This window comes from Pelodiscus sinensis, chromosome 8 (assembly GCF_049634645.1).
Source record: "Pelodiscus sinensis isolate JC-2024 chromosome 8, ASM4963464v1, whole genome shotgun sequence".
NCBI lineage: Eukaryota > Metazoa > Chordata > Testudines > Trionychidae > Pelodiscus > Pelodiscus sinensis.
Genome location: NC_134718.1, coordinates 60,054,889 through 60,199,067, shown reverse-complemented (window position 1 = coordinate 60,199,067; position 144,179 = coordinate 60,054,889). Strand labels below are relative to the sequence as shown.

At 40.0% G+C, this 144,179-nt stretch overlaps 1 protein-coding gene across 1 annotated transcript; it reads right to left on the bottom strand.

Annotated features, from left to right (window-relative positions):
- Positions 1–31,609: 31,609 nt before the first annotated feature.
- Positions 31,610–82,078, bottom strand: RAB11FIP2 (RAB11 family interacting protein 2). Its single transcript, XM_006111382.2, has 5 exons — positions 80,213–82,078; positions 64,001–64,443; positions 62,784–63,252; positions 41,132–41,177; positions 31,610–36,612 (listed from the first exon to the last, which is right to left on the bottom strand). Exons 1-5 carry the CDS (start codon positions 80,563–80,565, stop codon positions 36,385–36,387), a joined length of 1,539 nt encoding a protein of 512 aa, XP_006111444.1. The 5' UTR covers positions 80,566–82,078; the 3' UTR covers positions 31,610–36,384.
- Between the last annotated feature and the right edge of the window lie 62,101 nt (positions 82,079–144,179).

Below are 144,179 nucleotides of genomic sequence, written 5' to 3'. Positions count from 1 at the left end.
GATTAAAATATCACCAACTAGATAACATCACAATCGGCAAGCTCTTATCAGGAATACTGCTTACATTTCTGGTCTCCAATCTTTAAGAAAGATTAATTCAAATTTGAACAGATGAAGAGAAAGGCTACTAGGATGATCTGAGGAATGGAAAACCTACCTTGTGAGAGGAGACTCGAACAGCTTGGCTCATTTAGCCAAATCAAAATAAGGCTGAGGGGAGATATGATTGTTCTCTATAAATACACCAGAGTGATAAATACCAAGGAAAGAAAGCAATTATTAAAATGAAATGCCAATGTGGGCACAACAACACATGGATATAAACTGGCCATTTTGAGTTTAAGATCAAACTTAGGTGAAGGTTTCCAACCAATAGCTTTTGAAGGGGAGCAGTGGGGCAAAAAACCTAACTGGCTTTAAGACTGAGCTTAATAAATGTATGGAAGCGATGGTACAATGGGACTGCCTATGATGGCATGTGGCCTATAGTGACTGCCAGTAGCAAAAATCCCCAAATGCTGGAGATGGGACACTAGATAGGGAGTGCTCTGAGTTACTACAGAAAATTAATTTCCATATACTTGCCTGGTAGTCCTGGCCCATGTGCCCAGGGTCTAACTGATCACCACATTTGGTTTCAGGAAGGAATTCTCTCCCCCCCCCCCCCCCCCCCCCCCCCCCCCCCCGATCTGATTGACGGGGACAGCAGAGGTTTTTCCACCTTCCTCTGCAGCATGGGACACAAGTCACTTACAGGTTTAAACTACAGGTTGAACCTTTCTAGTTTGACACCCTGGGGACATGACCGGTGCCGAACCAGAGAATTTGCCAGACTATGGGAGTCCAATATTGTTTATCAGCATTATCAACACTTCCCTGCTTACTGGGCTCTTAGAAGACATTTGGGGGTAAAGTAGAGTTAAATAACCCAGAGCCAGGACTGATAGCTGTAAACAAACCTTATAGGACCTCGGGAAACTTGGCCACACTCATGGAAAGTGGACCTCTGGCTAACTAAAATCATACCAGACCATGGGTGTTGAGACAAGAGAGTGTCAGACTACAGAAGTTCAATCTGTAGTATAAATAGTGATTTCTCTGTCACTTGAAGTTTTTAAACTATAATTTTTAGGACATCAATAACTCGGTCAAAGGTTAACAGTCTATTACAGAAGAGGGAAGGGAGGAGGCTTTGTGGCCTGTAATGTGTATGAGGTCAGACTAGATGATCACAATGGTTCCTTCTGATCTCAAAGTCTATATTTTTAACACACAAGTGAGTCAGACCAGTTTCTAGCTATGCATCTGTTACTGTCCAGTGAGGCTGAGGGATCTTGGCATATGCTGACTCCTGGCCTTCCAGAGTCATAGTTGGGAAGTATTATTTATAGAAGGAAAACTGAGGCAGTAAGTGACTGCCAAAAGTCACAAAGCCAGCCTAGCAAGCAAGCCACAGGAACATCCTTCTCCTTTCACTGTTTTATTCCTAATGCCAGGTTAACATTTGGTTCCTATTTACTGTCAGATTTAAAAAAACAAAACAAAACAAAACAAAAACAAAACACAGAACAAAAAAATTTACCTTTGGATAAAGAACTGGATGCAGACCCAGTCAGACTGCTCTGATGAATTTCTGTGCAGTAATTTGTGAGGTTCTTTGGGGTCTGAGTCACTATTCAAAATATATACAGTATTGTTATTTAAACCTTTACAAAATTCCTAACATATTAGTCATTGGGGTTTAAGTTTAAGGGGAAAAGGAGACATTGTCTAAGACTATTCAAAAAGTAAGACAGTATTGAAGGTTCACATTTTGAAACATTAAATATACACAAGATTTGCAATTATTTTATCCCAATGAACAAGCCAGGGTATTCTTGATAAGTTTAACAGGTTTTTGTTTATTTATTGTTTTAAATGTGATGCGCCCTTAATAAGAATCCACGTATTTAACTATCCATACTGATCTCATCATATCAAAATATCAGTTTTGCTGCACAGAATTTAAGCTAATTATTTTAACTAGGGTAATAATGACATTCCCTCTGTCCATTGCCCTTCATTTCAAACCTCCAGAGAGTACAGAATTAGCTAATAGTGCCAAATGCTAAACACTCCATTTTATCCTTTTGAATTAGAGAACAAATACTGCAGAGGAGTGTGTACTTAATTATTCACATTGTATTCTATTCATGCTGTAAAGAGGTACCCAAGAACAAACTAATGGGGGAGTTGGGGCAAGAGAATAAATAAATTAAAAAATCATGGTGCAGTTGCAAGTTCTCCATGATAGTTTTGTTTAGACCTGCAATACAACTCTAAAGAACCTATATCTTCAGTCATTTTCTCAAAAGCATTACTTGAGTTTTTAACACCTCCTTCATCAGCGAGGCACTACTTATTCCTTTACAGAAAAATAGGAATTTCTTTCAATAATGATTTAACTTACTATTAGAAAAAGTCCTAATTATGAATTCAAAATGACAGATTTTCAGAGTCAGTTTTCAAGGATGATGTCATTTGTGGGGAATTGGTGGGAAGCCATGCACCCTCTTCAGAAACCAGCAATTACTTCTCTGCATAAAGACATCAATGTCAAGTTTCAAAAAATAATGGCTAATTATATGACTACCAAATAGAACTAGCGTTATTAATTACCTCACTGTGAAAACACAGTTTATTGACAGCTTTGAAGGCCATTCATCCAATTAAGTATAATAACTAAAGCTTCACTTAGCCCATCTGTATAACTTTATAGGCCAAGAAGACAGAGAGCATCATTCTCATCTCATTTACAACCTGAGTTAATTGAGAGCAAATTCAATGACATTGGTGGAGTTACCCAAGATTTACATCAGTGGAACTAAGATCAGAATCTGACAGGTAACCATGATATGGAAAACACTGTAAATTGACACCTGCAATTCCCTGAAGTCATTTTTGTTATGTAATAATACAATCTGTCATCTCTTGTGATTGTTATAAAGCATTTTGCTTCCATTTTTAGAAATGTTTGTTGCCATTCTATTATCCATGCCTGCATAAATTTCAGTGGTCAAAGATTTAGTTGTAGACTCCTCTCTATTTTGTTACATTGCATTCTTAGTTAAAAATGCAATTTTTTTGTCCAGAGTCAACATCAGTTTTAAAAGTCATCTGCTTTTATTGAACCTCATCTCAATTTCAGGAGTCTGATTCCAGTCTCATACCAATGAAAATATTGAGTAACTGAATTGAAGCTGGTGGAATCATTCCAGATTTTCATCCATGTAAATGAGATGAGAACCCAGCTCCAAATCTTATTCTATGCATCTGTTGAGGAATGTATGCTGTGTTCATAAGCATGCTATTTTGCTGATCAATTATATTATCCGATAGCAGGAAAATCTTATAGAGCAGTATATAACTAAGCTAACATGTCTCCAAGATAAACTTTGTAATTGTTTACAGTATGGCCATTGATTCTATTGTCATAAGTTATTGCTTGAGCAACAACAGATCACTGTCAATTGTGCCTATAGTTTTCAAGTTTCAGAATATCAAAAACTACATTGATGGAACAAGATTACAAAATTTGTAAGTATTCAGTTTAACACCATAGATTTCACTAAAAATATTGTGCATGTCAGCCACTACAGCAGCAATCTTTTTATCTCTACCTATAACTCGAGTCTCACTCGGAAATCCAATATTGAGACACGAAATCTAGAAACACCTGTCTGTTACATGGAAAATGATATTCTGGCCAAACAAAAAGTGACCAAGTGCTTTGTTTCAATCCAGTACTGAATAAGACACTCACAACCTTGTAACATCTGTCTTTGAAGAATCACAGCAGTCAATAAGTCTCTAGAGAGGTTAATCAATTTTGTTATATGTAAATTAATGAAGTGTTTTCAAGAATAGGTCTCCATATTGGTTTCAAAGACACTATTTATCAAAGATGTTCACAATGTATAGAAGTCAGTTTACCTCTTGATGCAGAGCCATTGTGTCTATAAAGTAATGGATTTAAGTATGGACAATAAATACAGATCTGCATTTCAGTTACATGGCTCAGCTAATCAACACACAGCACCAACCCTCCTCCCCCTTTTCTGACAGAAAACTTATTTCTAGAATCCATCCCTTACGTAAGAGAGGCTCTGAATAGGCGGAGCAAATTAACAATCGTTTTAAGCCAGGTTCTAATAATTCCTAACAGCATGGGTCAGCAGAAGTTCCCCACTATCTTTTATAGGCATCCCACATCATCATTAACTGATTGAGCTTATTTAACATTAACTTTAAGAGCCTGCAGTATCTGGTATTATGGTAGACACTGTTTCCAATATGACCAGTATGAATAGACATCCCAAAAGATCTGTAATTTTGCTTGTCCCAAGCATCTTACTGAGGGACAGTCAACATTTACACTTTCCAAAGGTAGACAAGTATTTGGCTTTCTGGAAAGTGATGTTTAAGCATAGTCCAAGGGAAAAGTTCACATATGTTGAGCATGTAGCCCCCAAAAGAGAAAGAGTCAGTTAATTCTTCTTTGCCCTGAGCCATCTGTCACACTTATGCACACAGGATTCAGAGCTATTCAGTACCAGGGTGTACTTTGAAAAAAGGCATTTATTTGAGTTACAACATTTTGATCGAGATTCAGACTGAAACTACTCTAAACTTCTGTGGTGCTGGGACATGGGTTTTTGGGTTGGGCCCATCTGCAGAATTTAGTGAAACAGAAATGGATACATCCCTTGACATATTCTCAGACTTCTTCTGAGTCTGATTAAGAAGCAGGATTGTCAGGTGGCATCACTTTCATTGTGTCACATGCTGTGCTGCTAATGAAATGATGATGATTGTGGAATTTTAATCATAGCTGTATCCTGTCACCTTGCATGGGGCTATGTAATGGATCTTTTGCACAGAGCCCAGACAGGGCAAGCAGGAAACAGTATTGTAGTTTCTTGAAATCAAAAGCTGCAAAACTGGGTTAATAAGTAGAAATAACAAACTGCAGCAATGAAATACACCTGAAAAGGACAATATGTGCTATAAGAGAAAATAACAGATTTTTTACTTAGGTCTATATCATGCTCAAACACTCTTCAATTCCAAATCATTATATGCTATTTCCAGTTTAAACGATGTTAAATGATCGCATATTGAAAGAAACAAACTTCTATGCTTTCCAGTACACGATCAAAGACAAGAATGTCACAGTGTCTTGGTGCAGGTAAGAGAAACTACATAACTTTTTGATCTTGAAGTTGTTGCAAAGCAGTTAACTCTCCTAATGAGGCAAACACTCAAAAACATTACTAAGCCATCAAAGATGTTACTGTTTCAAGCTACGTGACATTTATGTTAATTTCTAAAAAGAATCAAACATTTTTCCATTTGAATTTTGCATGAGTTCTTCTCAAATACTCTAATAGAGAAACCCTTTTCTTAAGTTTTCCAGAGAAATCATTTATTTTGCACATCATGATTGGTATGATGAAATTACCCATGAAAATAAATCAACTAATTATGAAACAAATTCTGTAATTAACCATATAATCTTCACATTCGGGCCCAGCTCAGCAAACATCGAAGTCAATGGAAATACTCACATGTGTAAAGGTATTGCCCAGGTACATCTATTTGCCAGATTAGGGCCTAAGGCCTCATTTTTAAGTATAATCTCTTTATCCTATTACTTTCTAAATAAGACCGTGGCTTTTTATGTGCTCCTCATCTCACTGTTCTTTCCCTTGCTTTGCCCCTTCACTCTCCCAACCCCACTGCTCCTCCATATCTGCCCCACTAGGGTGTCTCTCTCCCAGCACTATGCAGAGATCCAGGCCCTGGTTAGAGTGCTCAGCTTGCCAACAGGTTCCTTCCTTCTCCTACTGCCTCTGGTTGGGCTGGCACCCCGGGAAGGCTCAAATTCTCCAGCCTCAGCTACTTGACAGAAGGAACCAAGCTCTGAATGAATCAAAATCCTGCACAGCACTGGCATAGGTAAACTTCTCTCTGCCTATCAGCCAAGCTCTGAAGTAATGGGAGGAAGGAGGCAGGGGAAGTAATTTCCAGCCTGTTCATGCCCCAAACCTGCAGGCACCACAGTAGGCCCCAGGGGAGAAGCTTAGCATCCTCTTCATCTGAGCTTTCCTCTCCAGATCCTGTCCCCAGAAAGTGTAAGGCTGCTCTATTTCCTAGGCACCCCCTTCTGCTGAGCTACCCCTCTGTCTGGGTTTGCTGAAGCTCCTGCAATCAGGTTCCCTGGACTTAAGTGTACAATGCATCCTTATGGCTCAACCTCTTCCAGCCTGTACTGTAGCTGGAAGGACAGGAGGTGCCTGGGGTTACGTTGATGGCCAGTAGCAGCCTGGTGCTGCTAGTTGCCTTTGGACACTGTGTGGGCAGAAAGGGATAAGCTGCTTTCAATCACACAGAGATGGGGAGGAGCAGGAAGGTGGGAAAGTGAAGATCTCTGTGAAGACACAGGCCAGGAATCTGGGGAATATGCGTAAGTGACACTGCATGCCCCCAATACATGTTGCCTCAAAGATGTGGTGCCAGGTACCAGAAAAGGAGAGTCCTTCTTGAGGGCTCAGCCAATCATGTACAGCAAAGAGTGCCATACAGGGAGGAGAGGGTCTGTCAGTCACCTCCTCCTGTGTGATAGGCATTTGTGTGTACATGACTTCTCCCTATATGCGTGGGAAGGGTTTTGTCAACCTTCCCCATGTAAGCCCTAAAGCCTTAAAGATAAGAAGGTAAATGGAAAGAATCCAACTACACAGTATTTCTTTTTAACAGGTGCCCAGGAAAATTGATGTTAATTTGAATGTTTGTATGATTGATTGTCATTGAACTCATTTGAAAATAGGTAATTTTACTAGGAGTCCCATATTCAGTACAGGGAAATATGGTCACCCTATGTGTTAAACCACACAAGAAATAAGGCTCTTGAGGTGGGAAAAGCATTTTCACATACATTTGTACTACACATTACACAAAGAGTCCCAGATCACAACTGGAGCCCCTGGGCAGTAGTACAATACACATTTCACTGCCACAGAAGTATAGAGAAACCTGTTTTACATTGGAATGTCTTTCTTTCTGACTGATTAATGGTGCCAATGGTCTGTTAGTCCTGCATAACTTGTGATTTTGGCACTATTGCAGATTAACAGAGGATCTACAGCTGCTACTTGAAGATTTGATTTTCCGTTGCTGTTTATATGGGTAGTCGTTATACCTCAGTTACACTCATTGGTCAAATGTCCCTGAAATAATGCTGCAAATATCATTCTAGGAAAACAATATGGCTACAGAATCAATGAAAAAAGTACAAACAAAACAGTGAAAGCTACTAATTTTGTATTTATCCCATGAGTAGGAAAAGACTCTTAATCCTCCTGCAACCTAGCCCTCCTCCAATTTAGTCCCTTGGGCCTGATAAACCCTTTCACTAAAGTTAATGAGAGATTTTGTTGGGCAGAGACTACCGAGCTGGGTCCTAATACATTCAAAGATAAATCATATAAAACTGATGCAAGTCAGAGAAAAATTGCTAAGGGAAACATTTATCTTTTCCAAATCTTTCTTGAGGGCAGAGTTTAAAAAGGTCAGTTGGATTGAAGCACGGTGTTATTACTTGCCAGGAGGAATACAGAGTGTTAAAGTGGCTGTTTAACCTGCCTTCACAGTGTAAACATGTTGGTCCTAAATTTATATCATATTAACTTTTTATCTTTCGAAGTTGAAAAGTACAGTTAAAGTTAGAGATGGACCCCAATATCCACATTCTAATCCAGTGTTTCTCAACCAGTGGTATGAGAACTTTTAAGGCTACTCGGGAGAAGTCTGGGGGGTACATCAACACAACTGAAATTTGGAGAAAACTGAATTTTTGTTTTAAGTTTTACAGCACTTTATTATTTTTGTACTTTTTACACCCCAAAATTTCATCGCTTGCCTGGCTATAATTAAGTTGTTTAAACAATTGTGTTGCAATGGTAGAAAAAATTGTGTGTGTCTGAAAACTGTAGGTACTGGGGGTACTTATAATTTATTTTATTTTAGTTTTTATTTTTATTTTTTTGAAAAAGGGATACTTTATAAAAAAAGAAAAAGTTGAGAAACACTGTTCTAATCCATCCAGAGCCAGTTGGGAAGGGTTAGCTCCAGCCATTTATAGCTACACCCCATGTCTAGTTTGAATGAGTTAGTCATAATTTGCCCTTCATTACACCAGGGAACATTCAGAATAAAACCATTAGAACAGAATTTGGGCTGATACACTTATTCCCATATGCATTTATAAATGCTATAAAATAAACTTCTGCTTAACAACATCTAATTATTTCCTATGGATGCTTCGTATGCAGGCTCTTCACTGTCTTCCACAGTTTAGCAACTGTATCACTTTGCTCTGATTGACACAATACAATTATTTCACCTTTCGTTGTCAAGAGCTGCTATTTTTGGCACTGGCTGCTCTCCTAGAATGCTGCAGAACATGAAAAGATCATGTGCCTAATACTCATATATGGAAAATGACTCCTAGGGGTGATATGTTGAAGTCTCAAAAGACCATGCTTCAGTAGAAAGGTGCATAAGGAAGGGAGTCAAAGAATCTGACAGAATGCACTCTGCCAGAAGGCCTTGAAGGCAAATATACCTCATGCCAGTTCATGTCTACCAAAACTGTCGGAACAGGCCTTTCTAGATTATATATCATGAGATTTTCAACATGTTGCCAAGCAGAAATGTTGATACCTTGATGTGCATTTGAGTACAGATGGACATCATCATTACTCCTAAATGACTCATAGACTCATAGACTTTAAGGTCAGAAGGGACCATTATGATCATCTAGTCTGACCCCCTGCACAGTGCAGGCCACAGAATCTCGCCCACCCCTCTTAGAATAATCCTCTCACCTATGTCTCAGATATTGAAGCCTTCAAATACTTTGAAGGCCCCAACATGCAGAGAGTCCTTCAGCTGTAATCTGTGCCCAATGCTACAGAGGAAGGCGAAAAACCTCCAGGGCCTCTGCCAATCTACCCTGGAGGAAAATTCCTTCCTGACCCCAAATATGGCAATCAGCTAAACCCTGAGCATGTGGGCAAGACTCACCAGCCAGACACCCAGAAAGTTCCCTATTTCCAACTGGTAATGAATGGTCAATTAGTTACTAAGATCATGTTATTTCATCCAACCATCCCCTTATCATAGAATCAGAACTGGAAGAGACCTCAGAAGGTCGTCAAGTCCAGCCCTCCGCTCTAGGCAGGACCAATCCCATCTAAATCAACCCGGCCAGGGCTTTGTCAAGCCGAGACTTAAACACCTCTAGGGATGGAGACTCTTCTTCATTTCTATCAGTTGGGCTTGTCTACGTGAGAAGCAGCTTGCAATAACCGACTCTGCTCCAGCGATGTGCATTCACCGGTTAACTGATAAGCTGATGCTTACCAGTTAATGTTATCTGGTCATTTCTGCCCCGCTCCGGGAAGGTGGCTTCGCTGCTGGCTCTGCAACCCATGGCGTGTCACCACTAAGATTTTTTAGCAGTTCTACGGTTACCTTGTCAAACGGCTCCCAGCATCCCTACTCTGTACTCACTCAGGATTAGCTATGGCACATTGAAGTGACACTCAACCCAACTCCAGCACAGCCGCCTGCCCGCAGGCGAGCCCGTTGGGCCTAGACTAGGCAGATTCACCCCAACCCCCAAAGCCCAGGCTAGCTTTAGGAGACATCTCCATTGCTGCGGGGAGTAACTGGGCACAGGAGTATTTCTTCTGGCCCCCGTTAAACCCCGCCCCGGTCCTTGGGTCGGGAGCAGGGTGAAGAGCGGGGCCCCTCTGTCGCAGGCACCTCTAGTGCGTTCAGCCCGGACTCCGCCTGCCCCAGGGCAGCCCCCCCGCCAAGGGGAGGGAGCCCGCTGGCTGCCCGCGCCCTGCCCAAGAGCTGCAGCTGGACCCGGCCCGCCCGGCAACCGGCCTACCCCGCAGCCCCCACCCGCCGGACCCGGAGCTCGGCGGGGGGGGCAGCGGCCAGGCCGGGGGCAGGTCGGACACGGGGCGGTGGGGAATGAGGGGGAGGGGCAGGGGCCTGGCCCAGCTGAGGGGGGCGCGGGTCCGGCCAGTGGGGGGGCGAGCAGGCCTGGCCGGGGGGGGGGGGGTTGCCAGGGGCGGGGCGGGGCCGGGGGGGGTTGCCAGGGGCGGGGCCCGGGGGGGTTGCCAGGGGCGGGGCGGGGCCCGGGGGGGGGTTGGGCGGGGTTTAAATGACGCAGGCATTTACTCTTGAATGACTCAGACAACCATGCTCTGGCTAATCAGAAAGGGTAACAAAGATGACTCGTGTTTAGCATTTTGCCTAATGTTATTTTCCTGGCTCTTCTGTAAAGCCTCACAAATGTGGGCAAGTTATAAGCCTTTGGAAAAAATTGTAGTTTGCACATGCTCAGTAGAGACTTGTTAGAGCTTCACAGCTAAATTCCCTCAAGACTCCATCTGCATTCATTTTGCTGAGCAAGACTTTCCCTGCAAGTGCATCTCTGGGGGGTTATGAGTGGGATTGGGCACAAAACTGAGGAGGGAGACTGTCCCTGGTGTTCTTTACTAAACACTTGAGAAAACTGTGATTTTTTAAAGGCTTGTAACTTGACCAAATTTGGGTCGATTTTCCCAGAAGGCACAAAAGGCACAACCTTTACACAGACGCAACCACCTGCAGATTTTCAAATTTCTGCTCAAAGCATGGATGCACTAATGCTTCTTAAAGAACAGGTTGCTGGAATGTTTTAACATGAGCAAAACAATATACTTTCCTTCAGCTTCATTTTAAACCTTTGCCACCAGTGATGTCATTAAACAGCAAACCTTTTTATACTCACAAACTGCCTGGACTACAGCAACTATAACAACTTTGGAAGCAACATAATATGCTACACCTGTATTCTAATATGAGATTACAAAAGAAAATTTCATTGCCATAACCACAATGGGACATTAAATCCATCTCTTATTTTTCAATAGAGTAATCTCTAAGGGCCAACTTCTACTTCCAGTAACACCTGTGTAAGTCTGGAGTCATTTCATTTGAATCAGATCTTTGTGTTTTAAGTGGAGTAATGGCATGGAAAACTAACATAACTATCTCTTTGTACTATCCCAAAGGAAAATTCACAACTCTGCTAGTCTGAGACCTCATTTTTCTGCTTCTGGAGGGTTGGCTTGCCCTGCAAAAATGATGGAGGAAGGCGGTTTCATGGTAATGGTAGTGCTGCAAGAGCAGATGGAGAAGCAGCATGATTTGTAACAGTGGTAGGAAAAAATAAAGAATTCTGTTCTGTGGGAAAAAATTAGGCGTTAGTATTTATTTCTGCTCTGACGTACAGTAAAACCAAGATTTTCCAAAATTTATGTTGAATAAACAAAAGACACCTGTCTAAAAGCATCCAAAAGCACAGGACTTGGTGGTGATGGGAGATCAGACACTCGGACATCTATTGAGAAAACAACAGAGCAGGGCACTGTTTATACAACAAGTTCTTGGAATATATTGGAGACCATTGTTTATTTCAGAAGGTGGGAAAAGCTACTACAGGGGAAGCTGTTCTACGTTTGATTTTAACAAATAGGGAGGAACTGATTGAGAATTTCAAAGTGGAAGGCAGCTTGGGGGAAAGTGATCATGAAACAATAGAATTTATGACTCTACAACTCACCTCCATTTGTTCAATTTGTGCACTATGGGTATGTCCACACGGTAACTAACCTGTGGCTGGCTTGGGCTTGCAGAACTCAGGCTCCAGGGTTGTTATTTGGGCTCAGCTGGATTCTAGAATCTAGGACCCAGCACTGGGAGAGTCCAAGAGCTAGGATGTAGCCCGAGCCTGAACATCTAATTTGAAATTGACTATCGTTGATTCATAGAGCAGCTGTGGATGATGGAGCACTAATTCTGGGCCTGAGAAATGAGCACTAGCTGGTAGGAGTGCATCGTTATGTAGGATTGGGAGAATTAGCAGTGACTGCAAAACTGTTGAATGCAAAAGGACGCATTCCTAGATCTCTAAGCCATTCTCACATTAGCTCCCAAGCACAGAAATACCAGAATGAGAACTGCTTTGACACTTGAGAAATGAGTGGTGATCACACTATGCAAGCTTGCAATATTGTGTTGTTTCTGGGTAGTGGCAAATCATCCTGGAAAATCCACAGTGGGGACCCTTGCCATGAAAGCAGGTAGGGTCATTAATCATATGAATAAAACTATGAAAACTAGATACCTGTGTCTTGCTAATTTTGTGTTGGGCTGGGCACCATCTTTATACTTACACATTTTAAAGGAAAATGCACTTAAGTTTCTTTCTTCTGGATTGGACTCATTTGTGCTTGGCTGGTGGGACTGGCTAAAAAGTAGCAGAGTCTTAAAGAGATCCTAGCTTTAGTTGGTCATATAATCAATTTTCCTTATCTCCTATTTCTTCCAACAACTCTGAAAATCCTGAAGTGTCAAGTAGTTTCAGAATTTGCTGTGTCCTGGATATGCAGTGCTGGGTTGCCTCTCCCGTTTTACCAAATTACAATTTGATCTCAACAGATCACACAAGTTAATGAAGGTAGACCTTGGCATTAGTTGGTAGGAGGCTTCCAGAGAAAATGCAATTACAATATAATTTAGTTATGGTGCCTAAGTGTACCAGATGTGATTCCATCTTTTGTCGAGAATACGTAAGAGGTTCTAATCTCATGTGATCATTAAAATCCCATTGCACTTTTCAGAGCAGGCTTTGATCTGAGGTCTGGGATTTCTGGAACATTCCTCAGAGCCTCTCCTACTCTGTCAATGGCTATGCAGGTGGGCATGGTCAGTGGATGATAAACATTCTCCTTTGCATTCTCTGCCAGCCAACTGGGCAACCTCCTGCTCTGAGCTCTCCCACTCTTCCAAAGAGGTGGAAGAACACAGTGTAAGGACACTGAGCAGCTGGTGGGAGAGGCTGCCATTGACCTAGTAGCCAGGACTCTGTCTTTATGTGAGGTAGCATTGGATCATGAAAGTGTGAGGTGCAATATACTGGGAGGGGTTGAGAAGTCTATGCTGCAGAGAAGACAGAAGTGGTGAGGAAAGAGAATTAGTTGAATGAAAAGAAAGCTACAAAGCTAATGCAACTATGGAGGGAAGGGGAGAAAGCGACAGGGAAAGGGGAGACAAGATGAATCGTGAAGGGGAAGACAGATGTACTCATTGGTGAAAAGGATGGTGTAGATGGTTTTGTGTAGTTGGGTTCCAATGTGGGACTTCATGTACATTTCATGCAATTTTCCCCCTCAGGCAGTCACCATATAGGCAGATCTTCCCATTCCTGAACCCTTACTCCTTCTGACAATCCCTTTTCTCTAAGAAACTGGCCCAGTCAACACTCCCTGACCCCCTCCCAACATGCCCACCCCATCTCCCACTTACCATATTAGAACCCATTGAACGCAATCTCCACCTGTGTGCGCAGGCTCAGAATCACTCCCCCATCAGGCCCCTTTACCTGTTTTAACAAGCCTGGAGAAACGTATAAAGCAGGTAGGAACTTCTGAGAGCTGAATCCCTCCTGACTAGGTTCTGGGCAGCAGGCACTTGGTGAGTCCATACAGGGTATCAAGAATTAGCTGATGTGGGTAATGACCTGGTGATGACAGTAACTGGAGTGCAGGTGTCCAGGGAATAGATCTGACTGGATACTCCCAGGTCAACTGGACTTGACCTTATCCCCAGCTCCAAGTGGAGACATACCCTTAGTTCCTGATGTGGTGGGGGATAATGGTGCAAGAACAGGACTTCAGTTCAAGATGTTCAGAAGTGACTTATGATTCTCTTTATTCAACTTGAGATACCTTAAAAGGGGCTTGTTTTCAGGAAGGCTCACCATTTTCTCAAAGTAGGCCTTTTCAAGGTCTCTCTCATGGGGGCACCCAAATGTAGAATTACCCCAAATCACTGTCCACTTTTGAAAATCTTGGCTTTATGCTAGACATTGTACCATCTCCGTCTGCTAGCTGGAGCATCGCTCTACAAGTCCTACTTCTGGTGTCCAATTTAAACAGTTTGGACATTAAAAAAACTGTTTAACCCTCTCACAAATAACCAACAGACCAACATATTATAATACATTTTGTAAATATGTTGAATAATTAATACACTTAAAAATCATAATCTCTTCACAGACAATTAAACAGAAAAAAAGAGACAAGTTTTGTCAGGTGAATTGTTTGTTACAAATTATTTGCCCAGCTCTGCCTGGAGATGAGAAGCTTAAATCCACATCATTGCACCCAATGAAAGTGTCAAATTAGTTGTGCAATTATTAAAAAGTGAGGTAATTAAGTATTTCCTCAAATAGTTTATAGCAAAACTAGCAATTTTATTCCACTGACTTACATTAAACTGCATGTTCAATTCCCTATCCAGCTTTTCTTTAAACAGCTGTATTGATTCAATTGCATAAGATAAATTCTGCACAAAAGAATGCATGTGAAAGATCAAATGGGAATTCCCAGCCAGTTCAATTACCTTGAAAGCTACAATAGAGTCTGTGGGTAGAACTCAAAGTGAACATTTAAGGCATAGCGTCAGCTGCTTGTAACTTTGTTTTTGATTATCTGGCAGATCAAATTTGGTTGTCAGTTGCCAAAAATTCAGCAACATATTATTTTGATATAAGCCCACAATGATCCTGATACCCTTCTACAAATATTCCTACAAAAATATCATATTTTCAGTTTCATATTTCGCCCAGAGAAAGGATTGATTTGAAAGTTCAGAGATTGGGTTGCTTAACTTATGGTATTGCATCCAGATTTCTACTGAATTGTAGAATGGGAATCAAATTATTTTCTGGCGCCACCAAATCATAACCTGTTCTTTACTATTTCCTAGCTCTCCCAGAATAATCAAGCCAAAGATACAAATTTGTTATTTATAAGTTGGACAAATGAACCTACTCATTTGCTAATTATTAAATTCAAAGTAATCCCAGCTTTTCTCAGCATCTTGCACATTTTTTTTTTTTTTGGCAATGATGCATTGAAAATACCAACTTTATATTTCAGTGTTGTTGTTCTCATATTGGTCCCAGCACATATGAGAGACAAGGTGAGGTAATATATTTTATTGGACCAACTTAGGTGCAAGATAAAATATTTTAAGCTTGTTTCCCAGTCTAGGAAAAGCAATCAGAGTATCATCAATGTGCCTCTTTAGTAAATCAAATTTGATTTTCTGTTCCAAAAAAATTCAGTTCTATATATCTTGTCTCTTTCCCAGGAGAACTTGCTGCCATACATGTTTATTTTATGAGGCTTTTAATACCATGCAGACAGATCTGTGGCATTCTGGATTTTGTCGTTGTTGTTGTTGTTTTTAAAATCTTATAAGTTTTGTAATGGAAATTTATTGAAGATGCAAGTCAGATGCAATTGGCTTAGTCGGACTATTCTCCCACATTCATACCCGTACTTAATTCCAATTTGTTATTGAGATACATCAGATACCAAGTAAAGATTTGTTATCCTTCACATTATCAAACAGATTTTCATTAGGCAATATGCTTAGATATAGCTTATCCTTTTCATAACCCATTTGAGTGGGCAATTGGCTAACATGATCCTAGAGTAAATTCATATAATAGTAAAAACTTACATTTATAACTAGGACCTCCATAAAAAATGTTAGTTAAAAATTCTATAAATGTTATCAACATAAGAACACTTTATACAATATATAATTTACTGGTTTTGTTTATAACACCCCAAATATAAAATTTCCCTCTGAGTTCTAGACAGTAAGTAATTCTAGTGCCAGTATGGTGATATCTTCACCCAGTGCATCTCTCATATGTTTACAGATATTGATCTAAACTGAGTTAAGGCTATTTTTAATTGAGAAAGCTTTGCTGGCTATACCATAGATCCAATCCTATATTCTTGATTTACAACTACAGTCCTGTTAAAGTAAATGGCACTTCATATAAGACCCTGTATTTTCTCTTTCAACTTAAAGAGATATCCTAAATTTAACATTTTAATACTTTCCTTGCATTTATAGACTTGGAAATTTGGGCTTGGATTATTCATATTAAAAAACTATTATGCTATAAAAAAATTGTGGAAATGTGACAGGTACACTGAAAGGAACTGCCTCATACCAATGAATCATGATAGTCTTTGGGCATGTCTTCACTTGCCATGCCAGATATCTACATTCTGGTGGTTGATTTAGCAGGTCTAGTAAAAACCCTTAAATCAAACGCTGAGGGCAGCTCCGGCTGGCATCTGTACTCCTTGCAGTCACAAAGAGAAAGAGAAGCTAACAGGAGCGTTTGCTCGTGTTGGTCTCCCGCATTGGGGATGATACTAAGCTCAGCTTAAGGTAAGCCAATTTCAGCTATGTAGTCTATAGTAGCTAGAGTTCTGTACCTTAAGCTGATCTTTCAAGTTCAGAAGATTTAGGGAGTAGCTGGGTTAGTCTGTACAGGATAAACTTAAAAAACAACAAATGGTCTGGTAGCACTTTATAGACTAACGAAACATGTAGATGGTATCATGTGCTTTCGTGGGCATGGCCCACTTCTTCAGATGACTGGAGTTTTGAGTTTAGGATGTACAGACCCAAAATAAATAGGGGAGAAGGGGAAAAAAGGAAAGGGGGTGGGAAACAAGGAGGAGAGGGCAAGAAAATATCAAAGGGAAGAACAAGTAGGCAGAACTGGTAACCTATAAGCACCTAAAGACTGGATAGTTAAAAGAAGCAAATGAGGAACATAGGATAGCAATTAGATAGGAAGGGTACTAACGCAAGAATCTACACAGACAAAGAGCTGTTGGCACCTTGATTGAATGTTAGGTTGATAATGTCCCAGCCATCCATTATCTCAATTGAAGAGGTTATCAGTGTGAGAATTGAATTTGTGGACGAACTGTAATTCTAACACCTCTCTGTGTATTTGGCTTGTAGAATTGCCTTCAATGTAGAACAGGTGTATTTGGTGATCAGCAGTATCATATGCCAACAGTATGCCAAAGGACTGTTTAGTCAGGTTGAGGACTGGTTCAAGAGCTGGAAAATACTGGCTCAGAATTTGAACAGCAACATTTACAAACATACTTTAATGTACAACTTGAAGATTAACATAGCCTACTTGCCTTGACAAAAGCAACTTTTAAAAATATTCCAGTGGAACGATCTTCAATTCATTTATTTGATTTATTACAGATCCTGCTGTCTTACTGTTCATGTAAGTTACTTTCTTATTTATTATAGATGTCATAGCAAATCCCCAAATGCACAGCTGCTTATAAAAATGGGTGGAACAAGACTCCTATATCAGCTGCCTGAATAGAGTCCAGTATATTGTCATTTTAAAAACATCCCAAATAATTATTATGGATCAGTGAACCTGTCAGTTTTGAAACTTAAACCATTTCTAGTCTAAAAATGGGAGTTGCTTGAGGGAAAAAATGCGTATGAAACCAAGCTACTTTGTCCCTCCCCCCTACCCCGAAGTTATAAGAATTTGTGTACAGTAACTTAATAGTCACTAAAATGGTGAAAATCTCCTTTAATTGAATAAATTTGTTGAAAAGCTTCATAGATGTAATGGTATTATGAGTCATTTAGTGGAAAAGATCGAGCTCTTTAAGAGGATCCAGCTGTAACTTGCCCTAAGCATTTTATGAATTCTTCAGCTGAGCTGATGACTTATTTTTGTATGTGTGGTTGAAAGTGATACCCAGTAGTTTTTTGTTTATCAGCGGGCGAACTTGTATAAACACATTCAGGATTTTGATGCTCTTTTTTTATTGAATCTAATCCATGTGTTTCCCTTACACAATTTCACAAATTTGACTGTATTTGTCTTGAAGTATTCTGTGTATGTAAGATTCATATTTAAATTAAGATATAACTACAGGCAGTCCCTGACTTACGCGGATCCGACTTAAGTCGGATCCGCACTTACGAACGGGGCTTTTCTCGCCCTGGAGCTCCCGGTCTCCCTGGTCTGCTGGGGGAGTCCAGCAAAGTCGCTGGACCCCCCCCCCAGTAGACCAGGGACACCCGAGCAAAGCCGCCGCTTGGGCGGCTTTGCTCATTTGCCCGGGAGCAAAGCCGCCCAGGCAGTGGGACCCCCGCCGCCTGGGCAGCTTTGCTCCTGTCCCCCTGGTCTGCTGGGGGGGTCCAGCGGCTTTGCTACTGTCCCCCTGGTCTGCTGGGGGGGGTCCAGTGGCTTTGCTGGACCCCCCCAGCAGACCAGGGAGACAGGAGCAAAGCCGCCCAGGCGGTGGCTTTGCTCTGGTGTCCCTGGTCTGCTGGGGGGGTCCAGCGGCTTTTCTGGACCCCCCCAGCAGACCAGGGGGACAGGAGCAAAGCCGCCCAGGAGGCAGGGGTCCTGCTGCCTGGGCGGCTTTGCTCCTGGGCAAACGAGCAAAGCCGCCCAGGCGGCGGCTTTGCTCGGGTGTCCCTGGTCTTCTGGGGGGGGTCCAGAGGCTTTTCTGGAACCCCCAGCAGACCAGGGAGACAGGAGCAAAGCCACACGGGCGGCGGGGTCCCTCTGGTAAGTGGAGAGGTGGCCTGAGTCTCTCTTTCTCTGACTGATTATTTTTAGATCTAGAGTTCTTGCCTTTAGGTTTTATCCAGCTAAAGGAACAAAACAATATATGGGAGTAAAATGCTGCAAAAGCCACATACTAAGTCAATTAACATCAGTGAAATTATACATTTACCATATTGCTTCTTGCACAACAGCATTTTCTATTTGACTGGATGGGTATAAAACTGGTATGTGTGTCAGAATTATTTGACTGAAGAATTGTTCTGGTCTGAAGAAGCTATTAAATCAGATTGTTCTGTCATTATTCAACCCCCCAAAAGCTAAGAAAGCTTTGGTCCTCTATCTAGGTTTCACAAGAAGTTTGATCAACCTTGAACTGCTATAACTGGATGATGCTAACTGTGGATTCTGATGTAGTTTTGTTTTTGAAAAGCTACTGTGTTGAGCCCTCTCTACCAGTTTTTCCATCCGTGAGCGGAGTGAGTTTTGGCTTGAGCACCAATATTGAGGTCACGTAAGACTGTGTGTGCCACTGTGGCACTCACCAGTGACACTGATCCACAAGAGACGATGCAGAGACCCCAGCCCCCTTTGCTGGGACCCTGAGCCCTGCTCCCAGGCAACGCCCCCCGCACCTCATGGGGAGAAGGGGAAAATGAAGGGAGGGCTTAAGGGAGCAGAGAGCTCTGAGAGCCAGAGCACAGTGAGGGGGAAAGAGGTAGAATAGGGAGGCAGGGCCAAGAGGAATCACACTACATCCCTGCTCTAGCCCCAGCAGAAGCCCACCACATGGCTTGCCCTGGGAGCAGCCGGGCAGCCACCATGCGGCCCCCAGCTCCGGCAGCCACCATATAGCCCTGGCCCCAGCTGCTTGCAGGACAGGGCCACATGGCTGGTAGTTGCCCTGTGTGCCGGGGCTGGAGTCGGGGACATGGTACTAAAAATAGCTCCGCAGCCCTGGCTACAGGAGCATCTGCACCGCGAACCTGGCTCCCACTTAGGCACACGAGGCAGCTGCCCCCCACATGACCCTACTCCAGGAGAGGCTGGGCAGCCGCCACACAGCATTGGCCCCAACTCCAGCCTTTCCCTGGGGTTGGAGCCATGGCCAGGGCCACATGGTAACTGCATGGCCATTCCCGGGGCAGGCTGGTGCTGAAAGTTGAGCCAGGGCTACGGTGCAGCTGCTCCTCACTCACCCCTTCCACCGAGACTCTGCACCCCCAGCCTGCTCCTACCCCCAGAGAGAGTGGGGTTGGTGAGCATAGCTAGCTGGGGGAGCAGCCCACTAGTAAAGATTTAAGACAAAAAATGAGGTTTGATAACTGGAATTGTGGAAACTGAGGTTGGGAAAGTCAATGAATTAACGGTATCACCTTTCAGCTGGGAACCTGGCAGTTATTTTGAAATAATGTCGAAATACTGTCAAGGACTTCTTACTCCAACTTCTGTAACCCTTAGGCTATGTCTACACTGGTGGGTTCTTATGCAAGAACGGCAGTTTTTCCACAGAGCGCCCACACTGCCCGCCATTTCTTGCACAAGAAAATTTACAGTACGGTGTGGGAAGAGAGGGCTTCTTGCACAAGAGCTATGCTGTTTTCTAAAAGTGTAAGCCCTCTTGTGCAAGAGCTCTTGCGCAAGACAGCAGTGTGGATGCGCGGCAGGGGTTTCTTGCACAAGAGAGCGTCCACACTGTCATAGATGTTCTTGCGCAAAAGCACGTGGCAGCGTGGACATGTTCTTTCATAAGAGTTCTTGCACAAGAACCCGCCAGTGTAGGCATGGCCTTACTGTATGAGGAGTAGGGGAAGTTGGAGGAAGAGTGCTCTATTTCAATATAAATGCCGTGTAGACACTCCCAATTTTGAAATAAGCTATTTCAAAATAAGCATACAATTGGCTGAATTTCATGTTAAGCCCTGCTATGTAGATGCACCCTAAGAGAATTGTTGTGGTCACAAGAGCATCATTTTGTGGAACAATTTCCAGCATAGAAAGGGATCTGCCATTTTAATCTCACCAAAAGAACAGAATCAATCCTGATGTGCATTGTGTTTTCTTAACTAAATATTAGGTACCAGTATTTGTCAGATTAAATCTCACAATTTTTTTTGGTCCAGAATGAAGGAGGTTATCAACTAACTATGGGTATGTCTACACTACCCTCCTAGTTCGAACTAGGAGGGTAATGTATGCATACCGCACTTGCTAATGAAGCCCGGGATTTGAATTTCCCGGGCTTCATTAGCATAAGCGGGGAGCCGCCATTTTTAAATCCCCGCTGCTTCGAACCCCGTGTAGCGCGGCTACACGGGGCTCGAACTAGGTAGTTCGGACTAGGGTCCTATTCCGAACTACCGTTACTCCTCGTGAAGTAACGAGGAGTAACGAGGAGTACCGGTAGTTCGGAATAGGCACCCTAGTCCGAACTACCTAGTTCGAGCCCCATGTAGCCGCGCTACACGGGGTTCGAAGCAGCGGGGATTTAAAAATGGCGGCTCCCCGCTTATGCTAATGAAGCCCGGGAAATTCAAATCCCGGGCTTCATTAGCAAGTGCGGTATGCATACATTACCCCGCTAGTTCGAACTAGCGGGGTAGTGTAGACATACCCTATCATAGGTGTCTTAATGTAGCGTATGAGGGTACATACATGCAATTTGTTCCCTGAAGTATCTCAGGGGCAAGCAATTCATTCTTTAATCCAAGTCTGTCGGTCATAAGGTTCTGGACCTGCGCCTGCTTTGTCTCCTGGCAACCTAATGAACACAACTGGGCTTCATCGTATAACCTATCTGAAAGAAAGCTTCTGCATCCAATCAGGCAAAGCAACAGGCTTGCTCTTAAATTCAACAACGACAGCAGCAATTCTCTGGCTGCTCAAAGTGTTCATCCTGGTTGCAATAGCTCCTGTACCTGTTTGTTCCCAGACTTGCCCCAGTCTGCCTGCCCTGTTCCAACTCATCTCTGTCTTGCGGCATAAGGTAGCCCAATTTTGATGCTCAGCTCCTGTACATAACTTGTTTTTGTCTGGTCTGTGACTCCAGCTCTGACCCTCAGCTTTGATCCCTGGCTGCCAATGTCTTCTCGAAACTGTATGCATGATTGTCCATTTACTGGCCTCTCACAAAGAAGTTGTTTTTTAAAAGTTCTAATGAATACTAATTCTTTTTAGGCTCCACAGAAATTACAAAGCTGGAGCAATTACAGATAGCAATTACAGATCTCAATACCTTGCATACTCTCCAAGTGGGAAACATTCTGTAGCAAGTCAGAGTTATTATTTTAGGGCTTGTCTACTCTACAGAGATTGACGCAGCTGCAGTCCATATACTGGGGGTTCCAATTAGCGGGTCTAGTGAAGTCCCGCTAATTCGAACTGAGAGGGTGCTCCCATCGGCACTGGTAGTCTTGCTCCTCATGCAAAGTAAGGGAAGTCGAGCGTGTACTCCCATCGACCTCCTGCTGTGTGGTTGGCGCCAAAATGCAATTTAAGATACTTCAACTCCAGCTATGTAATTAATGTAGATGGAGTTGTGTATCTTAGGTCGACTTTAGTGTAGACCAGGTCTCAGTACTTGTATGTGTTTTCTACAAATGTAGCTGTTCCATACTCCATCTTTGGAAGCATCTAATTCACGTTATTGGGAAATTCAACAAGCCACTTTTCCTCCTGTCCCTTTCTATATGAAAAATTTTGGCAGAACTAATTTTTTACATGGTCTAATAGCACCCGATCAAATTTCTTTTGTGAAGTGACTATCCAAAAAGTGTCCCTTCCCTTCCCTTCCAAATTTTAAATTTCTTTCTCATTCCTGAACCCCCAACTTCCTTCATCATCAAATGCCTGATTTAAATGGTGATGATAAGGAAGTACACCATTGTGAGGGGAGCTGTGGTGGGATGTTGGGGACATTTCTATAGGAATGGTCTCATTGGGTAGATTCCTGAGTTGATTTCAGCTAAGCCATATGCATCTCTTTTTCATCTCCATACAACACTTATACAGATCTACAGCAGAATGCAGCACGTTTACCTGTCCACAACAGTTACCTTTGCTTGACTAAACTGTAGTACAATTATAAATATTTACAAGTATAACAATGAGGTAACAAATAATTTAATACCAAGCAGTTCACATGGATCACCACTTTTCCAAATAAATAAGGTGAAATTACTTAATTTAAACCAGATCCTGCCTTAACTTAAAGATGAATGAAAAAAAGAGACTGTATTTGACAAAGTCTCATTCAAAGTTAGTTAGATAATTTTTTCAGAAACATTCATCAGACATTTCATCTTATGGGAACATGCGATAGTTTGATTTTAAATGCCATTTAGCTAACTAATGGTCAATTAGTCAAATGTGGCAAGTACACCAATATCTTGTTAAGCTTCAAGAAAAAGGAGAGCAAGGTTGTGCTGAACAATCTGCACTCAGCAATTCACTTGTTTGCTCACTTCCTTTTCCCTAAAATGTATGCTGGAGTATTATTTTAAACTTTCACTACTCAACAACTCAGCTTTTAGATGAACTATGTTCTCATTACTTCTGCTGATGCAGCTTCATTTGAGTTGCCCTCTCAAATCTCACCTTCTCTATTGAGACTTTCAAGAAATTGCCTTGTTCCAATTCCAGTTTTACCTGTCAGTGCTGTCACTTTGAGTTCACACTTTAACTGTTACAGCAAATTTAGGCCCTCCCTCCCCCACACTCCAAAAGAGGGCAGGAATCAAGAAAAGAATAGCCTTTAAAAATGGCTTCTACATAGGTTTGGCCCACTAGTATGCAGGGGAATGATGTGTGGTAGAATGAGTTTTTAAACACTGTTCAAAACTACCACTGAGACAGGCACTACAGAGTAACTTAAAACACAGTAAACACAATTCTAACATGGCTCAACCCCATTAACAAAGTGCGACTTAACACTCTTTGAAATCAATTAAACCGAAACAATGGCTAAATACAACAACTTGATTTGAAGTCCATTTTCTACAGGGCGCAACGAATCTTGCACCTAAGGTATTTATGGCTCTGTGTTTCTCTACTAAAATGATTATTCTTTAAGTTTAAAATAAAAGTACCAGAGAAAATACTCAGAGGTGTTTACCAACCTAATTTCCGTTCAGAATAACTAATTTTTATCAGGACTTATTTCACTTCTTCCTTGCTCATGTTGCTGGTTTCCTTCCTTTGGCCTCTCCATTTAAAGTCCATATTACTTCAGTGGATTTTATGTTGGGTTATGATAAGGTCAGGCCCCTCGATGGAAGAGGGAGGGGCAAGAGGGCCAATTGCACCAGGCCTGGTGTTTCAAAGGGGCCTGGAATACCTGGATGTTGCTGCTGCTACTGCAGCAGTGGCAGGGGACACAATCCTTTTGAATTAGCGCCATAGCGCCGCACTGGATGGGGGGCCCAGTGCTGCATTCCAGGAAGCACTGAGGGCCGGCTGGCTCATCCCTTCCACGGACACAGAGCTAGACCCCGCTGTGCTCGCGATGGCTGTTGGTCCTGCTGGATAAGGGACCCTCTTGTAAAGGAATCCTAAACTGCAATTGCCATGTAAATGGTTTAGCCAATCCCTTCTTTCAAAAATGTGTTTTAAAGGGCTTGTATAAGTCTAACAGAAGACAGGCAGCAGTTCTACAACTAATTGTAAATGCACAATCCTGGAACCATCTTATCCCATCTGATTCAGACTTGGTACATCCTGAAGAGAAATAGACCACGTCTCATAAAATAGGTCACCCACCTTTTCTCTTGATTCTTTAAAAACCCACATTTAGCACCTGTTGCAGTCAGATTCTCTGTATTTGTTTGTATTAATAATAGGGCAATGAATTTGATGCAAGTCTATTTGATAAACTAGTCTTTGAGACTCTACACAGAAATTTAGCTATATGAGCTTAACACAAAGATTAATAGAATCACATAGGAATGCATTTTTAAAAAATAAATACATTTAATTTATACATGTGTGACCACTACCAGGTGGATTTGAAGCTGGGCACTCTGGAGCTTAGTATAGAAGCCTCTACTCTTTCAGTTAAAAACCAGCTGGCTCTCAGCCCATGCTGTAGAGCCGTGGTCACCAACCCATTGATGGCAATCGACTGGTCGATCCTGGAGGCTTGACCAGTCGATCACAAGGCTTTGGGCCCCCCCCTCACTGATTTCCACCACCAAAATGAATGCTGCATTGATCCTTCCTCTAGGGACAATGGAGGTAGCGCAGGCTTCGTGCGGGTTGGGGGAAGTTCTGCAGCTGTGCACCAGGTCCTGGAAGTGCACAGGCTGCTCTTCCCCCCGCCCCTCCAACAGCCCGCATGATACCTAAAACATCGGTCTGTCATGCGCTGGGGACTTTGTTCCCCTATTGCCTTCCTGCGTGCAGGGGAGAGGGTGGGGGTCTGGGACTGTGCTGGCTCCGACTGCTCACGCTGCCATGGGGCGCAGAGGAGCAAGGTGCACACTACACCAGCAGTTGGGGCTGGCGAGGTCCAGGACTCTCCCTCTCCCGTCCCCCCATGCAGGAAAGCAGTGGGGGAATAAAGTCCCCAGCAGACAGCTCCAGCTGCTCGGGCGGTGAGCGCTGCCATGGGGAGCAGAGAAGCAAGGCACGTACTGCCCCACTGGTTGGGGCTGGTGCAGTCCGGTACTTCCCCTCCTCCCATGCAGGAATGCATCAGGCGGGCAACGGACCAGCCTTTCAGGTACCGCGCTGCTGTTTGGGGGAGGAGGGAACAGCCCGCACACTTCCTGGGCCTTGGCATGCAGCTGCAGGAGCCCCAGGCACCAGTCCCTGTCCCCTCCCCTCACAAGTACCCTGCCCCAGCACCCATTGGCACCCTGCCCCCACCAGCACAGTTGGGGCCACATTAGTGAGATTTGAGGGGTTTTGGTTTTGTATCTCACTTGGCCCCGACTGACTTTTCTGTGGGTCAGTGGCCCTGACTCAAAACAGATTTCCCGCCCCCTCACAAATAAAGACAATTCTGAAATGTTTTGTGTTTGACATAATATTTTATTTAAAAATGAAGCCTGGCCAACAAACCCCCAATTGGGGCCAAGCCCTCATCTAGCCAAAGCATCATAACACTCCTGGACCCCACATCGCAACCCCAAATCTGAGCCTATCATACACTGGAACCCCCTCTCCTGAGCCTCTCATCCCCAAACTCCTGCACCCCCACATCCTCAGTCTTCTGCCACAACACTCCTGCACCATCCACACACTGTAAATCTGTGTCCTGAGAGCATCATACTCCCAGCCTCCCTGCCCTGAGCCCCTCATGTACCCCAGCCCGAACTCCTGCACCCTCACAGCCACAAGCCTGCGGCTTGCTCAGCACCCCTTCTCCACATCCTCCTGCATCCAAATTCCCTCCCAGAACTTGCACCTCTCACCCTTTCCCACACCTAAATCCCTTGTTCGCACCCTAGAGCCTGCACCTCCTGTCTCAACCCACTGAGGGTAGGGCTAGACTGCAGGAGTTTTTCTGGCCAACACGCTCTTTTGGCAGCCCCTGTATTGGGGGCTTCTAAAAAGTGGGTTTTCCGACATTTGGCCCAGTCTATATGAGCCAAATATTGGAAAAATTTCTTCAAACAGAAGGATCGAAAAAAGCGGCAGTATAGCCGTACCCTGAGATGTATAAGGGCCGGGGATAGCAAGTGATGGAGAGAAGGCGAACCAAGGGGGGGGAGGAAGTTCAAGGAAGGGATGGGGTCTTGGGGAAGCGATGGGGTAGATCTTGGCTTGTCCTGACATTTAAAAAGTGATCTTGGGTATAAAAAGGGTGGAGACCACTGCTGTAGAGGTCTCTTGTTCTCATCTGTTGCTGTGGTCTAGGTGCCACTGCATGGGACAGTGAACTACACTAGGTGTGTGGGTTACATATGCAAATTTGCTCCAACTCCAATTTATTCCTTCCAGTGTTGTTCTTTCTACAGGTAAATCATATGTATATTACTGCAAACAGTAATTAGAAACAAAATAATTCTACAACGTTGCCCAACACTACAGTAATTATTAAAGTATTATAAGTTGGGGAGTTTTTGACCATTACTACAGAATACTAGAGCATATTTTTATAAATGAATGGCAAGCGATTAAAAAAGTCTAAGTGAAATTTCTGAATCTAAAAGAGAATCTTGTATAAAACAATTTCAGAATTTATTTGGATTACTCATAGCCCATACAAGCGGAGTCATCATGCCCAAGTAAATAAAACATACCTACAGTTCAGGTTCATGATCATTTCAATATTCATTAACATATTAAATAAACTGTTATTATAAAAATATCAGTATATTTAAGCCATATCATTGTGTTCACTATTTGCAAATTAACTAAATGTACAATCTTAATGGAAAAAGCCTTTATAAATAAAGGGACAATAGAAAATACTGATAACTGATGAGTCGAGAGATATTAAATTAGGTTTTTTATAATGCGGTGTCTGACTATATTCTGAAATCAGTATAGTGACATAACGGGTCCAATAATAAGCCATCTTCCTGATGACATAGTAAGTGTCTTTTACAAATGGCGCGATATTCATTAAATTTAACACTAGACACTTTGATGTAGCCTCTAAAGGTGTCCTGGGGAGTCAATTTTCAAGGAATTCTTAATGTAAGCAGCAGCTATCTGAGAAGGAAGCCCTCATCATCTAAGCAGGCCTTGCATGAATCATTTACAGAATGAGGTGACATGACACATTTCCGCATTTTCCTTGTTAGAGAGTCATTGACACCTTGTGACAGACACCTATAGGAGGCAACAATAGAGGCAATCTGGTCTGCTATAGCCAACACCAGATTTTCTGAGGCACTTTCTAACTTCCCAGTGAAACTGGTTAGTTTAATCCCTAAAGATTATCAAACAGCGTCCGAGGGACCTGGAAAATGGAGGTGACAGCTGGTTGAAACTCTTCACTTCTGCCTGACATCTGTCTGATAGGTAACACCCTAGTAACTAATCCATCTGCTAAACTTCCCAGTGTTAACTGTGCCTGCTGCATTATATTGTTTCTCCTGTTTTCAGTGTGATACTGATCCTGCTTAGGATATTTGCATCAGATTCCCTGATGTGTAGCCTATACATTATTCTCCTCTCATCAGTTTGCTTCATTATATTCAATACCTGATTAGCCCACACATAAAATGCATGGTGGAAAGAGAATACAATCACAGACAATAGCTCTCTTTCCCTTAACTGGTTCCATTTTTAAATGTTTGGGATAGAAGCATGAGCAGTATCAATACCTTTTTAAAATGTTTATTTTTAAACTAAAAGCACATCAAAACCTAGCCAGATTGTACTTCTGAGTATAATCCAATCCTTTTATAAAATATAGAGTGCATCTAAAGGCTGTACCAAAAAAACCTGTATTAATATTGCAAATCCCAGACCATGTTGATATGAAATCTTTTTATAGCTATTGCAGACCCAATGTCCTGAAGCATCACACTTTTCAAGTTGCATCACATTTTCTATGGTAACACCTTAACACCTGCCTTGGAGCAACAGAACCATTTAAAACTGACATTACTACATGGGTACCAGGATTAGACTGATTTCCTTAACATTATTCTTATACCCCTTATAGAATAATTCCAACATATAATACATTAGTGCAGAACTAATGATAGGCTTTGTTTTTGGTCATTGTTATGGTTTTGCTGAAGTACCCAAGGTTACAGAAAAGAGCAACATGTTCCCAATAAGGTACAGACCAAGCTAGCAACCATCCCTAAATAAAAATATGATACTGTTTGGTTTGTTATTAAAATACAGAAATGAGATCTTGAGCTTTGTTCTGATGAGCCCCACAACCAACCAGTTTTGGTTTATACAGTTGGAGAGGTATTTCTCCCTTCCTGTCTCTTGGCGAACACAGCTGTTAGTAGCCCTCTCAATTGATGTATTTAAAAAAAAAAATCAATAATTCCACTTTCATCGAAAACATTGGGCAAAATGCAATACAAACATTACAGCCAAATCTACTATGGAGAATCTCAAAGCTATCGGATTTATCCAGCTATCTAAAAATGTATATTGCCCCTAAAAATCACAGTTTTTGAGCTGTTAATAAACACTGTTTTTATCTTTATAACAGTCCTGAAACATGGGAAAGTATGATCTTCATTCACAGGTTTAGAGAGATTATGGTCTAGAACAGTGATGGGCAACCTAAAGTAGTGAGTAGGCTGCATAAGTGACCATCCTTCATCAAGCTGCAAGATTGTCATAACCAAGAGAGTCTTCAGGGATAGGGTAGTTTTTCTAACTGTGATTATGTATCTAGAATTCGTGGTGTGTGACGATTGAACCACAGCAGGGCTTTGAGTGGCTGCAAAGGGACCGATGGCCCTCACAGTCAGTTGTATGCAGTCAGCATGCAGCTCACTTTATGTGAGTGTCATTTTAGTAATACAAGTTAGAAAACCACGGCAGATGGAAACGAGTGGAATCTGATAATCCTGTATGGGCAACAGTAATTTCTCTGGGCCAAACATAGAACCCCAATGAGCCGAATGAGGCCTGTAGGCTGCCTGCCGCTGGTCTGGAACATCTATGGCACAGCTAGGGACTGAACCCATAGCTGCAATGCAGTGCTTTCAACCACAATTTTTTTTCCCTCTAGCTGAAAGGACAGGCCTTTTAGCCCCCTATGCAGAGAGGAGAGTTGCAAAGCTCATGAGGAAGGGAAGTTGCGAGGGCCAAAGGAACGTTGCAGAAAAGGATGAAAACTACAGAAAATTGACTACCATTTTTCATTACCAACCCCTGGCACTGATGCCTCAAAAGCCACTACAGCATTGGTAAACCACATTCTTAAGGTCATATTGAGAACTTAATATAAGCAGCTTTCTGGTTGCATAAGCTCTAGAAGGCAACATGTATGGATTGACCCATTCAAGGGACAAAGCAAAATCCAAACAGCTGTATGTGCACAGGATGAATTCTTCTCATGAAGAGTGTTCTTCTCCACTCCTCCCCCACATCAGCAGAAATTACTATTGTCCTCGATTAGATTTCACCTCCCTTTCCCAGTTGCCTCAAAGAAGAGGGCCCGAAGAGCAATAAGACTGGAGTGGCTTTAGTGCAGATTCATGGATTCAATTGCATCCCCAGAAATCCAGAAGCCCAGGACTTGTCATGATGTCTCTGCTCCCACCCACATCACTGTGTGATGTCATCAGTCATACGCTGTTATGGATACTAGAAGAGTAAAATCTGTCAAAGGGAATGTGGAAAGTAGGGGTCAAGAGATGCCCCCATATGTCCCAGTGTCCAGGCAGCAGCTATATGGGGACAGAACGCTAGGATCAGGGGTAGGGCGTTTGCTCACTCTAAACAGCTGGATCTGGGTTCTGAGCAAAGCTGCCTACCTGGGTGGGTAGAGCGCTGTGTGAATACAAAATTGGTATCTGCAGCCGCAAAAATAATCCGCAAATGCGGATACCTGTAGATATAAAGCAGATAGCTGCAATTTTGCAGGGTTCTAGAAACAAAATTTGTATCCGTAGCTGCAAAAAATGAGCAGCAGATATCCACATTTGAAAACACGGATACCTGCAGCTCTATAGCTGGTTTCTGTGAATTTGAAGGGCTCTACAGATAGGGTTCCTCTCACCACCTTCTGTAATTGGGACTAGCCCCAGGGTGGCAGCGCAGAGTAAAGCAGGGGTTCCACTGAATCCTGGCATTCCCATCAAATCAAAAGGCTGCAGCTGCCACTGAATGAGATATTTTATGTTGCTAAAAACAAAGACTTTATCCTTATTGATGGAAGAGTAGAAAAATATGACTTCTTTGGAGGGTCCTCACTGTAATTTCCCTCTGAATGGATTCTATTTTGGAGGCGTCAGCCAGGAAAAAATAATGTAGATTGTGTATCTCCTACCATAATCTTCCATGGATGACTGTCAACATGCTAGGGGCTACCCCAGAAACTAGAACCAAAGACCTCATTATTATATGTGATTTTTTTCTGGGTGAAGTCAGAAAAAGGGGATGGGGTTTGGTGACTGTTGCCTCTCTAAAGGACACACACACGTTTAGCACAATGGAGCAGGGCAGGTCTCTTGCAATAATTATGTTCTCAAACAGCTAAGAGGAAGCAGATAGAAAATACATTCACATTAGGATTGCCAGCTCTCCTGGTTGCACCAGGAGTATCCCAAAATCAGGGCGTATCTTCCAGAAGCTACCAAAGCCAAACCGGGAGATTCGGGTGCTGAAAGTTCATCTGGGTTAAAGCAGGCTCCTGGTATGCCTTGACTCCATGCTTCTGTTTAACACTGGCAGCAATTCCCAGTCAATGGGAGTAGCAGAGTTGGCACTGGGAGATGGGGCAGCATGTGGAGCCCCCTCCTAAACTCAGGAGCCACAGAGGTGTGGGATGTGGGGTCAGTGTCTTAGCCCTGCTGCAGTGCTGATCGGGAGCCATCCAAAGTAAGTGCCACCCAACTGAGCCTACACTTTGACCCAGCTTGGAGCCCCCTTCTGCACCCAAGCTCCCTGCCAGAGTCCACACCCCTCACATCCTTCAGCCCTCCCCAGGCTTAAACCCCCTCCAACATCCCAACTCTCTCCTAGAGCTTGCACAATACACCCCTTTGGCACCCCAACTTCCTGCTCGAGGCTCAGCCTGGAGCTCCCTCCAATACCCCCACCCCAGAGCCCACAACCCCATTGAGATCCCAACCTCCAGCTCCAGCCAACTGAAAATGAGTGAGGGTGGGGGGAGTGAACAAAGGAGGGAGGGGGGATGGAATGAGTAGGCAGAGCCTCAGACAAGGGGCAGGGCAGAGGGCCAGGTAAGAACGTTTGGGTTTGTGTGTTTAGATGGCTGGCAACCCTATTCACATGAGTTCTTGAGAAAATAAAGTCCTTGTAATTCTCAAAAGCACAGCCATTATGTCCTGAAACTACATGGAAATCTTGCCTGTTTTGCACACATATTAAGACATATTAAACTGCAAGGCATTTGAAGTAGTGCAATGTGTTTTATTAGTGTTACACATGCAGTAGTTAATGAAAAGAAATTCAAATATTAAGATTACATATTTTAATCAATTAAAAAGAGTTCAACACCTATTGCATATAACAAAAATGTTTCATGCAATATCGTAAGTCTACAGTTGTCACAGCTGCCTGTAGTTGTGAACCTGTAACTTTAAAAATGTATACAAACTAGCATTCACTGCACATCAACCCTTTAGTTTCAAGTTATGCTCTCGTCTTTTACAGGCCTTCTATATAACTTGGAGCTTCAGCATTTTATTGTACCTAATGTAATACAAGCCACCTGGAAGCTTCTAAGAAGAGTGAATGTATCATTGGAAACACTTAACAGCAAATATAGCAGATTTTTAAACTAAGAAATAATGAAAGAGAAAATAAATGGCACCTCTGCCTATCTCCAAAACCTTCATAAACAGATTAAAGTGCCACTAATTGCATATTAAAAACTCCCAGTGACAGTGTCTAAATTTAGAAGTTATAAATCTCTGAAAACAGGTGTTTAAAATGGAAATGCTGACAAACCTTTAAATCTAGTATCAACCACACAATAATGGTATAGCCCTTCACCATTTACCTCAAAAGAGAGCAAGTGAATTAACAGGCTTTAACTTTAACCATTTTAAAACACAGAACTGACACCTCCATCATAACCAGCATAGTTATGGATACACAAACATCAACAAAGTAGGAGTTTAGTTTAAAAACCTGGTGTAGGATAACTATAAGTATTAATAACACTCAAGTACAGCAGTAAAAATATGAAGACAGCAGTTCTGTTTCTTGTAAGATGGATCTACTTAAAGAAAAGGCATCCTTACAGGGAAAAAAAGCAAGCTGCTCACCAATAATCGGAGTTCAGTTTGGGTCTAAGGATATTAAATTGAGTTTAATCAGTTAATTGAGTAGTCGATGGAATTTCCATTAACTACTTGATTTGTAGGCCCTGGGAGCTAACCTCACTGTGGCTCTGCCTTTTAAATGTAGCTAAGAGCAGCCCAGCTCTTACTACATTTAGAAGGCACAGCTGCAGTGGGGGACCAGGCACCAGCCGGGACAGATGAGTCTCAGTGGAGATGGTGGTGGAGGGAACAGGCTTTGAAGCCAGCTTCCCCCGAGCACCGGCTCCTGCTAACCCCTTTGCTGCCTCTATCAGGGGTGGATGGGAAGCGACTAGTCAAGTAGTGACTTGACTACCTGAGAAGCCTACACTATAACCCTATTTGGGTCCACATTTGTAGATCCCATTTAAATACATGGCATCATTTTCACAGTTGGAAAATTACAACTAGTTTTAAGACAACAACAACAACAGAAGGAGATATATACATATATAATCTATGGATAGTGCTACACTCACTAGTAGGTGGCAAAACCAAGCTCTACATAAAATACAGCAGCAAAAAGTAATTATTAATCAATCTTATTGAATGACCAGAAGTTCATTGGTTACTTACAGCTCAAAAATATGGCCTTGGTATTCATTCAATAAAGTAGTTAAATACATTGTAGTACCAGAACTGTTTCAAAGGAATATTTCAAAGTAAATATACTGATGAAGCTTCATGTTAATTTTTTAGAGAAGAGATCGATAAAAATATGTGGGTTGCCAGTATTTTCATCTTTACATTTTATAGCACTGAAAGAAGTATTGTGTGTGGTCAGGTATTACAGATTCAGAAACTATGAGAAGATTCTTTTATAGTGTTATACTTAAGAGTAAAATAAACACAAACTTCCTTGTGCCTTACACATGTATGGGATATTCTGTATGAAGTATTTTGATTTGAAAAATTTACATTGTCCATAAAATACTTTTACGGTGAGGATGTCCTTGAAAAGTAACCTGTAAAAATCTCCAAATTGTGAATCATGTTTAAAAATCTACTTAAACAGAAAAGCATGTGCATTTAATACCTTTCCAGAATTTAACCAAAAATAACTTGTACATTAAATTAAAAACACTATATAAATATTTTATAGTTGTACGTTTCATTCTGTATATTTTAGTAACTGTACCTTTTTCTACATTACATTTGTATTTTTCTCATTTTGTGACAAAAATATGATAAACAAAAGGTGCTTTTATTCACTTACAGATCAGATAAAGAACTAGATTGGACATTAAAAACTTCATTCAACTTCTTCACTAATGCACTAAAATTGATCTTTTTGCTACCTTTAATCTGCTTATCATTTCTGCTATGCAAATATGTCAAATGATCTACTTTTAGTCAATTATGCATTTTGATATTCCACATTAACATTCTAATAGAAGTAATTTCAGAGGTTCTAAATATAGTAATATTTCATTTTAATAACCATAGATAGGCTTGCATAAGTGAAAACTCACTGGGGAATATTTTACTACTAGTTTGTTTGTGAAACTCTTAAAGATACATATAAAACAGTGATGACAGAAGAAATCTAACGATCGAAGGATCACATAGTGCCAGTGATTTTTTAAATTAATGTGGAGTTCAGCTTAAAATTCAATGACATATTTCTCCAGTATATATAAAAGTCATTCACTTTAGCTAAAGTAGTCTCAAGTGTTTGAAAATCTTTGTGGGAATACTGAATAATTGGCATACAAACATATAATTTATACATTAAAATCTCTTTCAACTTCAAAACCTAACAATAAATGAACTGTAACTTAATATTCGATCTTTGGCACATTGAATATATTACAATAAACTTAGTCATTTAGACATAAGTAGACAAAAGAACATTCACATTGGTTCATGAGGTACAATACCTGATGAATCTGTTGGGTGGTCTTTGTAGCAACTACTCAGTAGACCAGACCTTAATCCTGAAACATGATCTGCTCACACAGAAAACTCCAGGAGGAGCCCCAGTGTGGTCATGGTGGCTCCACCCAAGCATAATGGTTTATGTGAACACATCCCAATGCAGGGTCAAGACTTACATGCTTAACACTTTTTATAAACTTGGAAGAATCAATCAATCAATCAATCTCTTTTTCCTATCCCAGGTATTACCCCATGTCATTTTGAAGACTGAAAAGTAAAACAAGAAACCAAGTTATTTAAAATTTACAAACAATTTTCTTTTAGGTATAAAGCAATGTTGTTCTAATATCATTACACTGTCAATAACTCTCTGATACCAATGATTTATCTCACAGTCCAGAATCAGAACAAATCAAGATGGTTTTATTTATTTTTGAAATCTTAAAAATGAAAAAAGTCATTTTTATAACAAAAACAAATATCAGAAGTTAATTTTAGGCTTTTCTCCCTCTCAGAAAAGGTTGCCTTATGCTAGAGTAAGAAAAATAAGCACTTTACAAAAACAAATGGAGAAAGAAAAATCCTGCTAATAATTTTCCTTCAAAACCAAGAATTTTAACTTATTAATAATAATCCAATATATAAAAAGATAACAATCCAATATTATTATATTCTCTAGCATAGGTTCTGATACACCTCAGAATTTCACAGCAACAGTGTTTTTTACGCCTTACAAGACTTCTAAAATAAAATAATTTAGTGGATATTAGAACAGTAAAGATTTTTTTCTTATACCATTGTTTCCCATTAGAAATTGATTACTATGTTTGGCTGATGTGTAAAACAGGACACACTTTTGTACTCAATAGTATATGCAAATATAAATAATTAGATGCATACTAATTCATATATCTCTTCCATCAGCCTTAGTAAAAACAGACTTTCAAAATGACTGAAAAGAAATGCAGACTTCCCCCTTTTAGTTTCAAGTCTTTTTGAGAAACACCACAGGTGTGCTTAAACAACATACCCTTTTGCTAGTAACCTTGGAATTCAAAGGAAAGATGCACCACATGAAAAACCCCACTTGCGACAGAGACATTATTCTGAAGAATTAAAGTGACTATGTCGGTCTTCTTATTTCTCCTTCTAAATGTTTTTACTGCTGTACAATTTGAGTGAAAAGAAGTATTAACCTCTTTATCAGACATTTTCTTCGGTCCTACTTCTGACTCTATTAGCGTTTTGTTTACACTACTTTAATATATAAAAAGGCATGCAATAACTACACCAAAAACTCATACTCTAATTAGCTTATAACTTTCTGATTTAAAAGTTCAATGCTCATTGTATGCAAAATCCAGAATTTAAGTTTGAAAATAACTGATTGAAATATATGCCATTGTTGAGCTGACATGACATTTTTAACATTCTTAAAGTATATTTGTCTCCACTGTTTGTCTCTAAAAAATGCTGATAACAAACTATACTGAAATTTCACATTGCAACAATCCATATTCACATCTGGCAAAACGTACCATACCGACTTTAGCATGATCCCCGTGATGGCAGTCTATAATACCAAAAAGAGTGACTTTGCATAATAGTGTATCAACAAGTAGACATATAGTATCACAGGTAAAACCGCAACAGGGCTAACTAGCATAGCCGTAAGCTATCATGTAAAACAACTGAATGGACTTTTTCAAGTTGTATTATTTACAGTACTGCAAGTAATTATACCTAAATAATTTCCAGGAATGACACACATTTATCTACTAAATCTCCTACTTGTTTTTATACAGTTCTTTAATAAACATAGCAGAATACTAGTTTACCCTGCTAATATTTAGAGAACAAAACCCTGAACCGCTCAGAAACGGGAAGGAGTGGAAAATAGAACATTAAGAAATCAAAATGTGTAGTGCAACGTACTTGCACTACCACATTCAATAAAAAGAACCATCAAGTGTTTTTGCCTTAGTTTTTGGAAAATTTGCCAGCTCTTCGAGAAGGTTCATATGGCACTCTGAGAATACTAGGCGTTTCCTCCATTACTCGTACAAGAAGATTATCAATGTAGTCCTCAAGTTCACGTATATGGGTGTCTTTCTTCTTAAGTTGTTCTTTATGTTTCACCAGTTCCTGCAAGACTTCTTCATATGTTAGATTACGGTACCCTGCAGTGGCATCAAAAGGATTTCCATCCTACAAATAAAAAACCATCACAACATTTTAGTAGACCTATGGGAGACAATCTAATATTGTGAATTAGTTGAGAGGTCATGAAACCGAAAGTCACTAGTGATAGGCTGTGTCTAGACTGCATCCCTTTTCCGTAAAAGGGATGCAAATTAGACACATCGCAATTGCAAATGAAGCGGGGAGTTAAATCCCCCCGCTTCATTTGCATAAACATGGCTGCCGCTTTTTCCGGCTCGGAGTTTTGCCGGAAAAAAGCGCCAGTCTAGACGCGGATCTTTCAGAAAATAAAGCCTTTTCCAAAAGATCCCTTATTCCTCTTAAAATAAGGAATAAGGGATCTTTTGGAAAAGGCTTTATTTTCCGAAAGATCCCCGTCTAGACTGGCGCTTTTTTCCGGCAAAGCTCCGAGCCGGAAAAAAGCGGCAGCCATGTTTATGCAAATGAAGCGGGGGGATTTAAATCCCCGCTTCATTTGCAATTGCGATGTGTCTAATTTGCATCCCTTTTACGGAAAAGGGATGCAGTCTAGACACAGTCATACTGTTCTCCAGCAGCGTACACCTCACATTCAGAAATAATCTTCTTTCTGTAGTAATATAACGCCCCTGAAGCAGTTGACTTATCAAGGAGGGAAAGAAGCAAGACAGACCCCGACTACTCAAACCTTGCCACTACTCTCTGCTTTATTATACATCTTTTGAGATGACCACAACAAAGAATTTATCTAGCTTTTTAATGAAATCGGGATTCACCGTCTCTGATTTTCCATCCTTGGGCCTTCAGTGGCTCTCCAAGTTCTAGCCTCAATATCTGCTTATTGTATTTTAGAACTTGTTATTTCATATTTTGGATCAAGTTAAAAAACGGCACAAGAGGTTGTCATAATTACACGGGTGCACTTATCTAGAATGGAGAACAACCAGAAGTTGAAAAAAGCATGTGCTGCCTGCACAGAATTCTAAATTAAGTAGCAAGAGAAAAAGCAACATTTTCAGCAATGCTTTCTGATGACTCACTATGTGTAGAGGTATTAACAGAGATGGTATGTTTAATTCCAGTTATAAAAGCAATGTGTGATCTAGGAAACTATAACCTAAATGCCTTATTTTCTACTGGGGAGAAATAACATATAATTAAGAAAAAGATAATTAGCAAGAGTGAGTTTATGAAAATAATAGCACCATTAGAGATATATAATAATTAGTTTTATCTAGTTCAGAGACTGGGAAATTTAAAAGATATAAAATATTTGACTAAATAAAATCATCTAACCTTTCAAATCCTGAACTTTTGACTTGAGTATAAGGTGAGGTAATTCATACTTAGGAGATAGTTTTTGTTTACATTTAAATCTTCTCATTAAAAATGATAAATCAGGCACAATCAAGAAGCACACTGCATGGTAGAGCTTGCTTCACTTCATTTCAACACATCTCAATATTTACACTTTGGCATCCATATCATCATTAAAATATGCAGGTGGCCAACATTTTCAAGTAGGGCTAATTAAAAATGATGGTGTATGGCAAATCAGTTGGAATGCTACAACTTAACCAACCTCTCTCCATCTAGTGTTTTCTATTAGTAACTTGTGCACTATTAAACATTCTAGGATTTCTGACTGATTCTGTGAGGTTACATTTCGGCTAAACATCAGTCTTTAGTTACTATTACTTACTTTGCTATTGACTTTTAGTGTTGTAAATTGACATTTATCGTAGCAAACATCATCCACTTCATAAAAATACCTAAGGGTGGTGAAACTTGCAAATCATTTAGTCTGCATTTCCAGTGATATGCATAGAACAGAAAGTGTTTCCAATTCTTGGCCATTCATGTATTTTGCACATATTCTTCCACTCCTGAGGAAGGAAATGTTTCTGTTGACAGTACAAATGTTTTCTCTGATATGTATAAAGTATTACTAAAGCATCCATGTGTAATAATAAAGAGCTTGTTCAATTTTCTAATATATAGAAGATCTAAATCCCTTATGCAATGTTGTTTTTAACGGTTCAATTTCTTTTCCAGAATGTTCTGTGTAATATGTATGTTTTAAAGGTATTTCCTTACACCCCTTTAAAAAAGAACATTAAGCAGATATACAAGAACATTCCAGTTAAAGAAAAATAAAGATTAAACTATCTACCAGCATGTGTTTAACACTTAAGGAAAGGAAAATGCCAAAAGTATGGGGGAAACTAACATTTTTGTTTTAATTTTCCATTTGATCATTTAGACAACACAGCATGTTAATGGACGAAAGAATAATCTAATTTTTACTTAAAAAAATTTGCTACTCAAGTTTTATTATGAAATATTTATCTTATAAAATGTAAATTGTAGCAAAAGATTTTAAATAGTAAAATATTTAAAGGAGGATTGTCCTGGTAACCAAAAAATATTGGGGTACTAACTGACATCTACACCAAGTGAAGGAGAGCTACAAGATAAGATAAAGGCTTGGCATTCTCTAATCATCTCCCTATTGTTCTAATGAGAAATTTTGCTCTGGGAATATAATCTCAGCAGTTTTCACATCTTTTGTCCTACATGTTTCATCTCTCTTTCAGTTCTTAATTAGGCCTTAAAGAGCTCACAGTGCCCTTTCAACTGGCTACTGCTCCTGTTTAAACACTGCTTTCAGAGACAGGTGTTGGCACCAGAGAAGACATACAAACTTAATTGCTAAACACTGCATCCACGGCAAGAAAAAACATAACTTGGTAGAGGGCTGTTATTACAGAATCCAATATAAATTTCTGCAAGTATCTAAAGAAATAATCATGAACATTACAATTGTTCAAATTGTTTCATGGAAAAACTAAGGGTTAGATAGATAGATAGATAGATAGATAGATAGATAGATAGATAGATAGATAGATAGATAGATAGATAGATAGATAGATAGATAGATAGATAGATAGATAGATAGATAGATAGATAGATAGATAGATAGATAGATAGAGTCTTATAGTTTGCATTAATTGAACACTACTTCAGAATCCTGCAAAGGACATTTAGGATAGCTAGTATTCCAAAGACACATCACAACATCAAGGATTTCTTTTATCACCTTTAAATCCTTTAACTAAAATAATTCACATCTTATTTCTTAAAAGAATTCTAACCATGGTTTTACTAGCAATAAATTACATGATTTGGGGTAGTACATTTACAAGCGCATAGAAACTGTAATTAAGGTTACTTTACAGACAATAGTTGTTAAGTTAATTTTTTTTTTGATGTTGCTTTTTGCCAGAGATTAAGTAACTGCCTGGTAGAATTCAGTTTACTATCTGATCAAAGGCAGCCTTCATACATTCTGACATCTCCCACCAGTTTCTTACATTATGAAAACTTGGGCATTTATTATGGAACATCAAAAGTTATTGCAAGTCATTTACATAACATAGTAAAACACAAACAGGATAAAGTCCTATCTATTTGCAACTTATTGTTAAGAAAAAAAAATCCACTTTGAAAGATCTGATCTGCTCATAAAACAAATTCTAACAAGATTACATTTTCTTTTATACAAATAAATTCCATGATAAATGTGTGGAAATTTTTATTTTTTATTTCTTAGTACCTACTATAGTCTTGCTATTTCTAATGCCAAACAACTATTCTAAAGAATAACTTCAAGTCTCTTTATTACAAGGCCTTATTGCTGTTCATTAGATTGTTCATTTGCTATCATATTAATTCATTTTCCTAAACCAGTGGATGACTTGCATTTTGATTAGCCTACTAACATCCATCCCCCACAAAGAATCATAGGGTACGTCTAGACTACAAGCCTCTTTCGAAAGAGAGCGTCTAGACTACAAGCAGATTTTTCTAAAAAGTGAGCCGCTTTTTTGAGAGAGAGTCTAGATGCTCTCTTTCGAAAAAGCACAGTTTCATTCAATAGCACCTTTTTTCGAAAGACTACTTTCAAAAAAAGGTGTTATCCCTTGTAAAATGAGGCTTACCATAATCAAAAAAACAGCTGCGCTCTTTCGATTTACTTCTGAAAGAACGCAGCTGCAGTCTAGACGCAGGTGAAGTTTTTTCAAAAAAAGGCTACTTTAAAAAAAAAAAAAAACCCCTGTAGTCTAGACACATCCATAGAGTTTACAGAGGGGAAAGACCAGTTAGATCATCCAATCCATCCTCTGCCAATGCAGGATTGTTTGCTAGGCAACACATTCTAGTTCTTTGTTCAAGTTTAATTTAAAATATCTGAAGCAAAAGATGTCTCACTATCTCCTTTGGGAAGATCTATTCTACACTATAACTTCAATAGTTTTTCCAAATTCTCTGCAAATTGGATCTTTAAGTTACTTTTCAGTTCCTTTGAACTAACCCAGTCTCTGACCACGAAACAGACTTTCATTAAGAATTACTGGATAAAACAAGCAGGAAAGTTTTTAAATTTTGCTTATTAGAAGTTAATAAAAACACCTTTGGTTATTTATTCTGTTTCAGGCACCATGTTGGGGGACAACTGATTGACAGTGTAATGGAGAACACTCACCCTTGTTTTCCTGTGGTCTTCAATGGTTGCAGATTTCATATTAAAACTAAGGGAATAATGAAAAACAAACTATCACAGGTATGTACTCATCAACCAAAACACCATTTTAAAGATAATTTTGTACTTAACATCAACAGTACCAAAATATTTTATATGAAATGTAGAAACACTACATAATTTCTTGATTTCAAAAGCACACAAAATAAAGATAATTATCATGAAACAAGATGTAAGCAACATTTCTAAAACCTGTAAATTATGCAAAATGTGTTTTTGGAACTTTTATAACTTTGGATTAAATTAAAACATCTGCATTTTTTTGAAATGATGTTTTCTACTCTAAACATACAAGGAATTACTATCACTTTTCATTGAAAAACAGACGTAAGATTTTCGTTTTATTTTATATTTTGGTAGCCCTACAGATTCAGGTTTTCAAATGAATGGAGACCAGGTACATTACAGATAGTGGAAGTCACAGTTTGCATATATTACACTGTAATTATGCCTCAACTCTGACCTGAGAAAAATCATCTCTTGGGGTGAGATGTGAATACAGTTTCAGTGTCCACTTGGTCATACATCTCTAGACTGAAATTGTCAACAGAAGTACCAATTAGTGCCAGTTTTCCTGGTGTCTTTTTATTGGAGACATGCTTTTCAGAAACTCAATGGAAATCACTAGCTCGTTTCGTAGGTCAAAAAGCACTCTCATATTAACAATGCTTACCAGATCTAACATTTTTTTTATCCTTTCAGTTCTCTACTACTTGTCCTGGTTTTCTTCCTCTCTCTATGCTAATGCTGCTAGTTTTATTGTGAACCTATTCTTTTCTCACCCTTCTTGCTCAATTTTCAAAATCCCCATTAGATAAACTTCCCACAGAACTTCTTGCAGCAACTGCTTTTACCACAGACCCTGAACTTCCCCTGCTCCCCACAGCAGCCCCAGACAGGTAATTTGGTGATACAACAGTTTGCACACCTTTAGAATGTTTTGGTTACAACATAACTAAGTACAGGTTGAATCTCCCTTGTCTGGCACCCTCAGGATCTGACCCATCCCGAAGGATGGAATTTGCTGGATATAGGGAGGTCCCTTGCCACTAGCCTCCCAGGACGCTCCCCATTTCCTGCAGTTGGCTCCACTCTGGCCCCACTGCCACTCAGCTCCAGACTACAGAGCTTGGACTTGGGCTGAGTCCTGCTGGGGATCCCCAGGACTGAGCTCCCCAGTCTCTGTGGTCCTGCTTCTCCCCTGCCTGACCAGGGATCCTTGGGGACAGGGCTTGCCAGCTGCCCAGCTTTTGCTGCTCACTGTTCCCACTGCTGCTCTGCCCAGACAAAGCTCCCCAGGAATGAAGCTCCTCGGCCTCCACAGCCCTGCCTCTCTCCTGCCTGATCAGTGATGGGACTCGCAGGTCTCGCTGCTGCCCCACCCAGCTGGGGCTCTCTGGGGACAGGGCTCCCGTCGTGCAACTCTGCTTCTTCCTTGCCCGACCTGGGCTCCCCAGGGACAAGGTTCGCACTCCTTGGTGCTGGGGCTTTCAGATCCAGGAACATCCATGGTCCTGCCAGATCACAGATGTTGCTAATCAGAGAATCCTGGATTTTGGAGGTTCAGTTATTAAATTATTCATATCCCAAACAAAGCTATTTTAAAATCCTCCCAACTAATAGATTGCTGATATGGATAATATTAAAGTTGTCATTGTCAAAGTGGTGGCACGAATGCACAGTTATAATTTTCTGAATATATTTTCATTTTCAAAAACAATGCTTCTGTGTCCTTTTATACTTGTTACAGATGGTCACTGAAATATCATTTTGCTCTCTGGAAAATGGGTACAGATTCTGGATTATAATAAGTTATATTTATTTGACACAATTTTATTATACAATACAGGGACTAAAACTAACTATTTGGTATGACTGGAAGGGTTATTCGTAGTCCAGGTGCACACATGTACACCAATGTGCTGAGGCTGACACTTCCTGGATGAATTTTTACAAAAGGGCCCTCTCATGGCTTGTCTGCATGTAACATGCATCAAACCATTCTGATCAATCCAAAACCTTCTTGACTCACGAGTAGCGAATTCACCTTTAAGTGTTAAAAGGAATACGAAAAAAATCTCAGTAGGCTAGTACTCATGAATATATTAAACAAGCTGGTGCATGAAGGAGGAAAATTAAATTTGGTAATGAAACATTTCAATTTCAGGCTACTGAAAGGTGATTACAAGCATATGAAAGAAAATTTTAAAATTATGAACACACTGCACATCATTTTAGGTTTTAATATAAAAATTAGCCTAAAATAAGTAATGGCTATTTTGTTGTTGTCTATTCCTTCCTTTGCTAAACCTATAAACCTTTGATAATATATATTGTTGATGTGGAAGAGTGAAATGGAACATGTTTTGGAAGGATTAGATTGTTATCAGTAAAAGTTGGTAAACATCAATTTCTCTATATGCACATAGCGGAAGAAGTATTTCCATCTATTTAACAACAGAAATTTACAGATGGGCAAAGAAAGAAAAAAATGTTTGTTGAAAACTCAGACTTGGATTTAAGATTTATTTAATATATTTTCACATTGGATGTTGAAAAACTTGTGTTTTAATGGTTATAAAGCTTTAAGTTTTTGAATCTCAACAGTACTGCTGTTAAATGATTATGGTCTAATTTCTCTCCCACCATAATTTCCTGCTATAGTGAAAATCTGAATTTATAAAAAATGAAAAAAAAATGTTTAAACCTAAATGATACAGTGTATCCAAATTATATACAAATTAAATTCACCTCAATCTACTTAAAGCAAGTTATTTGACCAAATGAGCTCTAGGAAACTTTGTTTTTGGTTTATACTGAACTAACTGCAGTGAACTAACTGCAAAAATGAGAATATCACATGAAGACTGGATTACACAAACAGTTACAATTGTGAGGGAAAAGGTGTCCGAGGAATTGAGTTCTGGTTAATTTCTATTATACCTGTTTGTAACAGTGATCTGAAGCTTTCTGCCCTGTTCACTAAAGAACAGTTTTGAGTGAGGGGCCTCTTTCATCGGGTATTGTCTACAAATCTAAAGGCAGGAACCCTCCCACGTGGTCTGCCTTTTAGTCTCACACTGATGTGTTAAACACATTATGAACTTACTCATTCATGGCTGCCTTTTGTGATCTGTTCTGAGGACAAAAAAAAATGAGTTAATTGAACTGGATCGAATTAGCTTTGCAAAACCAAGAATGTCTTTATGTAATGAAGTGTGGCATTAATTTGGGATACCTTTCTTTTTGGGGCTGTTTCCTCGTGTCAGACAAGATACAGAATAATACAGTGACTGCTCAACTGAGTTTCTGAAAGATTAAGGAATTGAGATCTTTTATAGCACTAATGGTTCCTATGAAGTGAGTTCTGAGATACCTATTATGGAAGTGTACATATTCACTGTACATGAAAGCTATATTTTGAAAGTACAAATGTCCACCATTAGGAGTGTTGACTTTTTTAAAACTAAAAAACTTACTGTGACACTGCAGGCATCTTTAACTGCATCAACAAAATTAGCAAGTGTTTGGTATGTAGGTAGCTGCAATTTTACACATGAAACATACACTATTCATGTTTTAAGATATAAGTGAGAAAAAATCTTCTCCTCAATGAAGCAGGAAGAAGCAGGTGTTCTGAAATCTTGTAATTTGTTTCAGTAAATGAAGAGGTCTAACTAACTTGGGAGCTTCATGGTCTCGTTGAGCCTTGCATGGTTTCCTGCCAGCTCTTCCAACCTGAGGTGAGCCTGAGCATTTCCAGACTCTCAGCTGTACTCATAATTCACTGAGAACTCTGTAATAGCTTTAAAGAATAAAACTGAATACACAGATTTTCTGCATGTGCTCTGTATTTGAACTTATTGGGTTCTTTCTGTTTCTTAAATACCACACTCTTAATTGTAGTCAAATAAAATAATAAAGTTATGTAAAAGCGAATGACATACTGCTTTAGACTTTAATAAATTCTGTATTGAGCATAAGCCTTTCCATCTCTCCAGCAACAATTTTCTAAAACAAGGACATTCTGATTTTGAACTGCAGTCACTGTAAGCAATGAAAAGTGCTACATTGTCCTGCATTTTGTAAGCAATGCAATGTATTACTATATAACATGTCTATCTGAATAATTAAAGAATAAATCAGTTTTGCTATTCTTTTAATGGGAACAGTAAACAATGTAGCTAAAATAGTTAATGTCCTATCCTTATTTTTTCCCAGGGTTTAATAAATAGGGAATGAAGCTTTTCTGTGGAAACATGACAATACTATGTTCAGCTTGGGAGCATATTTTCTGTTGCAGCTGATGAAGTGGGTCTTTGCCCATGAAAGCTTATGCTCCAATACATCTGTTAGTCTGAATCTGAATAAACAACGAGAAATCCTATGGCACCTTATAGACTAACATGGCTACTCTGATATTTATTTTCTGTTTGTTTATAAAGTGTGGTTCCACTGCAACAGTGAATAAAAGTTAGCATTAAGGTATTTGAGAAACCGATATAGAATACAGGCAGTCCCCGGGTTACACGGATCCAACTTACACCCTACTTACAAACGGGGTGAGGCAACCCCGCACTAGCTGCTTCCCCCCAGCAGACCAGGGAGACGCGAAGTAACGCCCCCCCCCCCCCCCCCCCAGCAGACCAGGGAGACGCGGAGCGGCTTTTCTCAGCAGACACCTCAGCTTGAGAATAAAGGACTGAGGGAAGTGAGGTGTGGGAGAATAAAACTGAGCTATGGAGAAATGTTTGGCTAGAGTTTCCCCTACAATATATACCAGTTCCGACTTACATACAAATTCAACTTAAGAACAAACCTACAGTCCCTATCTTATATGTAACCCGGGGACTGCCTGTACTACAAAACTAAATTTGCTTCTTTTACAAGTAAAAGGAGGTGTCTTTTCTAATTAAAGAATTCTGCCAACTCATCCTGGGAACCAAAAATCAAATGTTACTTTCTGGCTCACACATCACCATCAAAATTGTGTTGTGGGTATGCATGGTTACTATTTCAGAGAATGCATTTTGTATGTACTGGCTATTAGAAAGCTATTCTCATGCTCACATGCAAAGTAAATACAGATTTGAATAGGATTTTGCAGCTCCAAAAACAAACATTCCAGAGGCAGGGTGCCATTGCTCAGTTACTGCATGCATGGCCCTAACATAAGTTATTCTATTAAGTTTAGTAGGAATAGTATATAAGTGTTCTTTAAAGCTGCCATTATAAGCCAAAATGACTAAGTAAGGTATTAAAGTAAGAATTATTAAGACATTGGACTCAAAGATTCCTAATAAATAGAAAGAAATAACTGGTAGGTCAGCTGACAACTTCAGCTACTAAACACAGCATATTTATTCCTTCTACTTTTTAGCACCCTGATCTATGTAGCTTTTTGAATTCCCATCATGTGCGATAAAATAACCTCCATCATCTTCTTTCAAATCCATCCTGTGTAATACACCGCTCTATAAAGTGTTTTCAATGATAATCTGGAACAAACATTTTATCTCCAAACTAAAACTTGGTCTACATTTAACAAATTTGTCGGGCATAACTACGTTAGTAAGGGATGAAGCTTTTTTAAACTAGTTTAGTTTAGGGATGTTAAATATCGATTAATTAAGTAATCAAATAGTCGTTTGGATTTCCACCAATTAGTTCATAAGAACTTCTGCATTCCGCCTTTGAAATGTATAAGAGCCCCAGTGGAGGCACTTGTGCATTTCAAAGTGGAAGTGCCTCATGGAGCTTGAGGTCAGCGGGGGACTCCAGGCTCCATGCAGTGATCCAACTTTGAATGCACAGGAGTCCCCAGAGAGGGCTCTTGTACATTTCAAAATTGGCCGCCACTGCACCCCTGCTTCCTCCCACAGAGCTGGAGCTGGGGGGGAACCTTCTTTATGATAGAGGCAGCAAGGAAGGAGAAGCAATCATTCGACTAGTGTGTAGACTAGTGTGTAGACTATCCGATAAGCGAAAGCTTATCGGATAGTCGATTAGTTGCTTACATCCCTAGTTTAGTTATGCCAGTAAAAAATTCTAGTGTAGAAACAGTTATACTAGAATAAGGTGCTTTATACCCATCCCCGGCCAATCGAGACCTGGGAATGGGGGAAGCGCGCGCGAAGTCCCCTCCACTGCCAGAGGTGCATGGCATCAAAGGGACCACAAGCGTTTTAAAACAGCCAGCGGTTCTCTCTAGCTGCCACGCGCCCGTAGCGGGGGGGAGGGGGGGGAACAGGGTGAGGGATTTTGTGTGCCCATCCACCCCCAGGCCATAATTGGCCTGGGGGCAGGAGGAACGCGCAAAGTCTCCCTCTAGGCACTGCAGTGAGAGGTATCACCAATGATTTTAAAACAGCTGGCAATTCTCTCTAGGTGCCCAGGGACAAAGACTTCATGCGCTCCCCCACTCCTAGGACAATCAGAGTCTGTGGGTGGAGGAGCATGAGAAGTCTCCTGGCCCCGCCTCTTCCACCTGAGGCCTCACCCCTTCCAGGGCAGCCCGGGGCCACTTCAGACATTTATGAAGTGGCTCCTTTTAAAAATTATTTGCCCACCACTAGCATATAGAATGTTGTCTTTCCAATTTTCCAGGAATAGCTGTATCTTCAGACTGTACATCCAGGTCCCACTCTGGCTTCCATGAACATTCCATGCCTGGTCTCTCAATGCAAATGCCCCTTTATGGGTTCCTTTCTCCAGAAGAGGGCACGTGATTTAGAACAAGCAAAGTAAATCATGTCAGCAGGACATGCCTTTGAGGAGAATACAGACGCAAAATCAGAGAATTGGTATAGGAAGAGATATATTCCAATCAATAGAGCTGTCCAACATCCAACTGCCAGAAATCCAAACTCACTCGTGACACAGAAAATTCTACCTAACATAGTCATTAACCAATTCCCCCATGTCACTCACCTGTGAATCAACTAGCTTCCTAAGCATTATTTTATTTATATCTGTTATTTCTATCCAGTTAAATCACTCTCCTTATTTTATTGCAACTATTTTTTAGAGTCTATATTTTATTAAATAGTAAAACCTATTTGAATTTCCTGGCTTTTATTACTTATGACTTCAAATAAGTTAAAGTTGAAGTCCAAGCTGAAATGCTCCTTAACTCCTGTCACAGTGAAAAAAGTGACTTAAAATGATATAAGCTAGGACAGACTGTCTTGCCATTGCTATGATTTCATGAGTTGTCTTGGTTTGCATCACAACCATAAAAAATATTATTTTCTACTTAATTTATCATGTGTGCATGATTTTTCCACCAGTTCAATTCATTTATAATTACAGTGATATAAAATACCTAATTTTCATTCCAGTAGAGCCACCTGGAAAGAATTAGGTACTTTTGTTGATTGTATATTACTTGAATAATTCTTTTTAAATTGCTTTGATCAATTCTGTGATTGAGACTTATGTTCTTAAAGATTTATGATGGTAAACAAATAAAATATTATACTTATTGGCTATTTAAATACTTGGTTTCTAAATATCTAGCGATTAAAGCAATGTTTTTAGAAAACTGATGTACAATGAATTTTAAAATATTGCCGTCTGTGCTGTCTACTTTGACATTAACTGCAATATAGTTGAGAGTTGTGTATCTGTCTTTCCGTCTGTTTGGTCAAAAATTACTCCTAAGTGGTAAGCACTAGGACCACCAGCTTCAGTATACAGCTTCCACTTATCATAACTTAAAGGAAATAGTAAGGGTTTGGTTGTACCAGGAAAATGGGACGTGCTTGGAATAGGATTACTTTTCATGAAACCACATAGAAAAGAAACAGAACGACCAGGCAGTTAAAAAGAGGCTGGCTGGGGGTTCTTCCTCTGCCCTCAGTTAAGGGCTGTACCAGCCCCGAGGCTCTCACTCCCCAAGCACCCTTTAAGGAAGGTGGTGGAGGCTGAAGCTGCCTGTACCCCTTTGTAAGGGAGCCAGGGGAAAGTGCACAGTTTGCTGCATTATTCACCCTAGCTGGGGAGCACAGGGGACAGACAAATCTGGACCTGCCCCAACCAGGGGACATATACCCTCTACCCCAACTGTGCCCACTGCAGCTGCCATGGAAAGAAGCTTCTCACCTGGTCCCAAGCTGCTGTGATAAGAGAGTGCTGGGGTAGTCCTCTCTTCCTGGGGCAACCCTCATACTGAACCCCTCATCCCCAGCCCGCTCCACAAAATGTTTCAAATGAAGTATGCACCATTTTATTTTCCAAAAAACAAAAAATGAGTTAAAGACCCAAGCAGTGCTGGATAAATCTTCTAGTAATGAAGATGTGCTAAACATTGTTAACATATTATATGTAAATAATATTTTACTTAAGAAGAGCTTTTTAGATACTTAATTTTCACTATTCAGATTAGTTACACAATCACTATAGTGTCTAATTTCAGTATAAAGTGTGTATTTACATTAGTTTTAGTATTCAAAGTCTTTCTTCTTGGTTAATGTGATACCAACTGAGGTAAGTGAGTGTTAGACCATATCCATTTTACAGGTAATTCGTAAGTTACATCAGTTCATTCTTCTACTTTACTTAATATGGGTATTTTTAGTTTGAAGCAGAAATCACTCCTATTCAAAATTTGTGGACTATGGAATGTTTCTTTGCTTAGAAGTAATGCACTTTCGGTTTTTGTTTTTTAAGAAAAGTTTGTGAACTTGAAATTAATTGAAAGGTTTATTTTCATAAAAAGATACATGAATATAATCCTACTGATAACATGCTCTAAGAAAAAAAATGGATAAATGCAGATGATATAGTTAATGAAATTCAGACACTAACTTTCCTTCAAATATTATCAGCCACAGCAGTCTGGTAATGCGGACAGCTAAGGAAGGATAGACTGGGCATATAGAATCATAGAGCTGGAAGAGACCTCAGGAGGTCATCGAGTCCAGCCCCCCGCCCAAAGCAGGACCAATGCCAGGACCCAGCCAGGGCTTTATCAAGCTGAGACTTAAAAACCTCTAGCCATGGAGATTCCACCACCTCCCTGGGTAACCCATTCCAGTACTTCACTACCCTCTTAGGGTGTGTCTAGACTACATGCCTCCTTCGACGGAGGCATGTAGATTAGCCAGATCGGAAGAGGGAAATGAAGCCGCGATTAAAATAATCGCGGCTTCATTTAAATTTAAATGGCTGCCCCGATCTGCCGATCAGCTGTTTGTCGGCAGATCGGGGCAGTCTGGACGCGATGCGCCGACAAAGAAGCCTTTCTTCATCGGCACAGGTAAACCTGGTTTCATGAGGCTTACCTGTGCCGATGAAGAAAGGCTTCTTTGTCGGCGCATCGCGTCCAGACTGCCCCGATCTGCCGACAAACAGCTGATCGGCAGATCGGGGCAGCCATTTAAATTTAAATGAAGCCGCGATTATTTTAATCGCGGCTTCATTTCCCTCTTCCGATGTGGCTAATCTACATGCCTCCGTCGAAGGAGGCATGTAGTCTAGACACACCCTTAGTGAAATAGTTTTTCCTAATATCCAATATAGACCTCCCCCACTGTAACTTGAGCCCATTGCTCCTTGTTCTGCCATCCGTCACTACTAAGAACAGCCTTTCTCCATCCTCTTTGGAATCTCCGTTCAGGAAGTTGAAGGCTGCTATCAAATCCCCCCTCACTCTTTTCTTCCGCGGACTAAACAAACCCATATTATTGTCATCTATTTCCCAATGAGATTCTGGTGAACAATGTTTTGAGATTCACTACTATATAAAATATGCCACAAAGCAACCATACAAGGATTTCAGGAGTTTAAGTAACCTAAAAAGCTGCAAAAATAATGCCAGGAATATTTGTGGTTGCCATCATTCTATTTTGTTAACTAAGGTGTTAAGAAAATTGGTTGCATCTTACTCTCCACCTACATGTTGTTTATGCAGACCCTGACTGTAACAATTGATGCACAAGTAGATTCCAATGGAACTCCATTAAAATTAGTGTGAGGTTTCCTGTGGATGCAAGCAGCCTTGCACATAGAGCTCATTGAAAAACTAGGGCCTTAAATTGTAAACACGTCAAGGCAACCCCTTTCCTCCTATTTGAAGAGCACTTAATATAACTGAGATAGTGCTATAGCAGTAATGTTAATAATGAAACTTTGTTTACATAGAAATGTTCATGCATAGAACGCAAAGAACTCTGCAAACCTTAGATCACACATTACCCTCTCAAGAAGGGGTTAGACTAATTGTAAAGATTGGTGAACTGTGGAAAAGTAGTTTTGACTTGTCCTAAGTCATATAATAAATATTTCTCCACAGATCGGATAACAGAACCTAGACCCTTTTGTGCTCTAACCCAGTGTTTCTCAACTAGTGGAACGAGCATCCTTAGGGGTACTTGAGAGAAGTCTGGGGGGATACGTCAACACAACTGAAATTTGGAGAAAACAATTTTTGTTTTAAGTTTTACAGCACTTTATTATTTTTGTATTTTTTTTTTTGCATACAAAAATTTCATCACCTGCCTGGCTACGATTAAGTTGTTTAAACAAAGGTGTTGCAAATGGTAGAAAAAAATTCTGTGTCTGAAAACTTTAGGTACTGGGGGTACTTATAATTATATATATATATATATATATATATAAAAAAAGAGGGTACTTAAAAAATTTTTTTTTTTTAAAAAGGGTACTTTAGAAAAAACGGTTGAGAAACACTGCGCTAACCAATACACCACAATTGTTCTCAGATATTTGCCTTAATCTGATCTACTGTATTAAGAAAATGCCAGCTGTAAAACTGAGTGTCTATCACAGCTAACAGCTTGGTTATTCATGTACAAAAGGAAAGAGTGAATGTTAAATAGAAGCAGAGAAAAACAGACTGAGATGGAAATGGAATATAGGTAAAAAACTTTTCTTAGTAATTTAGAAAACTCCAACCAAATAATCCTTTGGCTCTTCTGCCACTGGGCTCCTGCAGGACCATGTATGTTGCTGGACCAGAGTCCTGGTATTAGAAGGTCCAACCTGTATATGAAAGGGTATTAACCAGGAGAAGGGAGATTTTTTTTTCTCCTTGACCTCTTATGATAGGACAAGAATCAATGGGATTAAATTGCAGCAGGGGAGATTAGGTTGGACATTAGGAAAAAATTCCTGTGAGGGTGGTTAAACACTACAATAAATTGCCTAGGGATGTTGTGGGATCTCTAACATTAGAGATATTTAAGAGAAGGTTGGACAGAAATCTATCAGGGATGATCTAGATGGTGCTTGGTTCTGCCGTGAGGGCAGGGGACTAGATTTGATGACCTCTTAAGGTCCTTTCCATTTCTAGTATTCTATTCTAAGTGTGGAAGGCTATGCCCAGGGGCCTTGCTGGGATGATGGCTTAAAGTCTCATACTCTACATTAAAAAGTTAGATCAAGTCAGGTATGCACACCCCGGAATGATGTAGAGCCAACCTAGCCTTTGAGGAAGACAATGGGAGATCACCTCCCACACTGGCATGAGTAGCATCTATACTAGTGATGATAAACTGAGGCTAATGAATGGGCCATAAGAATAGCCCACCATCTCATATGGTCACAAAATTGTTGTAATCAAGACAGTCTCCCATGATAGGATAGTCTTTCTAACTGTACTTCCGTATCTAGCATTGGTGGGGTGTGCTGATTGAACCACAGCAACACTTTGATTGGATGCCGAGGGAGTGCATGGCTCACACAGCATTTACCTCACTTCATCTGCCCTTGATTTTCATATGTTTGATTTCAATAAAACCAGTAGAGGAAAAAAAAGTGGACAAAAACCAGCAGAATCCAACAATCCTGTGCTTGGGCAACAGTAAACAAAATGTCTTAGGATATGTCTACACTAACCCGCTAGTTCGAACTAGCGGGGTAATGTAGGCATACCGCACTTGCAAATGAAGCCCGGGATTTGAATTTCCCAGGCTTCATTTGCATAAACTGGGCGCCGCCATTTTTAAATCCCTGCTTGTTCGAACCGAACCCCATGCCGCGCGGCTACACGTGGCACGAACTAGGTAGTTTGGACCAGGCTTTCTAGGTAGTCCGAACTACTTAGTTCGTGCCGCGTGGCTACACGCGGCACGGGGTTCGAACGAGCAGGGATTTAAAAATGGCGGCACCCAGTTTATGCAAATGAAGCCCGGGATTTGAATTTCCCAGGCTTCATTTGCAAGTGCGGTATGCCTACATTACCCCGCTAGTTCAAACTAGCGGGGTAGTGTAGACATACCCCCATAGGCCACACACACAACACCTGACAGACCACAGGTTGCCCACCACTCATCTATAATGAAGCACTACAGTGGTGCAGCTGTGTTACTCTAGTGTTTCAAGGGTGGCAAGCCCTTAGAGACAGTTTCAAAGATAAATACCTTAAAATAAGTGAACCTGCACTTGGAATACAACCACTAGATACAAGCACTACCTATCTCCAAATCATTATTAATCATGCAAGTGCCATAATTTGAAAAACTGCCCAGGGATTAAAAGACTATTTGAAATTCAAATATGAAACTGCAGTGATTCTGTATGATACGCCAGACTGAATTTTATTACAGTCTATAGGCAATATTGGCTCATGACAATAACCTTAAATAAAAAAGGAATATTGCTAAGCATTTAAAGATTTTTCTTTTTATTAAGCATTTTTATACTAAGCTAAAGAATCAAGTATTGAACAGATGGTGTGCAAACTAAATGATTAATGATGTTCCATCCTCAACAGATATACTATAGACCATTCAGGTCACTCCAGTTTAGGTTGTGTAAGCACTTGAACTAGAAAGTGCAAATTCAGGGATCTATAACTCAGCTGGAAACAATTCACTTCAGACTGAAATTAGGTTTTTAAAAGTCTGAGGTTCAATAACTATTACTTAATAACTACCTTTTTTTAAAAAAAAGGGAGAGTTACCAGTTTTAGATTCTTTGTGCATTGATTTAAATTTTTTTTTTTTAAAAACAGGTCACTTGAATTCATAAAAATTTAGAAATAATCTAAAGCAATTATAATGTTTGAAGTCTTTTAAAGACAATCCATTCTGTTTTTTGAATATAGTCTACTACATATGTACAGGTACTTAATTTCAAAGGATTTCATATGCCTTAATATGCATTTGCAAGACAGTAACAGTTTGTAAAAATCTTGTAATTATTTAGTAACATGAACTTTAAGCACCATTAGTATTTATAAAATACGTACTCCAATCAGAGATATCTTATTCGTTTACTCAGTCAAGACCAATTCAAATTGCTAATAGAATATCTGACAGGAAGGAGTCATTCATTGTTCCAATCCAGTGGAAGTAGTGACTCAGTCACTGAAGAGCTGTTTTGTCGTGGCCTGAGAGTTGGTGGTGTCAGCCCTGTTCCGATTTACTTCATGTACAGATCACAAAACCACAATCACAGCTGGCAAGTTTAGCTTAAATATCAAGACAGGATGTGTTTAGACTACAGAGTTTTGTCGACAAAAGTTGGCTTCAAAGTATTTGAACCTGTGAGCATTGTACTTGTTCTGTGCTTGGGAAGAAAGGTCAGACTGGTGTCTTCCATACTGAATTGACAATATAATACACTGAGTCATTCTTATCATTTTCTTAATATTCTCAGTAGGTTAGAAGATCAAACAGATAATCTCATTTAACTAGACATGTAGAAATTGAGCTATAATCTCATGAATACCAGCAGAGGAAAGTGAAGAAAAATAAAAATGCCATCCAAGTTAAAGTTAACACGATAACAAGGCTTACAGCTGCTAACAGAGAAGAAATTTAAAAAATGCAGGAAAAAGAAATAAAAATTCAAAACAGTGTAGCCCTACATAGCAATACTTTGTGAATGACTGACAAAGAAATACATTATGAGAGACTTCATTACTGCGGTAGGCACAATAATGGGTTTTCTGGCAGCAGGATCGCCTAACAAAGTGTAAGAAGAAAAGCAACTAGGAAGCAAGATGCACTGTAACCTTTAAAAGGAATAAATAATACTGTACTCCTTTTCACTGATCCTACAATGAGCTCTGACAAGAGCAGGGTCCACTCGCATGAAGCTTATTGCAAAACAGAGCCTTAGTGTAGGATGCTTAAGGGTGAAATTGAGAAATAACAGTGACACACTAAATTTTGAAATGTTAAAGCCTGAAAATATACTATGTGTTGCTCGCTGTCTTCAGTTAGTATTTGTTAGCCACACTGATACACTCAACAAATTCCGGAAATTTTTGTGCCATCTGACTCTCAAATGTTAGGTTCTATGAACATTTTTTTTTTTAAATGAAGAGATGGCAAGAGCTCTGTGGTGAGAATAGTGTCAAGAGCCCAGGAAGACAGGAGTAATAAAAACAAAATCAGTGCTATTTCAGACTTTCGTAATTAATGCAAGTATTTGTAAAGAGGAAGTTGTCATCATTAGTAAAAGCACACACCCAGCAACTGTCAGGGCCAATTGTTAACTATGATGAAAATGCAGAGCCACTAATACTCACAGAAAATGCAAACACTGTCAAATTCAGGAACTGTTCTCAAAACAAGATAAATAAAACAGATGGAGATTATTAAATGAAAACCTTTTTTGACCTGCAATTTGTAGGTGTGTTTGAAGTAGTAAAAGAATATTTAAAGAAACAATCTGTCACCATAGTTCCCACGAAGGTGTGTGGCTGTGCAGCCACACACAACATTCCCCCCCCCCCCCCATCCCCTCTGAAGTGCTGTGCAGCAGGCGGCTGCTCCAGTGGGAAAGGCTGGCTGAGCCGGCATGGTGAGGGAGCCACTGGGGAGGGAGGAGGCCTGCTCCAGCAGCTGAGGCTGCCACATGGTGGGGGGGAAAGGCGGGGCCTGTTCTGGCAGCTGGGGCTGGGAACGGAACCTGCTGCATGGCGGGGAGAGGGGCTGTGTCTGCTCTGGCAGCCAGGAACGTGTGTGCATTAATAAACTGGGTACCATGGTGGCACACATCCAAACCAGCACACATGACCTCAATATGGATGCACAAGCCAAAACTCACTCTACACATGGTTGGAAAAATCTTAGAGGGAACACTGTCACTAAGGATTACAGTATAGAAGGAACATATGTTTTATTCGTATTATGTTATTTGTTTCAATTTCTATAAGAATTAAGTACATATTTCTTTGACTGCAATTATTGCAAAGATGTTAATATTACAGTATCAATGTAATACACAGAAGAGGTAACAAAGTTAGCATAGGAATAACTGCTATATTTTAAACAATACTGGTTGGACCTCCCTGGTCCGGCACTCTTGGGACCGGACCCGTTCCAAATGAGGGAATTTGCCAGATTAGGGGAGGTTCCCTGCCATCAGCCTTCCAGGACACTGCCCCTCCCTCCGGCTGGCTCCATGCCAGTCCTACTGCTTCAGGGCTTGGGCTTGGATCTGGCCCACTTCTGCTGGCTGGCTGAGGCTCTCCGGAACCCAGCTCCCCAGACTCTGCTGCCCTGTTTCTGTCAGTGATGGGGCTCTGTAGCTGCCAGGGTTTCCCATAGATGGGGTTTTGCAGCTGCCCCGCTTCTGCAGCTCCAGGTCGGGGCTTCGCGGCTGTCCCACTGCTGCCGCTCTGGGTCAAGGCTCTGCGGCTACCCCACTGTGCCGTACCCAGCTGGGGCTCCCTGCCTCTGGTCTCCCAACCGGCTCACACTCCTGGGTGCCAGGGTTCTCTGGTCCTGCAACATCCATGATCCTGCTTGACCATGGATGTTGTTCGACCAGGGAGTCCCAAATTTAGGAGGTTCAACCTAGGTATGTAAAAGAGTAGTTGCAAAGTCGGCTACTGAATAAGCCAAAGCTAATCGGGTAGTTGAGCCAACTACTCACATTCCCCCTCCTTCAGCCCCGCTGCCTTTATATTAAAAGCTGGTCCCCCAGCACCCTGTCTCTGCGGTGAGAGGGAAAGGGGAGGCACAGGCGTAGCAGCGCTGCAGCTCTGCCTTTTAAATGTAGTAAGAGCCACTTGGCTCTTACTACATTTGAAAAACAGAGGCACAGCGGGGGATCCTGCATGAGCCGGGACTGTGGAATCAACACAAATAGCAGATAAATTTCCAACTGCCATACACAACTGTAACCTTTTCACATCAACAATCTTTCATCACATTGACAGTATTTTTCTTCTAAAACAGCATAGATGGCCATCAGTTTGGTATATTCTAAACACATATACAATGACTCCTATAGAGATCTAAATACTATTCCCTCACCATTTCTATATTCCCCTTTCTCTTTTCTTAAAATAAACAATATACAGAAGTATTTTTATAAGAAACCAGAAATAAAAAAAAAGTAACCAAATTCTCTTATTTTTTTCTAAGAAGTTTGATCAGAAGTCAGGTTCTGTGAGGAAAGAAAGCTTTTTATTTACTCTACATGCATTTAATGCAATTTAAGTCTGCTCAGCTTCTGGAACATTTAGTTCACAGGTTTGTTCAGTTGTTCAACTGACTTTTTTTTTTCTAAAATAAGCAATGATTATAGATACATGGCACTTAGTAATAAATTTTCTCATGATTCTTTAGTATGTTATTTTTCTTTTAGGGTTCTATACCCAATTTATACTCCCTGATGAAATTTCAAATTCATCTAACTCTTAAACTGTTTAAGTGTTGAATTACCATTATAATGACTACTCTGTCATGGAAATATAATCTAAAGAGTTATTTTGAAACGCTTCTTAGAAAGCTCACAGATATCTATCAATTCGCTTTTCTGAATTCACCATTTGATAATACTAGCAACAACCTGTCAACTTTAACTATTGGACTATTTGTTGCCCTGTGTCCATTGCCTGGAAGCTCATTAATTACCTAAATTCTCTTTCTTTAGGTCTTGTTAATTACCCATCTCCTGTCTCTGAGGACCTTGTTAATAACTTGTACAATCTCTCTAAAGAGGTCCTAATAACACATTAGAATTAAAGATGCTTTTCTTTTAGCACCTGTCAAGTGGTGTAAATTGAGAAATTTTCACATCAGTTATTAGCTGACTGTAGTATATTTTCTAAACAAACAATTTTAGAAAAATATGCACAAAGGCTTGGCCATTTTATAACATTTTTATTTTGGAAGACAAACATCTATTTGTTTAGGTGGGTTCAGTATAAAGGCAATATATCTGGTGTCTGCAGATTAACCTCCTGAGAGCTCTATTAATTAATGGGAGCAATTAAAATAATGAATATAATATATAGGGCAAAAGTTTCAAAGCAGTGGATTAAGGAGTTATAAATACAAATCCCATTATTGTTAAAGGATAGCTGAAAATACCAGCATATATTTCATTAGCTGCATGGTGTAAATGCCTTGGAACGACTGAATTTACAAACATCTACAAAAAGCGTATTTTCTTTTACTGTAAGGCCGTAACATATTTCAAATGTTAAGAAGTTAGCATAGAGGTCTCTAATATACCTGACAATAAAAGAGGAAGAAAATAATCCTTACCATTTATATAATATTGTACATCTTCAAAGACCTTAATCTACTCTAATACAATCCTCACAAAATTCTGGAGAGGTAAGAATCAATCCCATTTTACAAATAAGTGAATAACTGAAGATTTTCGTATCTCCATATTTCCATCATTTTTTACACTTTGTGATTTTATTGTAATTATCTAAAATACCGTTAATCCTTATTTTAAGTCTGGATCAAGTGAACAAGAACAATGAAAATGAAATTTACTTTCCCATAGGGTACTGCATCTGTCTAACTGCTTGGGAACAAAGAGATACTGTGCTGTAAGCAAACTACTTGCTTTTCTCTCCGCTTTTGAAATAGAAAGCAATTTTTTTTATTTTCTGTAATATACTGGTTTTAGGTTTAACCTCTCTAGTCCGGCACTCTTTGATCTGGCAATATCCATAGTTCAGCATGATTTTAGTTAGCCATATGTCCACTTATCACAGGGATGGCCAACTTTCCTGTGGTCCCATAAAGTTTGTTTACAGCCACCAGTCCGGGCTCTAAGTGTTTTATGCTGTTATTTAGCTCCAGTTTGTCCCTAAATATCTTCTAAGAGCCTAGTAAGCAGTGGAAGTGTTGGTAATGCTACTAGACAATACTGACCTCCCATAGTTCTTCAAATTCTCCAGTCTGGCACTGGTCAGACTCCGAGGGTGCCAAATTACATGGTTCAACCTGCAGCAAGGATGACCAATAAGTATTGACCAAATGATGGACAAAAGCCTCCTTTCCGGAACTTATCTAACCAACCATTAATTATACTACCAGGAAATGCTATTCCTCAAATTATTATTGTTTAACCAAAAATGCCAAACTAAATTGCTTAGGATGAACATAGGGTCTGGTCCACGGCTCACTGAAGTCAATATAAAGACTCCCACTACATTTCAAGAAACTTCACAATGAAGCCTCTAGGGGTTCATGCTAGTCCCAAGCCTGGATAAAGAAGGAGGGTTGGTCAGATGAGTGTCGATGCGCTGACCGTAAAACAACAATAGGAATGAAATCTGATGCAAGTACGATTAACTGATAAAAGATACTGGCACAGACATCGCCCGGATAAACAAGGTCCGCGATACCAATCGAGCGATCGGGGTAATGTAGCATGGAAAGAAGGGAAGGCACCTAAGGAACGGACAAGATCTGTGCTAGTGACAATATACAAGAAAGGAAGCGTGTTGGAGTGCAAGAACTACAGAAGGATTGCCGTAACCATCTAGACAAGGTGCGGATGATGTTACTGATGGAAAGATTGAGATCACTGATAGAAGAACATCTAGCGGATGAGCAAGTGGGATTCAGGAAAGATAGAAGTACCATACAGCAGATATTGGCACTAAGATTGATAGCGGAGAAAGCTTGTTGAAAGAACAAGAACATCTACTACTGCTTCGTTGATTTTCAGAAGGCATTTGATAGTATAGATGAGAAAGTGACTTGGGCGGTGTTGGAGTCATACAAAGTGGATAGCAGACTTATACTATTGTTTAAGGATATCAACGATAATGCAGAAGCAGTGGTGAGAACATGCAGAAAGTGGGTTTAGAATGAGTAGAAGTACGAGACAAGGAGATTCGATATCAGTGAGTATCTTTATCACACATCTAGAGAGTGTGATGGACAAGTTCAAGGAAGAGGTAGAAGGGATATTGGTGCACGGGATGAGAATTAACAACTTGAGGTTCGTGGATGATATAGTTATCATTGAGGAAGATGAAAAGAGGTTAGTGAGAATGGTGCAGGTGCTGAATGAGGAAGGGAAGCAGTATGGACTGATTATGAATATCAATAAAACAAAGACAATGGTATTTGGCGATAAGGAAATAGGAAGGAAGATCAGTGCAGATGAGATCGAACTAGAGAAAGTAGAGAAGTTCACATATTTGGGGAGCAACATGACGTATGATCTAGCCTGTAAGGAAGAAATAGCGGCTAGAATAGTGAAAGCAAGAGCAAGTTTGAAGGCGATGAATAATATCTGGAAAAGTAAAGCAATTAGCTTAGGAATGAAGCCGAGCATCTTGAAAACATGTGTATTTAGCAGCATGTTTTATGGATGTGAGACATGGGTGATAATGAAAGATTCAAAGAGAAGGATATTGGCATTCGAGAGGAGTTATTATAGAAAAATTCTGAGAATAGGATGGATGCAGAAGGTTACCAATGAGGAATTACATAGGAAGATACAGCCGAAAGAGAACCTACTACAGAAGGTTATAAAATGGAAGTTACAGCTATTCGGGCATATCTGCAGAATGAACGACAAGCAAAAAGTTAAGACCTTGGTATTCGGCATAATGGATGGTCCGAATAGGAGCAGACTCCACAGAGAATTGGTAGATGATATAGTAGGATTGGTGTGGAGCTAGTCTACAGAAACTAAGCCACTCCACACTGGACAAGGAAAGATGGAAGGAAATTGTGAGGGAGGCATCGGACACAAACTGGAGCTGAGCCCATGGTTGATGATGATGATGATGATGAAGAATTTCAAGAGGCACCGCAGGCCCACATAAAGTTCACTTATTTGTGTGTGGAAGTTAGGCACCTAATTACATTTGAGTATGTGTGTTCCAAGTATCTTAGATAATAAGTCAAACATTTTTTTAAATCCACTTGATTCAGAGACAGATTCACTTGATTCAGACATAAAATTTGCACCATCCCAGTCTGCATGGATCTATGGTCAATACTGAAACCAGAGCCACCACCTCAAATCTAAGATCACAGATTCAAAAAGGCAACATATTTCCTTCAACATTAAAAGTTAATGGACAGCTATCCTTATGCCTGAAAAACAGACCCTGTCCTACCAACCTATATTCACAAAAATGTTATGTTCTTCATAAGGTCTCTATTTAAGCTCTGTAAAATGGCAACGAATTTACATTTCAGCCTGGAGGTTCTATCAGATAACCTTCAGATATACGTGTCCTCATGCAGCATGCATGGTTTCTTTGTAATTTAAAGACAGTGACGTGCATTTGTCTATCATTTACATTCTTATCTTTTAAACTTCTAGATGTCAAATTTACCCAAAGATTTCTGAGTGCATTAAGATGGGGAGGACTAGAGGAACACTTCAGACTATAAGCTGTTATTATATAATATGATAAAATAGGTACTTTTCTGAGGAGTAAGGAATCAATGTCTCAGATAGAAAAAAAAAGGTTAAAATACGGAGAATGAGGAAAACAAAAATTAAGCAAAACACAGCTCAAAATCTAAATTCTCAGTTTACACATTTTACCCTAATATTTAACATGCAAAGCTGACTTTTTCAGCATAACTTATGCTGTGTCCATACATTTATGCATTTAGCCATTTCCTGCCACATCACTAACTCCACTATATACATTCTATTTTACTTACCTTTCACAGTTAAAATTAGTAAAAGTAAAGTTAAATTGTGAAGTTATCACATAACTCCAATATTTAAAAGAAGCAGAATGAGTGGCCAAGAATCGTTACTGAATGGGTACTATAATATTCAATGTGATCATAAAATAGGGGAAAATAGGGGTTTCTCTAGATCCAGGTAGCAATTATCATTACGAGATTAAATATATGGTCCTGCCATGAGTGCAGGAGACTGGACTAGATGACCTCTTGAGGTCCTGTCCAGACCTATGAAACATCGACTCCTTATACTCTGTATCTGAAATACTGTAATATTGACACTTAGCTAAAGAAATAACTGCCTTATCTTAGATAAGGAAGTCTAATAATTAATGACTTCTTATAAGTGATCACTATTTAGATTCAATAGTAAATAAGCCTCCATCTAAAACCAAGTCATGAAAAGACAAATCCATGCTGAAACATGTTGGAATGTCTTCAGAAATTCAAAACCAAAGAACACTCATAGATCATATTAATATAATACAATGTAATATCAAAAATATCCTTAGAAGTATAGCAATGGAAAGATGAACAAACTATACAAGGAATTCATCCTTTTTTGCTTATAAATGGATGAACAGTGGAATATATATATATATATATATATATATAAAAAGCACAAATATTATATACTTGACCACTACACATTTTCATTTATATAACATGCACAAACTATCAGGTCCAAATAAAATAAAACCTACCTAGATGTTGGCAACATGTTTGTGGCCTTGAAGTTCACTGTAAATGGATTACGTGAGTCATAATCAAAATTGTCCTTATGACTTTCACCAAATGCACTAGGTGATCTCAAATCAGTGGAACTGTCTGATCCCCCATTGCTAAGTTTATCCAACTTCTTGATATCTTTTTTTCCAGTCACTCGTTCAAAAAGGCTAACTTTTTCCTTTTTCTCTTTTTTTATTTCTTTTTTTATTTCAACAGGCTTGGAAAATAGACTTATGTTTTGGTCCCATGATGCAGGGCTTTCTTCAAATGGATTTTTCTGTCTTGGCAGCGTAGCAAACTTTTGGGGCAATGAAGCACTCACATTTGTAAATGGGTCATTTTGTGCTTGAGATGCTGATTCACTTTTATCAGCTGTATTGTCAATCTGGTTCATTTTAGAAGTATCAGCACTTGATGTCCTTCTATGTGGAGATTTTAGATTTCCTGCAAACAATTTTGGAGTTAGTATATAAGCAGTGAAACATTACATCACACTTTATAACAGGTGGAGACCTCATATTATTAAATTCAGGTTTTGACATTTTGCAATTGGTTCAAATTTCAAAAGATATTGTAGAATAATTTTTACAGTTCCTTAAAAAAACAAAAGCAGTTGTGGTTTCCAGTATGTAGTTAAGGAATTTAAGGAATCCATATGCTCTGAAATAAGCACTCGTTTTCTTTATTAAAATTAGGTTGTACACAAAAGGTGTCTGACCAGTTTGACATTTCAGAAAATTACACAAACATAGTTCTGTACCCGAAATATTGCATAACTGACAGCATTTTCAACTCTGGTGACAGTTTCTGGACTTTCTAAAACAATGAAATCAGAAATGTTCAAGAAAAAAATAAATCTGAGCAGTTAAACTATTTGTATATTGAACTGCTAGATAAAATGTAATGTTATTACTGTATACTTTAAACTTAGGAAAAATGGGCAATGAAACAGTCACAAAAGCTGGTTATTCTGTTTTTGGCATCAACATTTAACTGGAAATAGACATACTGACTGATTTAATCAAAAAGGCAAAGACTTCTATGAATTAACCTACCATACAGAGAACTAATTCCTAACTCTTTGTCTGCAAGTGCATGCACTAAACTTCACAGATTCGTAAATGTTTTCACACTGATAGCAACTAGATTACAATCATAGTGGCTAAGATTAAGAACAACATGTATTACTTACCACTTTCATCAACAGAACTAAAAGGTTCTAACTGACGTCTGAAAAGGTGTGAATGGCCAATTGTGCTGGATTTCATTTTTTCAGAAGACACATGTGATCCAGTTAAATCAGACATTGAATGAGCTGAAGATAATCGTTGAGGTCCCAAAAGAAAAGGTTTTTTTGGTTTTGATTTCATGTGCATTTCATTACTGGACATTTCAATGTTCGCATCAGGTATGTGAGAACTCAGAATGATAGCAGAGGATGTATCCGAAAGTGTCCCATCATTCTTTCGACCTTTCATTTTGTCTTTCAGTTTAGCAAAAGGTGATTTTGTTTTGTCCTTCATTGACAGATCAAACATGCTTGCTGTCATATTATTCCTCATAAATTGAATATTAACCTTTATTTCTCCTCTGTCTTTAGTTCTTTTTCCTTGTTTTGACTCTAGGCTAAACCACCTTGAAAGGAGGGAGGGGAAGAGAGAGAGCACAAGTTGTCATATGTTTCATTATGAAGAAAGATCATAAATCTGCATGCTATTTTCAAGTTAAATTAATCTTGATATTGTAAACCGAACACCAAAAACCATGCAAAACCCCCCTGCTCGCTATGCTCGCCAACTCCTCTCTCTCTCTGGTCACGAAAGCCTGATGACATCATTCTGTTGCGCGACAGGAGAAAAAATTTATGTACAGAAAGAGACTTTTCACAAATCTCAGTCCAACTGAGAAAGTCAGACTTGGTGCAAGGGTTCTAAACCCCACTGAGGTCAGTAAAATTGTGTCTGATTATGTAACCACCACCAACGTGGATTTGAACCTGGGACCTGACAAGAGGAGCCTCTACCCTCTGAGCTAAAAGCCAGCTGGCTCCCAGCCCATGCTGTAGAGGTCTCTTGATCTTAACTGTTGTAGTGGTCTAGGTCCGCAACGCCGTTACACCTATTACTTTTCAGGAAGAACGGCATTGTGCAAGAGGGTTTTTCTTGCACAAGAAGGGGCACTGTAGACGCTCCTTCTTGGGCAAGAGCCTCTTCTGAAAAAAATGGTGGATCATTAAGTATGCAAATGAGGCTCAGCGATATTCCACACTTAGCCTCATTTGCATATTACTTGCGCAAGAAGCCGCGAGTGTAGACATAGCCTAGATGCGTGGGTTACACTTACAAGACTGAATTTGGCATCTAGAATTAGAGAGCCAAATAATTTTTCCGTAACAGGTATGGCCAACTTTTCAAAAATAGCCTTTATTTGTAAATAATGTACTGGTACATAAATGTATATTGTATGACAAGTGTTTCATCTAAAACTCATATTTGTTTTGCTTTCTGCTTAAGCTTATATGATAGTAAATATTTTGTATTGTTTTTCTCCCTGATGAGGTTTACATGGGTGGCACTAGCAGAATAGTGCTCACAAACAGCCTTTGGGACCTTTGGTGATTCAGGGCCAAACATCCTATCAGTTATGCAAGTTCATCTCCAACTGCCTTTAACGGTGGTTTCACAAATAGCAAAGTAAGCACGCCTCACTGAGGTATGCCCCCGTAACGAAGGGCTTGCTTCTCACGGATAGTCACTAGTAGCACTAACATCAGCATACTCTACCCCTTTTTTTCCTGTCTTTGGAATCATAGCAAATCCCCACCAACTCCTTCATGGAGGAGACAGGTCCCCATCATTTCCCCTTTCCCTTAAAACCAGCTTAGTGAGGCTCCTTGGTCAAGAGGTGTAAGGGCCCATCTGACCCCAAGCATGCTCTACTCCTGCTCTGTTTTTCTCTCTAGTTTCACAGAGGCATCTATGAGGTGAAGACACCCTCTACTTTCTATATCTACTCCCCCTCTACAGAAGATCAGTGAAGGTCATTATCTCCTCCCAAGTTTCCACACAACTACTTCCCATGTTCTGAGCAGTATTGTGGGAGTCTCCAAGATACACACTGAGAACCTAATCCTGAAAAGGGGAGGAACAGACACAGGCTAAAAGCATTCTAAACATCTGCTTCCATTTCTCCTTGCCCTAAGAGGCTCTGAGATTTCCTTTAGCTCCCACTGCTCTTGCAGCCATGTGAAAAGTATCAAAGGAATGTGGGAAAATCTTCTCTCTCTGGCACCAGAGAAAAGAGTGAGGATTGAAAGAGGGAAAGAATGCCTCCATGACTCACTGAAAGGATCCAAGTAAGAGCACACCCACCCACCCCCCCACCCTCCCATTTATAGATTTACTTGGCTCTGGCAGGTGTCCACGAAGCAATGTTATACCTTGATTCCTGAGAGATTAATACAATTTCCCTTAGAAAGTGCATATTAAATGAAGTGTATATATCTAAAATGAGTTAGTCAGCAGCAACGTCCAACTGTGAAATATCAGCAACTCCACAGCTCATACACTGTCAGGAAAAAAACACATGCATATGTATTCCCACAACAGTAGATTACCATGATGAAACTAAGTTAGAGCAGGAGAGTTGGAAGTGAAACTATCAACACAGATAAGAAACCTATTATGCACATAATACTATCAAATACTCAAAGCAAATAGACTGAAAAAGAAGAGAAAAATAGTCCAATACCCTTCTAGGATTTTTGTTTGTTTTCTTTAAACAAGTTATAGCTTAAGTAAATAAAAAGGTTTCAGATCCAGAAATACCTTTTGAAGGACATTCTCAACTCAAAAATCATAACCTACCAAGGAAAAACTAAAAGGGAGAATAAGGAACATTGTCTTTTTCTTTTTTTTCTTATTTATAGTATATAAAGAAGATCCAAAAGACTGTATACTTTACCAGTATCAAGTCTTGTCTTCCTTTTTTTTTTTTTTTTTTTAAACTAACAATGTGCATTTGAAGGCCCAAAATACAAAGATTGAATTTTTTTCCATCCCTTAACTGAAGGAGTTGGGGAATTCCATCTGTAACAAGGATACTCTTCCTTATAATTGTTAGGCATTTAACTTCCATAAACATTAAAAAAACAAAAAACAACAACAAAAAAGGAGAGTTAAAAGTGAAGAAAAATATTTCTCTTTTCAGTTAACCTGACTTCACCTGCTTTGACATCAGCAATGCCATAAACCTAACTAGTTCACCCAAAAACTCTAAGGGAAGAACAGCCTAGACAAAACCTAAAGTTATAATGTAAACAACAGTAAATACACATATATCATATACACCTGTCCTTTGCACACCATAAAGCAGCAAAAGAAATGAAAAACAACTTTCCCATACCTTTGAAAGGTCACCTTTTAAAGAAAGCTCACTCACACTCATATTCTACTGGCTATATTTAAAGAAAAACACAAAGAAAAACAATCTACACACATAACAGTTGTGTATGTTCTCTCAATGGACTTAAATTGTATATTATTAATGAAAACAGATCCAGCTTCTCAGACAAGTAAAAGCTGAAGCAGTGAAAGTTCCGCCTTCTACATTGCTTGCTGGAAATCCCAAAACTTCATGTGGGATTGTGGGTTTGTTTGTTGCTAAAGCACTCTATAAAAGTAAATTCTGGCAATACAGACAACAAAACAAAAAAATTATACAAACTTCAAGTCAGTTTTTTCCAAATTTAAACAGTTCAACCTCAGTTGTTATTAAGCAACCTTACTCCGCTTCCCCAAATAAAATCTCAAATAGGAATATTGTATCTTTAACAATATTCTTGCAATGATATTCCTGAATTTGTATATATTTTCATTTTGGGGTCAGAAGAACATTACTGTAAGTTTAAACTGACATCTGATGTTTATTAACTTGTTTTGTAACAATGTCAAAACTTATATTTAAGGTTTAAAAGCAGAAATGTTAGCATACCTGTGTATATAATCTTTTACTGCTTAAGGTAACCCAGCTACTGAAATCATTATCATGAGTTAACTAACGTGTCACTATCCGTATCTCCTTTTATTGGCACATATACAGCAAACTATTTTGACATCCATAAAACCTGAAGGAGAATTTCATTATAGAATGCACACAACTTGCCTTTTGTTCTTAAGAGTATACACTCATTGCATTCAAAGACTTATATGAACTTTTCACACTCCCCCCCCCCCAAGAAAAACACCCTATTTCAGTGGCAAAAATGATTAAAAACACAAAAAACTTCCCTGGAAAATAAAAGCACACGTGGCACTCACTGAAGTCAACAGCAAAATTCCCACTGATCCACTGGAGAAGGGCTATACCATGGGAACCTAATTCTGAACTATTTAATCAAGTAAAATTTTTACTGACTTCAGTGGAGTTTTGCAAGCACGAATATAGGATCTTTGCTGATATTAAAACACACTTATTTGATTTTTAAGGCCAATACTAAGTTATTTGGGTAACTTTGGAGATTGTATCTTATGTTTTAATTATAAAGAAATGTCTATGCTCTTCAGCTCATAAGAGAACATGAGAATTAGATTCAATTTCTGATTTATTATTCAGAATCAAATATGTATTTTTTTCTAATACTGATAGTAATAATTTTTGTAATAATAAATTGGATTAAGAGTTCATGGTGAACCAATCAATTCTGAAACAAAGTGAACATTGCTTATTAGAATCGGTTTTTAAAGTACAAGGTTGTATGCAGCACTCAGAGAAAAAATGTTCATAATAAGAAAAGGATTTGTAAAATAAAGTTGTGTTTTCAGATAGCAGCATTTTGGGCCTAAATTATTAAATTCCATTATACTATTGCCAATTTTTATATTGGTGTATTATAAAAGGTTAAGGAATTTGCTATTTTGGTTTTGCTTACAGTACTTTTAACCACAATAAGTGCTACAGTTGACAGGATGCCACGAGCTGTTCTTTAGAAAGCCTGCATAAACTAGGAAAATGGCCAATTACATGCATGAACAGTGACTTTTATTTAATAACCAAGTATTACATCTATTCTTAGAGTCTTTAAATAAGACTTCGTGCCAAGGCTCAATTTCAAAGAAAGACCTATTGTCCTCTGCTTCAGATTCAAAATTCTTGCCCTCACATTCAAAGGTTCTGAAGATGATGGCTTTACTTATATCCTCCTATTTTTAACTTACTCCTCTTTTCTTTCAGACTATGCTTCCCATCAAAACAATCCTTGTTTCCTTTTCTCAGACATGCTGAGAATCTTGGTCATGAGCTTTTGCTCCTCGCCCAAGAGTTTTTGGTTATTTATTATTTGTATTGCTTTTCTACACTCCAACAGCCCTCTCAAAACATAAAGGAGACAGAAAGATTCAAGACAAACTAGAATCTATTACCTACCAACCCAGGACAATGAAAAATCTAGTCTGAGCAAGCCTGGTTATTTACTAACCAATGAAGAAATTGCTTAAGAATCCTGTAATTGCCAAAATAAGGAACTCTGGTTCCTTATTAATCTTCTTCATGACCATCTCCATGCTACATAAATAAGTAGCACAGTATTGTACCACCATACTCCTTTAACTTGGGAAGGGGAGAGGAAAATACACTGTTTCTATTATATTGTATACTAATACATATTAAGTAATGCCAAATTTTTACATATACAAAATGTCAAGTGAGACAGCAATTCAAAATGTTCACTCAATGTAGCAAGAGATCAACAAGCCCACTTCTGTTTTCCTGGATTTTTCAAGCTATTTTCTCTCTCCTTTCTCTGTTCTTATTTTCTTCTGATTCTGTTAGTTTCTCCAACTTACTTTTTCATATTTAATACTGTTTAATTCACACATTTCACTCTGTGTCCAATAAATCTTCTGTGACCAACACTTAGTCTCTCTTCCAATCATGGTGGCGGGTCATATTACTGCCACTATGATTCCTCTGTCTTTTGTCTCTCTCCTACCAACTGTCACAGAACTTTCCAATTCCAACATTTAATCCTGTCTCCTGTTGAAGAAGAATCACTCAAAACATTCTGCTCGCTATCTGAATAATGATATGCGTGTAGCAAAAATCTATGAGACCATAAAATCTCTGTTACTCACAGATAGCCGCATACAACTCACTGTAAAAACAATGGGAGACTTTCTATTCATTTCATTGGGAACTGGACTGGGTACCTGCTGACAAGCATATTCAACCTGTAGCTAGGAATGAAAGCTCACTCCCAGCTCAATTTCTTGACACTACCAAACATGAGAAGCAATGGAGTGATTTTCCCGCTCAGTCCACTACATACTTCCCAAACACCTTCCTCTTCTTCTTTGCCAATGAAGTATCTAGTTAATTTTAAATGTAGACAAGGATATTAAAAATAGGTAACTGACTTCAGATTGCTATTTCCATCAAAATCCAAAACAAATGACAAAGTGCATACATGTTTTACAAATCTTAAAACCACTAGCCCACCTGCATTTCAGGATAAATTGCTCCTGATAGTAATTCCTCACTGCCTTGTGATATTGGAGTGGTAAAAAGTGGATTTTCTTCAATGAAATGTAGTGAAAAGAAAACAATGCGTATGCATGCATACACCCTCTCCACCAGCAAAACCCATTTTTTTATTTAATGCAGATATGAGTGAATGACCTACAGTCTCTTGCTTATAGAGCAACCATTTACAAATCAGCATTACCAAATCTTATGCAAGAGGAGATATAGTTTTAAAGCTACATGGGCATTTCCTATTGGGTATTAGAATGTTCGCATATATTTGAAATGAATGTTTTACTGTCTCCATTCTAACTTCATCTGAGACAAGTTCTAGAAGTGACATTTTAATTTATACCAAAATGAAGGTGAAACTAAAACATAACACTCAGTGAGTCAGACATGCTAAAATCAAGGGAGTAAAAATAACACTCCCTATGATAATTCTCCAAGAGAGAACAAGCAGAATATAAGAATGTCTTAGGTAATCACAGCTGCAACAGTATTTCATTTTAATTTACTTGAGAAAATGCGACCATAACCTGAAAATTGGGATAACCACATTTTCTTGCAAGAAAACAAATTTGAAATCTTAGGTGCTGAGAAGTAAATGATCAACAAGAATTTAAAGTATTTCAAGGACTGAATTAGCATTAGGAATAACTAATTTTTCCATTTAGATTAATCCCTTCTAGTTTAGGATCTAGGTACACTGAACATTTCTTCATACTACCAGACTAGTGAGAGAATCCATAATTACCTGATCTGTGGACAGAAAGAGGTCTTCAGTGTCCACAAATGTAAATTTAACACTTAACACTAGGATTACATTTAGCAAGAAAATTTATAGAAGGCTGTTTTTCTGGTAAGGTATTCAGAAACTATCAACAATATAGACTGCATCAATTCAAGAGCTGATATATGGTAAAATTAAGGAAGGAAACAGTATAGATTGTAGTAGATGGAGAAGGGAATTGATTCATTATTTTTAAAAGATCTAAGATGACACTGAAAGATGAAAACCGGGACTGAAAAGAAAGCTTTATTTTCTGAAAATTAATTTAAGATGTGATTCAGACATAAAAAAATATATACAACAGCAATATCACGTCATCTCAAAACAAATGGAAATAGGTGTACTAGAATATCTTACTAAGGGCTTGTCTATACACCAACAGGAAATGAATAACTAAATTGGCTTTAACTCACACCTTTACTTATTTCATTGAACAGTGCAAGAGTTGGTTTTTTGGAATAGAAAAAAAGAGGCATAATTACCATACTTGCTAAAACAGGTACTTTTAAGATACTATAAAACAGAAATCTTTAAGAGGCTTATTCCGGAGCGATCCTTTAAACAAATCTGAGCATTTCCCATGATCTGAGAACACTAAAAAACACAGTATGAACAGCCTCGGCTACTAGAGCCTAGCTACTACTACAGTTTTTTTTGCTATAGACCTGCATTCAAATTAGGGATGTTAAGTAACAGTTAATTGACTAGTCGAGTAGTACTCCAGTAGTCCATAGGCACTTCCACATTCCTCCTTTGAAATGTACAAGAGCCCCTGCTGGATGCAAGTGGGATGCCAGCTTTGGAATGTACAAGAGTCCCCAGCAGGGGCTCTTGTGCATTTCAAAGTGGCAGTGCAGCATGGAGCCCAGGGCCAGCTGGGAACTCCCCAGCTGATCCCAGGCTCCGCACAGCATTTCATCGGAACCCGGGATCAGCTAGGGACTCCCCAGCTGACCGAGGATTCCTCCTGGCATTTCCCCAGAACCCTGGTGTCCCCAGCTGACCCTGGTCTCCATGTGCGGCAGAACCGCACAACTGATCCCGAGCTCAGCTGTGCAGCGCTGCTGCTTTGAAACACCAAGGTGGCATTTCAAAGAGACAGCACCACACAGCTGAGCCAGAGATCAGCTGTGTAGTGCTGCCCCTTTGAATGCCACCTCGGCATTTCAAAGGGGCAGCTGCACAGCTGATCCCCGGCTCAGCTGTGCGGCGCTGTCCCTTTCGAGTCGCAAGGTGGAATTTCAAAGGGACAGCACTGTACAGCTGAGCCCGGGATCAGCTGTTTGCACTGCCACTTTGAAGTACTCCCTGTTCCACCTCTATCTGATAGAGGCAGCAAGGGGGGGAAATCGACTTGTCGACTAATCAACTGACAATCCGATAAGAATTTGCTTATCAGATAGTCAACAAGTCCTTAACATCCCTAATTCAAATTTATCATGTGAAATGAGTCTGATGATGCCAGCATAGTTCCAAATGGTCAGAAAGGCAAATTCCAAGACCACCACAGCATGACTGGCACTCTCTCACCAAAACACAGAAAGAACCGGAACATTACAGGTTCATTCAATCTTGTGCCAGAAAAAAAAAATTAGAATACAAGATGTATAAGTCCTCTCACCATGCCTCTGCTTTAGACTGTTGAAAATTTCAGAGGTTTCACATTTACACATGGGGCAGGTGGCTCTTAGGCAGCCAGAGCACATGGAGAGCCAGCTTACAAGTTTACAATTCCATGAGCACCGGTTCCCACAAGCTGCCCCGCCCTATGTGTTGCTGCCTCTGTATCAGAGGCAGCAGCGCAGGCAGCTCCACAGAAGCACTGGCCTCTCCCCAACAACCACGCTACTTCCCCTGAAAGAGGCAGCAGCGTGGGGGTTGGGTGGCTGCATGTAACTTTGAAGGAGTTTATTGATGTACATGTTTACACTTTCACGTACCTACTTAAGAGTGATATTTTTAAAAAAGAAAAAAAAAATCACATTTTACTAGTGGAAACAACTGGCAACAAAAAAATATAAATTAAAAAGACTTTTGCCTGTAATGTGTTCTTAAAGATGCAATGAACTTGTAAATACACTAACAAACTAATTTGTATGTCATACACCCTGCAGTCTTCGTAGGAATTCAAAATCAGCTGGTTGCCTTCACTTTCCATACCTATTTCTATAAAGCACTGGGGAATTGCTGAAAAGATTCAGCATTGTGCAGAATATTAAATATCTTTATTGTAATACTCTAGTGACTCTTGAGTCTGTCTCTTATAGCACCATATGCACAGCTGTGCTGGAATGAGGAAGCTATTAAATATATTAAAAGGCAGAAATATCACCAATAAAGACAATCAAATAACTGGATCCCATTTATCCCCAAACAAAGGAAGAAATGTTAACACTACATCAACATAAGAAAATCACTCTGAATGTAATAATACCACAAGCCTGTTCAACATACCTAAAAGCAGAATCAGAATTTAATAAACTCTATTAGTGCTTCTGAAACAATCAAAATAGCACTGAGGCACCAGAATTCTTTGTGGCCAAGAACAACAGGTCTGACCGTGAGAGGTGTTAAGCATCCTCAACTTCCACTGATTCAACCAGTTAATGATCATATCTGAGAACACTACTTCTGCCAGTTTAATGTTAACAGGATGTAACACCAAAAAAAGTTAAATAAATACATTATGATTATGTTAATAATAATACACCAAAATTAAAAAGAATGCTCACCATTTTTTCATTTTGTGAGAGAGCGTGCAATGGTGTACATATACCTGAAAGTTTGTTCTCCTGCAACATACATGCCTGGGTCTCCAGTGTACAGTAATGGGAAATAATGCTGACATTAGGGACGTCATTGTGTAGAATATACGGTGAACCAACAAGCCTAGGGTAACTGGTTAATCTTGTTGATTTATACACAATTCCCCTCCCCTTTGCTGCTTCTGTCTCAGAGGCAGCAAGGGGGGGGAGCAGGAGCCAGCTCCCACGAGCACTGGAGCCACTCCCCCTCCCCCCCCACACGCACAAACACTGCTGCCTCTGATAGAGAAGCAGCAGTGCAGAGGGTGAAGGGGGGCAGGCTAGAGACAATACATGCAGAGAGCCAGCTTTTAAGCCAGCTTCCAAGCCAGCTTCCCATGTTATCGGCTCCAGGGATCTGCCTGCCCCCCCTTGCTGCCTCCTACAGAGGCAGCAGGGGAGAAGGAGGCAGGCAGGAGCCGGTGCTGGGGAGAGCCAGCTTAAAAGCCAGTTCCCTCCAGCACTGGCTCTGAGGTGCCCCCTGCGTTCCCCCTCATCCCACTGCTGCATCTATCAGAGGTAGCAGCATGTGGGGGAAGGGCAAGGAAAGATGCTGTAAAGCAGCCACTGTCTATAGTCTGATTGGCTGGTCTGTGTGGGGAGCTGGTTTTTAAACTTGTTCCCCTCACAGACTGGCTCCCACCTGCCACAAGGCAGCAGCGCAGGTTTGCAGGGGGCTCCCTGGGAGCTGGCCCTGCCCCCGGGGGCTATCGAATAGTTGTGTAACTGCTAAATTTTCATGCAGTTATACAACTATTCAATTACGCAATATCTAGTATCCCTAGCTGACATATATGCATGCAGATGTTTATGTAGAAATGGTAAAATTTGCAAAACTATCTACGTGCACTAGGAGCCTAAGTCCAGTTTTCAAGAGTCTTAGGGCCTGATTGTACAAGGTATGTAGGCATTTCAAAATGCAGAAATGTGCCTAGAAGGCTTTTCTGGTAATCTCAGCAGGTACATGTCTGCACTTGAGAAATGTAAAATGTTCTTTAAAAATCTGAGCCTATGTCACTTTTGAAAATAGTTCATAGTTGATTTTGAAAATTTACACTTAGTCCCCAATTCTGAGAAGTGTAGTTTGCAGCTCACAACTGCAACTTTGGGGAGCCCCACTGACTTCAAAAGGGCTCTACAAGAGTGCACCATTCTCTTGCATGTTATATTACGTGGGAAAGGAGTTTCTTCTCACACTTAAAATAAGAGCTATAAAGATACAGAATATATGCGAACTTAAATATGTAAATATATGTAGCTACCAATAAATACACAAAAAATAATTTTGAATATTCATTTAATTATCACAAGGATCTTATTACTTCAGTGCATAACATCCTAGAAATCAAGTGTCAGTTGCATTTTCTGGAAACAATTTTGCAATACTATGGCTCAAGCATTACTTTGAAAGTGTCAAAGGGGTAACTGAATAAACTTAAACAACGAGCAGTCTTGCAGCATCTTAGGGTATGTCTACACTGCATTCCTCTTTCGAGAGAGGAATGCAAATGCAGCTGAGCGAAATTGCAAATGAAGAGCGGATTTGAATTTCCCACGCTTCATTTGCATAATCGTGTCTGGGCGCTATTTCAAAATACCCTATTTCAAAAAAAGAAGCTCTGTCTAGACACAGTTATTTTGAAAGAAAACCCTTCTTTCGAAATTACCCTTATTCCTTATAAAATGAGGTTTAAGGGTAATTTCAAAAGAAGGCTTTTCTTTCAAAATAACTGCATCTAGACAGCGTTTCTTTTTTCGAAATAGGGTACCTATATACTCGAGTATAAGCCGAGTTTTTCAGCACATTTTTGGTGCTGAAAAATGCCCCCCTCGGCTTATACTCGAGTCAGCGTCTCGAGAACTGAGGAAAGTGAGTACGCTGGTCAGGTTCTAAGGCATCCAGGTTGTCGTATCTGTCAGGAGGTGTTATTGTTATGGACTGCGCTGTAAATTCATCATCAAAGTATCTCGTGTCAATTTCTGAGGTCTGAAAGCTCTATGTATGTGCGATGAACAGCGCACATACATAGGCTTGTTGGCTGCACAGTGACTGCCAGTGATTGGCTTGTCACTGTGCTGTGGGCAGGGGGCGGGTCCGGAGGCAGAAGCGCGGCTCGGCGCAGGCTGAAGAGAAGAGATAAGGTAAGGGGCCTGAATGGAAAGGATAAAATCCTTATGGAAAGCAGGATCTGCCCAGGGATTGTGGAAATATTTTATCCTCTGTGTCGGGGGAATGGTATATGTGGAGAGGGAGTTGCCATCTGCAAGTTTCCCTCAGCTAAAAACACGAAAACAGCTAGGAAGCCGGGACACCTGAGGAAAAGAGCTATGGGTTGTGGCTGCTTAAAATGTATGTCAAGGCAACATTTAAAAAAAAAGCTAAAATATTATTCATACAGTACATCTATGCCTGTGTTCTTGCTAAATCATACCTGTGTTATGGCTACAATGCCTGTGTTCTAGCTACAATATCTGTGTAATGGCCACAATACCTGTGTACTGGCTGCATACTGTGTTACTGACTGCAATATACCCCACTTATGACGCTGAGCTGTATACTCCTTACACAATATGTGGAATACAGGGGATGGAGTGGGTGGATTCTATAAGGAGTGGGGCTTATGAGAAGTAAGAGGGGTCAAAAAGGAGGGACGGGGCCTGGCGCCCCCCCATCCTAAAAATTCTTTTTTTTATCCTGTTAGAAATGGATCCCAATATCGGTACTTCTAATCCTGGATCAAAACAAAAACGCAGGTCATACGAAGCTGGTTTAAAACTTAAGGTTGTGTCAAGAGCAGAAGAAAGCAATAACAGTATTGCAAGTAGGGAATTTAGTGTTGACGAAAAACAAGTAAGGGAGTGGCGGAAAATGAAAGCTGACTTGGAAAAGATTCCAAAGGCAAAAAAAGCTTGACGTGGTTTAACGACTTCATATGGGGCTCTAGAGACTGAATTGCATAAATGGGTTATGGAGTGTCGTCAAAATGGTTACTGTGTAACACGCATGGGAATTCGCTTACGTGCCCTTCAAATGGCTAAAGATGACAAATTTAAAGCACCAGGCACTGAAAATTTTGTTGCATCAGCAGGATGGTGTACCCGCTTCATGAATAGGTTTGCCCTATGTTTGCGGCAAAGAACGAAGATTTCACAGAAGCTGCCAAAAGACCTTGATGAAAAAGTGATGTCATTCCATTCATTCATCATAAAACAAAGAAGGATCCATAACTATGACCTGGGAGATATTGGGAATATGGATGAAACGCCTATGACCTTTGATCTTCCAAGCAACAGAACTGTGGCAAGTTTGGGAGACAAAACTATTTTACTAAGAACCACAGGAAATGAAAAAAACCATTTCACAGTCGTTCTGTCATGTTTGGCTAATGGAACTAAGCTGCGGCCTGTCATTATTTTTAAAAGAAAGACCTTGCCTAAAAAGGTCAAATTCCCACCACGAATTATAGTGCGTGCACATATTAAAGGCTGGATGGATGAAGACAGAACAAAAAAATGGCTGGAAGAAATTTGGAACGGACGACCAGGAGCAACCTTAAAGAAAAAAACCATCATTGCTAGTTTGGGATATGTTCAGAGCCCACACATCTGATGACATAAAAAAATTGGCAAAGTCTTCTCAAGTTACTTTGGCAGTTATTCCAGGTGGGCTTACATCTGTATTGCAGCCCCTAGATGTGTGTTTAAATAAACCTTTCAAAGACCGTGTGCGAAAGATGTGGCATGAATGGATGTCATCTGGTCAAGCTCGACTGACAAAAAGTTGGAAATCTGAGGAAGCCAGACATAGAATTGATAGCACAGTGGGTTCGTGATGCATGGGAAGAGATTCCAGAGGACCTGGTGCAACGCGCCTTCAAGAAATGTGGCATTATTAATGCTATGGATGGCAGTGAAGACAGCGCTTTGTATGAGAACGACAGCAGTGATGGTGCTGACTGTGAACTCAGTGATGATGACAATGTCTATGCTGATAACCTCACACCAGCTGAAGCTCTGTTTGGACATACAGATGATGAGGAGGAGAACTCCAGTTTTGAAGGATTTTAGCTCTTGTGTGTTAGCTTGGTTGCTGATTGAGCTAAGGTTGTTGTACTTTTAAAGTTACGGTATTTTTGATACCATATTGTTTTTGTTGACCCCCTTTTCCACTTACAGAGCTAGGTTATTGTTTTTCTTTGAAATAAATATTCATGTAATTTTATTGGTATCTATCTTCATTTTTTACATTTACCAGTAGCTGCCTCATTTCCTACCCTAGGCTTATACTCGAGTTAATATTTTTTCCCGGTTCTTTGTGGTAAAATTAGGTGCCTCGGCTTATATTCGGGTCGGCTTATACTCGATTATATACGGCATTTTGAAATAGCGCCCGGACACGATTATGCAAATGAAGCGTGGAAAATTCAAATCCGCGCTTCATTTGAAATTTCGCTCAGCTGCATTTGCATTCCTCTCTCGAAAGAGGAATGCAGTGTAGACATACCCTTAGAGACTAACAAAAATGCATTACTTTTTGAGTTATATTATAAAATAGATATGAAAGTGCTGTAAATCTACTATACCAAAATGTTGCATTGCAACATAGGAGCGGGTTTTTTACAATAATTCCCGATTACTTTATAGGCATATCATTTTACCTTTTCTACTTTCTGAACATGTATGTCCACTTTCATTTACTTAAAACAAGTTTTTGTATTTACTGTTGTCTTGCTTTATTTTGTCTTTCATTTCACCTTTTTGTTTTCAATGGGACTAATCTAAAGGTACGCATGTGACAGTGTTTGTAGCACAGGGTTTAATCACTATAGAATTGTATTTCAATTATAGAACATTTAATGACACTTAAGAACTAATTTTGAAGAAATAGTGAAAGATGTTTGAATCAAACTGAAATAGAAATTAGCACACCATTAAGGTTGTAAGTGTTAGCATCTATTTCAGAGGTACAGCTGCAATTCTTTTGGCCTGTCTTTAAAAAGACAATACATTCAAAAATAACCTTTGCCATGATTCTGCAGCTGACAGGTTGAACAGACCTCTACACACAAGCAGAGTTAACTGTAAAACTGGGCCTATAGACTGTTAAAGCCGAATTAGCAAGTACAATTTATACACCTAACTTACAGCTTGGCCACACTGTTTTTAGACTGATTTAACTATACTCGTTTGGACTGGTCCATTTAAAGCTATATGACCTCTAATGTAGATATATCTGTATCAGTACAAAGGTACTTAAACAAATACAATTTATTCCTGTATATTTAGAAAAATAACCCACACTATACAAATATAATTGGGTCCACACAAGGGTTGAACCAATTTAACTACGTCAGTTAAAAAACACACACCCTAATACAAAAAAATTAGACCAGTACAAAAAAAAAAAAAAAAAAAAAAAAAAAAAAGAGGATGTTCACCAGGTCTTAGGATACTCAGTCTTTAAATATATAGTACACATACTATGCAAAATGATATTTATTAACTTCTGCATTCTTTCCTTTAAGTTCTAGTTGCAGAATTTGTTGGTCAATTATAGTTTTATTTAACAAAAGAATATCTGCTGCTGAAGGCTACTAAAGTGGAAGAAACTTCTAGGAACTGGACTAATAAGAACAGACCAACTCCACTTCATCGCTAAAGCCCAAACCTTACCCTAACAAGCTTCTCTGTCTGGGCCTGCAGTGCAGAACAGTTTGCAGGCTCAATACCTAAAACTCTAATCAGAAAAGTACACAGTACACTAGTGGTAAACCTTAATTTAGACAACGTTCATTCAGCACTAAATAATACGGAAAATTTAAGAGTCAGTTTTGCAGAATATGAACACTTAACACTACATTACATTGGTTGATACTAGACATTGCTTGAGTTGGACTATATTCAGACTTACTTCCCCTTCCTCTCCTCCTCCCAGATCTGGGAAATATATAGTCTAAATTGTGTTGCACAAGTTGAAAATGGTTTTACAACTGATGAGTATGAAAAAAATGGACTGTAAGAAGCTAATGTTAAAAAAAATGTAATTATTGTAGATAATTTTATTATCTATAGTCCTACTCTGTCCAGATGGGCATGTGTAATCACAGGAAAACCTACTGATTTAAATGAGGATACTCCTTTGAAGAGCTCATTGTATGACAGAGGCTTATGAGCCACATAATCTATTATACCTATTAGTTTCAATTAATTTTATTGTAGCTATAAGGCTTCTGATCTAGAACCACATACTTAAGAAACCCAAAAAACTGTAATACAAAACATCACTTACTCTGTTTTTCTTCGTTGCTTGTCCTCAAATATATCATTAAGATTTATTGCCACCTGTCCCAAAAATTTATCCAGGCCCACCAGCGACCTGTGCATGACAATCAGGTAAAGAATGTATTTCTCTGGATTCCCCTGCATCAGTAATCCAGGGAGCTCAAATGATGCCTCTTCTTTCCAGACTGGTTCTAAGGTCTTCTCAGCCACCGAGGTGGAGTATTTTTCCTTGCCCAGTTGTATGATAGTGTAGGTATCATTGGTGCCATTTTTGCCTTTTGGCTTCAGATCTTTGGCTTGAAGAACTGTAACCTGTACGTGGGTTGGGAACCACGTCTGGGCTTGCTCTGCCAACATCATCTTTGAAGAGTTCAGTAGTTGTAGCAACACAATAAAGTTTCTAAATCTTCTAGTTACTGCATAAGTGCACTTAAAGTAGGGATATCTATGAAAGTCCCAGCGTTATTTCTCTCAGTACTGAGTTTGGTTGTTTTTGTTTTTTTGAGACACACTAACCATTGCTTAGATTTTCCCTCCAAAAAAGTAACACCTTCAGTTCTATTACTAATTTTAAAAATAGAAAAAAATCACTCATATATTCTTTTTCTTCCACAACAATTAATGAACTCTTCTTTACTCAGTTTTCCCCCCTCACATCATTAAAAAAAAACACCCCCCAACTCCCAACTCCTGTAAAGACAACCCTGAACTTTAAAATTTCCCATTCCCTGCAAGGCCTTCTAATGTACTGTTCCTACCTCATTGCAAGAAGAAAGGGGCCCAGGGTGAGATAAATAAAGGAATGAGGTTTCAAGGTTTGTAACCAACTGTAGCCTGTCTCTCTTCTGCTTCGCAAACTCCCTCCAGGGCTAAATACTCCCTGGTCCCTCCCTTACCGCACATCATCCCAGAAGCCCCAACATACCCTCCCATATAGATCAGCCCTGCATGTTCAGTCCTAGGTCCCCTTCATAGCACTCTCCTCTCCCACCATGTTCCACTGGGTGCTGGGTAGCCCAGGATCACCTTGCTTAGTCCTCCCCTCAAAACTGCAAAGCCCCCTTTGTACCACCTCTCCGTGGATCTAGAAAATCCCTAGGGGTCTCCTCTTACTCCCTCCCCCAGATCTGGGAACCCCCTAGCATACTCTTACCCCCCCAAATCTCAGAACTCTTTAGTGTACCATATTAACCCCCAAAATTTGGGAACCCTCTAGTGCACCATCTTACCCCCCCCCCAAATCTGGGAACTCTCTAGTGTGCCATTTTACCCTCCCCCCCAAATCTGGGAACCCTCTCGTTTACCATCTTACCTCCCCAAATCTGGGAACCCTCTAGTGTGCCATTTTACCACCCCCCCCCAAAAAAAATTGGGAACCCTCTAGTTTACCATCTTACCCCCCGAAATCTGGGAAGCCCCTAGGGTCCCCTCTGACTCCCCCCTCCCAAATCTGGGAAGCCCCCAGGGTTCCCCGCTCAGACCCTCCCTCAGACTGCCCCTGGGGTCCTCTCCCTGCCCGGCTGTGAGGAGCCCTGCGGTCCTCTCCCTCCCCCCGGCCGCTGGCCAGGGTCGCTTTGCCCCCGCCCCCGCAGGCCTCCCCCGGCCCCTTACAGCCTCGGCGCCTCCGTCCCCAGCGGCGAAGGGCGGCCCCTGGAGCGCGGCGGTGCCAGGCTGGGCTCCCCGGCGGCGGACGGACGAGCGTGCCCGGCGGCTCGCGGCGCGCTCGCTTCCCGCACTGACGCCGCCCCCCCTCCGCCCGCAGAGTCTGCGGCGCTCGGCCTGCTGCTGCCGAGCCCGGCGCTGCCGCTTCCGCCTTCCCTCCGCTGCGGCTGCCTCCGCGGCGGTCAGAGGGCAGGGGGCAGGGTTCAATCCGGCCCGGCTCCTGAGAGCCCCGAGCCTTTCCGCCAAACCCCACCCTGCTCCGGAGCTTCCGGGCCTGGCTGCAGGGAGCGAGGCCCGCTCACGCCTGGCTGCGGGGGAAGCGGGGCCCCTCACCCTGGGGGGACTCCCGAGCAGTCATAGAGAAGACGGATCCCTTATTTATGGGCAGAAGAATTCACCCCAACATCGGAGGAGAGGGAGAATAGAGGAACCCGCTCCTGGGGGTGAGGGGGCACCTTGGACTATTAGTGGGAAGATAGAGGAAAGCCCCCTAATCTTGGCTAGGGGGAAAGAAAGAAAACTCCCTATTATTTTTAGAGGCACAAGAAGCCATCACTGGGGTGCAGTAGGGGTCCTCTAAGCATGGGCGGCTGGGGTTCGAATGCCTCCTATTTCAAACCAGGGGAGGAAGAAATTCCAATCTCCTGCACCTTCCCTCTACCCCTCCACCCCCAATATCTTGGGCTACGTCTAGATTGGCATGATTTTCCAGAAATGCTTTTAACGGAAAAGTTTTCCGTTAAAAACATTTTCGGAGAAGAGCGTCTAGATTGGCACAGATGCTTTTCCGCAGAAGCACTTTTTGCGGAAAAGCGTCCGTGCCAATCTAGACGCACGTTTCCGCAAAAAAGCCCAGATCGCCATTTTAGCGATCAGGGCTTTTTTGCGGAAAACAAATCCGAGCTGTCTACACTGGCCCCTTTTCGCAAAAGAGCAGCGTAGTATTTCCGCAAGAAGCACTGATTTCTTACAGTAGGAAGTCAGTGCTTTTGCAGAAATTTAAGTGGCCAGTGTAGACAGCTGGCAAGTTTTTCTGGAAAAGTGGCTGATTTTCTGGAAAAACTGGCCAGTCTAGACACAGCCTTGGGTTGAAGCTGAAAGCACCATTTTCTGGAAGAGAGGAGAGACTCCAGGCTGTGCTTAATTTTAAAATAATGTTTGAAATGTAAGAAAAGAAAACGGGTGGTAGGGGACAGATAGTCTATTAAGAGTTTTCAAATATATGGAACACTTTTATTCAAGAGAATAATGATAATTTGCTCTTCTGGCCTGCTGAAGACAGGACACAAAATAATGGGCTTAAGCTGTAAGTAGGAAAATGTAGGATCAATACCAGGAAAAGACTTTCAGTACACAAGCATAGTTGAGTGCCGGAACCAGCTTCCAGGAGAGGTTGTAGAATTTTCATCATTGGATCTTTAAGAACAGGTTGAACAAACACCTTCCAAGGTTGGTATAGGTTGTTCCTGACTTGGTAGAGTTTGCTAGACTTGATGACTTCTCAAGGACCCTTTCAGCCCTATCTGTTCTTTCTATAATTCTATGAAAAAAACTCTTGCAACTGAAAGGAGACATGCTACATATTTAAATAAAAACATTTAAAATACAATTTCTTGATATATAGATCATTCAGATTGTCTTAGCATTTTGACACTACCCAATATGTCACCAGTTCTGCGTTAGCAATCAGAGTCCACACATGGTGAACAAGTCTAGATGTACAACTAGTCCAAACCTGTCATGCATGTCTGCCATTTTAAAGGAAGTTTTCAAAATTTTCACTCCTGTGATTCAAGATTTTGCAGTCTGTTTCAAGAAACTCTGAAATCTCATTTCCCAACCTTCACCACGCCATTTAATTTAAATTAATTAGCAAAAATAAGTATAAATTGTTTGGAAATATAGTAGAACCCGAGTTATGAACAACAGAGTTACAAGTGACCAGTCAACCACACATCTCATTTGGAACCAGAAGTGGGCAATCAGGCAATAGCAGAAACAAAACAAATAAAAACCAATACAGTAGAGTTCTGGGTTAAATATAATCTAAAAACTAAAGAAAAGTTTATAAAAAAAAAAAAGATTTGGCAAGGTAAGAAAACTGTTTCTGTGCCTGTGTCATTTAAATTAAGACGGTAAAAACATTTTTCTTTCACATAGTAAAGTTTCAAAGCTGTATTAAGTCAATATTCATTTGTAAACTTTTGAAAGAACAGCCATAATGTTTTGTTCATAGTTACAAATATTTCATAGTTACAAACATTCCTGTAGTGTTCTTAACTCTGAGGTTCTACTGTATATAATTTGAATGGTATTATCCCACAGGAGACTTCTGTGTGCTACAGATATTAGCTATATTTCTAAATACACATGCAGACATGTTATGGATGCTAAACTGAATATCTGACAGACACATTTTGGTTGCTAAACTATGTCCTACCAACACAAACCCACCAATACTGAACCAACTACTGGTACTCTTGAACTCTGACTGTAGACTATCTATTTGTACTGATGATTAAACATGGTTGGTGTGTCCTTCATAAATCACTGTGTACGTAGTTTTCTGTTGGTGTAAGCTGCAAGATATTTTTTGTAATGTTGAAAAAAAAAGTTAAAAGGATCGTCCATGTTCATTATTGGAACATTTATTGTAATAAATTTGGTATTAATTTTGGAGTGTAAATTACAACTATTATCCTGCATATCTATTAGTTAAAGTGCAATATATTTGACATTGGAATTAAGGCTGCACATTGGTTGTTCAGGATGAGCAGCTCTTCCACACACATGCTCCTTCTTTGCCTCTCCTACATCCCCCTTCATCATCTCCGGTGATCATCTCTTAGATATGGCAAATACTTAAGTGGGGATGGAAAGACATAAGGAACATGAAGGGATGAATGGTCAAGGAAATTCATCAAGGATATTAAAAAGCAGAGGATCTGATAGGTAACGCATAGGGGAAAGGGTAAGATGAGAAGACTATGGCAATGCTATTTTGCAAAAAGTTGGCTGATTTGGAGGCAGGGAGAAGATTCTTTGGGATCTTGTGAACACCTTGATTATAACTTTCACAAGTATAGATAACAGAAACAGAATTTGAAGCTTGAGTATTTGTACAGACACTAAGAGCGCTGGCCATCCAATCAGGAATAAAAGTATACCCTGTAACCTGTGTCCCCTCAGAAATAACATGTATCACCCAATAATCCAAAGTTTCAAGCAGATAGGTACCAGTGATCTGCTGACCAAACATTTCTCACCAAAATTACCTGGCAAACAATTCCAAATAATGCAAAAATTGCAAACTTTTCAATTTGCAAACAGAAACCATAGAGAAATTCATTCATCAAATACATTATTTGCCACAATAAATTCGCTTACCTCTACAAGTACAGACAAATGTGTTGATCCTCTTCAATAAGTACTGTTCTGCATGCAATCGGAAATGAAACAGAAGAATGGAATGGTCTCAGAGCAGCCAAGTGTAAAAGGAGAGTGTTTTCTTTTGCTGGGGCAGCTGAAGTGTCAACTCTGATGTGGAATTAGAGATGCATTGTCGGTTCCCTGGGTGAGAGCAGAGAGGGTATTAAAAATTACTGAAAATTACAGAATTCTGCCACAACTCTTGGAATCCTATAGATTTATTTAAATACTGATCTCTTGGGCCAAGCACATGTAGAAGAGTGAATTAATAGAGAAAGATGGTGCACGTGAGAATTAAGACTGTTTTAATTGTAACTATAATCGTTACAGGGCAAGACTTCCTTGTCTTGGTCAGTATTTTGTTTTCTGGCGAGTTCCTCCTTACAGCCTCCTTTTAGTTAACTCTGTAATGGCAGGGAGGATCTTATCACACAGGTAAACTGAGGACCTTATGACACTTATAAACAATAAGGCTATGTCTACACTCATGGCTTCTTGCACAACTATGACCATTCTTGTGCAAGAATCTGCAGAGCGTCCACACTGCCCGCCTGCTCTTGTGCAAGTAAATTTACAGTACGGCGTGGTAAAGGGGGCTCCTTGCTCAAGAGCTACGCTCTTTTTTGACAGGTATAAGCCCTCTTGCACAGGAGCTCTTGCACAAGAGGGCTGTGTGGACGCTCAGCAGGGATTTCTTGTGCAAGAAAGCCCTAAGGCTAAAATGACCTTCATAGCTTTCTTGCGCAAGAAAGCATCCACACTGCCATGGGCGCTCTTGTGCAAAAACACAGCTCGCACATGGCAGTGTGGACGTTTTCTTGTGCAAGAGTTCTTGCACAAGAACACTTGCGCAAGATGTTCTTGCGCAATAAGCCATGAGTGTAGACGTAGCCTGACAGACATTCTCATTCTCCACAACATTGCTAACCATTATAATTCTGTAATAATTGTTCATTTTTAAAGTCACACCAATTGTTATTCTTTATCCAAATTCATTAACGCTAAAGACAAACCAGACTTCTCATTTATCTCTTTCTGATTTTATTGGCTTTAGCGTGGTCAGGGCTCAAAAGATAATATTAAACATAGGGATGAAAATTCAGTAAACATAGGGTCAATTTTTAGGGCCTTACCAAATTGACTGACCATTTTGATCAGTTTCATAGTCATAGGATTTTTAAAATAGTAAATTTCATGATTGCAGATATTTAAATCTGAAATTTCACAGTTTTGCAATTGTAGTAGTCCTAGCACACAAAAGAGTTGTGTAGGGGTTGCAAAGTTATTGTATGAGGGGTATGATATTGCTAGCCTTACTTCTGCCTAGCTGTTGGCTGTAGCAACATGGCATGGTATGGAATTGCCATCTTTTACTTCTGCACTGCCGCTTACAGAGCTGGGCTGTTAGTCTGCAACTGGCATTATCTGGCTGCCCAGCTCTGAAAGCAGCAGTACAGAAGTAAGGGGTGACAGGAGTACAGTAGTCTCACCCTTAGTTCTGTGCTGCTGCTGATGGAGATGCTGCCATCAGAGTTGAGCACATGTCCAGCATTACAACCACCGCTTTCTAGTTGCCCAACTCTGAAGGCAGCGCAGAAGTAAGGGTGGCAATACTGTGATCCTCCTAAAATAACCTCATGATCCCCATGCAACTTCCTTTTGAGTCAGGATCTGAAATCTGAAAAATAATGGCCTCCCCCCATGAAATCTATGTAGTATAAGATAAAAGTGTACAAAAGGCCCGATTTAATGATTTGTGATGCGTTTTGGATGGCTATGAATTCAATAGGGCCGTAGATATGTTCAACCCTGATTGAAGAGTTACAGCAGGGATGCATTTGGGTTACAGTATATACATGTCATTTGTTTTAATTTTTCATAAATACCTGCTTTCCCTTTTATGTTAAAAAAGTTTCTAATGTTTATGACCTTCAAACAGATTTACTGGATTGGAGTGGAAGGTACAGAGATTGCATAAAGATGATCAAAATATTATTCATCTCTATATCTGACATACTTTGGCGTTTGGGCAAACCTGAAAATTTGTTATTTAAAAGCAATAAAGTTACTGGAAGAATATGGTGCTTAATCTGGTTACCTAGCAAACTATAGAAACATCAGAGACTTTTCCATTGTCTGGGTGTGAGAATTCTCTGGAGCTATTTTTTGTGGTTTAGCTCTCATTCTTTTATAAGATAGTAATAAGTTTCCAAGGATCTTAAAGACTAATATGGCATAAATTATCTTGAAGTTATCAATAACATTAAGGAGAATCTCAGAAAATGTCAGTGTCTCTCCAGTGAAATAATTTTTAAAATAAAATGATTTTCCAAAATAAAATTAATCTCTTTGTGAAACATAATTCCATATACTATATTATATCCTGAAAGAGTTTTGATAATTCTATTCTGAATTTGTGTGTGTCCAAAATTTTTTTCAATTTTCTCAAAGTGTTTCATAAGTAATACATATTCAGCTTTACAACTCTTAAGGGCATGTATATACTGGGGAGTTATTTCAAAATAACTCCCCTTATTTCGAAATAACGTGTCCAGTGTCTACACTAGCAAGCCTGTTATTTTGAAATAAAGGAGTTAGAAATAATAACTCCTGCTTGTGAAGAGGAATAAGCTTATTTTGAAATAGTTATTTTGGGAGTTATTATTTTGAAATAACATTCAAAATAATATTTGAAATAACATTTCAAAATAACCTGGCAGTGTAGACGTAGCCTTCGTGCCCAAAGAGTTATTGTACTCATTTTACAGATGCATAAACTGAGGACAAGAGACCTGTTTCATATCCAGAGCAGAGATGGGATAAAACATGCTGAGATCCTAAGTTTAAGGAACTCCACAACATTACCAAAAATGTGTATTATTCTAACATAAAGGACAATGAAAATAGAAATAATAAAGTTTTATAATAGCATATATACCAGTATACAGGTGAGGATGCAACTAAAAACTAGTTTTTGGGTTTTTTTGTATTTAGAGGTCCCACATAATCTGAAGCCCTAAACTGTAACTTAGTTTGTCCATAAATCTGGTTCGGGTCCAGAGTCACAGTGAGAATTGGCATCAGTAAGGAATGTACCTAAGGAATCCTGAATCTCAGCTCCCCCACTCTATCAGAGGACATTCTTTTATAAGTTTTGTATTGCATGCTGTAAGACATGATTTGTAAATAAAGATCAGAGGGTGTTAGCATTTGCAAATGTCTGAAACTTCTATACAGGTTGTGCCTCCCTAAACTGGGACTGTCTGGTCCAGGCACATCCATGGTCCATCAGGATGTTCCTGGACCAGAGAGCCCAGAGGCCAGTGGTCGGCTGGAAGCCGCACAGCAGGGGGCTCAGGTGGTGTGGAGAGCCCATGGCAATGGGGTCTGGCAGCACAACTGGGATTCCTGGGGCAGAGCCATCCAGCCAGGGCCTACCACACAGCCTGCTGACAGCGGGGGGCGGGGAAGAGGAGGAGTGTATGTGGGGGTGTGACTGGGGGGCAAAAGCAGAGGTGACGGAAGGCTAAGAGACCAAGGGCAGGGAACCTCCTCTAGTCCGGTAAATTCCCTTGTTTGGGACCAGTCAGATTCCAAGGGTGCCAGACAATGGAGGTCCAACCTGTACTTCCATTGCAAGCGTAAAAATACACTTTCTAATGGCCAAGGCATAGCTTAACAAGCTGCAGTCTTTGTTCAAGGTAAAGTTCTTACTAATCTTTCTTCTTTCCAGCAATGGCTGACTCTCAGGACCTTTGACAGAAGTACAAGATGTGGTTTCTCTCATCTTCCTACATGGAAAATCTTTGCCTGTGGGTTTTTCATCTATATGCAGCTCCCAGAAAATGCAATCCCCCTTGTTTCAGTTCCCATCTTTGTAAGAGCTCTGGCCCCTTGAGACTATCCAGTGATGGATTCCATGATAGCTCTCTCTTTATGTCGTCTCAAATTTACTATTTTGTCCCCAGAGTCAGGGTGACTTCATGGTGTTCTTCCCAGCCTGTGGACTTCCCTTTCTGCTGTTTTGTATGTAATTAGGGCTTCCATTCTTTTGGTCACACCTGGCTTAAGTGCATTGGAGACAATCCATAGCAGGGATGTTAAATAGTTAACCAGCTGTTGCTGGTGAACTCTGGTGGTGGCCAGCCACACAAGGCTGGAGCAGCCCTGGCTGTGGAGAGGCAAGCAGGCCAGGCAATGGGACCCCACAGCTACAGGCCCTAAGTTAAAAGGTTAACTAGTTAACTAGCATTAGCAATGTAAGTGAGTTGTTCAGTCAAGCTTAAAAGCTGGTTCTCTCAGCACCATCTCTGTGATTCCATCTGCTCCCCCCACGCTGCTGCTTCTATCAGATGCATCAGGGAGGTGGCTGCGGGGGCAGCCTCCGCCTGCAGCCAGCCCAGGTTGCTGCAAACAAGGGTTGCTGCCAAAAGAGCCTCTGTTTGCAGCAGCCTGGTCTGGCCATGGTCAGAGGCTGCTTTAGCAACACCTCGGCTACGTCTACATTGGCCCCTTCTCCGGAAGAGGCATGTTAATTTCCAACTTCAGAATAGGGAAATCCGCGGGGGATTTAAATATCCCCCGTGGGATTTAAATAAACATGGCCGCCGCTTTTTTTCAAGCTTGGGGAAAAGCCGGAAAAAAGCGTCTAGACTGGCGTGATCCTCCGGAATAAAGCCCTTTTCCTACTTTGAAGTAGGAATAAGAGATCCTCCGGAAAAGGGCTTTATTCCGGAGGATCGCGCCAATCTAGACGCTTTTTTCCGGCTTTTCCCCAAGCCGGAAAAAAAGCGGCGGCCATGTTTATTTAAATCCCGCGCGGATTTCCCTATTCTGAAGTTGGAAATTAACATGCCTCTTCCGGAGAAGGGGCCAATGTAGTCGTAGCCCTCGTGTTCGCAGCAGCCTGGGCCAGCTGCAAGCAGGGGATGCTGGACGTGGCGCGAGCCAGGACTGATCAAACCCGGCTCTGTCTGGGCTTGCGCCGGTCCAGGATCATTGTGGCTCTGCGTTTTAAATGTAGTAAGAGCCATCCAGTTAAAATGCAGAGCCATAGCAATCCCTGTTCTGTCTTGGCTTGCACCAGCCCGGCTCTTACTACATTTAAACTGCAGAGCCGCAGCAGGGTAGCTCATGGACCAGAGTGCTTTCCCTTATCAACTAATTGTGTAGTGACAGTTACTCAATTACCCGCCTCTTAACAGCCTTAGCTAGTATTTAACTAGTTAACTATTTTCACATTCCTAGTGAATAGCTAGCTGCCTTCCTTTCTGACTTGAAGAAAACCCGCTTCTCTGTTTAGCCACCAGTTTTAAACATAGTATCAGTGAGTATTCATAATTCTTCATAGTGTTAATGGATATATATTGGAAATTAATATTGTAAAATATAATTCAATATTAGAAAAGACCTTACATGATACACTTTTATAATACAATAATATTGCTTATTCTTTTGGGTTCAAATCTCCTCTCTTTATAAACCTATAAACCTTTGAAATGTATTCTTAAATAAAGTTCTTTTTCTCCTGGCACAAAGAGATGCCATTCACTCTAGTGAAGACTTCATACTAGTTCTTCCCTCACTGGTGATAGTTGCATTGTTACCCTGGTTAGTTTCATAGCTTTGTTTAACTTTTATGTAAATATATTCACTGTTTAGGCTAGACAACCAGGAATTCATATTCCTTTATCTAAAGCAGACTGTGCTTGTGCATTGCTTGCAAAACACATTCTAAGAACATACATTGTAGCACATATCCATAACTTTTTGTACATACACCATATATACATCTTGCCAGAATATTTACGATAAGTGGGAAATGAGTTTTCCAGTGATATATTACATGACATCTTTGGGTATTATATTATGACTATAGTATGTTAGGTGTAATAAGTGGGCATCAGGATTGAGAAGAGTTGCTCTCAGAGAGTAATGAATCATTGAGAAGAGTTGCTATCAGAGAGTAATGAATCATGAGTGGGCCACAGTGTTACATATCCCCTAATTACTCAGCACTAATTCATCTGAATCAACTGTAGGATTCCAACACCTAATAATAAGGCAGGGAGAAAAAAAGAATCCTACTCCTCTGGTTATACCATCCAAAAATTCATATTATATGAAAAATGACTATTTCTGCTCTTTCTGCCTGCTCTAGATATGGTAAACAAAATAAGTAAAATTCCAACTATTCATCATATGTTGCAGATCTGGTATGAAGCCCTGGAGGGGGAGGGAAATAAAATTAAATTAGAATTTCTAAAGAAGATATCCTTTCACTCAATTAATGAACAGTGCAGATTGTAAATCAACCGTGTCCTCTAAGCAATTTTAAATTTGGCAACAGCAAGTTCTTAATATAAATATGCGATAATAGAAGGACATCTGACCCTAAATGCTAATATTTATGCAGGTTAAGCATATGTACTCCCATTCTACAATATTAATTACTAGAACCTTGTTCTTTATGGAGCACTGCGTGTTCTTAAAAACCTCAAGTTGCTCCTAAAATTCTTCTCTCAATATAGGCAGTTTGGTTAAGAGCAAATTACTGAGGGTATGTCTATACTACAGAGTTAGTTCGAACTAACGGACATAAGTTCGAACTAACTTTCATAGGCGCTACACTAGCGCTCCGCTAGTTCGAACTTAATTCGAACTAGTGGAGCGCTTAGTTCGAACTAGGAAAACCTCATTTTACGAGGATTAAGCCTAGTTCGAACTAGCTAGTTCGAATTAAGGGGTGTGTAGACCCTTAATTCGAACTAGTGGGAGGCTAGCCCTCCCCAACTTTCCCTGGTGGCCACTCTGGCCAACACCAGGGAAACTCTATTGCCCCCCTCCCGGCCCCAGACCTCTTAAAGGGGCACGGGCTGGCTACAGTACCCGTGCCAGGTGCAAGCCTGCCAGCACCCAGCCAGCAGACCCTGCACCTGGCACGGCTCGAGCCAGCCACCCGATGCCCCCCAGCCCTCCCCCTCTTCCCGGGACCAGGCTGGCGGCTCCCGGGAGCTTGCCCGACACTGCAAGAGGCGGGCACCCGCCTGGGCTAGTGCGGACATCGTGGACCTCGTCCACGATCTCTGCACTAGGCACAGGAAAGTGGCCGTCTAGGGCAGGAGAGCTGCCAGCCTGGCCACCCAGGAGCAGGTGTGCATGAAAATCAAGGGGGTCCACTGAGACCCCCGACCCTGAGCCCTGAGCTTACAATGGCCGTCCTGGGTCAGACCAAAGGTCCATCTAGCCCAGTAGCCTGTCTGCCGACAGCGGCCAGCCCTAGGGACCTTGGAGGGGATGGACCGAAGACAGTGACCAAGCCATTTGTCTCGTGCCATCCCTCTCCAGCCTTCCACAAACCTTGGGCAGGGACACCACTCCTACCCCCTGGCTAATAGCACTCCATGGACCCAACCTCCATCACTTGATCTCACTTCCCTTTAAACTCTGTTCTAGTTGTAGCCTTCACAGCCTCCTGCAGCAAGGAGTTCCACAGGTTGACTCTTTGCTTTGTGAAGAACAACTTTCTGTTACTAGTTTGAAGCCTGCTACCCATTCCTTTCCTTTGGTGTCCTCTAGTCCTTCTTTATGGGAACTAATGAAGAACTTTTCTGTATGCACCCTCTCCACCCCACTCATGCTTTTAGAGACCTCTATCCTGTCCCCCCTCCGTCTCCTCTTTTCTAAGCTGAAAAGTCCCAGTCTCTTTAGCCTCTCTTCATATGGGTTCTGTTCCCAACCCCTCATCATTGTAGTTGCCCTCCCCTCTCCCAGCCTCTCTCTTCCCCTCTCCCACCTCCTTTTCCCAGTCTCCCCCAGTTTTGTTCAATAAAGACAGATTCCATTTTAACACAATTGTCCTTTATTTTGTACATCAAGAAAAGGGGCTAGGGAAGGGTAAGTGGAAGGAGGTGAGGGAGGAATGGGGTACGAGCCCCCGATGGGGAGGACTGGGCTGGCTCTGTGGGCTTCTGGGTGTGGAAGCTCTCCTGCAGCCCCCCAATTGCCTCCTCTCCCCAGATGGCAGCCTGCGGCAAGTGCAGCTGGGCTGATGGCCGAGTGCTGTGATGTGCCTAGTATGGGTACTCCAGGCACTCCAAGCCAGGACTGCTTTGCAAGCAGGGCACCCCTGAGAACTGTCTGTCCGGGGTGGGGGTCGGGACCCTTTAAGCGCAGCCCTTGGCTAGCCTGAGAAAGCATCTCCACGCTCTAAGTCCTCCTCTGATGCCCTGCCGGCACTGCTTCCGGCCATCCTTAAGCCCGGTTCAGGGTCCACTTAATGTGGACATGCTAGTTCGAATTAGCAAAATGCTAATTCGAACTAGTTTTTAGTTCTAGACGCGTTAGTTCGAATTAGCTTAGTTCGAATTAACTAATTTGAACTAAGTTATTTCGAATTAGCGCTGTAGTGTAGACGTACCCTGAGAGAAGAAAGGGGACAGAACTTGTTCATACAAATAGGGAATACCAGCTGATTTTGTAATTCCATCCCTTTATGAGAGCGGATAAGGCTTAACTAATACCAAAGCATACAATAGATACGTCACTCATTCCAAACATTCTGCTGTGTATCTTCTTCCCTGCACCAAATGTTGAAAGTATTGTAAGGACCATGGGAATTCTGTAAATTTGTTTTGTTACTAGCTAGAGTTATAAGTATCCTGTGGGTCTGGATATGAAGTAGCTTCAGGTGTATTACTGGCAATTATTTGGGGATTGTATTCTGAAGTTATACTTAGGGCCGTAGATAAATCAGTTACTACAATATATACTATAGCCAAATTCTGCTGCCATTTACACCATGATAACTCTATTGAAGTGAGCTTTCCAGCCCCCCCCCCTTGTAACTGAGAGCAAAAATTAATCTTTGATTATTAGTTACAATTTTAAAGACCATTCTTCTATACTGGAGATTCACTGAAGCAACGTCTACACTGGTGGCTTCTTGCACAAGAATAGCTGTTCTTGCGCAAAAACTTGCTGGGTGTCTACACTGCACGCGCGTTCTTACGCAAGTAAATTTACAGTATAGCATCGGAAAACAGGGCTCCTTCTGGAACTGTTATTCCTCTCCCCACGAGGAATAAGCCCTCTTGCACAAGAGCTCTTGCGCAAGAGGGCAGTGTAGACAGGCAACATGAATTTCTTGCGCAAGAAACCCCTAAGGCTACAATGGCCATCAGAGCTTTCTTGCGCAAAGAGAGCATCCACACTGCCATAGTCACTCTTGCGCAAAAGCACATATCTTGCGCAGAAGCACATGCCAATGGAGACACGCTCTTGTGGACGATTTTTTGCACAAGAACTCTTCCACAAAACAGTTCTTGCACAAGAAGTTGCCAGTGTAGATGTAGCCTCATGATAGTATTCCATCAAATTGGCACAGTATTGTATTAGAACTGTACTTGGCAGAATTACCTGCCTATGGAAACAAAATTATGTGGTCTGCTTTAAGCAACTTATTCTTTGGGAAACTTGTATAACAAATACAAATAAAAAAACTAGTTAATTGATGCAGATTATTTGTATTGACCTCTCATTTGGGATAACATTTTAAACATCTTTATCTCTATTAATTTACTCCTAATATTTCTTCCTCCTCTCCTTGTTGTTTTCCGCATTAGGGACATTTTCTAAGTTTCCCACCATTGCTAATTTTGATTCAGCTCTACTTGTGAAGACAAAGTTGAAAGTGCTGGTGAACACAGGCCACCTTCTGAACTGTTGTTTTTATTAATAGATCTGGAATACATGACCAGGAGGTTAAAATAGTAAGGACAGGTGGCAATTCATGTACTCTAGTCATCAATTTCAAATGAATTTTCAATATGTTTTATATTATTTACAATTTATTTGATGCACCACTGTACCTGTGTTACCCTATATAAAGATATATGTCTAATTGTGAAAATTCAATGAACAAATGTAAATACATTTGTAAAGTTGTCTACATCATGATATGTTTTAAACCCCAAACTTGTCAGAAAAAGTTCAAAACAAATATGTTGAAAAGTACCAGTGATGCAAGATATCTGGAAGAACTCTAATCCTTAAGAAAAATTGCTTCTAGAAATAGCCTCACTAAAAAAGGAGGAAAATAACTGCCCATGTGAGAAAATAGATGGCTCATCATGCAGCAACATTCCTGACTTTATGGAATGCCAGTGAAAGGATATAACTTCCTAGATGTAATTCAAAACTTGAATGTGAAATACACTGGGATACTAGCCATATCTTTTTCAATACCGTTTATTGTTCTAATGTGAAGAAGTTGTCTGAATTCATCTTTTGTGAGTCATAATGAATTTTAAAAAATACAGTAGCCAGATCTCAGAAGTGATTTTTAAGTTAATAATCTTTTGTCTTCTCTCAATTTCTCCTTAATTTCCTTCATGCAGTTCAATCTCTGGTTCTCTTTCTTTTTCACACATTGCTGCAGCACCATGTACATCTCAACTGACAAGCGCAGAAGGGGAAATTCAGCATTAGGCACTACATGTTGGACTGTTGTTGGTTTATCTGAGTAGTTGTTCTCCGAATCTTCTACTGTGAATTCTTCCAAAGATCCACCTCACTAGATCCCCAGTTTTTATGAGACTGGAAGGGCCAAAATGTCCCAGAGATGTATGTACAGGGAGAGAGCAGTGACACCAGAGACTGGTTCAATTCATGGGTTGAGTGGGGTTGTAATGAGGTGCTGAATAAAATAAATTCCAAAATACTAATATTACTTTTAAAATAACCTTTGGCGGTGTCATTCATAAACTTTTCTCAATGCTGATTTTATATAGTCTCACTACATTCAGAAAGTTAGTCTTCAAACTCATCATTGAAACAGCCTACGAGTGACACATAGGGCAAGACCCAGTTCAACACCTCATTTACTATCCAGTATATTTTCTACTGGCAAGCCACTTTATCAAGAAAACCCATCCAACCTCAAGCCTGAGATTTATGAATATGGGAAGAGATGCAGGAAGGCCGAAGACAAGTAAAAGGCAAAATTACAGTTGGGTCTGTTGCAAAGAGGAATCGGAATGAGGAGCAAGAGCTGCTCCTATTTTTACACCCTGTGTAAAGATATGTCTGTTGGAATGTGCAGTGATGACTGGCCTGGTTTACAAATGCATTTAGGCACATAAAGATGTAGCTCACACAGGTGGGAGCTGAGTTTCCCTTAAGACCCCTCCTACTCACACTACCAGCATCTTACCGGGTCCTTTCACCTAGTTCTTAGCAAGTGAGTTTCTCTGAATAAAACAAACAGACCAAGAGACGGTCCTCTCCCTCTCTTTCCCTTATGAGACAAGGGTCTCCATATGACAACAAAGCAAAAGTGACATGTCTATCAGGGAGTCTTCCTGGAGTCTTCCCTTTGGGCATGACTGGTTTGTTGTCTTTTGAAGGGATCTTATCTCCAGCTCCAATGTAGGGGGAAAGTTCTGGTAATCAATAACACGTGTGCCATTTTGTAAAAGTCCAAACAACAGCATGGACTCCATCTTGGCCACTCTTCTTCCTCCTCCCCTCCAGGCATTTTCCCACTCTTTTGATGTTTTGGTGGGAAAACGAGGCAGACACGTGACCTAGGTTCTGCCCAGCAAGAGCAGCTCATTTAAGAGCTACCTCTGGAGTTCTAAGGGGCTGTCCATCTGAGTGGCAGAGTCCGGAGCTGCTTAGAGTGTACGCCAGCACCACGCCAATAGGTTTCAATTGTGGGAGGGTGAACTTACCTGCACGCATGGGGTGTGCTACCAGCTGCTACACCTCATCAGCAAGGACATACACACACCCATGATGGTGCAGGGAAGGGAGTGGCCGACCATCATCGGAGCAGAGCTGACACAGCCTGATCACTCTCACCTGAATTACATTTGGAGATGGAATCTGGAGCTGTCTCACCATCGTGAGGTTCCACAAGCGGCAGGATATGGTAGTGGTTTTTAAATTCCCCATTTCCTTACCTGGGTCCCATCCTAAGGAAGGGAACTCACCCGAGTGGCAGTCGTGCACCACCTTTATGTCACTTACCTTGAGTTGTGGGGTCCTGGTTATAGTTATGTTCTTTACTTTGTTTGAACTGTTGAATAAAACCTCTGTGTGTTAGCACCCACATTTCAGTCAGTTTATTTTTCCTAAGGGGCTGAGACAAACCCCGATGACCGAAGAGGATAGGGTTCCTTTAGACTGGTATCCTTTTCATTCAGGCATACCAGTCAACACCGTCTTGGGGCATACAATAGTGCAGCTAGGTCATGCGACTTCTAGAACAGTGAAGTGGGCTGTTGTCTGGCCTGTAGGCTGGCCTGTCTCCCGGTAGGCTGGCCTGTCTCTACAGTGAAGCAGTTCTACTGCTGTACCAGGTTTGCTCTTTTTAAGCTCCCTCCTGCCCCTCCAGGCAAGAACAAGCCCTGCAGGTGTGCTTTGTTAGACCTGAACAGGCCCAGAAGAGCTCACTAGTTTCCTCGCCACCAGAATGATGCCATATCCCTTCACAGGTATCTAGTGGGATTTTCACACATGCCTAAGAAGATTTGCTGCCTAACCCCGTCCAACTGAAGTCAATGGACGTGAGATGCCTAACTCATTTAAAGGGCATGTCTACACTAGCAAAAAATTGACCCTCCAGAGGTTGATCTTCTAGCATTCAGTTTAGTGGGTCTAATGTAGATCCATACATTAAACACTGAGGGCAGCCCCTGCCAGCTTCCAGTGTTCCTCATTCTGCAAGGAGTAAGGGAAGGATCACAGTGTGTGCTACCGTCGGTCTCCTGCTGTGTGGACACCACCATGACTCGGCTTGCCAGCACCAGCAGAATGCATAGCTGGAGTTGCATAGCTTAAGTCAACCTGCCCGGATACTAGACCAGCTTTAAGTACTTTTAAAAATCCCACTAGGCACTTGTATGCATATTTAGGCATCTAAACATCTGTGTACATCTGGTCCAACATCACTAGTGGATAACCAAGTCTGGTGAGAGTGTCTGAAATAATTTCTAAACAAGATTGGTGGGATGTCTGTAGTTAATCTGGGGATGATAATGCAACAGATAATCAAAGACAGTTTGGACTTTCTGAAAGTGTGAGTTACTTGGGAAAAGATAACTCATAAACACATACTCATTTTTCTTTGTCAATCATAGTTTTACAAGTTATCAGTTCTTTCCACTTAATTACACTGATGTCTGATTATTACTGAAATGTATGATAAAGTTCTGAAGTTTAATTATTATTATTTTATCTTGAGTCTTAAAACAAGGTTGGCAATGTTTCATTTGTATATGAGATGAGACCAAATGGCCCAATTGCAGGCCAGAATTGAAGTGACACTAAATTACTGGAAAAACTCTCCACTCCAAGAAATATATCACTAGTGAGTCAGAAACTGGCAGTAATGATACCAGCACTTTAAAAAAAGTATATTGTTGCCTTTTATATGATTACTCCATGACCAAAAAATATTACCAGAAAAGTGTCCCATGTTTTGACTTAGAAATTATGGTCCCTTTAGACAAAGTCAGAGCATGGACCAATTAATTACCAATTGCTTATTCTGAATATATTTCTTTAGGATCTTTAAAGACTGATCCTAGAAGGTAAAAATAAAGTGTCAGTTCATATATTTTAAGGCCAGAAGGGCACATTGCATCATCTAGTCTGAGCTCCTGCATAAAACTGTCTATAGAATTTCACCCAGCAATTCCTGTATCAAGCTTCTTGGTTTAACTAAAGTGTATCTTTTAGTCAGTTTAAAGATATCCAGTGACGGAGAACCCACTGCATCCCTTGGTAAGATTTCCAGTCACTGACCTCACTGTTTAAAATGTTCACTTTTCCTGCAGTCTGAATTTATTGAGTTTCAGATTCCTGCCACTGGATATTTTTATGCTGGATTAAAGAGCCCCCTGCTATCAGAGATCTTCTCTTTATGTATGTAGATCTAATACAGGTTGTATCTCTCTGGTCCAGCACCCTTGGGACCTGACTGGTCCCGAACAAGGGGATTTGCTAAACGAGGGCCTCCCAACATGGCCAGTATTGCCCCCAGCTAGGTCTCCAGCCAAGACCTGTAGTTGCCTGCCTGGCCATGGCTCCCCAGACTGGAGCTCCAGGGCTACAAGGGCTCTGTGACTGCTGCAGCTTCTTGGGTTGTTGGCAGAGCCGACCCAAGCTATGGGCTGACTGGGCTACCACCAGGGCGCCCCATTGTAGGGGACACCGCGTGGCGCTGCTGGACTGGGTGGGAGTGGGGCCGCGCATGAGCTGGGCGCGCGGGGGCACTGCGTGCTCGGGGCAGGGCTGACAAATAGCTCGAGCCGGCCCTGGCTGTCGGGGCTCCACGGCTTCTGGGGCTGCTGGAACTGAGGCTCTGCAACTACTGGGACTCTGCTGCCGCTGCCAGCCCTCTGCCACCACCCGGCAGCAGGGGCCAGAATTCCCTGCTGCACCCCCCTCCCTTAACATGGGGCTCCTGGCTGAATCACACCCCTCCTCCCCCACTCCTGCCCTGCGGCCTGACCTCCTTATTCCTGGACTCTGTGGTCCTGGAACATCCATGGTCCGCCAGACCTCAGAGTCCTTGTTAAGGAAGGTACCACCTGCAGATCATGATCAAGTCGCTTCTTAACTTTTATTTGATATACCAAATAAAATAATAGAATTATAGGATTGTAAGGGACCTCAGGAGGTCATCTAGTCCAGTCCCTGTGCTCATGTCAGGACTAAGTATTATCTAGACCATTTATTCCAGTGCTTAACAACCTGGACAGCAAGTCTTTCCTATGTCCAGCCTAAACCACCTTTGATGTAGCTTAAGTCCATTGCTTCTCATCCTGTCTTCAAATGTTGAGAATATGTTTTTCTTTCTCCTCCTTGTAACAACCAATACATAGAGCTACTTAAATCTCTCATTGTCAGGCAGGATTTCCAGAGCAGAAATCAGTTTTGTAGCTCTTTATTTATTCCTTTCCATTTTTTCCACCTCATTTGAGTATAGACTCCAGAACAGGATTCCAGCAATGGAGTAACCAACCTGTATAGAGCTGTGGCTATTATACCAGACACTGAAGTCTCATAATTAGAGCTCTGCTTTATATTTCGGAAATGTTATATGTGGTATTGGAAACCTATTCTTTCTTTTGCAGTATAATTAAAAAGTATTGAAACATGTCATTAAAATAAATTAAAAAAATCTGCATTAAATCATCGCTATGCCTGCATAGGTAAAAATTATAAAAACTCAGTTTCAAATAGCAATGTTCATGAAGCCGCATTGAAAAATGTTGAGAGGTTTGCAAAAGCTACGCTCCAGTTAAATGCTGAATTGAAGTCTGCATTCAATCTCTCTTTTTTTATCACTTAATAACCATGTATGTAAATTCTGTGCAATGAAAAGTTCTGACAAGTAGACCAAGAATAACTTTTTATGTGCATCTGATGAAGTAGGTCTTTGCCCACAAAAGCTTATGCTCCAACACTTCAGTTAGTCTATAAGGTGCTACGGGACTCCTCGCCGCTTTTGCAGATTCAGACTAACACAGCTACCCCTCTGATACTTTTTATGTGGTGGCTCCCACCCTAGCCTACAGCTTTCACAAGTGAGTTTTCTCTTGTCATATGTGCCCTCTCCTCTTCATTTCTTGATGGGTGTAAATAGGTTTGGAAAAATTAGCCAAGATTTCATTTTGGGAACTACCACTTCATCCACACACATTCATTCCTTGATATAACCCCACTGACTTCAGTGGAACTGCATCAGGGGATGGGTGGAGGGATTTGGCTCATTAAGTCCTTTCACCTGGGGCATACTAAGGCAACACTTTTATTCTGGTAAATGACAGGCCTTCATTTAGGTAGGATGTGGTTTGGCTCTTTGCACTAGCCAGCAATCAATACATGTTCACTCAACCTCCATCTTCATTCTCCATTAAAACAACAACAAAAAAGGCCACTTTCCCAACAACACCTGCAGCCATTGGCATACAATATAGGATCTAAGAGTCCACTAAAAGCTAGAGTGGGAGAAATATAAAATACTAGGAAATGAGGCTCTTTATTCCAGATTTGTTGTAACTGCACTGACAATAATCAGTGGTGGCTGTGGTGCTTTTCTTTTGCAGTTTTTTAATGAGACACATTTATTGTTGCCTTTTGATAAACAAAAGTAAAATTGTAAAAGTGACTTTCATTTCACATTCTTTTGAGTTCTCTCTGGATCTTATTTAGCCTCACTTGTTCAAATATATTTGCTTTACATAGCATGCTTGCCACATTTTTTTAACAGCCAATCATTATTTCATTCAGTTGCTATAGAAAACAATTTTCTTTCCAGGGGCCACCAGAAACATGATTTCAAGTTGTGTTTCAGGTCCTGGAAAACTTGTATGAGATCTGATCCCGCGTTCTTATTTACATAAGTCCCATTAGAGTCAATTAGATAATTCACATGAGTAATACTCCTATTTAGCAAGACTAGTTTTAGATTATATGTTTGAAAGTGGTTATTAAACTCATGATAGTTTAATATGTTCACTGTGCAAGTTGATTACAGATCCTTACATTTCACATAGGGTCTAATCTAGCAGTCTTTAATAAAGACAAAGCTTCCGCTGACTTCAGCTGGATCTAGCCTCTGGATTACTATATGTCCATGTGAATTAAAAATAAATACTACTCTGAAGATTCATCAGAGATTCCAAACTATTTAAGGGTTAGACATTTTCTTCGTCTACAGAACTAGTAAGCATTTCACCAAATAAGATTGCCAATATTGCCGCTAAACTCTCCGGAAATATTCTTTAGTACTTAACAATTCACCTTCTTAAGTTAATACCTATTAAAACCCCAAAATGAATTAGATTTGGAATTTCCTGGATTCTTGTGTTTGTCATGCAAATTTTCAGTTCTGTTCTTTTTATGATAATGTGAAATAAAGTAGTTTCTTATAGTAACATTGTAAATCATTTGCTTTCTATTACACGCAGCTGGTTTTGTTATAGTAATGATTTTGTATGGGTGCACATTGCAGAGCATATTAAAGGCAATGAGACATTCTTTTTCAGGGCTCACAAGCAATTGATGTTTGCACAAATATAATGAGATAATGGCAAAAAAGTAATTTATTATAATATATTTCTGGAGTTGTTCTTCCCCTCCCCCGCCATTCACCTCCTCATAAAAAAACTTTGTTTCTGTTTACAAAGATTATTCCTCTCCCCTCCCCCACCACAGATATGCAGTCTACAATTTTCAGCTCACTAGAGATCCAAAATCAAAATTGAAAACAGCTGGTGTTGTTATGCGGGTGTCTTACTTTAGCTTACTCAAAAGAACACAAAATGAACAGTAAGAATTAAATAAACCACAAATTATTTTGGACGGTCTGGTTTATATTAGAAATAAACATTTCACTGCCTGTTGTTGCTTCAAAAATATTGCCTCTATTTTTAATATACATCCCTATGATCTAATATAAATGATGTCCTATTAGTTTAATCCATTGTTAGTCCAGGATTATTTTTTATTATTATTATTATTATAGTCATGTGCTAAAAATATTTCTCACTGGGTTTTGTTTTGGCCATTGGCCAAAGAGTAATATTGTTTCAAGTGGCATGAAAACACAATATTAAAAGAAATATTTCCCTTTGTTGTTGGCTCGTACCAATTTCACACCTTGAAACGAGTCTAACAACATCAAAATGTGATGTGTTTACTTTCAGTGCACTGACTAGAAGAGTACTACAGAGCAAAGTGAGAGACAAGAAAACATCATAACTGTATCAACATTTTTCCATTTTTTGTGCATAACAGGCAACTGAAACAACTCTTCTGTAGATTTTCAAGTTGTTCATATATTTATAAAATATACAAATGTTTATTTTTCTAATTATTTAAAATAAATTACTTATGGCTGCTGCTGCTGCTACTACAATTATTTTGGTAATGAAAATGGGCCACGAAGAAATGGAAAAAGACAATTGAATTTTGTTTAACCTATGTAATCTCCAAAGGAGGTTAGCATATCGTACATTTCAAATACACTCATCTGATACTTTGCAAAAGACAAGACTGAGAATAAAAAGAGCAGGGGATTGTACAGCACATCATTACCCAGTAAAATGTAATTTGATCCATTTGCAGGAGTGAAGAATCAGAGATGGCTATTTCAGAGTGTAATTGTGCAATAAAGATGTAAGTATCAAAATGCAATTTTTTCCGTAAGTTTTATGCAACATGTGTAGTGATATTTTTTTACAAGGTACTAGGTTGCCCTAACAACAGGGGGAGGGGGAAGCAAAATCTGTGTAAATAGTAGAAATCTTCATGGATGTTACTTCAGTCAAAAATAGAGGGCAAGCTAATATATTTTTGCTATAACTTTGATAAATAAAAAAGAACCAGATGCTCAAGTCTGGCTGAGCTGAAGCCAGCACAGCACCTGGAAAGAGGAGGGAAAGGGGTGATTTTAATCCACATTTTCACTCCCACAGTCTGGTGTGTTCAGGGCTGCACTGATGCCTTATGAGAAGCTACATCTATGTACAACATGGCAGGGTTAAATATGGAGTTTCAGCTTAAAATCTGAACAAGACTTGGTTAGTCAGTATTAAGGTAAATTCTTTATGAGCGATTTGAAAGTTTTATATTGAATTTTGCCTATTTATATTTATTTTGCACATAAAAATAATTTTGAATGTTGATCCTGTGGTTTTGAACTGGCAACAAACACATAAGCACAAGAATGCGTTTGTCTCTTTAAAAATGAAAGGCAGACCTTAGTTAGCATATACTTTCTTCTTCCTGAGTCCCTTTGGGCTGGGAGCAAGCAGACAAAAACATTGAGAAACAAAAGAAATTGCCTTCTGCACTTAATATAGGAGGTTATAAAAAGCCAGAAATATAAGAAATATTAGTAACATGAGACATTATTGCACCTGGAAAAGTGGTTAGTAAGCCAAAGGCCTGGGAAAGATGAGAGAGGCACACAAGTGTGGTGTAAAAGTCACATGGTTGCTGCTGCCCAGTTGTTACCCTCATCCCCTAGATAAATCTGCCAACTGCCTTTCACTTCCCCTCGGATACTTCTTTCCCTCGTTTCTGATTCTTCTAGCAGAGTTGGATCTGACTCCTGAAGACTGGTTATGGGAGGCACACACTCCTGGAATCTTTTTTCCACCCAACTTTGATTTTCTCGCCCTTATTTAATGTTGGATAGGAGATGTGTCACAATTGCTTCTGCTGCCCCCTTGATTTTCCACTTACCCACAGGATTGCTGTCCAAATGCTCAGCATGTGCATCGCAAATGAGGAAGCAAAGATACACTTTGCAGAACACAGCAAACTAACAGTGGTTCTCTGCTGGTGGCAGCTGCCGTTCAGTCTTTCAGTAGCAACCTCTGTTGGCTGTAGCCAGGCCTACAGCCTCCATAAGAGCTCAGATCCTGAGCTGTCTGAAACTTCTCATGAGAGGTCCATTTTAATGCTGTATAATCACAATACTCACCCAAATAATGCAAAAGCTGGCAAATCTGTGCACAGCAGGATGAACCTCAGAGGCAAAATTCTGATCAGATCCAGATCCACAAATCCAATTCAGAGTGTTTGAATCTGAGTTTTGGATCATGCCCAGGCCCAATGCAGAGTATCCATATGTAGAAAGAATATTTATAAAAGAGTTTTAAAATGTGTCTAGAAGCATGAAGAGCTCTTTATCATTTAAGCATGTTTTAAAGCCGCCAAATGCACCAAATTGGAGCTCATTATAGAATCATCACTTGCCCATTTTCATATTTTTTCCCACACAGGCTGCTTTTAAACTCAGAAGCATCTGAAACCCATACACTTTATTTCCTTTATACTCATTTATGTACTACTGTAGATGCCATTGAAATATGCCTATGTAAGGGAAATCTTAAGATGCAAAGCTATATAATATGTAATAAGGCATTCAACACAGTTTAATGATATAAAGAGGTATGGCAGCCAGAAATTTAACACATGGGTATGTTTTAGAATCCAGTAGTTTTATAATGAATAATCTCATTTAGCTTATGAAATGAAGTTTTATCTATTTGTGCTGATACAATATTATACTAAGAAAATATAGAAAGTAAACAAGAGTTGGCAGGGCCAAGTTAGTAAGTCTGCCCTTATCAATATCAATATAGCTATAGATATTGATACAGATATAGATATATTTGTAACTTGTTATTCAGTGAAATGGTTGGGTACATATTATCTTTCTTTGCACAGGCATTGTTTTACTTGCTCTATAATATGAAGCTGTAGCACTCTTGTGAACTGCGCAAAAGGGCCAGTGTAGACAGCTCAGATTTGTTTTGCGCAAAAAAGCCCCGATCGCAAAAATGGCGATCGGGGCTTTTTTGCGCAAAAGCGCGTCTAGATTGGCACGGACGCTTTTCTGCAAAAAGTGCTTTTGCGGAAAAGCGTCCATGCCAATCTAGACGCTCTTTTCCGCACATGCTTTTAACTGAAAACTTTCCAGTTAAAAGCATTTGCGGAAAATCATGCCAGTCTAGACGTGGCCTGGGTGTAAAGGAGGCCTGATCCTTTGCCTGGATGCTGCTCTTCTTTGAACTCTGTACACAGTTCCCAAGAGACTATCTGGGCATTGCCAAAGTGCATCATACTTCACGCACTCTTCAGCTATACACAACTCACCCTTCCTGTACATGGGTCTTAGGGATAGTGATGTAGGAATTGGCTATGTTGGCCCAATAGCCTCCCAAGCAAGGAAATTCCCCTTAGGAGGTCCATGGCCCGTCTCTGCATGAGTGGCCTATGTTAGAGACCCATAAAGAACAAGGAGGTTATATCTAATAGGTAATAACAGTGCCTCCTCTAAGATGCACATTTGCCTGTAATAATCCTCATTACTAATGGCAAATATATTCACAGTGCGATGCAATAGACCAAGGCAAAAACTATTATCTTGCCCGAACCTGACAACATATGAACACATGTGGTAGATGCATAGAAAGTTATCCCAGAAGTCAGCTATTCACCATATACATACAAAAACAGCTTCCAGATGAAACCACAGGTGTTCATGTAATTGCGAAAGAAAACAGAGAGTCATTCTTACACCATGCACATGCATCCCACAGAAAAGAAAGAGATTGTAAGACATTTAAGGTGAATGTGCTAATGAACTATTATCCTGGAATTCTGAGGGAAAAAATAGCTTAACTGTTCACTAAAGTCATTCTAAGGAAAACCTAATGAGAAGTGGACTTTGTTGATGTGTTCTAAGCAATTTTGGAAGCTATTTAGAAAGTTTGGCCCAAAGGTCTGGTCTACACTAGAAAACCAACTAACAAGGTTAACTGTAGGTATGCTTTTTTTCCTGACATAGTTACATCAGTAGATGTAATTCAGTTTATTAGTATAATGTTACCTTATAGTTATCAATATAGTTTATGTTGGTTCCTGAACTAAAATGAGTGATAGTGGCATGAGCATCTTTACACAACTGAAGTGTTTTGCCACTATAGGTAAGCCAGATACAGAAAAATAAGTAGTTAGCCCTCATCCAAATCCTGCCAACAAATAGCTATGCTTTGCTAAGCAACTCATTTGAATTTCATCAAGACAGTGTCTTGATTTGGTCTGTTAGCATGGAAAGCCAGAAAGAGTAGAGGGAAAGAGCTTCATTATAATCACTCTATAAAAGCTTATAAAAAGCTTTCACTATGGCCTGTTATTGCCTTGTACTTTTGCAAATGCTTTTTTTTTTTAAGCTCATCCAGTTTAGAGTTGGTTTAATAATGGAAGGTCATGTATCTTTAACCATGGCTAGGAAGCTCAGGACAGAAAACTAGACAATTGTCTCAAAAAAAAAAAAATGGAAACATGATTCTGAGAGGCATTAACATGAGTGTTGTAAGCAAGATACAAGAAGTCATTCTTCCAATTTACTCTGCGCTAATTAGGTCTCAGTTGGAGTATTGTGTCCAGTTCTGGGAACCACATTTTCAAGAAAGACGTGGAGAAGTTGGAGAGGATCCAGAGAAGAGCAACAAAAATGATTGAAGGTCTAGAAAACACGACCTATGAGGGAAGACTGAAAGAACTGGGTTTGTTTAGTTTGGAAAAGATTTGACTGAAAGGGGACATGACAGCAGTTTCAAGTACCCAAAAGGGTGTTACAAGGAGGAGGGGAAAAAATTGTTCTCCTTAACCGCGGATGATAGGACAAGAAGCAATGGGCTTAAATTACAGGAAGGGAGGCACTTCCTAACTGTCACAGTGGTTAAACACTGGAATAAATTTCCTAGGGAGGTTGTCGAATCTCCATTATTAGAGATATTTAAGAGCAGGGTAGACAGATTTAGATGGTGCTTGGTCCTGCTGTAAGGGTAGGGGACTGGACTTGATGACCTCTAGAGGTCCCTTCCAGTTCTAATATTCTATGATTCTTTGTTATCAGTTTGTAGTAATCCATTCAGAACCCAACTTGATGTACGTATGTTGTCTCCATAACTGACTACACTTATAACCATCAATTAGGTTGACATGATGTCTGCTCAAAGCTACATCTTTCTAAAGTAAAGACAAGAAGCTATAGATTAAGATGAGAAGCCTGCATGACAGTGTAAGACTGTTTGGTCTGCAGAAAAAAAACCCCTTATTTATGACAGCACTGAAATATTACCATTACATCATACCATTGGCAATCACTGGCCGTAGATATTGACACTCACTGCAGTTGGAAAGGAATACAAAGATGTCAGGTTGTCTGATTGTCCATAAGCCAGAATTTATTGTAGTGGATACCTGTGAAACCTAAAGAGACAATATGTGGTACCAGAAATCATGAAACAAACAAATAGTGATTGTAGGTGCTTTGTGTGCCAGCTACAACATTATGTTTTAGTTTGACAAATAGGGGACAACATCAGGTCAAAGAAAAAGCCATGTCAGGCTTTTTGGCACAAAAGTACGCCGTGCTGATGAATCAATACAGCCTACTGCTGGTGTTGGCCAAGATATTCAGAGCACTTATGACATAACAACAAATTAAAATACAATTTAAAATAATTTAAAATCAACCTCTTACAAGTCAATCTGATAAAAGCAAATGAGAAGACCAATTTAAAAAAAATGAAGAAAAAGGCAAGACAAGAGACAGTAGTAAATGTGAAGCCAACTGCGATCACTTAAAAATACACTGTTTGGAGAGGAAAGATTTATGGGTTATTCTGATACTCATGGAGTGAGATGGACTGAGAAGGGTTTTAGGGGTGTGTGAGAAAACATGAGGCCACCACCGTCAGTGCACAGCTTTGTAAGTGCAATCTATCTCCTAGCCACAAGGCCATGGATATAAGTACTTATTTTTATCATTATTATTATTATTACTATTATTAATTGAGCACTGACAGTGTGCTTGGCTCTGTACAAACAGAGGACGGCATGGTCTATGACCCTTGGAGCAGATCAGTGCAGTAGATCAAATAGATTAATGCAGTGAGTTGTTAGCTCCAAGACCCAACACTCCAAAATAAAAGATATTTTTTAATTAATGTCCGGTCCTATTAGGCACAAGACTGGAGAACATGTGTTTCCTTTTACAGATGAACTGCTACACTGGTATTGTTGTCAGAACACCTTTACCCCCATCACTCCCCCATACCACCTTTGTGCTGATGTGTTAACATGCAGACACAGCACTAATGACTTGGATATATGTAATCTTACAAAGTAATTTCACTTTAGTCTTTCTTAAGTGCTCAGTTGGGTCTGTCTTACATCTTCAGCCTGGGATGTTTTCCATATATGGACATGTTGAGAAGAGGCAGGCAGTGCCAAGTTGCCTGTGGATCTTAACCCCTCATTGCCAGATCTGATTTCTATGCTCAAATATAACTCTCCAAAAGCCAGACCTGTTTTTTTGTTTTTGTTTGTTTGTTTGTTTGTTTGTTTAGCAGATTCAGTGCTAAATTGAATAGAAAGAAAGATATCAGACTGTAGGGGTAGATGAAGAGTCTAGTAGTATGTAGGCGAATATCTGTCAGAGGCTATTTCAGCGCCAAATGAAGAGGCAGTATTAGGGCAGGGGAAAAAAATGAGATCCCCTCTCCATCCCAGTGTTTTACTTCCTGGATTCAAGAAATAATATGAAAAGTTCAGATCCCACAATATTTTGATTTCATAGGGAAATTAAAAAAGTTTTTGATGGCCAAGCAAAGTGAGACCTAATTTTCATCTTGCTAGCATTTTTCTATACTGATTTTTCTGTACTTACTGCTAACAACAGCTCTGCACAATAAGATCAGAGATGATCCGATCACACTGTGGGCCTAACCCTACTATTATTGAAATCAATGGGAGTTTTGACACTGATTAAAAGGGAAACAGCAGCAGGCTCTATGGACATCCATTTTGTTTCATGAAATAAGCTCTTCATTACACTAGATAACTTTCAGAAAGAGCAGAATGATTTTAAGAATGCAGAAGCTACGGCCTATATTTTCAAAATGGGCTTGCTGTGGGTGTGATGCACCAAGGAAATTGCACCTGCCTTTCTTTTACACTCATAAAATGTTCAATATTAACAGTTGGGTGACTAACTGCCTAATTTACAACCTCAAATACAGTTTCCCAAAATTGTTCAGCTACTATTACTAGAAGCTACAGTGAATTGCAAGGCATAAGATGCAGTGTTTCCCCCTTACATTGCACTACAAAAAGAAGCCAAAGCAGGGCCTTATTGTAAATTATGGTAATGAGCACTGATTGTGAAATTCTTATGTTTTTAGACTTTACTTAAAAGATTATTCACATTGGGCTCAGTCCCGGAGACGTACTTATGATACAATTAACCCCCTTGTTGATGAAGGTAAGTATTTGAGTAAGGAATATTCAAATGAGTAATGGTGGCAGGATCAATCCTTTGAATGGAGACAAATTGTTTGATTAAGAGTTGGAGGATTGGATGCACGTTTTGTACATTTCTAGTATCTGAGGCTGCCTACTTCTCTAGACATTTCTTTGCTGTCTGCTCTTGCTGTTGGTCAAACTTAAACGTTCCATAGTTCAAATACCTAGGAACAACTATTTAATTTGACAATTTGTAGATGGTATTCTTGTATTACCCTTTAGGACCTTAATAATAGTTTTTTCTTTAGTGAAGCATTAAAACATTAAAGGCCATAAATTCCACAGTCACCTGTATCCATTTATTGCTAATTTATTATGGAACATATAATAAAACTTTGCTTGACATATAGGCCTCTTCATAACTATAAATCTTTTTTCAACTGTTTAGATAACTTATGCTTAAGTTCAGCAAAAGACCTCTAGGAGCAAACATTTAAAACATCTATTTATTATGCAGTAATAATACATACAAGCTAGCCATACTGAGTACACTATGAAATATTAATCTGTATTCAGATTATTTATCACTTCATATTCTTAGACACATTTATTATAAAGAGAAAAATGTAAAAATACAAATTATATGTCAGGCACCTGTTTTATTAAATGTTTTAAGAGATCTGGCTGAATAAAGCTGTTATTGTAGTTAACATCAAGCACATAAATGTTTCTCATCAAATTAAATTTGTCATTTGTAACCTTGGGATCACTGTAAGGTTTTCAAGCACAGTTATACCAAGATAATACAGTGGAAATGTAGATTTTTTTCTAGGCTTTATAATTTTAGTTAGACAGTATTTTTGCACTAGAAATATCAATAACATTGTTTTTGCTATGAGGCCTGCTCCAATTAAGTCAATGGAAAAACTCCCAATGATTTCAATGGGCTTTGAATCAGACCAATACACAGAAATATGTGGAATGTTTCATTTATTTTACACCAAATCAGAAAATATACTAAACTGTGCAGTAAAAAATGACAGAAAGAAGAAAAATAAGTTGTGGCTTGGTGTAATATTAAGATCAGAAATAACTGCTTATGGGCCAGATTGTGCAACCTTAGCTCACACCAGTACACATGTAGTGTGACTGCTCATGTGCGTAAGGCTTGATCCTGCGATCATTGAAGGCCATGGCAAAAATTCCCATTGGTTTCAATGGGAGAGACAGTCTTGTATGTGCCTCGCTGTAAGGTTCACACAATGGAGCCCTTTCTGAGTGTTTAAAAGATCATTTGTGCATGGAAACAACTTCAAAGGCCTTGTAACAATATTTTTATTTTGTTTGCTTTTCAAAAATCTTTAAATGTGCCACTGTTAAATAACAGAATTGCATAGTCAAAAATTTTAGATGTTCAACAGCAGATTCTATAAACCAAAGCCAGCTTTCCAGTGAATGTCACTTTTTTCTATAAATATTTCTACCAGATGGAAATGTAAGAAGAATTACTGCATATAAGAAGTGAATTGTATAGTGAATTTAGTATATATATATATATATGAAGTGAATTTAGTATATATTTCTATGCATGAAGTTTGTGTTTCTGCATCGAGCAGGCCTCCTTAACAAAAGTATGGTATTCAGAAAATTTTGTGTAATTACTGTGGTGCTTCAGGAGGAGATTCTACTTTATGCCTCTCCATCTTTATTATGACTTCTTGTTATTCTACAACATCAGTTGTTTTGAATGTGGAGATTTTTATTTTCTATACAAAGTTACCACAACAAAGGACAGAATTAGAGAAGGTAAATTCCCTTAAAATGAAAATAACCATTCTGCACCTATAAGTTGTGGGGGAGGGGTATTTGGCTGGCTGGCCAAATGAATGAAACTGCGCTTTATGGCTTGGAGGGAGGATGGGGGTGGGGGGTGGCAGGAGATGAACAGTGCTGCAAAAGTGTCATTGTGATCAATGACTCATCCTCTGAAAATGAGGGGCTAAGAAGGGTAAGCCCTCTGCTTTCACTGTCCCTTTTGCATGGAGTGGGTTGAGGGGAGAGTGGATGGTAAAGTCCTAGCAATTGATCTGTTAGAGCATGGTTTCCCAACCTATGGGTCGGGACCTAAATATGGGTCACCATTACATTTCAAAAGGATCACCAAGTGTCTCCCCAGGTGGCTCTGCCCCTTCTCCTCTCCCTGTTTCTGAATTGCCTTGTGTCACCAAGTCTTCCTGAATTGTCAAAATGGGTCCCCATCTGGAAAAGGTTGGGAACCTCTGCGTTAGAGGAACCTGGAGATGGAAAAAGAGGGGGAGATGGTAAAATCTCTCCAGGTCATTATGGAATAAACAAGGGGTTACCTGCACTGTTCACTTTTGTCTGCCAGGTAGTCCCAGATATCTAATGACAAAGTCGTGGCCTGACAAAAACCTATTTCAAATGTCTCCTGTCCTCTTTTAGGTATAACCAGAAAATCCTTTATCTCATTATATGAAGGGGATTAAAGGTTCCCACTTGGTCCAATCTTTATTATCCACATTTGATTTTATTCCCAGTATTCTGTGGGCCTTTTCAACTGTTCAGCTAATATAACTAAGCTACCACACATCAATTGTAGGTTTTAATGGGCAGCCCTTATAATGGTACAATAGTCCCAATTGTCTCAGCTACTCAGTATTTTAAAGATAGAAAAGAGAGTGGGAAGAACAAGCTCAGGTCAAAGGTAAGCTGCCTGTTGCCCTTTAACATGGGCCTAGTGGTTATTTTTCATGTTAAAATAATCTAGATAGGGCAGGGTCAGATTCAAGATAGGATCTTTCAAGAGTTAACTGATCAGCTAACTCCCCCCCCCCCCCCCCCAGGCTGTATGTCATTAGCACCCACAAACTCAAAGCAAACCTCAGACCGAATTTTTTGGGTCTGAAACTAGGAAATAACTGTTAATTGGTGGAAATCCCCACATTTTCTCTTGATTTCCTCAGTATCTCTCTTGTCACTTTGGAGAGTTTATATTGATCCTTCATTGTTTCCATGTGGATGGGAGGACTACTAGCCTACATCTGTTCCAGAGAAAATATTACATAAGTAGGCTACCCAAATACCTCCTCATAGGATTGTCAAATGTTTAAGTGAATTAGGTACCTACAATTGGCATTCGGCTCCTAATTCACGTAAGCATTTTTAAAAATCCCACTAGGTTCCCATCTGCATCTTTAAGAACCTTTGATAACCTGGCCTTACCTGTGCTGTGCATTCAGTCATCATATGATTAACTGCAAACCTTTTCATAAAATGGGTGTTACACATCGGAACAAGCTGCTTCATTAATTAGATTACACCATGAACAACAATATTTTCAATTGTTATAAAATAAGGCTTTCATTATTATTTTATTTTTGTTTGTTTGATGGATTTCAGGGATCCTCCAATTAAAAGCACTACTATCTGTGTTATATATTTATCTACTGCCATTCAATGGATTTTAGAGTGTCTCATTAGTGCTCATCTTAAGGATAGAGCCATGTAATTTCATTCTGCAGCCCCTTGAAGCCAAGTACCAACATTGTTCATGATAAACTTCTTATTATATATTTTAGAAATGTCTGTCTGTACGTCTGTGAGTCTGTTTATTCAAGAACAGTTCTTAAAAAGTCAGAGTTAGGACCACCAAATTTGGTATATATCTTTCTCTTATCATAACTTAAAGCAAGGTCAAGGTTTGATTGTGCCAAGTCAATGGGATGTGCCTGGAATTCAATTCATTCTCATAAAATGGAAAGGTAGGAGCCTGGTAGGAGGGCGTTATACTGTAGAACGACCACAGGGGATCAGCAAGGAGTGAGAGATGGAGACTGGGATAGCTACAACTCCATTGGACCAGCAGGGGGCAGGTTTGGAGAAAGGGATAACTATCTAGTATATATTTCAGAGTGTCTGACTGTTTGTGTGTCTGTTTGTCTGTGTGTTTGTGTGTCCCCCAGCTGGTGAACAGTTACCCTCCTTTGGCTGTGCCCAATGCATTTGCAGTGGTCATGGCCAGTTGCTTGCTTCTCACCTGGTCCCAAACTGCTGTGATGAGAGAGTTGTCCTTTGTCTCCGGGGCAGCCTGCATACTGAACCCCTCACCACAGCCTCACACCACAACAATGATTTAAATGAAGAAAAAGAAAACTTATTTGAGTTAAAGACCTGAGCAACACCAGGTAAATCTTCTAGTATATTTTATAATAAAAAGAGATTTTATATAAAACACAGGTCCATACAAGAACTAGAGTTAAGAGAAAAATCTTGACAACTTTAAATGTGATCTGCACATTTGTAACTAGAAATGTGTTGCTACCCCAAAAAAGGGGGATCTTTTGGAGCAGCTTCTTAGCTGGTGTAAATTGATATAGGCCTATTAATTATCCTGACTTTACTGATGTTGATGGCAAAATTCCCATTAACTTCTTTGGGAGCAAGATCATGCCTTATATCCAAAGAAAAATCTTTAGCTGCCACAGCCTCTGCAAAGCTCCAATCTATTTGTTTCCAAAGAGTCAAACTGAAAACATATTTTGAACCACAGTTTCAAACAAGCCCTGTCTTTTTGAACTTTGCAGCTTCAATTGATTATCAGTAACACGTGATATCAGGTTCTCACAGTTTCAGAGGCCTGTGCTCAAACTATTCAGATGCCAGAGCCATCCCCTCCATAGGACAAATTGGATTTGCTGCCCCAGGCCCTGCACTTTTGGGGGCCCCACAGTGGCCACCCTAACCATCCTATGGATGGGAGGGACCCAGGAGATATACCGGCAGCAGCAAGGGTCACCCCCACATCTGCACTCACCACACGGGTGATAGGAGCTGGATAGACCCAGCATCCTGATCCACCCTCCTGTACTGCCCTCCCAGCCTGCTGTGATGGGCTTCTCTGAGGTGGCAGGAAATGGAGTGCCCTGGCCCCCAGGACACTCTGCTTACTGCTGCTGCATAGAAGCGGGGCACAGCAGGCTAGGAGAGGTGGAACTGGCTGCCGGGCCACTCCAGCTCCTGTTACCTACACGGTTGGGGGGGAGGGGACAGGAAACCCCTACTGCCAGTGCACCAGGTCCCCATAATCACTTGGGCTGTGTTGCTCGGGGAGAGGGGGCAAAGAGGTGGAGTGGGAGTGGAGCAGGGGCATGGGCAGGATCTCTGGCAGGGGGCGTGTTGCCTGAGACCTATGCCTGGGGCACTGGGGGGTGGTGGTTGCCCCAGGTCCTGCACCCCCCCCTTAGGATGGCCCTATCAAATGCTGTCATTAATAAGTTCCCTCTATCTCCATTGGTGTTCTTTTTTCCTACCCCTCACCTTACAGAGCTTCTGTCACTTGTGGAAGTAGATACAGTAACTATTAGAGAAGGATCTGAAGCAGCTGATCACCCTGCTTGCTGGAGAGGGTTTGACCGGACAGGTAGAGGATATAGTAGACATATGTGGGGACTGTGTTCCCTGTAAGCTATGTACTCCGGAGAGATTCATAAGCCATCCAGCTGATTAGCAGAACTCCCACAGCTAGGTTTTTTGTTCCTACGATGGTGCACATTCACACATGCCTCTGTGCTCACACCATTTTATTCTGCACATGGATGGGAAAAACCACACACGTTTAGAAAAGATTAGAAGGAACATTGTCTGGGGCCTTAGCCAGAAAATGTAGGAAAGCACCTTCTTCCCATTCAGCCACCCTGTGCCCTCCCCCCAGGATAGGGAGAAGTGGAATTTGGACTGACTTTCACTTTCCTAGCCCATTAGCCATTTTGCATTCTGTTGGGGGTGAGTCTTTTGTTCACTTGAGTACTATTGATTGCTTATGTTCTCATTACATTACCATTGCGTACTCAAACACATAAACGTAAATACCCCATACCTATGTGTTTGAGTATGTAATGTAAGGAGAACATAAGCAATCAATGGTACTCAAGTGAACAAAAGACTCAACCTCAACAGAATGCAAAATGTCTAATGAGCTGTGAAAGTGAGGGTCAGTCCAAGTCCCACTTCTCCCCATCCCTGGGAAATATTCATTATTATGCTGTTAAGGTGTAACTGTGCAGCAGGCATCCAGGGCATCAAGAGCTAGTATTTCCAGATGACATCTTTGAGCATGGACCTTGCATGCTGTTCTGGGTGACGGATAGGCTTCAGTATCTTTCTCTGAATGGGGCACCCCTTGTCGGAACTCTCATCCTTTGCACAAAAACAGGATGGTTAACATTTTAGCTACTTGGGACCCTTTGTGATGTCAACAGGATCTCCATCCTCTAATAAGAACTCCTAATATAACTTTAAAGCCCAAGCAGGCCACTGAGCAGCCACTTCTAGCTTCCTTTTTGGGAAGGAGGGAGTAAAGAGATGAGACTGTCCAGACATAAGTATAAACCCCTAGTAGGAGAGTATTAGGAGAGGCTTCCAACTGAAGTGACCCGTCCATGGTAAAGAATAGAAACAAGAGGACCCTTGCTGGTGACAAGGAGGATTCCTGTTCTAGATCCCAATCATCTGGCCCTGCCTCACACTTTCCTTTCAACAACACACTCTTTTATCCTTGTAGTTCAACTTTCCCCCAGCTTACAAAGAAATCACACCAGACCTCACTTTTACTTTCATGATCTCCTAATAGGTATTCTTCAACCATTCATCACCTTTCAATCACCTTTACTGTACATCTACAGGGCAGTGTTATTTCAGAATAATTAATGTTATTCCAAAATAACATAGTCCGCATCTACAATTTAAGAAGTTACTTCAACATAATATCGAAATAATGGCAAGCTGGAGGACTTCTTACTCCGACTCCTGTAACCCTCATTTTATGAGGAGTAAGGAAGTCAGAGAAAGAGGGTTCTACTTCTGATTTCTTGCTGAGTAGACAGTGCCAAAAGCTGAAATAAGCTATTTTGACTTAAACTACGCCATTGACGTAGATCAAGTTGCGTAGCTTATTTCAGCTTCAGTCCTGATGTGTAGCCATGCCCTTAGAGTTGTACAATGGCCTCTGCTGATCCATCACCCATTTTCTTCTCAGACAGAACTTTTCCTGGAATCCACTGGGAAATTTTCAAGGAGCCAGGTTCTTGCCTTTATCCCACCAAATCCTCTCCCCACATCTGCAGAACTTTCTGTAGGACTGCCTCTGAGGAGCACCATCAGTCAGTTCTATTCCCAAAGCCCACAGAGAAAACACTAAGTATGGGTAATGCTTCCTTACCTTGTTGTCCTGGGTGAGGTTTTCCTTTTATAACCTCCGCTTGAGAACTGGGTTTCTGCAGAATATTGCTGACTGTAAAATCTCTCTGGGCATCTGTCCAGGTTCTAATTAAACTCAGTCATTAATCCCACAGGAAAGTTTGGTCAAACACAAACACTTATACTTTCCTCTGGAAGAGCAAATCTGAACCATCTCTTTCTTCTGCTCCCTCAGCCATGGGCAACTCACAACCTTTCACGGGTGTGGGTAGCTCATGAGAGCATTGCCTTTCATGACAATGGCCAGGAGCAGCATCAACAGTGAAGGGAGAAGCCTACCTACCTGGGGTCCTGTGCCACCAACTATTCCAACCACAGCCCTCGGATAGCAGTATTTCCAGGAGAGATTTTACCATTTGAACTCTGGTTATTTTTTTCTGTGTCTTGATTAGTTGTTTGCCCCAATGACTTCCTGTCTTTCCCTTAAAATCCCTCTGCTGAATCCTCACTCTCCTTGTCCTGTATACAATCTCCCATTCTTCCCTGCTACTGATATTCTTTCCCTTCACTTCCTTAAAAAACAAACCCTCATTCCTGTTTACTTTTCCCTTCCTGTTGTTCCCATTTCCTGCACCAATTCCCTGTAATACAAGATAAGTTCTGATAGCTATACTTACGTTGAATAGTACAATGTGCACATGGAATACTAAATGCTAGTACCATAGTACTATTGATTTCAGTAGGTGTATTTGATTATTGAAGAATTATGCAGGGTAACAGTGACAGAATCTAGTGCTAAAAGAATAATTAAAGAACGATATAGAAATCAAACTAACATGATATGTTCTTGTAAATCATCCATATTCGTCTATTGTATTAAATCCCTGCTCTGCATGATTCAAACCAGGAACTTAGAACCTGGATCTTCTACATCTTTTGGGCATGCCATAAAAGATGTCCAGTCTAGAGTCTCTCTCATTTTCTCTGATTTTGACCAGAAATTCCATTCTAGACCTGAGACACATTTCTTGATGAAGCGGCGAGGAGTCCTATGGCACCTTATAGACTGAAGTGTTGGAGCATAAGTTCCTGATGAAAGGCTCATCAGAATTGGTATCTGCCTGCAAAAGCTTTAGGGTTGACTAATCATTTTCCAGTAAAAACCTGTTTTGCCAAAAATTCCTGACCAGCTCTATCACTACTAAGAAGAAGATAATACATTAGTGTACGCCTGACAAAAACAAACAGGCCCATGAAACACAAGCACAGACAATCTAACTGAATACAATTAAAATAGCAAACAACATTTTAATACTGCTTTTGGACTACATGCTTTGTTCCAAAATACTCCTGGTCAGTCTCTAACTTTTATTATACTATAATAAATAATATTTTATATTACCTTCTTAACGTTGACTCCTCATTGATTTTTAAATTATGTTGCTGCTATCTGACAGCATAAGCAACTTCCAGAGCTATTTACGGTGTCCAATTTCACTCAACTATATGTGCAATGTGTCTCTAACTATTGCCAGGCTCTGTGAAAATTATCAGCCTGAAGCTAGGAATCCGAGACAACTTTTTAAATTTGTACCATTAATGGATTTCAATTACTGGTACAATCTTCCCAAAATAAGAGAATTGTCTTTAATGTGTTACAAGACTGTGACAGGATTTGAGAAGCCAAATCTCAGTTATATTCAAATGCTTTGTATTCTGCCACAGAGGAAACCTCTAGGCCAGACTCACCTCTGGTACAACTTCACTTACATCAACAAATGGAGTTGCACCCGGAATGAATTTGTCTCTCTATGTTTTTCTAAATAGATTAGGGGTCATTTGAAAAGCTGTAAATAAACCTTTAAAATTCTTTAAGGCAAAAAGAAACAAACGTCCAAGAGAAAGGGAAAGAAAAAAAAATGATTTATTCTGCTTTCCCAGCACTGCTAGTTTCCAGGTGTTCACCTTTTGATCTGGCTACAGGCAATGATTTTCTGAAGTGGTTTCTGATGGTGTCTGACATCATTTATGGCACTCTTGAACAATCTTGTAATGTGCTAAACTACACAAAATTAAGTGAGTTAGTGGCTAACAAAGAACACCAAAAGGGCCAGGGGTATCAGGAGTATTTTGCTACCTGCAACAGCATGTGCCAGTTGCTTTGGAACAATAGTATTTCTTTGATTCCATGCTGGATACAGATGAATACTATTATTAATAATTTGTATTACAGTTGTATGTACAGACCCATGATCAGAACTGAGGCTCCATTGTTCTAAGCAGAATACAAATGTAGAGTAAAAGCACTCTGCCCTGAATAGCTTATAGGCTAATTAAAGAGAACATAGAACAGCAAAATAAAGACAGTGGATTTCAGGAAGGCAGACTTCAGCAAATTCAGGGAATTGGTAGGTAAGATCCCAAGGGAAGCAAGTCTAAGGGGAAAAACAATTGAAGACAGTTGGCAGTTTTTCAGAGACATTATTAAGAGCACAAGAGCACACTATTGCACTGTACAGGAAAGAGAGGAACTATGGCAAGAGACCATCCTGGCTTAAGCAGGAGATCTTGAATGATCTAAAAATGAAAAAGGAGTACTACAAAAAGTAGAAACTAGGTCAAATTAAAAAGGATGAATATAAACAAAAAACACAAGCGTGTAGGGACAAAATGAAAAAGTCTGGGACACAAAACAAGCTGAAATTTGCTAGAGACATAAAGGGTAACAAGAAAACATTCTACAAATACATTAGAAGCAAGAAGACAACCCAGGACAAGGGAGGCTTCATACTCCATGGAGAGGGAAAAACAATAACAGAAAAAGTGGAAATGGCAGAGGTGCTTAATGATTTCTTTGTTTCAGTTTTCGCCAAGAATTTTGGTGTTGATTGGATGCCTAACATAGCAAATGCCAGTGAAAATGGGCTAGATTAAGCTAAAGTAGGGGGAAAAGAACAAATATTAGATGTTTTCAAGTCACCAGAGCCTGATGAAGTACATCCTAGAATACTCAAGGAGCTGACTGAGGAGATATCTGAGCCTTTAGCTATTATCTTTGAAAAGTCATGGACTGCATGAGAGATTCCAGAAGACTGAAAATGAGCAAATATAGTATCCATCTATAAAAAGGGAAATAAGGACAACTCACGGAATTATGGGCCAGTCAGCTTAACTTTTGTACTAGGAAAGATAATGAAGCAAATATTAAGATAATAAGGTGGTAAGTAACAGCCAGCATGGATTTGCTAAGAACAAATCATGTCATACCAACCTGATAGTTTTCTTTGACAAGATAAAAAGGGGAAGTGGTAGATGTAGTGTATCTAAGGGTATGTCTACACCCCGCTAGTGCGAACTAGCGGGGTAATGTATGCATACCGAACGTGCAAATGAAGCCCGGGATTTGAATTTCCCGGGCTTCATTTGCATAAGCCAGCCGGCATTTAAAAATGGCGCCGGCCGGCTTATGCAAATAAAGCCCGGGAAATTCAAATCCCGGGCTTCATTTGCACGTTCGGTATGCATACATTACCCCGCTAGTTCGCACTAGCGGGGTAGTGTAGACATACCCTAAGTCTTTAGTAAGGTATTTGATACAGTCTTACATGATCTCATTAACAAATTAGGTAAATACAATCTAGATGGAGCTACTATATGGTGGGTGCATAACTGGTTGGATAATCATTCAGAGAGAATCGTTATCAATGGTTCACAGTCATCCTGGAAGGGCATAATGAGTGCAGTTACTCAGAGATGAGTTTTGGGAATGGTTCTGTTCAATATCTTCATCAATGATTTAGATGATGGCATAGAGAGTATATTTATCAAGCTGGGGGATGATCCCAAGTTGGAAGGGGTTCCAAATGCTTTAGAGGATAGGATTATAATTCAAAACTGAGGAAATGGTCTGAGGTAAGTAGGATGAAATTGCATACGGTCAAATGCAAAGTATTCTGCTTAGGAAGGACCAATTAGTTGCACACATACAAAATCAGAAATGACTACCTAGGAAGGAGTACTGCAGAAAGGGATTGTTTGGTATAGGGTTGTTGTAGAAATAGATCTTGTTATTGTTATAGTAGCTGAGTTAGGTCATAGGGATCAGCCACGCTGGTTTGGGCTGGTTCTAGTTTATTCTCTGTTATGGAATAAATTAAAGCCTCTAGATGTGGCCAGTTTTTAAGTAGATAATAGACTAGTACAAGAAAGAGGGTGAAAAATTGTTCTCCTTAACCTCTGAGGATAGGACAAAAAGCTATGAGATTAGATTGCAGTAAGGGAGCTGTAGGCTGGACGTTACAAAAAACTATCTAACAAGGTGGTTTAAACACCAGAACAAATTGCGTAGGGAGATTTTGGAATCTTTGGAGGTATTTAGGAAAACATTAGGAATGGTTTAGTTACTATGCAGTTTTGTTTTGAGTGCAAGGGACTGGATTCAATGACTTATTGAGTTCCCTTCCAGTCCTGCACGTCTATGATTAACCAGTGGCCCTGTCCTGTACCTCTGAAGTCAATGTTTTGACACTGATTTGAATGGGTGTGGGATCAGGCCTATACATTTGAAAATAATTTTAACTTGATTTATACACCAAGAGCTGATGCAACCTTTATTGCAGTTACACACATTGCAATATTATTGTTTCTGTATACCAGTGAGGGTACATCTAGACTACATGGCTCCGTCGACGGAGCCATGTAAAATAGTTTACTTGGCATAGTCAATGAAGCGGGGATTTAAATAATCCCCGTTTCATTGAAATAAAAATGGCCACTGCGCTGTGCTGACGATCAGCTGATCTGGCACAACACGGCAGTCTACACGTGGCGCAGTCGACAAGGGAAGCCTTTGTCGACCACTCCGGTATGCCTCATGAAACGAGGTTTACTGGAGCGGTCGACAAAGGCTTTCCTTATTGACCATACGGTGTCTAGACTGCCACGCTGTGCCGGATCAGTTGATCGTCGGCACAGTGTGGTAGCCATTTTTATTGTAATGAAGCAGGGATTATTTAAATACCCTCTTCATTGACTATGCCAAGTAAACTATTTTACATGGCTCCGTCGACGGAGCCATGTAGTCTAGACGTACCGTGAGTGTGTATATTATATACAGTCTTGTCCTTTGACCATCTTGCCTGCACTTTTATTGTCAAACACTAAGAACACTTTGGTAAAAAGGTGATAGAGCAGATTTATAGAAATGTATTAAGTCCTTTTTTAGAAGTCATAATCTTCTGCAGTGCCCTCAAGAAAAAATGAAAAAAAAATGAAAAACCCCACACAGAGTTCAACACCACAGTAATGTATTCCCACCTCTCAATTTGGCAATATGTCTTGTCTTTTATGTGTTTACTTTCCAAATGCTAAGCTCTTGGGGCTATGTAACTATGTATTATCACCAATCCCTCAAGCCATTATGTTCTCTGTGCTATAGCATTTTCTACTTTTTTTAAGGACCAGCAATTATATTTTCTTTTCTTTTTTTGAGGCAGAGAAAGATGTAATCCATGGTGTTAAAATTATTTTTCACTCACGACATGGCAGCAATTGATCCATGTACAGAAGACTCACCATTACAACTACAACTACACTACAACTGGCTGGACATACACACTCTTGCGGAAAATTCCATGTTGCTTTCTTCCCCCCACTTCGGGGTGATGTGAGTGTGTTCGCAACATGTCAGCTTGCAAAACCAGAGAGTTAGCTTCTTAAATTATAATTGCTCTCGCGATGCTTGAAGCAATGGTCTACAGATCATTTATATGCTGAAGTATTTCATGACTAGTGTGTGGGTGAATACAGAATCTGTCCAAACCAGAGTTGGACACCTTGCTTTTAACAATGAAGTTTCTTTAGAGGCACATTCCCACATTGGCTCTTGCAAGTATAAATCTGATTTGGGATTCATAAACTGCTTTATTCTGTCCTCAATCAGCCTAGACTCTTGGTTTCAGTTACACTGAATTGTCTACTGCTGATCCAGAAGTCAGGCTTACTCACCTAGCCCAGGAATGGAGGGTGATGCATGCTCATGACATAAATGCTGATTTAAATGAGCATGATTATTTGAGAATACAGTCTCTAGTTACAGTAAGTTGCAGCTCAAGAAGAAACTTCATCTTAAAGGAAGTACACTTAGAATTGACTTGTTGCCAAGAGGGCTCTGCTAACAGACATTTTCAAGATGGTCTCATAGAGCTTGATTATCAACAGTATTCAGCACCCAAACTCCAGTTCAAAGTGAGTGGATGGCTTACACTGATTTAGCCATGACAGGAATTTTTGAAAATGAGCCCAATAACTGCTAAATCATTGTACTTTTTTATTTATCAGTTGACTTACTAGGAGATGTAAAAGACAAATCCTTCATTCAGATGAACCCTCTGCTACCCCAGTGAGATTAATAGGGTTAAATTGGTGAAATACAGAGATTTTTGGCAAAGAAAATGTACATTTTGTGTGCTGATATTTCATTATATCTTATGAATTAGAAGCAATTGTATGAGACAGCAAACATCTGCTGTATGTATTATCTTTTTCTTATGTGAAAAGGCACAGAGCATCTGCCTTCAGACAGATTTCCTTGATTGTTGAGTGCAACTGGGAATCAAGCTCACTTGTATACGTTGGCTTATGGCTTACTTGAAGGTTGGCTTATCCTTCTTGAAAGTTGCCTAACACCAAACTGCCCACATACGGCAGACTTCTGGACAGTAATTTCCTGTTGTATGTACAATGAGGGCTTTGTTTTAGTGAATCTGGCACGTTGGCTGGTGGAAAGGGATGCTATTAAAATGATATCCATGCCTTAGTTTGTGGAATCACCCTTCCTTTCCCTATTGCTCATTCTCACAAAACCCAGTGTGAGAACTCTGGGATGTAGGTGTTCCACACATCTGCAAATAATGAAAAAATAGTGTAGATGAAATATAACTATGATACCCAAAAAGATAAAACTCCCATTGCTTGATGGAGTGGCACTAGGCAAACAATATTGCGTACAGTCACCCTTTCATGTTCTTGGTATACATCGACTCATAGGACTGGAAAGGATCTTAAAAGGTCATCTAGTCCAGTCCCCTGTACTCATGACAGAACTAAGTATTATCTAGACCATTCTTGACAGGTGTTTGTCTAACCTGTTTTAAAAAACTCCAAGGATGAAGATTCCACAGCCTCCATAGACAAGTTATTCTAATGCTTAACTACCCTCACAGTTAGGAATTTTCCCTTAATGTTAATGTAAACCTCCCTTGCTGCACTTTAGGCCCATTGCTCCTGGTTCTATCCTGAGAGGTTAAGAACAATTCCTCTCCTTCCTCATTGTAGCAATCTTTTATGTACCTGAAAATGGTTATTATGTCCCCTCTCAGTTTTCTCTTTTCCAGACTAAACAAACCCAATTGTTGAATCTTGCCTCCTAGGTCATGTTTTCTAGATTTGTAATAATTTCTGTTACTCATATTTGGACTTTTCTCCATCTTTTCTGAAATGCAGTTCCCAGAACTTTAGTTGAGACCCAATCACTGCAGAGTAGAGCAGAAGAATTACTACAGGTTGAACCTCTCTAGTCTGATACTCTCTGGTTTGGCAACATCCGTGGTTTCACGAGGCATAAGGGATCGGTCGGCAAAGGCTTCCCCAGCCGACAGATCCACGTCTAGACTACCGCATTGTGCCGGATCAGCTGATCATTGGCATAGCGCGGCGGCCATGTTTATTTTAATGAAGCGGGGATTATTTAAATCCCCACTTCATTGACTATGCCAGGTAAACTAGTTTACATGGTTCCGTCGATGGAGCCATGTAGTCTAGACATACCCTTACAGACTAACTCAGCTACCCCTCTGAAACGAAATTTCAGCTACAGAAAACTGCCTGAAAATAACTAAAGGATGGGGTGGTGTAGCCAGACACGAACCCCATCTTGGTTTCCGCCCCTCCCCCTAGAGAGCAAGAGAAAGGCAGTCAGCCTTTGATGCCCTGGGAACACAGGTGTTCTGCCTGTCCCTGACTCTACCATAAACAGAAACCAGACAGTAAATGGGCTAGCTGACGACCCGGGGCCTCCCGCCGTCCTGATGGCTAGTACCAGTAATTGACACACCTGCACTGTCCCAAGAGAGGAATCTTCGCCCATCACATACCAGAGGTGCCCATTGTCTGCATTTTCCCAGGTGTGAATTATGCTTTGCACCCTTCGTGGGAAACTTGGCATTCAAAGCCATTTTTCCTAATTGGCCACTTGAGACCAGGAAGAAGCCTACATGACCCAAGGGGTATAAAGAGGGGGTATAGTAGCCCACCCCCTTTAAGCTCCAATCATCTATACCTGCTGGCAGGTATTAATTGTCTCCCGAGGTCTGTGGGACGCCCAACCTCGCCCTACTTCTTCCCGAGGGATTGAGAGAAAGACGCTGGCCACGCCAAGTCTGGAACGCAGGGGTGAGAATATATACCTGCTATGTGTCTATTTTGCATGCATTTAATAAGAGCTCAGAGAACCAAAAGGGTTTCATGGTACCTGTAAGTGACGACTTAGTGGAATTTCTGTCCTGTCCTTTGTAGTGGCTGTGTTATCTGTAACACAGCAGTAGCATTTAACAACTAAGTTTACCCTGTAACAATAAAATAGTAACTGTTTAAGCTTTAACCTGACTCCTTCAGTTGCTGTAACAGAACCAAGCACAATTTAAAAGAATGTCAGCCGGTCATAAGGGACTCACTGCCCTGACCGTTGGCTGACAGGTGGGTTCGACAATGAAAAGTGTTGCAACATTCAAATCAGGAAAACGTTTCCTTTACCTATGAAAAACAGCTTTTAAACATTTTCCTGATTTGTATGTCACAGAACTTTTCATCATCAAACCCAGCCTGCCTTTTACTTATTTTCAGGCAGTTCCCTGTGGCTGAAATTTAGTGTTAATCGTTGTTTTCACCCATAATTATCCTAATTTAGTTTCAGTCTTTTAATGTTGATTGAAAGCTTAAGAAACACGACATAAATAATTTAAAAAAATCCACCTTCAACTAGGTTGCTACAAAGTCTTTTCCATTAAGAGCAAACTTAAGCCTGATTGCTATACCAGAAAAAGTTGTAAGTGTCAAAATCAGTTATAGTCTGATTTTAATGGTATTTTATATCAGCAAAAGCCTTAACAGAGGTGCAATTATAGCAGTAAAAAGTGCTTTTACTGTTATAAATTATTTCATTTGGGCACCTGATATTGGTGATACCAATAAAAGCACTCTTTTGCTGGTATGAACTGTGACTACATGCAAGAAGCTTGCTGGCATAGTCAGAGCCAAACATTTCTTAGTGTAGACTAGGCCTTTGAAGTCTGAAACTTTCCTGAAATAATTTACATTTTTAAGCATATTCACAAAATCCTATGTTTAGTCAAAAATACATCAATTTGAACATGTTAATAACATACAATCATTTAGACCTGGCACACCTTGCCCCTCCCTCATACATCCTCTATGCCAGCTGTGGGAGGCACAGTTGGGAATGGACAAGATTCTTCAAGCTCCTGTCCCATTTCTGCCAGGTTTACACCAGCTGAAGATTCCTCCCCAAAAGGGGAATTCCCTGCAGGGCATTTCTGGACAGAATTTGACTATCTGGTGCCATCAAAGTAGTGCAGAGCAAAGTGAACCAGTGAATCTTAAGAACTGCCTCAAGACTAAATTCATTCCATTTGGAAAGAGGAGGTGAGTTCACAAACAAGGATTCCTTATTTTATGTGAGCATCAGTGCATCTATCCATTTCTCTTCTAACGTAGTGGCTCAACTATGTCATAGCGTAAGAGGGAGAAGTATAGTGCTCCTTAAAATTTGGTATTCTCTACCATAGATTATCATAAATCTTTGGTATGGATGGAAACATTTATCTGGGTTCCTTGTTTGCTGTGGGCCAAATACTGAAGACCAAATACTGAATGGTTACCGCTGCTGGCAAACATCGCCCCATCAGGCATCCATCGACGGGAGCAGGAATGCAGACTATACCAACGAGTCAACTGCAGCAGCCAACCTCTTCCCATCCAGAAATACTTTGATCAGCCACCAACATCACATCTAAATCCTGTAAGCCTCTCTGGCAGTGAGTGAAGGCAGTCACAGCCAATGTCAAGGAACTATGGTGAACTGAATGGCAGCAAGTAGACATCCCAAACAAGCATCTTCTGTTGGATCCCACCACTGAGCAGAAAAGCTTCAATCTTCTCTGGAGACTGTGGTGTGTCCTAAACCGGCTTAGGACTGGTGAGGGCAGGTGCAGTTATCTACTGCACAACTGGAATTTGTTGCCATCTCCACTTTGTGATTGTGGCAGTCCGCAAACTATGAATCACATTGTTGTGGAATGCCCAACATGAAAATTCACTGGCTCATTGAAGGATATCCACAACCTAACCCGCGAAGCTGTTCGCTGGCTGGAGAGCTTGCATCCAACTTTGATGAAGAAATATAGCATTGAACACAACATTCAAAAGAAGAAGAAGACTGAAGACCCTTACTCTATGACTCCATATAAGGACTACAGGATTTATTTATTATTATTTATTATTTTGAAATAACCCTAATGAAGATTAGTTGAATATTGCTTTTCTTACTCTAAAAAATATTTTCACTGGGACTACAATTGTATAATTTTTCAAACCACAGAGCATCCTTTTAGGTCCTTGAGCCAAATTTGGTTGGTGAGGTTGTGAGAATTCGCCAAAAACAGCACTTCTGTCTACAACGCTAGTATCTATAATATCCAGCATTGTAAATCTTCATTGAAAGGTATGGTGATTAATTGATCTAATGAATTTTTAATCCTTTGGCACTGCAAATATAAACACTAATGCATTTTATGTCCACATCTTTCATCAAGAGATAGTGGCTCATGATATTAAAGAGTTAATATGAACGAAAATATTTGATCCTATTCTACTTGAACTGATTGCGTTTTGGATTTTGATAGTTACAGAGAAATTGTAAATTTATCTGAGGTAAGCCAGCATAAAAGCATTGACCCAATATCTCCCAGTAACTAACAGTCATTCTATTCCTTCAAAGAAATTTGGGACAGATGTGTGTGCTTTTTTTTATTTCAATGAATGCAGGGAGAAAATGTATTTAATTTCTTAGGAAATAAATTTGCCTGTTCATCTCAGTATGTGGGACTGTCAAAGTTTATTAATTTGGCAGTATTTTAACATGACCGTTCTGTTTTTGTTTAGGCTGAGTTATTAAATTGATATATTTTTATGAAAAGCAGAGCTTGATGGAAAATGTTTTTCATCCTTTGACATTTAGTTGCTGGTTAGGAGGTTTTAAGTCACACTGTATCTTAAATCAGAGTGGCAGAAAGATAAAAGTAAGGGCTTGCAAAGGCTGTTGGAAAGTAGAAAAATGATTGGGATGCCCATGCAACTTTTTTGTAATAGTTGTGAAATGGTTTATTATAAACCGTTGGCACTTTTTGTGCTAATGTCACTTTAGAGTTTAATGTGTTCATTCATTTGTTGCATCCCATTACTTTTGGCGGCATGTAAATGAGCAGATGATCCTTTCTGTTTTAAACACTTATCTCACTGACACTAGGGGCATGACTACACTAGAAATTATTTTGAACTAACTTATTTCAAAATAACAACTCCCAAAATAACTATTTTGAAATAGCATGTCCACACTACAGGGAAGTCTCAAAATTATTCTAAGGCAGGATCCCTTAATGTGGATTCACTACCTTGACTTAGAGCCTCAGAAAATATTGGGGAGTAATTACTTTGAATGACTCTGGGGAGTAGTTATTTCAAAATAGCAGCAGTTGAACATACACACTACTGGTATTTTGAAAAAACTATTTCAAAATAAGTGATATTCTCTGTGGAAAGCAGGAGTTATTATTTCAAAATAACTAGCCCATTATTTCAAAATAACAAGCTTGGTAGTGTGGATGCTCTGCTTGTTATTTCAAAATAAGGGGAGTTCTTTTGAAGTAACTCCCTAGTCTAGACCAGGGCTAAGGCTGCTTAAAGCCACATAACTTACACTTATGATAAGCCCTCTTCACATTGTCTTCAATGAGAAGCATGAGCAAATTAGAATTAAGCCTACATCTTACAGTTCTTGCCCAGAAAAGTGTCCTGCAGAGTTTCATTTGCACAGGACGTCAGCATCCATCCCATTGTTTGCAACTGAATTGCTCTTAACTATAACCATGTTTATATACTGTTTGTTTTAAAACATTTGAGCCAGATCCTGACTGCTTGTAACTCCTATTGATGGTGAATCATTTGCACACTACTTGCCTGACTTTCACATACAATGTTGGTCTAATCTATCACCGCACTTGCATCTATGAAGCCACACAATTTACATTGATGTCTATGTTCACCTACATAACAATAACAACTTCAGTCTCATTTTCAGGCTTAAAATATCTTCCTCAAAATGTTTGCTTAAGAACTGTCACACTCAAGTACAGTGACCAGAGAAGAAGTATTGAAATGTCACCTGAAGAAGTGGGTTGTATTCACATAAGTTCATGATACTATCTACATGTTTTGTTAGACTTTAAGGTGCTGCTAAGAGTATTCGTTGTTCTTTAAGTTTTTAGGTTGCAGACTAACTCGGCTAGTCCTCTGAAGCTATTGAAATGAAGCTTTTCAGACCTCTGAATTTAGGAGGGGATCATTTTTTTTCTAACCTATTCAGTTGCTACGTAACACTTGGTTTAACTTTGTACCACAACAAAATAGGCATTTCCATGTGCAAGAAAGAGAAACTGAAAGCTAAGAGAGATTTTCTTTCTGGAAGAAGGCTACTGCATACAGGGAAAGAGACTGAAATTTGGTTATAATGATCTAGACTCAGCCCTTTTGTGAACAAATACAGCTTCCATTGACTTTGCGGAGTTCTGTTCACATACACCAGCCCTGAATTTGTCATTGTCAAAAAGGAAAGAAAAATTCAATCTACGTGTTAAGCAGTGGATCAAGATTGGCATTTGTGCACTGATTTTAACAGACATTTTCCTTCTTTAATTGGGGGAAAGTCCACTTGATAGTCTAGTTTCTCCTCTCATCTGCTGTGACTTTACACCTATGTGATGACATTGACTTCAGTGGAATTATTCTTCACTTGTAAGACAGAGAAGAATCAGACTTCATGTCCTTTCAGACCCTGTTGTCTAATGTAGTGGTTCTCAACCAGAAATACATCCTCCCCCCCACACACACAGGGAGGTACTCAGAGTTCTTCAAGAGGATACATCAACTTGTTTCAATATTTCCCCAGTTTTCAAAGAGACTACATAAAAGGCAATATTGAAGTCAGTACAAGTTAAATTTCACACGTCTTGTTTATACTGCCCCATATATACCCTGGAAATGTAAGCACAATATTTATATTACAGTTGATTTATTTTATAATTATATGGTAAAATTGAGAAAGTAAGCAATTTTTTCAGTAATAGTGTGGCTTTGACACTTTAGTCTTTTATTTCTGATTTTGTACACAAGTAGTTTTTATGTAAGATGAAACTTGGAGATATACAAGAGAAATCAGATTCCCGTTACAGTAGTCTTGAAATATTGAGAGTTCCTGTTCTGATGGTTTGAAATTTGTGAATTAATCTTTTCAGTATTTCTATCTTGGAGCAAAGATTTAATAGTAAATAGTAATAGTAAATAAAGCTCAAAAAAGGAATTTCTGTTTCTTGGGAAATTCTGATATTTGACTTTTGTTTTCATCCTAAAATGGGATGTTGAGTTGAAATATTGACATTTTATATGGAATAATATCTTCCAAAAAGGTTGATTTGGAAATGTTGAAAGGTTTCATTTTCAACGTTCATACTGAAATGAAATATTTCAACATCATGAAGTACTGTCAAGGTTGAGAACCAGAGAGAGATCATAGTGAATCATGAGATAAGAACAACCATACTGAGTTAGAGCAATAGTCCAACAAGCCCAATAGCCTGTATTCCAATAGTGACCTTTGCTAGATGCTTCAAAGGGAATGAAGAGAACAGAGCAATTACCGTAGATTCATAGTAGATTCATCCCGTCATCTTGTCCCAACATGTGGCAGTCAGAAACTTAAGGACAGCCAGAGCATAGGCGTGCATTCCTGAACATGTTGGATAATAGACATTCATGCATCTATCCTCTATGAACTTATCTATTTTTTTAAATTCAGCTATATTTTTTACCTTAACATCATCTCTTGGCAATGAGTTCCACAGGTGACCACACATTGTGTGAAGTATTTTTATTTGTTTAAAACCTGCTACTTATTAATTTAATTGGTGATCCCTGGTTCTTTTGTTATGTAAAGAGGTAAAAAACACTGGCTTAGTCACTTCCTCCACACCATTCATGATTTTATAGTCTTCTACCCGTATCCTTTGTGATCTCTTTTCCAAGATGAGTAGTCCTGGTCTTTTTAATATCTTAATAATCTGGAAATGATAATTTGATTGCTCTTCTCTGTACCTTTTTCATTTCTAATATATGTTAGTAAGTTGGGGGTGACCAGAACTGCATGCTATATTCAAGGTTCAGGTGCATTCTGATATTTGACTTTTGTTTTCATCCTAAAATGGGATGTTGAGTTGAAATATTGACATTTTATATGGAATAATATCTTCCAAAAAGGTTGATTTGGAAATGTTGAAAGGTTTCATTTTCAACGTTCATACTGAAATGAAATATTTCAACATCATGAAGTACTGTCAAGGTTGAGAACCAGAGAGAGAGAGATCATAGTGAATCATGAGATAAGAACAACCATACTGAGTTAGAGCAATAGTCCAACAAGCCCAATAGCCTGTATTCCAATAGTGACCTTTGCTAGATGCTTCAAAGGGAATGAAGAGAACAGAGCAATTACCGTAGATTCATAGTAGATTCATCCCCTGTCATCTTGTCCCAACAGATTTACATACTGGCCTTATGGTATTACTGTCTTATTATCTATCCCTTTTCTAAAGATACTAACTTTGTTAGCTTTTTTTTAAATTATTACTGTAGATTGAATGGATGTTTTAAGGGAACTATCCACAATGACTCCAACATTTATGGTAATAGTTCATTTAGAGCCCATCATTTTGTAAGTATAGCTGGGATTATTATTTCCAACATGAATTTGTGTTTAACAGCACTGAATTTCATCTGACATTGTGTCTCGTCCCTTTGTAATTCTTCATAGTCTGTTTTGGACTTAACTATCTTGAGTAAGTTTGTATCATCTGCAAACGCTGCCACCTCACTGTATAACCCTTTTTAAAGATAATTTATGAATATGTAGAACATTGGTACCCGTACAGATCCCTATTTATCTCTCTCCATTCTGAAAACAGACAATTTATTCCTACCTTTTGTTTCCTGTCTTGTAACCAGTTATTAATCCATGGGGAAACCTTCTTATTTCATGACAGCTCAGTTTGCTTAAGGGCCTTTGATGAGGGACCTTATCAAAGGCTTTCTAAATGTTCAGCTATATTATATCCACTGAGTCACCTTTATTCAGATATTTATTGACTCTCCCCTCGCCCCCCCCCCCCCGTCAAAGAATGCTCACAGACTGGTGAGACATAATTACCCTCGACAAAAGCCATATTAACTCTTCCTCAAAAAATCATGTTAATCTATGTCTCTGATAATTCTACTCTTGACTATAGTTTCAACCACTTTGCCTGACACTGAAATTAGTTTCACCATCCTGTAATTGCCAGGATTGCTTCTGGAGCCTTTCTTAAAAATTGGCGTCACGTTACCTAGCCGCCAATCATCTGCCACAGAGTCTGAATTAAAGGATAGTTTACATGACACAGTTAGTAACGTCACAATTTCACATTTGAGTTCCTTTAGAACTCCTAGGGGAATGCCATCTGGTCCTGGTCACTTATTACTGCTTATCAATTTCTTCCAAATCTTTCTCTGATGACACCTCAGTCTGGGCCAATTCCTCAGATTTGTCAGCTAAAAAAATGGTTCAAGTGTGGAACTCTCCCTTACATCCTCTGCAGTGAAGTCGGATGCAAAGAATTCATGTATCTTCTCCATACTGGCCTTCTCTTCCTCAAGGGCTCATTTAGCATCTGATTGGTTCTGTGGCCCCACCGATCATTTGCCATGTTTCCTGCTTCTGGTATGTAGTCAGGACCCATCGGGAAAAACAAGGGCACATGAGGTGGCATATTACAGTTCTCAAAAGGCACTAGGACTGTTCTGGCAGATGCAGATATTAATGTCATCCTGGCCTGAAATGGAATTGTATTTCAAGAGCACTTACTAGTATCTTGAAAAGGTCAGTATGGACTCGCTGTGTACTAAGAGATGTTCAGGGGCAAAGCTCAGCCCATGGGCCAGTTCCAACAAGCAGGCAGTCTGTGGATTACATATCCATCCTTGCTCTTGCACTGTGGCACCTGGTACAGCAGTATGCTGCCCAAATTCCTGTAATGGGCTAAGTTTCCTCTAGCACAAATGTAGCTTAGGTAGACCATAACCCTTAACTGCTTGCGACATATCTGTTTCCTCTACCTTCGAATGTGAAGGAATAATACCCAACTTTACGTAATGCTTTGAGATCTTCGGACTACAGATCCTAACTAAGTGTAAATTATTATTATAATCAATTCACTCATCCTCCTGCTCTTCCCTGGCTTTATGCACCATGAGGTCCTTGGTCACTTTCACAATTGACCCCCACCATCTGTCTCATTCAAGAGTATATTTTTGCCACTGATCAATTTCCCAGAATATTTTCCTATAAAATGAGTTTTCCCAATAAGTGGTGGGATCTGCATAACAAAAACAAAACTCAGATCCCAAACAAACAAAAAAGCCCTCACCCAGAGCAGACAAATTTGCCTTGAGTTCACTAAAATGCTCTAAAAATGAAATTCTGTTCTCATATAGCCAGCTCATTGCTCCACATCACTTTTTTACATGGGTGTCCTGAATCTTTCTAGACAAGTAAAGGCAAATGTAGGCTAACAAGTCCACAAAGCGCTTAATTGAAAATTGAACACTTGCCTGTACCACATGCAAGAATGGACATTAACTGCTGTTTTGAGCAGGAAAGCAGTGAAATCATTTAGTGTCAATCGACATTAACGGGGCTTAGTGGTATGGGATTAGTGCAACATGGCTAGCTGTACAGAAAAGCATTTGCACTCTACTGGGTGATATCAAGTTTACATGACCATAGTAGTCAATATATACACCACATCTGATAAAAATCAATGGCTCAATAAGTAATGACCATTTTTATTTCATCTGTAAGCTCTGCTGCTTCTGCAAGAAAGGCCAAATAACGTACAGAAGGCTATCTATCATTTGCTGGACAGACTTCTTAAAAAAAAAAAAAGAGCTCCATTCCTATTCAGGCGCCAAAATAAGTGGCCTGATTTTCAAAAATACTCAGCACCTGGGTGGTTGAATTGTTTCAAAACATCTGGCCAGAAGTGTTAACTTAGCGGCCAGTGATTTCTGGACGCTTTTGAAAAACTGGCCCAAATAAATGGTGGGGTCTTCCCCTCCGCGCCCATGCTGTGTCGATAGCTGACCCTTCTGAATCAGCCAAAGCAAAATTTACAACTGCATCTTTGTAAATTAGAGATGCCACCAAATTAGGTGAGCTTCATTTAAAAAAATGGACGCCCAGCCACATCTGGCAAACTGCAAGGGAGTGAAACAACAAGTGACCAATGAGAAGAGAACATTTTATGTTTCTATTCTTTGTTTGGGGTGCTGGTTTTTTCCCCATACACCCTTTTCAGCACTTATCCCCATTAAAGAATTTACTGCTGTACCTGAAGTATGATCTTACTAACAGCAAGAGATATTTTTCAGAACTGCACAACATGATCCCCCATTATGAGAAGATGACGATTGCATCATTGATGCTCCCATCTTCTTCTATTAGGGAGACCAGACAGCAAGTGTGAAAAACTGGGACATTTTGGGGGATGTGGTGGTGGTTATAGTTATATATATAGACCCTAATATTGAGATGGTCTCAATAACACTCATATATGTGGTTATTCCACTTGCCAGCTCTGGCATACCAAAGAAGAGCATGAATAATTCCCACTATAACAGCACAATGCTACAAGCTGAACTAACAAATGCTTGTACATTCATTCCTTTTTTTCTATGATAATCAGGGCCGGCTCGAGCCATTCATGCACCCCGGGCAGCGGGCGCGCGACGTATGTGCAGCTCTGTCCCCAAGCGTATGGTGCATGCGTGGTCCCGCCCCCGGTTCGTGGTGCACCTTACAGCTGCAGTCGGGCACGTGGCACCTGATGGCAGCTGTAAGGGCCCCGGCTGTGCAGTGCCTCCTACAGCTGTCATCAGGTGCCCCCATAGGTTGGTGCCCTGGGCAGCTGCCCAGCTAGCCTCGCCCTTAATCTGGCCCTGCTGATAATAACATGATACTAGTAAGGGACAATGGATTCTGTTTATGAGATGACTTATTTCAATGGCAAAAAAGCTTAGGTGTCATTTTTATCTTGATTTTCATAAAGAAACATACATTTGCAAATGTGATTCAGTAAAATGTGCCAAACAGCACTGAGACACCTGTCGTTGCAAGTTAAGCACTCAAATCCCAAGCAACAGCAATGCTAAAGTTGCACATTTAACCTTAACTCTGACCCTTTTGTGCATGTAAACTACAATAATGTCTTTCATCATGTGACTATATACTATTTTCAAAGCTGAATATAAAAAACATGACAAAGGTAAAAAAGATGCTATGTAGCCTTGTAGCTCTGCTCTGTATAAGATATGCAGATCCCTGTTTCTATCTTAGATATGTACATGAACACTTTCACTGTAGTATCTAAATGCCTTATAATATTTCATATATTCATCCTTTCTATATCCCTGTAAAGTAGGTAAATAGTAATACTCTCATTGTACAGATAAGAGAATGAGGCACAGAGAGATTAAACAATTTGCCCAGTGTCACACAGGATGTTTGTGGCACAGCAAGAATTGAATCGAAGGCACACACAACCCAGGTGCATACTCTAACCACTGGAAAATCCTTCCTTTCTTCATTCACTGATCACCTTACAATGCATGCAAGAAATGAAGTGAATGTTCCTGAGCCACACATGCCTCATTGATTGTTCCATTTTCACTGAATTTGTCACCATTACATGTGTAGCATTTTTACCTGTGTTTTTTATCACTTTAGCTCTATTGTAATTAGAAATGTTTTGCACACACATGGTTCTAAAAGACTGATAGATTGGTCAAATCCAGAACAGTTTTAATACTAATACCTACAAACCCTTCTCATGTCTTTCCCCAAGTATAACTTTCTTCCCGCAGCCATTGCCTCTCAAGGATTATCCATAAAGAAGTTCCATGCATTTTTCATGATGTAGAAAGCCCTGAACACATTTTTGCTTAAGTTTTATAAACAAATTCACTCTCAGGCAGAGACCAGGCCTGTAAAATGGAACACAATTTATTTTGTGCATCAATTGTATTAAGGATGTTGGCATTGTTCTAGGAATTTCCAAACTTGGCTTCCCTCTGCTGGTTTTGGAGCAGAAGGCACAAAGTGCAATGCTCAAAGAAACACAATCTGAGTATGGCTAGACTGCGGGGGATTTTCCCGAAAAAACTCCGCTGTGTCCAGAGAACGCGTTTGCTCTTCTGCTTTTTTTTGTGGAAGAACAAATACGCTCTTTCAGAAGCCCTTATATTCCTTGTTCCATAGAAGAAGAGGTCTTTCAAAGGAGGGTTTTTTTTCCGAAATTTGGCCCAGTCTAGACTGGCCAAATTTCGGAAAAGTCTCTTCCGACAAAAGTATCAGAAAAAGATATGCAAAATGCAGAGCACATTTTGCGTATCTTTTTCTGAAAGATTCTCGCAGTCTAGCCATACCTTCTGTGAAGCACTTTGTAAGTCTTACTGTAACACTACTTGTTGGTTTCTTTTCCCCCATAAAACATCTTAGTGTTGGAGCAACGGTTTTAAAGATAAATGGTAAGATTGGGCAGTTCAGGAGAGTAATTATGGGTTACAGAGCCTCACAGTTGCTGGTCTTACTGAGATCCACATTAGCTATAACTATGTTACCACCGTCTGATAGCTCTTCAGTGGTCTATATCTATGGAAGGACAGATTGTTCAGTAATTAGGGACCTACCCTAGGACTCTGGGTTCGGTTCTCTGTTTTCTCAGCTTTCTTGCCCGACCTGGGAAGAGTCACAAAGGACTAGATTTAAAAAAACCCACCTTAAATACTAACAAATGTATTAGGGCATAAACTGTCAAGAGTTTCAGGTCACTTTGTCAGATGCATGAAGTGAAAGAATCAGATGGCAAGAATATATACATACATTCAGAGAAGGGAGTTTTACACCACTGTAAATAAGGCTAATTCGGGCTGGGTGGATGTGGCCCGAAGGTGCAGATGGGCACAATCAGCAGGATTTTCAAAAATGCCTAGGTGCCTAATTCCCATTGACTTACCATCACTCTTGGCAAAAATTGTTGCCATTTAAATTCTGCCCTGATTTACGTATCAGGCAAATCAAGTAGGATTGCATGGGTTGGTGCAAGTTGGGGTGGATTCAAAATTGTGATGGACATGGAGCTGCTGTGTAATTATTTATGAATACTGTTTGTAGGTCTGGTTATTGGGCTGTTTACTGTATGACTATGTTGGTTTAATTCAATAGACAGCAGTAAGTTTCAAACAGACTGCCTGATCACTGTATACCTTGGCACCACAGACTTCCCAAAGGAAGAACTGCAGGTGCCAAATCCAGTTCAATTTCTGGGTAAAAATGGTTGATACATAGGGTATGGTAGCCCAGGTATCAAAGAGTGAGGGAATTACAGATTTCTACCTCAAGACAAGTAAAGGCACCTCACCTGATGGCTGAAGGGCTGCACTTAGAAGCGTAGTGAAGACCTGCTAATTCAAATTTAGAGATTGCTCCCATCAGCACGTGTAGTCCTACTCCTCAAGAAGAGTAAGGGAAGCTGATGGGAGCATTTGCTCCCGTCAACCTCCCACCGTGTGGATGGTGATTTAAGATATGTCAGCTCTACTGTAATTAATGTAGCTGGAGCTGTGTATCTTAAATGGACCTTCCCTTTAGTGTAGAGCTACCCAAAGAGACCAGAAGGCAACTGATAGAGGCCAAGAATTTGGGGACAAATCACACCCTGATTTCTATATCAGGTAAACCCAATAGGATTGCATAGGTAGGTGGAAGTTTGGGCAAAATTTGACCTCAAATGATCATTGTATTTGCCTTTCCCTTTCACCTCTAGAAATGCTTCAGGCAAACTAGAGTGGAGAACTTTAATGAGATGAGGCAGGGGAGTAGCTCTGTACGATGGCCATTGGTACCTCCTATTCAGCTATGCATACCTCACATAATGAGATGCACATATTACAATGAAACTTATATATTACATGCTGGAATCCACATTCCACCCTGAAAACTGTCCATCATACACATGCAATGAAGTACATGTACCACAGACTGAAAAAGTGCCATCTGTCATGTGTATTTTAAAATGTCCCTACAGAATAAGTTCCAGAGAACTCAATATGAGTTCTTTCTTCTTCAAAGCTGCCCTGCTGTTTGGTTGTTTAAACTGTGGCTGCTAAAGAAGAAAAATAAAGAATCAAATATGGCTTGTTTCTTTCTTGGTTACTGTAGATCTATGGGAGAAAAAATTGTAAATAGTAAAATGCTTTTATCTTTTAAGTTTTCTGGAATTAAATGAGAGAAAATAAAAATGACACAATGATTTGAATGACTCTTTGTTCCCACATTCCAAAACCAACTCTAAAACTTCTTTAGGGTCTCAGTAATGGTGCCATTAAAATCAATGGCAAAACTCTCATTGTCATCAACATGTGAAGAATCAGAAACTGAGTGTAGATTTAAGGCCTGGTTTTTAAAAGTCTTTATTTACCTAAAAATGCAGATAGCTGTCTAGTGGGATTTTCAAATGTTCCTAGGAACTTAGCTTCCATTGAAATCAATGGAAATTAGACATGTAAGTTCTTTGGAAAAACTTAGTAGCACCTACCTGCATCTTTAGGTGCCTAACATCCTTTAAAAACCTGGCTCTAAATGCCTAACTTTAGATACCCAGGTTTGAATGTTTTGGCCTAGTGTCATTCTCTGAAATCAGCAGCATGTTAATTCAAGGGTCATATCAATTTTTCTAAAATACTGAAGCATGACTAGTGTCAGAGGAGAAGGCAGAACTTTTTAGAATAATCTACCAGAATATCAGAATTTTTCAGTCAAAATATAGACCTGTCTCCTAGTTCAAAAATTATATTGAAACTCATAAAAGCAAGAAAATTAAGAACTGAGGCAGCCATTTAATACTTGGTCTCTTCTAATTATGTCTAAGTACGTCACTTCATTTAGCCCATGATGAAAGCATCACAAACCACTGAATAATCTAAGATTACATACAATTTGCCAATGCATATCAGCATGTGTTCATAACTCAGATTGACTGTCTTAACTATTATTTCCCTAGTTTCTTACAGTGTGGAGTAAGTTAAACATTCTCTCATTTTTACACAGCCAATTTTATTTGAAACAGAATGTTTTAAATAGCTTAAAAATATTAACAGCAATGATCTAGATAACTTCTGCTAGCTTGGGCATTCAGAATTTGATAGCTTGTTTATATTATACATTTAAGGAAGCTTAGCTTTGTATACCATTAAAAACCAGCCTGCCCCAGTATGCTTATGAGCTCTGATTTTATACATGTGTGAGATGTCAACACTGGGGCATCAATACTGAGAACTGTTTAAACAGATTCTAAGCTCATTCTCTTTTTGCACTGAACTCAATGGGGAAACGTTCATTGATTTCAGTGAGAGTAAGATGAGGACTTAATATAGAAGTACATATTGTGAAATAAACCTAGAAATATAGCTACACACATATAATTTAGGGAATCCATAAAGCTCATGAAAAAGCATAACATGTTTACAACAACAGCCACTAAAATAGCTTTTGTTGTAATAAGATTATTTTTCCAAAATGCATAATAAAATATGAAATAATGTATTATATTTACAAAACATAATAAAGGTGCATTAAGAAAAATCATTGCAGACTGAGAGGATATTTTGCTCCATATAAAATGCACAATCTTAGGTGCACGGTTAATTTACATTTACAGTGACTAGTATTCAGGTTTTGAATTAGGCACCAATAATAATTCAGGTCATCTTCATGCACAATTATTTCATTTACAAATGTCACAATGGTAATTGTGAGAGCACAACAGTTAAGCACATGTGTACATGGAATTGCACACAAACCTTTTAAAGTTCAGTCCCATATTTCATAATTTATACAGTGTACTATATTTCACAAGGCACTTGGAAGTCATTTTGTATTGTTTTTAATGGACCACAGCTGATAGTATCAGGAAGGCTGCATGTTTGGTCTCCGTAGTAATTTGTCAGATAATCATCACCTTCCCACTTGTTTTTTAAAGATGCTAATGATTACAAGTTTGATTAATAACTGAAATAAAATGTTATTGTTTGAAAAGCCATAACAAAATCTGAAGAATTGTGACCTGTATAAGCAAATATGTTAAGAACAACAGAGTTGATAATGCTTCATGGAAAGAATGTACAACTTATAGTCATGTTTTGTTTTACCCTGCCATGCTTTTTTATTAGATCTTTGAATAGTAACCTTACATGGGTCATTCAGCGGTCAACTGCTCATCTCTACTGTTGTTCTAAGCAGGCTTACTCAGTCACTACAGGAAAGGAAGGATGATTTCTTTAAGGAATAGTGTTATTTATAAAATAAATATAAAATCTAATATCTATTTTGCACCAATGACAGGTTATGAGAACTCCAGCCGCTATATATTTGTTGAATACCAGCCTCCTGTGAGTATAAATTGCACCTTACCAAGTAGAAATATAATACAGTCCACCAGAGACTTCTCTGCAAGGTGTAGCCGCTTGTCTATGGGCAAGTAATGACTTGCGTTTTCAGCTGCTTCTTAGTAAGAGCCTTAGTAATTGGAATCAGTTATTCAAAACATCTCTAAATGTGATTTAAATGGCAAGGATTTAATAACATAGAAAGAAGTCATTACAGAGGTTCAAGCAGGGGAGAAGGGAATTCCGTTTTTCAGAGCAGAGGGAGAAAAATAAAGCAATTACTTGATATAAAGGCCAGAAACAGGACTCCTGCTGTCACAGAGAAATCAAATCTGTCAGCAATTAGTGGGATCTTAGAAGGCAAAGAACCCTTCAGTGTTGAACAGTGAATAAGGGGTTAGCAATTATATGAACTGATAAAAGTGTTCTGGTTTTCAAACAGCAGGTTAACAAGGCTTACTTTTTTCGTAACTTCATGCAGATGTGATGAGTCACACTTTATGACATTTTTCAGTGGGCTTGAATGTAAAGTAAAATAAATAATTAGTAATAATAATAGCAATAAATAAAATGCATCACACTGGTGCTTGCCATCCAAGATGCTGCTTGATTTACCTCAAAATTATGCACAGCATAACAATTTCAACAGCTTCATGGCAATGACTTTTTAACCCCTCCTGGGCATAATATCCTTCCTAGCTCCCCCAAAAAAGGACTTCTTTTTAAAATGCACACTTATTCTGTGAATAAGCACCTTCTCTCAGGGTACACAGTATCCTAAATTCAAAATAAAATACGCAATTTGCTCAAATTGCGTATCTTATCTAAAATCGATTTTGAAATAGCTTATTTTGAAATTTGGCGCATCTACACAGCACCAAATTTCGAAATAACACACTATTTTGAGCCATCCCTTAACTCTTGCACAATGAGATTTACCAGGATGGCAAAATAGCGTGCCCGTTATTTCAAAAAATATTTTGAAATAACAGGTGGCTTTTGTAGACATGGGGTAGCTATTTCAGGTTACATCCAGTATCCTGAAATAGCCATGCAGTGAAGACGTACCCTCAGAGGAACGAAATTCAAACTTGAGTCAGCACAGTTCTGAGCATCTTCTTGGAAAGGTTGGCTGTGGACCCAAGAGCCGAAGGCACCCAAGAACAGGAGGTAACTCAGCATCTTCCCAGATAGGCCTAGCTATTGTTTCCCAAAGAGAAGTGCTCAGACACAAAAGAAAAATATGTGTTTACAATAGAATATAAGAGGGATGTTGAACAGTTCAGGTCTTTCAATGGTACTAGGCATACTTATAGGGTTCTACATGTTCAACACTCTGTACAGGCATGAACTGAATAATACCACAAAGTTAGCAGCACAAGGGGAAATTGAGACTGAAAGGTAAAATTACTTTCCCAAGGCCACATGGTGAAGTCAGTGGCTGAGCCAGGTTTAGAACACAGGGCTTTCTTCCTTACCCAACGCTGTGACCATTACCCCAGATGTCAACGATTTCTATTGCCTACCTTTTCTACAGGTTTCAGATTCTTATATGGCCCCCATTGCCATAGTGTCAGTATCTCACAGTCTTTAATATATTAACCCTTACAGTGCTGTTATGAACTAGAGAATCATTATTCCTATATTATAGTTGGGAAACTGAGGCATGGGGAGACTAAGTGTTCTATCCATTTTCATTCAGGAAGTCTGTGGAAGAGCATAAAACTGAACTCAGTTAAAGAACATTGAACACATTTACTGTAATTGTTATGACACATAGAGGTAATGTCTTATTCATACATTTAGAGATAAGGGGATGTGAAACTCCATTGTGGAGTTGGAAATAGAGAGGGTCTATAGCAGGGTCTCTCAAATGTTTTTGGCTGGGACTCCTTTTGCCTCTTACCATACCATGCCACCCTTAGGCCATGTCTAAACTACACCAGTTTGTCGGCAGAGGGATGTAAATTAGACGTATCGAAAGTGCAAATGAAGCGGGGATTTAAATATCCCATGCTTCATTTGCATAATGGCAGCCGCCGCTTTTTTCAAAACAGGGCTTTTTGAAAAAACCCAACAGTTTAGATGGGGTATTTTCGACAGAAATGCCCCGTTTCAAAAGATTCTATACTCCTTAAGGAGTACAGGATACTCAAGGAGATCCTCAAGGAGTACAGGGCTATTTAAACAGCGTGGGCTATTTAAATCCACACTTCATTTGCACTTTTGATACATCTAATTTACACCCCTCTGCTGACAGAGGAGTGTAGTTCAGACATAGCCTTACTGCTGTGCTGCTGTTAGGGTTAATGCTGCCTTCAGAGCTGGGTACTCAGGCAACAGCCATTGCTTTCCATCCACCCAGTTCTGGTCTGTAAGCTCTGTGCCTGGGTGATAGACAGGAGTGGCCCTAGACTAGCTTCCAGCAACTGGCGCCCTAGGCAAACCATGCAATTGGTGCCCCCACCTCCAAACCTCTCAACGATATTGTGCCACCATTTGGTGCCCAATTGCGCCCCATTTAACTTGGTGCCCTAGGCGACCGCCTAGTTTGCCTATATGGACGGGCTGCCCCTGGTGATAGCTAGAGCCCTGGCATGCATGGGGGCTGACAATTCATGACCCTCTCCCAATAATCTCAGAATACCATAAGGTGTAACATTTGGAGGACCTATTCTCTATAGTAATTTATGAATATTGTATGTTGACTTGGTTATTGGAATGTCTGCAGTATTACTATATTGGGTTATTTTAACAAGGTCTATAAGAAAAGCAACAGGAGGGTTTCCAAGTCAGCGCTCAGTAAACCCTTGAGGGCTGTTAAAGGATAATGCCCAGAGAGTTAGCCTTGAAGATTTTACCTCCTCCCATTCAAAGCCTGGGCA

Bases quoted from the DNA above. Each gene is read 5' to 3' on its own strand.
- RAB11FIP2 (XM_006111382.2), bottom strand. From the start codon at position 80,565: ATGATGTTGGCAGAGCAAGCCCAGACGTGGTTCCCAACCCACGTACAG. The intron at 63,253-64,000 runs GTAAGTAATACA...AATTGTTTGCAG, and splicing joins TAGTTCTGTTGATGAAAGTG to GAAATCTAAAATCTCCACAT. The intron at 36,613-41,131 runs GTGAGTGTTCTC...TTTTATTTGTAG, and splicing joins AAGACCACAGGAAAACAAGG to GATGGAAATCCTTTTGATGC.